Below are 116,540 nucleotides of genomic sequence, written 5' to 3' on the forward strand. Positions count from 1 at the left end.
TGGATTTCAAATCCATGAGGTGATGCGGAGGTTTGACATGTGGACAATCAGGTGATGGGAAAAATGTCGGCTCTTAATAATTACACTATTAATAACATCATTTCAATGATTATACTTGGACGGATCAGATGAGGCTTTAAAGGGCCAGTGCACCCAAAACACAAAAATACATCCTGTCTCACTGGTGGTTTCTATCCCATCCCTGACAAAAATGTATTTTGATTGAATTTACTAAGCAGCTGTTGACCTGCTGGAGGAACCATCTCAAAAGAGCAGGTCCTTTTGACCACACATGTCCATTTATTACTGGAAATACACTCTCACAGTGAACCTGACCTGCTGCTTACAGACTAGTTTGGTTATGTGGAAGCGCACCAGCTGAACACTGAACCTCCATTATTTGATTAAATCCAAATTTCACGGCTCTTTCCAGGAAACGTTCCAGCAAATTCTAGAAGAATTAAGGTCCAGTAAAATAAATCTGACCAAATTTTGTTTGTGGTGCTAAAATACTGAAAGCTATAATCAGTCATATGCCTCCACCAACCAGTCAAGCCTTCAGACTGTCTAAAGCACGGATGCAGCCTCTGTGACTTCACCCATAGGTTCTCAAATAACCACCATGAAGCTCAGTGCCAGCATCTGACTCCACCAAACTCCCGGCTAATCCAGATGGAGTGTGGGTGGAGCTGAGGCGGCCAATTGAAGCCTGTTCCCTGAAACCAGGCTGTAAACATGTGCATCTCTGCCGTTAAATTGGCCTTTTTAACGTGGGGGTCTATGGGGACTGACTCGCTTTGGAACCAGCCTCAAGTGGTCATTTGAGGAACTGCAGTTTTTGGCACTTCAGTGTTGGCTTCATGTTACAGCCCTGGAGTTTGCCGCTTGGTCAGATCACCACTTGAGGTCACAGTGACCTTGACCTTTGACCTTTGGCCACCAAATTGTAATCAGTTCATCCTTCAATCCAAGTGAACATTTGTGCCAAATTTAAAGAAATTCCAGCAAGGTGACCTAAAAACATGACGCCACCGTCCACGGCCATCTCCAACGCAGAGGCATGAAAACTAAACATCAATATTGTTCATCCAAAAACAAGCAATCTGTCGGGGGGACGTGAGTAAATAAAAATGTTTCTCAGAGATTTGGGCGAAGTCGTCCTTTAATGAAGCCTGAGGGAGAAGTGAGTCATTATGTTACATTCTGGAGAGACAATGCCTCGGCAGACTAAAGCAGAAAATAAACACAAAAATAGAACAAAAGCAGGGAAATCCAAAAGTGGAGATATATACGGTGACAACAAGTAGGAAGAAAGGCATCAGGAAACAGAAAACAGCATTAGAGCAGCAGCCCGAGTCTGCTGCAGGCAGCCGAAGACGTGCATATAAATGTAGTCTTTCCCGACTTCTGAACTCATGTTTTAATGCATGTAAACGGTAAATATAAAGGAATGATATTTAAGATAATGGAAAAAGCAGCAGAGGCCTCTTCCATCCATTTCATCGGTGTCTGTTACAGTGAGACGTAAATAAGGTGACTGTCAAAAGGGAGAATTCACGCCAACTGTTGCAGGCAAACGGCCATAAATACCACCGGCGTAATGAAGCGGAAAACGCCAAGACAAGCTGAATTTTCACTGCAAGTGCAGTTCATAAAACAATGGAAGATCCATTATTTCCTGGTGGACGTTTCCTGGTGCAGCGAAATTCTTCAGCTCAGACGCAAATGGTGACGAGAGCGTCCACTTAGGTTAATGGAAACGATAAATAAACACGATTATTAGCATGTAAACAAAGACTGCTCGCTGATTAAATGACTATCTACGATGTGTTTTGCTGCTTCCTTTGCTTCAGTTTTAGCTCGTCTCGTCGACCTTTACGCTGAGGTCAATCTGCTTGTTTTCCTCTTAACAACCAAAAGGCAAATTCCTTGCGTGTTAAAACCTTCGTGACAATAAATGATTAATGATTCTGTTAATTATAGGATTAAAAAAAATGCATTCAGCTCTGTGCAGCGCCGACTCTAAGCCGTATTCACGGGCTCCACGAGGCTCCTCATTCATGAAGAAGCATTTACATAGAAAGAGGCTCGGGCAGCTCACCCATTTCATCTAAACAATGAGCCTCGCCTCGTCACCCTTCAGCCTCGGCTGCTCGGGTTGAATCGACCTACTTCACACCTCTAAATTCTCCTGTCTGTCTCATGCGAGCTTTAAGCGGAGCCGCCCACACTCCCGCTCATCTTCTCTGCCTATATGCACTTCTTCTTGTGCCCAAGCATAAACATCTCCTCCTGACATAATTCCAGCCATTGGAAGGAGCTGCGTCTGCGGCCGTTCACCTCGGGATGGATTTGACTCCGCCGGCTGAATTCAGATGAGCTCCACGCTGGAGGAGCCTGCACCGCTCCCGCCTATCCCTTCAGCCTGAGCGGGAGAAGCGGCTCGCCGGCTACCTCCACAGATTTCTCAAGCAGCCGCAACACACTGTCAAAAGTGACAACACAGGGTTTTTCAGAGAAACAGATAACCAGCTTCACCTGGAGAACGAAAGCTTAAGGGGGCCACAGTATGTCTAAAGCACACAGGATTGGATATGTGGAGTGTATTGTGTGATGTTCAGCTACTCGGCTCTGAACTGCGCGCATCTAATCAAGCACGCTGACCTTTTCGCCAGCATCATAAAATATTCATTGCTGCTGAAGGTATTACAGAATGCATACCGTATTCACATTCATTCTTCATGAGGAATAATCATTCTCCCTGTTAGATCCATAACAAATGCTTTATTTTAACTGGTGCGATGTGACTTTGAATATTATTTCTCTCTCACACAGGACAGTTACAGTGGATAACGATAATTCCTCGTCTCATCTTGAAGTTGTTTAGTGTTTCTCCCTCTTCTGTTCACACCTGCACACGGAGGGAGCCGACTGCTGAGCTCCATCACAAAAGGCCGCATGCAGACTATCTGCAGAAGCAGCATGAGGCAGTGTGGTGTACTTTATTTGCAATGGGGGTGTGTAATTCCTGCTGCTTCTGTTTACGCTGCCAGCTTGATCACACAGTTTAGGCAAAGACACAAACGCGACGTAGCAGCTGGTGAGAGGCTTGAGCTCTTTTACTACGAGTAAGCGCTCGATAATTGAGCGCATTTAAGTCGGAGGCTCCTCCACCACGTGTGGATCGCATCAGAAGTCACGGCTCTCCCGCCTTTACCTTCAGTCCGACAGAGATATGAGAGGATGACTTTGGCAAAGATCTGTTTCATCTTCTGAGGACATTTCTTACAAAAGGAATAAAAAGAAAATGTGGAGGGAGGATGAAGCCGGAGCGCTCACAAACCCTGACCACACCGAGGCCGCTCTGCTGTGCGGCCCTGCCTGCAGCCCTAATTATGCACCGGTGCTTCCAGTTGGCCCGCTTCAGCGTCCAGGCCAGTCTTCTGCCTCCGCCTTCCAACCAGCATGTTGTTCTTTGGCGAACAGCTTTCGGGCTCCATAGTCATCACCCGCACCGAGTATCCATGAGTCTCTGCTGCCCACGAGCGGTCCAAGTCCACCAGGCCCATACACTGTTTACCTGGAGAGGTCCAAACAGAAAAACAACATTTAGCAGCCAGGAATGAAACAACCCAGTTTTAAACCTTTACTGAAAAACATAAAGACATTTTCTTACACTTCTGAACTCAGAGGAAGGGGCAAAATAACAGGAGCAGCGTTTATTTTACAAAGGAAGGAATCCAACATGACCTAAGTACTGGGTTTCATTAACTGATATTTCTATAAATGCTGACATTGACATAAGAGAGAGACGTTTGGCAAAGATTCCTCTGATTGTGTTACTACTGTTTTTTGAAGGGCAGTAAGGTTGAGTGAAACAGAGCAGTAAAGTGTTGTAAAATTGAAATATTGGACAGAAAAAAAGGAAAATTAATTGACAAAATGATATAAAATAACTGTCACGTACATAAAAATGCAACCTAAGAAACTGCAAATATCTGCTAAAATGGAGACTGTCAGGTGACTAACGAGAATTTAAACCTTAAAATACTTGAGTGGAGAAACATTTGCTGTATTTGTACACGTTGCCATACGCATGATGTCCTTTCACGCTGACGTTGACGTCGATCCTGGACGACGGGGGTCACTGGATGGTTTGATGAGGATGAAAATCACGTGATAAGACCTTCACAGTCGCCACATCTTTTGCAAAATGAAAACCTTCTGTAGATTCATCCAGACACCAAATGAAGGAGCGTCCTCTGGAAGGATCCATCCCTCCAGTGGACCTCCAGAGACATCTTTACAGAGGAGCACTGAAGCTGTTCTGGCAGCCATGTTTTTTTTGTTTTGTCACCCTGCTGCTGCTGACACATCAAAGCGAATATCAACAGTTCAACACATCAGTCAGGCTCGAAATAAGCAGTTTTCATCGTAGTGCTTCTGTACTGGTTTGAAGATTACAGGTGTTCCTGTTATTTCGTCCATTCTCTATAAGCTCCCAGCTCTTGTTTGTATCAATACCAAACATCTCTTAGGATGCATTTTGGAAACAGACTTCAGATGCACTGTGCAGTTTAGCTGGTGGGGAGCAGGTGGCAGACAGAGTAAATGGGAGCTTTGGTCTGTCGTGCTGCCTGCGTGGTCACAGTCACAGTCAGGCAGGCAGACTCCGGAGAGATGAGATCAAACACGGTTAGAAAATGTTAGCGGGAAAGGTTGAGCCCTGTTAACTGATCTAGAGCAGAAACCGCCGTGACAGGTCGTGTCAGGTACATATGAAAGGCCTTCAGACTGACGAGGCATCGGGGAGCCGTCTCGGCTTCAGAGGGAGGCTTTGATAAGCTCGAGAGCTATCAGGGCGAACAGAGTCCTCAACATAATGAAACACTGTGCGCTGAAGCTCCGGCTCAGGCCCGGAGGTTTCAGGCTGACAAAACACTTCTGAGTCTGACGACGCTGATCTGGCAGCTGCTCGCTGCAGCTGTTTCGTCACATTGATGAAATCCTGCATTAACCTTCTTCACGCTTATCAGAATGTAGATGTTTGGAGAGGAGGAGGAGGAGGAGGAGGTGTGAGGCCAGAAGAAGTAAAGAAGTATGAGAGAACACATCAGCAGGTACAAAGTTAGCTGTTGAGGTGCAACAACAACAACAACAACAACAAAAAAATCGCCCACGTATTTCTTTGTGACTTTGGTTTCCATGGTTTCAGCACAAAAAAAAGCCAAATCAATATCAAGACAGCATTGATTTCCTGAGTCAGACATATGAAAGGTGAAGACGGTAAACAGCACCTATGAGTCGCCTCTCAGGAGGGAGCTGGACGGCGGTTTGGTCGGCGAAGCGGCAGAGGATCATGTGTTCCTGAAAACAAGGACAGACAGTGAGCTCAGGAAGCGTTCGGCAGCAGGTGAAGGAAATACTCGAGCGCTGGGTGAAGTCTGTCGAGTCTCAGTCGGCCGCGATGAGGGAGAAAGCACAGATCAGATCAGACTTCAGCGATTCCACAACGATGAGGCATTCAGTGAAACTAACACGATTGTGCATGCACACACAAGCATGCGTGAATGTGCTCCATCTATTCATCCATCTGCTTATCCCATTCACAGCAGCTCGACTGTAGTTCTGCTGTAAGACAAAGCAATGAGCTTTTATTTCTGCAGGCGTCAGCTGGAGGTTTGGGGGCACAGGTTCTGCACACTGAGGCCAAATGAATAGCAAATATGAACATATGGTCACGTGGATGTTGAAAGCTATAACTCAACAGTTATCAGAGACAGTGCCGTACTGTTCATGTTTCAAGCAAAACACGTCATGGGATGAATCTAAAAGCATATCTGGATAATTAATATTAAGAACTTTGGTGTCCTGACTTCATTTTTACAGTGCTTTGGTTTTTGATTTGCACTGAAAAGCTACCAAATGTTAGCATGCTAACAGGCTAAACCAGTGTTTCCCAACCACTGTGCCGTGAGAAATCATCAGGTGTGCCGTGGAAGATTATCCAATTTCAACTTCCTGTGTGTCTTTCTTCAATTCCTGCAAGAATATCAGCTTTCTGTTCGACTGAACAGGCCCAGGCTTCACACTGAGTCAGTAAACTGAGACTAGATTTTTTAATCATATTTCAATAAAAATAGTTTTTGAGGAAACACTTGGCTAAACAAAGAGGATGAATGTGAAATACTGAGCACTATAACATCAGCATGTTAGCTCTGTTAGCACGCTGACATTAGCATTCAGGGAGACGCCTGCACGGCTGTGGAGTAGCAGTGATCGACCACATTGATTTCTTTGCATCGTTTGTAGATCAGTTTACAGTTTGTCAGGCTGGACGACCGCATGGGACAAAAAACATGGAACACCTTCATTTGCACGCTCAGCCTCCTGTCAACCGCATCCTATGATTCCACGATTCTTTGCATAAATTCATCCCTGTAAACTCCCCAGAAAGGTCAGATGAACCCTGCTTTTTTATTTCCAGCCGAAGGACAAGTTTTTCTTTCCGTTTTTTCCTCGTTAAGGTTCATGGAACAAGTGAATTGGCAGGGCGGTTGGTAATCTCTAACCTGCCTCTGCGGCACTTTAATTGATTCCATTCTTCACTGCGCTGGGTTGAGCTGAATGCAAGGCCACAGAGCAGGTGCTTAAAGTTAGCGCTGAGCACCAATATCTCACACCATTAGCCCTTTATTCCAGCGATACACATTCGTCAGAGTGCTGTCACTCTGTTTAACTGCTGCAGTCCAGGAAGGACGACTGTAGCTCTGCTATAAAACAATGCGATGCAGCTTTTATTTCTGCACGTCAGCTGGAGCTTTGGGAGCAGACACACGGGAAAAAGAGGAATTCTGCGCATTGAGCCTAGATGAATGGCAAATATGAAATATGGTGGTTGAAAGCAAAACTATAGGGGGAGGTGGGGGGGGCTCAGAGCTCTGGTTTTACAGTTTAGATGATGTGTCTGCTGCTTTAAGGAGAACATAGATTTCTTCCACCTGTGGCTGCACGTTTAGCTTCTTATTTCAAGACAGAACATGTGGCAATTTTGATTTCGTTTGCTCACGGGGCTTTTTGGACAACAGTGGAGAAACCCCAGCCTGATAGCACAGAACACCGTGATTGCCCGCTGTCTCGTAAATAATATATAATCTCCTGCACCTCTCGAGCTATGGCTCCAAAAAAATCTGCTGCTGCACAAAGGAAAAGAAGTTAGAGGTGGTCCAGTGTTGTGACATGTCAGCTCTTGAGGTTGCCATGGCCAAGACCTGCAGCAACTCCTGCACAGACTCCCCCCAGGGGCACTGACAGGTCCCATACATCATCACGGGACGGGCCCTCGCCGAGTACAGCGCCGTGTCTGTGCTCGGCGATAAGGGATTGAGAAAGTGGAGGGTGTGAGTCTCACTCTGCGACCGCCTGGGGAGTCTCTGTTCCCGAGACGTGAGAGCCCAGAGACGGCTTCCTTTCCCATAAAAGAAATAATATCTAAAGTGAAAACAACAGGGAGTAAATACAGAATCACGCTGCGGAAATCTTACTTATGCAAAGCAAAATAAAGTTTTGTTAATTCCTTTTTAATGTTCCTGATTTCTGGTTGCAGCAGCTCTCTGTGAAGCCAAAGTTTGCCTCGTCACAGTAAAGTCGTGCATCACCACTGACTGTCAGCACAACCTCACAAAACTTAAGTTAGCATTTAGCAGGAACAGGAAACGAGCTAATATGGAATATGATTGAATTCTGTATCATATTTAAAACATGGAATGATAAAATGCTGTTTAGTAATGATGAAAATTGAAGATTTTAGATGACATTTCAGAAAAATAACAAAACCTGTAGTTACAAAAACTCAGTAACTTGTTGCTAAAGAAGCCAAAAACATGGCTGAAGCTGGATCAGATATTTCTCACCCTGAAAAATCTTAATTTCTTAGTTTGGCAGCCTAATTTTTGGAGATTATGTGACAATGTGATGCTTCAGGAACTTCCTGCCAACATACTGTAGTCACACCACAGTTGTTTAAACGTTACTTATTTACTGAAGTCTGTAGAAGTTAAGACATTTTCTAAGTTTTAATGGTTGCACAGTTTAACAGACTCCGTCGTGGTTTACAGGCAACTGCTGTCGCTCCGTCCAGACGTGTCTCTGCTGCTCAGTTTGCTTCTCATTTGTCTGATTTGCTCCTGGTCTCTGTGTTTGCTGGCCGTTGACGTGTGTGTCATGAGAAGGCGCTCTCACCTCTCCGGGTCACTGCCTTTCTCTGGGTCCAGGCATGTGAAACGACAACTGTTCAACTAAACGCCGCCGATTCCACCGCGGGTCTGTATACGAGGCAATTACTTTCCTCACTGTGCAGAAACAAAACACTCTAACGAACATGATGTTTTAAGAGAAGCCACGACCCACTGAAGGCGTCTTTCGGTGTGCATGAAGTGAATCTGAAACATCATTACCTCATCTTTTCACTCACACTTTTACTTTTACTGCACTGCCACTTACTACCTGTTGCAGGTCACCTGTTTACATACCATATTGCACATCTTTTTATGGTTTTATAGAAATTACTTGCTCTACCTGCACCTGCCTCATACTGTTTATACTGTTTACACTTCATGCCACTTGCACTGCTTACATGTATTTATAATTTCTTTGGATACTATGACTATTTGCACTTCTGGTTGGATGCTAACCTGCATTTCGTTGTCTCTGTGTTGGACTCTGACGATGACAATAAAGTTGAATCTAATCTAAAAAGCTGTAATTCAGTATTTTGTACAATAAATAATAATAAATGGAATAAAGGGATTTAACCCCATTTACAAACGTACCTTATAAGTCAGAGTCTCCTGGAACCTTTTGCTGTAAAACAGAAAAACAGAAGATATTCGGATGTTAAAGTGTAAAGATTAAGATGTGTTTAATACTTTCATGTGTTCACAAACCACTTTCTTTCTTTTTTCCACATGGAAAAACTTGTTCATGCATTCATTTTCAGTAGGTTGGACTATTGCAATGGAGTCTTTACTGGCCTAAACAAAAAATCAATTAGGCAACTACAGCTGATCCAAAATGCGGCTGCAGGAGTCCTTACAAACACCAGAAAAATGGACCATATCACACCAGTCCTCAGATCACTACATTGGCTTCCTGTGAGTCAAAGAATAGACTTTAAAATCTTACTGTTGGTCTATAAAGCATTAAATGGTCTAGGACCAAAATATATTCTAGATTTATTGACTCCATATGAAGCATCCAGACCTCTCAGGTCATCAGGGACAGGTCTATTGTGTGTTCCCAGAAGCAGAACCAAACAAAGTGAAGCAGCTTTCAGTTATTATGCTCCTCACCTGTGGAACATTCTCCCTGCACACCTGAGGTCTGCACCAAGTGTCAGCTCATTTAAATCAGGGTTGAAAACATTATTATTTGCTACAGCTTTCACTTAAAGTAAATGTATTTGCTCAATGGTTTTAATCATTTTAAATGCTAAATTATTGTCTCTTACTGGTGTCTGTTTTTAATTTTCCTTTAATTGTATTTTATTTTTATTTTTTTGTTCTCTTCTAATCAAAATGTATGATTTTTATGCTTCCGTAAAGCACTTTGAATTGCCTAGTGTATGAATTGTGCTATACAAATAAATTTGCCTTGCCTTGCCTTGCCTTGCCTTCTCTCTCATGAAAACGGGGCTTCTGCTTGTTGTGGTTAAACCGAATCAGATCATGGCTGAAGCTCATTAAAAGCCAACATGAAGAAGGTTGAGGGTCACACGGAGAGAGGTTTAACTGTCTGAGCCTCAATGAAACGGGCAGTTTAGTTTCACGGCTCATAAAAAGCCGTGAACCGCCTGGAATGTCGACACCTGCAGAATCTCCACGAGTACCTGGAACATGACCTGAGGGGAAACACTAAAGCAGCCAGACAGAGATTGACACAGTCAGGTGCGTCGGCCCCTCACACACACTGCACGACCGCCCTGCAGAAACACGGCCTCTTGTTGTCTGGTGCAGCTGCAAAGTCTTTTTTTGAATATTTCATGAGGAGTCAGGAGGGGCAAAGTGTCAAGTTAGTGAAAATGAGGAGAGGAAGAAGTACGAGGAAACTCCTAAATATTTATACTGTACACTGACGCTTCTCCCCGAGGCACAGTTTTAGGGTCAGTCATACCATGGCCACACAGACAGTCCTTATTTGTTGGCAGAGGAGCCTTAAAATCACACACCAGCACGTCTGGAACAGAGAACAGAGAACCGCTGCTCCACATCAGCGCATGTTAAACACTGACACAACAACAAAATCCACACTTCATGCTGCACGGCTGCTCGTGGTGAAATGAGCCTGAACTTAATTCAAGCTGACAGCAGCGCTGAGCTCCGACAGTGGCTGCTGCTCTTCAGGCATGTGTCGACTCTGAGAGGTAACCACGTCGCTGCCGGCGTGCCGCTGCCTTATGGCACTTAAGATAAGATAAGAGAAGATAAGATAAGATGGAACTTTATTGATCTTACCCCTGGGAAACGATGCTGTTACAGAAGGCAGCAATGGTAAGAATAAAGGAGACATAGAAAAAGAACGAATGGACGATAAAAAGGAATAGAAAATAAAAATCTATTATATATATATATATATATATATGTACATTACATGCAAAAATGCAGAAATAAAGCTGCCTTTAGAGGCACGGCTCAGTTTCTCAATGGAAAATCTTTTAATTGCACGTGGTACAGTGTTTTGTACAAGTGCGCAGGAGAAATAATACATAAGCACGGTAAAAAAAACTGTAATATTGCACAGGATATTTGCATGCTTATTAGCAAAATAACGCTGTAGTGCAAAAGCAGTACGTTTGTGTAACAGTGTCGAGTTAAATGGTGCTAAACAGTCTGACGGCTGCTGGAATAAAACCTGCAGCAGCGCTCCTTCTTACACAGCGGACGCAGTGGTCTTCATCGGCTTCTACTTCTACAGTATACACTCATGTTCCACCGTCAAAGACCCCCCCCCCCCCCCCCTATATACCCACTTTCACTGACACTGCTCATTAAGACGTGTCGATGCTGTGAGCAGCTGCTGTTGTCTGAATGGTCTTGAAACATCCTCTGATTCCATAACACTGTTAAAGCAGCAGCACCTTAATTAAGAGTCAGACGGTGAAAGGGAAGCTTCCCTCGCCGTGTTGGAACAGAGCGCGTATGAACTCTAATGAACATGTCGTCTTGAAGTCAGTCAGGCGTCTTTTGATGTGCATGTAGCTGCACGTCACTCTACTTTTAGCGCCATGTGCCGTTTCTAAGCGTTGTGCTGCTGCGCGTGCTGTGAATGCTGCACATTCAGAAGGACCGTCGCTCTTCCTCGCCGCCGCTGCTGATTGCGGTGTGTGTGCTGTGTGCGTTACGTAGCTCCACCAGCAGCAGCTTTCCCCAACAGATTTCTCAGTAATGAGCGACAGAGGCGAGTGTTGAATGACACAAGCGAGCAAACACACAAACAACAGTGGGCGACAGGCGGTCCGTGACTCCGGCTGCAGACCCTGAAATCCTGCAACCGCACAAATTATTACAGGTTTTTGCTCCTAAACTGGAAAAAAAAAAACTGTGGATGAAAGGCTGGATGGAGAGATGGAGAAAGGGGGGAATGTGCAGGGAGAGCTGCAGGTACATTTCAGGTGAGCTGCGATTGCGTCATTTGCTGTGTGTTTTTGGACAGTTTATTAAAGGAATTTCTCCTGATCCGTGATCCGAGCCGGTCTTCATCCTAACTGTAACTGTCCCAGCTATCAAAGGGCCCCTCCAGCTCGAACTGCTGGTTTCACAGTCTCTCAGCTGCTGCTACAGCAATCCCACACAGCAGCGTTTTGTTTTGAAGCCTTAAGTATCTCAAAGTGCTTTCACAGGCGTGCTACCTCGTTATGATTCTTAAGGCATTACAGTGCCATTAGTCAACAGAGTGCTGCTATAGCAACAAGGTCAACACCGTCGAAGGAGAGCCTCTCACTCCTTCTTCCCTGCTGTTGTTTGTTTCTTCATCTCTATTTAGACAGCATCACATTTTAGCTCGTATCTTAGCTTAGCTACGCTGTTCATTCTCTCCAAGGCCACGTATGATGAAGTAAATCCAACAAGAGCAGCGTCTCATCTTCTGCACCTCCAGCTGGATGCGACACGGCTGCCCTCGTGCTGCCAGCGGTGATGATGGGAGACGTGAAGTGAACAAAAAAGCAGCGGCAAGAGATGCAGACTGTTTGTCTGTGAGAGAGAGCGACGGAGTGTGAAAGCGATGGAGCCGCCGAAGAGAAACTGAAGACGTACGAAAAGAGAAGCGGCGATGCTAACGGGGCTAACGAGAAAACGAGGTCAGAGGTAACAAGAGCCCGCCAACGAAAACCAAGTCTTTAACCTTCTTTGTGTGTCCACAGGGTGCTTTTTGATTAGCTACAAGACACATCAGGAGGGAAATAAGTGGTCTGCACCATGGCTGAGTACCCTGGATCTGCAGTGGACCAATGACAGTCTCACAAACACAGACAGTCAGGGTTTTATACATAACGAAGGAACCAATCCCGTCAATGAAATGAGGCGTATCAGCGGAGAAGCAGGTGAAGCTACAGATCTGTGTTTTGAAAGCTGAGTTTCAGTATTTTCAGAGTGATTGCGGTGTTCTGTTTTCTGAGACGGTGAGTCTTCATGTGTCACTGAAGGATCTGATGATCTGGGAGCCAAACTGTGTCCTGCAGCAGCCTGTTTCCAGAACTCTGTTTCTCCACAAAAACACCGACTGAAGCCCGACTCTGCTCCGTCCATTCACTCTGGGGACGCAGCGAGGACGAGCCAGCGTGTTGGACAGTTTGTTTTTCTCATGTTTTATGGTCAGCTCGCCGATGTTAGCCGGCCAAGCTACATTTCATTTGGCTGAATTAGATGACAGCTATATTCATTAGGATCATTCTGACCAAAGACGGCGTGACTTTGGCGTAGTGTGGCTGATTCCTACGTTACCACTCGTCACTGTTCATCAAACTAAATATGCCATTTTGATGAACAGAGGTGAGTTTTCAGGGTTTAATCCGAGCCAGGTGAGATCAGGTACAAACCTCTTGGGGAAGCTGAACTTGATTGCGTTCTGGATGAAGCCGTAGCAGCAAGGACTGATGACGAAGGCGGCCCCCGCCTGGATGCAGTGCTCCATCACCATGTCTGTCGCGACGCCACACGCGTGGAGGGCGACCTGAAGCGAAGCACAGAAAACTAATAGCAGACTTTGCTTCTTTCAACAAGCTTTCTCGAAAACCTTCTTTGTGGAGCGGCAGGACCAAACTGAGAGCACTTGTAAGCATGCACTCGATCCCATTGATTACTTCATAATGGCTGCTGCTATTAAATACATCTACGCTCCCAAAGGTGCAGACTGGGAGAGTTAGAGCAAACAAAGAGTATTAGTGATTTAAGAGCCAGGGCACGAATGCATCAGGACTTCCATTGAGTGGATAAACTGTGCGTGGTGATGAACACCCAGCTATGCATTAGTAATGCTGTGGTCATATATTGAATCACAGAAAGGGACTAAAAGACCCTTTGCTTTAGCCTGTCTGTATTCAGGCAGCTCACCCAGTCCATCTGCAAAAAACACATTATGATTCTTCAAAGGCACTGACTTTAATATCCAAAGTATAGTAGTAAAATAGATGATTTCCTCTCAAGCGTACATTAGCTAAATGGATTCACTGCTAATGGCCCAAATAAAAAAGATTATCAACAGTCTGATGTGACAATAGCTGCTCGAGCTCCCTCAAATGAACCCTGTCCACTTCAAAACTTCGTTTCTTGTCTTCCAAGAGGTCGTCACCCGGCGCCCGCGAGTCTGAGTCCATGGCGTGTTGTCCTGGCAGCGTCACCACAGAGCGGTGGTCAGGACGAGGCTGTGCCACGATTGGCTGCAGCTCCAAAGATCAGGGAAGAAACAGGCACTCTAAACACACTCATAAAGTCACTGAAATGTTGGGGGGGGGACATTTCTCAGAGGTGCGTGAGCTCTCCCTGGACGCTGCAGGACTGCAGGTCCGACTGCACCAGAACCAGAAGTGTTTACTGGAAATCTGCAGTTTTTAAGTGGAATTCAATGCTGTCGTACTATGTTTGGAAATGGGTTTTCTCAGCTGCATGAAGAGCTCCACCTGGACCTTTGATGGTTGTTCTGCAGCAATTTATTCCACATTTATTCCGCTTGCTTTGTGGAACAAAGACGGAGTTAAACAAGGAGACTCTGCACGGTGAACGAACGGCCAGGAAGTGAAAATTGGGGAATTAACATCAATTACCTGCATGGCCTCGCATCTATTTGACACCTCATTTTCTATCCTTCATTTATTCATGGCAACGGGGAAAAAAAAACAGCTTATTCTTCCAACAGCACGTCTCAGACTGCTGATTAGGAGGAGGAGGAGTGCCTATCAAAGATTGCACCATGTTACATCCTCCACATCTAAAGCAAAAATAATTAACAAAGTAACGCCATCACTCTTGCTCAGCTACTTAATGTTGTACATTAGTCATGCTGTGGTAAATCCTAATTACATTTTATAACCTTTAGCCTTGATTTAACACAAAGCCAAAAGAAATGCACGCAGCTAAAATAAAACACATTCTGATATGATTTGATAACTAATTATGCATCTCCAGCTCTTGATTTAAGATGCCTCCTCGCTGTAGAAACGACTTTGTCTGTCTGTTTTAGCGTCATCGATAAAGCTGCATCCCGGCCCGATACGTTTTGTGAAATACTAATTAAAAATAGATGATGGGAGGTGAAAATATATGCAAGGCTGATTTTAAAATCCATCTCACAGTCTTACAGTTTTTCATACATGCACCGTCGAGCACACCTCTGCACAAACATCTCACTGGAAGAACAAATCATAAATCAATATAGAACAACCGAAGGACCAGGGGCCGTTTATAAAGCTGTGTTCCTCATTAATCTGCATCTTCACTCAATAATCACATCACAGACATCATGAGGCGTCATTATTCACTCTTATTTAAGTGATTGCATCCCTCTCCTGTTCCATCTGGGCCTGAGTCGGAACAAGTTCCTGCAATACAGCTAACTAATACTCTACTTCATCAACATCACCCGAGCGCCGCGAGAGACAGCAAAGCTTCTGAAAACGGTTGCTCCACACCTTTCTGCAACACTTTCTAAAAGCTTCCTCTGCTGTGTCGAAATGTTAACCGGTTAGCTGTGCTAGTTGCACAGGTTTCATTATGAGATCATGATTGAAATCACCAAGCGGTTAAAGAGAAACTGGAAAAAAATCAAGCCAGTCAATCAGTAAGAGTTCTATATCCTGTCGTGAGTCTGCGGTCGGTGGTGCTTATTTGTGTGATTACACAGAATCAAAGGGTCGTCTTCCTCTCGAAGGTGGATGAGCTGCTGCGTTTCACTGGAGATAAACACACTTAGAAAAAAAAGCCTTTAACTCGCATCAGCATTGGAATTACAGCTGATAGAGCCTCGCTGCACTTGATCGATACCCCTTTTTACATAAGGCTCAAAGCAGTAACGGCAGGCACATTTTTTCTTCACACAAACAAAAAGACTGAAAGAATCAATTGCAAACAATCCGAGCCGTGAGCAGAACCCATCAAGGACCTCGATCCAATAAAGTCCAGATCAACTTCAAGCTCCACAACTTCTGCTGCCTCGGAGGTCCGCCGGCTCGATGCGGTCTGACAGAACTAAACGCTCTGTATGCAGGGGCTGCTTCTGATACTGGGGACACGCGACCGCAGACAGGAAGAGCCGGCACTGACTAAGAATAGGGACGCCTCAATTTAATTAGCCTGATTAAATGAATGTGACTAAAAATGGGAGCATGTATTATAGATAGCAGCATTAAAGTCAGTGTGACGGCTGGCTCCTGCAGGTATCTGTCATGCAGGAGGAAGCTAAGCCGAAGCTACAGCTGAGGCATGTTTCATACAGAAACCTTAGCATTCACGTATGTGGAAACAAAATCCACATTCGTGCACAGAGACTGTCTGACTGGGCTAAAAAAAAAACCAAACACCCACGTATTGCAGAAGAAGAATCATCGGAGCTGTTTGCTGCTTTCCAAGTGGAGCACGTCTCAGTGGAGTGACGATGCTGGAACAACAGCGACTGCTAATTACAGCAGGTACGTGTTCCTGTTCGCCCCAGAGGGCGTCAGAGCGAGGCCACTGGAACAACCGGCCTCTGGAAGTGGGCCATGACACACAGCAGGAGGACGGATCTCCACGGCACGTCTGAGGGAAGACATAGCTGAGACCAAGCGTGAGCCCACTGTCGCCATCTTGGATTACTGGAAAGAGAGGGTGGAACCGGGCAGGATATGCAAAGCTATGCCCGTATCCTGATTGGATCTGACGGAGAACCCAGAGTCACGCCAGGTAACCACACATAAATATCAACAACGATCAAGACTGATGAAGCAAAATGTGTGGAAACGGGAAATCAGAGGCTCTAAAAAAGGTAAGAGGAGCTTCTTTTTTAAATCCCAAAGAGCTGACACCAGCCAGACTCAAAGACCACATAATGAACCACAGTTAAGGACCTATTTGCTCTAAACTGGTTGCAATTATCCGTTCAGAAAGTCAACAGCTCTGCAGATAAAGTGGGTGTTTCAAACAGGACGAGCGAGGTGCAGGACTGAGTTTAGGTTTGTTTTAACCCCATCTAGCATTGAGGTTGAAAGTCAGTAAAATATTTATTCTGTTGTAGCAGGCAGCTGAATTAAAGACATTCAGCACGCGGGATGTGTAGCTTTAACAAACACAAACAGGCAGGATTGCAGCCTTGGCAGAAACGCTGGTATTAAAACATGCGCGAAGAAGTAAAAGTGTGACACCGCCAAGGCGCCTGAGCGAAGCTTGAAATGGCTGCCAAGCACTTTTATTCCAACACTTTCCAAAAACGAGTCTTTCCTGCCCAAAGATGACAAGCACAACCCTTAATATGCTGGCAAATTGCCTTTGAGAGGAAACCAAAAGCAAATTTTGAAAGTAAACGAGAACAAACAGAAGTGTGCCAATAACATTGAAGAAATCCTTCAACCTGGACGTTCCCTGTGTCCTTCATTTTCTGGGTAAAGCCACCTCTCGGCTCTCAGATGATCAGCGGGGACGGTGACACACGCTGCTCGACTGAAGTGCTCGCCGCTAAAAGGCTTCTGATTAAAAGCTCCACTTCAGGAAATGAAAAGCATCTTAGCTGCAATGGCAAAAATAATTGCATGTTGGCATTTTCAGTCCGCAGTAAAAAGGCGGGGGACTGACATGCGTCTCTGCGTGACGTGTGGCTCGGCTTCTCCGGCGTACAGACTAAAAATACGCCGTTCAGACGCTGTGCGGCGAAGCTGTGACGGTGGCAGAGCAGGTCGCACATCGTTCGTGAAGCGTTAATCGAAGGTGTCGCCTTCTCGGTTTCGGTGCATCGTCGGACGAGCAGCTCTGAGTTAGAGGCTTAATTACTGTTATTAACAAACAGAAAGCGTCAGGTTGCACCTCACGTCAAGTAAAATAAAAATACCTGAGTCACACCTGCTGTCATAAATGTCAAACCATTCAGACTGCAACGCCGTCAAACATTAGACGGACTCAAACGTCGTGGAACAGGATATTTACTGATGATGAAACCTTCAACGCTCTAAAATAAGCATGAACTCACATTTTCTTTACAATGAGCTCGAATTCAATAAGAAGAGCGTTACGGCACGATCAAATGTGACTGCTGATTACACTTTCCCTGTGGCAGAACATTTTTCCTCATTTGTCTGCTGGAAGGCTGCAGCCTGAGCGGGGAAAAAATCGAATGTGGATTGAGACAACAGGTAAACAATGCAAATGACATGAAAACAAAGGATATGAAAACAGCACTGCCGTGGCTGCTCCGTCCAACTCAATATCACATTAAATACAGCACAAATAATACTCTGACTCACCGTTATTTAGACAAAAACTTCATTTTCACCTTATTTTTAGCATCACAGTCAAGCTTTAGACCGTAATAAAGTTGCAGCATCTTAAATAAGAAGACACCTGAAGTGGTTTTCATGTTGTCTGCAGAGTCTGGATCAAACAAATAGAGACAAAGGGCCGTAAAAGCACATTTCTGTCACTCGCTCTGCTCACCCCAACGTGGAACGCTCCAGTGAAGTAGTCCAGATTGGCCTGAATGAAGCCGATGTTCCTCAGGCCGAGCTCGGCGCCTCGGCTCTGCGCCCTGACCAGCGACTCCTCTTTGTTCTCGATGAGGATGACCTTAAATAAAGACAGACACGACTCACACAGCTGCATGCGACCGCCGCTATCAGACGACCTGCAGCGGGCCATAATGAATGTAAACGTCAGACAGCATCTAGCAACGTTCAAAGGGCCCAAAGATCGATCGATAGTGAAACACAGACACAAAGTTTAATTAAAAGCACAGCAGCGTGAGATTACACGAGGCCTGTTCTGAGGTGGAACGTTAGTAAAAACAGCAAAACATGAAATGACCAGTTCATCAGCAAATCACATCAAGTTCTTAAAAACAATGCAGCTGAATCATAATGATCCATCTGAAGATTAATCACAAATCAAAGGTTCTGCTGAGGTTTCAAACGCAGCTTCAAATGTCTGTCGTGGTGTTAGATTTTGACTATTCATCTGGCATCACAGTGTGATGTGGTTACATAAACGTAATTTATGCTGCTGTTGGGCTGCTGATACACCGCCTCATCAACGCACCGTTAACGCACCGAGTGTGTGCCTCCCTCGCCGTGAGTGCAGCAGGCGGAGAGCAAACAGGTTTTTGGCTGCTGTTTTTGAAAAGCTAAACGCCAACAAATATGGATCGAAGCTGAATATTTCATTTGGTGAAAACATGCCGGGAATTTGAATGATTACTTCTATGGTTTTCAATAAATTTTGGGACTTAACTTCACTGCAGTTATTAGAAACTGGATCACGAGTCAACCTCCACAGCCACATGTGGAGTCTACACATACGATAATGCTGGTCACATTAGCGTCGCCTAAACTTTATCTGCAGCTGTTTAAACAGGAAGAAGAGACCAAAATCCACAGTCAAGTCTTTAGTGACACCACACACACACACACACACACACACACACACAAACACACACATTACCTGGCAATCTGGGAGTGTGTGAGCCAGAACAATTCCTACGTGACCCTGTGTGAAGAAAGAAAGAAAGAAAGAAAGAAAGAAAGAAAGAAAGAAAGAAAGAAAGAAAGAAAGAAAGAAAGAAAGAAAGAAAGAAAGAGGGAGATGTAAAACAGCATCCATCAGAGAGCATCAGTGGAGGCGTGATCAGCGCTGCCCTTTCCAACCACTGCAGCCACGCAGAGCCGCCGCTCTGAGTGTGCGTAATCACATTACCGGCCTGTGTTTGAACGCTGGCCGACAGCAGCAGCGTTTAAAGAGAGAAGAAACACACGGGAGAGCGGCGCCTCACGCTCAGGTGCAGCCATAAATACACATGCACGGACTGATGGATGACGCACGCACCGTCCCGCTGCAGAAGTCCACGACGGTCTGTCCGGGCCGGGCTAGCTCCGTCACCATCGCGACCAGGTTGTTCAGCTGCTGCCTCTTCCTGACTGCTCGGATATTCGACATCTTCCCTGCGAAAGAGCACAAGAAAGCAACAGGGTTTCACTGGCGATTCATCTAAAAACTGCTAAACAAAACAAACCTCTCGAACAAGAATTGCATCATGGATTCATTATGATCCAATGCAGCCGTTCCCAAACTCACACGGGGGTCACAGAGCAGCTTTACCTGCAGGTCAAAACACACAAAAGGCCGCGACGAAATATGAATTCAGAATCGAGTTTGACTTCTGCGGCTCCCTCAGTCAGGGTCGTGTGCATGAACACAAGGCTTCCACCTTGGCCACCTCAAACGCGGCCTCGACGAGCTTTGTGTTGCTCAGTCACGACAGCTTGAAAACGAAGAAATTGGAAAGAAGTCTGCAAACGAAGCATCGGGTCAAGAGTTCCTCGTGTGCGAAGAGGAAGAGGAATTGTTTATTCTGCGTGTGTTTTCAGCTTCATCTGCAGCTTCTAAATGCAGATATTCTGCCGATTCTTGATGTATTTTTGTAAGTTTGGGCCCCAGTTTTGGTGTCGAGCTGAAATATTTGGGATCCCCTGCTCTAACGTCCTGCTTCCTTGCTATCAGAGAACGAACAGCGACCCCCCCCGCCCCACCCTTAACTGCTCATATTTAGATTTACAACCATTTCAGGTAGCACACAGCACACAGACGAAGAGGCCTCCGCTCTGTCATCAGCACGTTGCAGCCAATTGCCAACTATGGGGGTGCAAACTCTCTGAACATCATCAAAAGCAAAGCCTCCGAGCCAAAATCAAGTGTCCTCCTGCTCTGCGGCAGAACTTGGTGCCGCTGTGCGAGCAGGATGTACCCCATTAACTCAGCACGCCGCGTCGGCAGCGAGGCGTAGGCGCGGCGTGCCGATGTCATCTCCGCTCCGTAAATCTGGAGCGATGTGTTTCCTTTACCTCTCCCTCACACCAGCATAGCACACTGCTTTGTGTGTGACGCCGGGGGGAGGAGAGACGGCGACAGAGCAGGACGTTTCACAGCGGTCGGATTCAGGCCCTCATGCTGTCTGTCACTCAGCAGATCCCAGCTGCAGGGAGAGCTCAATAAAGACAGAGAGGGCTGAATTTAAATACGGAGAAACAGCAGGAAGGTAAGTGACAAGACTCTGCTCTTCATCTGGGTGAGTAATTCACACGAGTGGCGGCTCTTCTGTGCATCAGAGAGGCTTCAGTTCACAGGCCTTTTGATGCGTCTGAGCAGATTCACATTTTAATTGCAAATTGTATTACAGAGCGTGATAGAAGTCAACAGGGCAGAAACGGGGGGGGGTGTCTAAGACGTGGCTTAATGTGGAAAAATGGAATAACAGTGCCGATCACACTTTGGATGTGATACAGAACATGTTAAAGCGGCAACTCTGCGAACGCTCACACGTCGTTAACAATGACACTGATGTGGAGAAACTGTGAGTGAAAGCTATCAGACACCAAGAGATGAGGAGCAATAACAGAATTCATCTGCGTTTCTGGAAACATGAATAATGTAAGTCCATTATTGACTCTACTTTTAGCTCAGTTTTGGTCTCCACCGTCTGTGTCAACTGTCTTTTTGCTGAACGCGACGCCATGAGAGCGGTGGGTTGTGGGCCTGATGATCAAAACGATAGACGCTATGAAGCTTCATGGGGGGACTCGAAAGCGACCACTTTCACATTAAAGTAGTCATGTGATCTATGGATGGTATAAAAATATTGTTTACAGTCAATTCAAACCTGCAGTTTGTGCAGACGACACATTTAAAAACTCTGGTAGAATCATACGGATGTTCATTTAAGCCCCAGACTGCAGCTTTAAAGGTCCACTTTCTATAGTAGCCCAGAGAGGACAAACCAAACAGCAGCTCTGGAGACTCTTCTGCATTCTAGAGACTCTCACTGCTACTAATGCCACTAAATCCAACACACTTGACCTTTAAGGGCTGAAGGTTTTGCCCAAAACTCAATTTTTAAGAAGTTTTGTGTGAGCGTGAGTGTTGAGTGTTTTGCCAAATATCCTGATTCTCAAACTTTCCCTGTAAGCTTGTAGCTGAGAGCATTCGAAGCCTCTTCAGTGCTTCAATCCAAGCATGCGAGGCCGCACAAAGGGTCTGAGGTCCTTATGAAAGAGTTTCAGGCACAACCTCGAAGCTGTTAGAGGAGAAACAAAGGGCTGAGGGCCGCCACACGAGTCCAGAGCAAACAAATCTGAAGCGCAGAAGGTGCTTAAAAAAGTGCATTAATTGATTTCACTTACTTTTTAGCATCTCTACTCAGACAAGATCCTGTTTGGTGAGAGGTCGCCACACGGCTTGAGGTCAAACCCAGAAGCTCCGTACGAGTGGGCGGCAGCAGAAGAGTTAAACACATGCCGGCCGACCTCTCCCTTTGTTTTCAAGTTCAATTTTTTTAACGTGGTTTCAGGGAAAAGAGCAAAACTGACAGAGGTCTGAGGAGTTCACACCCTGCGTTGCTGTAATTGCGTCAAATCAGATGGAAACCGAGTGTGTGCCAAACAGAGGAGACGTCGTAAAACGAGAGTGGGAACACACTGCAGAGAACACTGCACATTTCCACAGAGGCTTAATGACACCAGTAACATGAGGCTGGTCTCATAACGGCTCCTCAATTTTAAATGATTCCACCATAAAGCAAAGTGGATCTTCTGTCCCCTTAAAAGAGACATAAATGGTGTAATTTGGTGTATTTTTGTTTGAAGAAATGTTTTGATAGGACGGACAGGAGGAGAAAAGCCAACGTGTTAATTAAAGATACGTGCAAACGGTTCTAGCTTACATTACTGTGATCATTATCAAAGTGACTGACAACATTAATCCCCACAGAGAATCTCTCAACCCGCACCTTCATTTCAGATTTTATTTAGTCGTCTATTTCTACATCACACAGCTCAAAGCGCCTAGAAACGGAGTGGCTGTTAAATATTTAACACTTAATCAACATGTTGATCTCCACCGGCTGTCACTTCTTTATTACACCCTCAGATGGACGCACATTCAGAGCCATGTCGCACTCTTTTCACTCATTAAATGATGGATCGTATTGATGCTGGGTTCAGCTCCAGACTACGTGTGTCCTTTGACCCTGCTCCTTGCCTAACAGGCATTGGAGCCAGGTAATGAGCCCATGAGGTGACGCTCCTACATTTCCTCTCTGCTAAGAGGGTCAGGCAGATATATCTTGCACCTCCCCAGGGTCTTCCTGAGACCTCATCAGTCTGCAGCCACGCTAGCAGCTCTGAGACTACACTTAGCTGCATGTCAGTGTCGGCATGCTAACATCGCAACAAAAATGCTAATATCTACCAGACATAATGCTCCACCATGTTCATCATCTTAGTTTAGCATTTTAGCATGCTAGCATTTTCTAAACAGCACTAAACACTAAGTACAGCTGCTTAGCTCTGCAGGTATTTGGTAGTACTGGATGCACTAAGCAGCTCGGTGGCGCAGCAGGTAGTGCGCGTGCCTCACAGCAAGAAGGTTGTGTGAAGTTTGCATGTTCTTCCCGTGCATGCGTGGTCTCTCTGCTCATTAGGTTAATTGGTGACTCTAAAAAAAAAAAAAAAAATTGCCCCGCCTCTCACCCAATGACAACTGGGATAGGCTCAGGCCCCCCGGGAACCCCGAGAAGGGATTGTCGGGTATAGACAATGGATGGATGCACTAAAATTCTGACCTCATGATGGCGCTAGATGAAAAGTCGTGCCATCAAAGTTGTTATAAATCATCCTGAGTGTATGGCAATTCATCCAACAGCTGTTGAGACATTTGACTCAAAAGCCATAAATGTAAACCTGACGGTGGCGCTGAAGGAAAAGTTAGGGGATCACCATAGTCTGTAGGATTGATCCTCTGGAAATCATGAATGTTTGTGTGAATCCATCACAGTGGTGGCACTGCAGGAAGTGTACGTATATGCAGGTAGCTCCGCCACAGCTGTTACGCTTCAAGCATGAAATAAACCTGATGCAGCTGGAATGTTTCTCTGTCTGTCAAAGTATCAATGCAGGAAGAGTGTTGAACATGAAGCCAGGCCTCCCGATTGAAGCATGGTCGTATTCATCATATGAACACTGAATCAGTTGCCAGATGAAGAGAAAGCACAGCGTGACATCTATTACTGACCTGCCAATGATGAACAAATACGACCACGGCATCTGAATGAATCTTCGGTAAATAAACTGAAGCTTTAAAAAGTTTCATCTGAGCGCGAACCAACAGCGGAAAGACAATCACAGACCGTGTAATCCACACAGAGAGGCCGATCTGCGCCGTGACTTCTTCCCACACATCTTTCCCTCTCGCATCCCGACCGGATCGACTGTCTTCCAGCCGCTTTCTAAACAGACGCAGCCATCACAAGCATGACAGAAGCTGCCTGCAACTGTCACGTAGCCACACAAGCGATCCACGAGCAAGAAGAGCTGTTGACAGGTGGACATTAACTCAGCTCCCCTCCTCTGTCACTCCTCACATCAGGCTGCGTGCGCAAGACTGAGGATGACCTCCAGCGTTTCAGCAATTAGCCAGGCGTCGTCTTTTTGCAGCATTCGGCCACGTTAATATAAAGATGCGAACAAACATGCATAAAAAGGCACCAAAGGGCCGAATTACAGTAAATCTGAGGCTCTAAAAAGCTGGCTTCAGGGACAAACTGGATCTTGGCATCGTGGATCCGAACCCTGTTTGCATTAGACAAATAATTACAGTGAAACACGCTGGCAAATAGAACACAATGTTTGGCCGACCGCCGTCCTGAATAAGAAAACTTTATCTTCTTACAACGCGCAAAATCAATAACTCCACCAGCACGAGCAGATTCTTTCTCTTGTTTCCAATCCAAACTCGCCGTCTGCTGCTCTGCTGCCGACAAACAAATTTCAACTACTTCCTAAAACCAAGTGTGACTTTCTCGTCTGAGCTGCAGCTGCCGGCCTGTTCGCGTTTGGTCTTCGAATTTCTGAACAAAATCCAGAAACATGGAAAACTGCACGGGGACAAGAGGGACCGTTTCATCCACCTGTTTCTTCTTTTAAGAGTCAAAAAGCCTAAAATAGACACCTCTAATGTTTCTGCAGCAAACAGAAGAACACACGCACCAACTGTTTGTTCTCTGCATCTCGACTTTCGTGACAATGACTCTGCAGATGTTCATGTTTGCCTGCAGCGTGGGGACATTTATTTGCAGGCCTGCCGCACTTCAAGTCTTCCTTTGCAGTTAAAAACCTTCCTGCTCATGTTTCATTGACCTCTTGGTGCATCCTGCCGTGGGTCACCGGTTGGGACCTGATGGGCTCAGGTGTTTAACCTCCCTCCACAGGCCAAAAGCAGCCTGTAATGATGCCGGCGGTGGCGTTTATGTACGGGGGCACGGACACGATCCCACCCAGAAATCGGAGAAACAAGTTTTCTGTCTTTCTGCCTTGACTTCTCCCAAAGCTCGGTGAGGAGAAAACCTGCTGTGGCTGCGTCATAGTGAGACACTGAGGACCCATTAACCCGCATGTCCCTGCTGCTGGAAGGTGCTGCTGCTGGCAGCGAGCCCTGATCTGCTGCTTTTCCCCTGATGCTGCAGAGCTGCCCGGGGCCTTATCAAGCAGGTCCATCACACAGATTAGACTGTAAACACAGCGCTGTGCCACGGGGGGCCTCCGACTGGGCTCTGCAGGATCAGACAGCTGACGTCTCTCAGAGGACATGCTGGTTTAATGAGCAAACATGAGGAGAGCGGTCTGAGATTCAACTTTAGATTGTGTTTTCAAACTGATGACTTGGACACTTTGGATTTAATCTTTTGGATTTTAGGTTTGTTTTGAAAAAGTACTGCGATGCTAGTTATTGGCATACGGTCAAAACACATTATATATGTGTGTGTGTGTGTGTGTGTGTGTGTGTGTGTGTGTGTGTGTGTGTGTGTGTGTGTGTGCATGGCCATGCATTCATTCTGCAGTGGGGACATAAATCTGTTGACACGGTCACATTGTGGGGACTCACTTTCCTTATGGGGACAAAATGCAGGACCACATAATGCAAATCATTCAATTTTAAGATGAAGACTGGGGTTAAGGTAAGGGTAAGGGTATGGTTAAGGTAAGGGTAAGGGTATGGTTAAGGTAGGGATTAAGCTGAGATTTGCATACTCACAGCAGCACCTGCCGTGGTTGAACAAAGTACCATCTTGCGGCAGAGAGCGAGCGCGTTACATTCAAAGTGTGTTGTAAAATGGATTATTTGCATTCTTAATATCAGCCTACAAAGTTTCCATGTGTCCGTCTAAACTCAGCGTCTCACCCAGTGAGCTACAGGAGTTCTCTGCTGGCTCATGCTACGCATTTTGGTGTGAAGAAGGAAATCATTTCCTCATGGGTGCAGAGTGTCTCCAGATGTGTTAACCACAGAAATGTCCCTGACAGCGTCATCTGTCAGCCACCAAGAAATATGGCGTCACAGGATGTCACGTTAGAAGAAGGAGATCCTGAGAGGACGGTCTGAACACTAAGTCACTCACTGAATGTGATCATCTGTTAATCCTTTCTGAGTCTGATGCAGCAGCACGTTTCACAGACTGGGAAAGATGTGGAACGCTCCAAAAACACCTGTTTGGATCGTTCCACAGGTAAACAGGCTGATTGGTAACAGGTGAGAGGATCATGATTGGGTATGAAAGGGGCATCCTGGAAAGACTCAGAGGAGGATGGAGCGAGGTTCACCACTTTGTGAACACATGAGGGGATGAAGGAGAGTTATCAAAAACAGGTATCATCATCATAAAGTACACATATAGAAAACTGTTTGTGGAGTGAGCCAAATAAATAAGACCCTGGTTCATCCTTCGAGGTGGTGATTTGTGTGTTCGTCCAGGAGAAGCCAGCTGTAATGGTTTTTTTATGAACTCATATTTTTCACTCCTTCCAGGCAGTCTAATGAAAACAAATAAGTAAAAGCACAGGTCAGTCCATTAAGGAGACTCTGTGAAAAGGGTCAGCAGTGGGAGAGGGCACATGCTCATGTTGCATCTGAATTTTTCCTCCTCTTCAAGGAGGAAAACTTGCTTTCAGTGGAACGACGCAGCGTGTGCACATGTTGGGTCGTGCACAATCAGGCCGAATGCAAACACTCTGGATATGTTTGTTCATATTAGCACAGGGGGCACACTGGATGTGTAAGTGCTGGGTGAAGTGAAGTAGAAACAGGAAGCTGTGGTGGATCATTATCTCCTCAGACTTCTGCAGCCACTCTGATCATATCAGGTCTGCATGTCTGTATCCTGCTCAAGCAGTCATGAGCGCACCGGTGTGTCAGCTCAGAGAGGATCAGGCTGTCTGTCTTTAGTCCTTCTGAGGAACAATAACACTGTTTCCTGTCTTGGCAGCTGCTCAGAACAACGCAATATGTGTCATAAAAACAAGTGCCGGGGTGGTTACTGACTGGAGAGGTTACAAACCGAACCCTTTAAAAGTTTGCCTGTTAACACCTGCAGCTGCACAGATTTTATAACTGCTGCATGAAATACTGAACTCATACTTGGTGCAGGTATGTGAATGAACCCCGCACCGCTGAAAGGCTGGCTAATGCAACCGTGACTCCTGTCAGACCGGCTGCTGTGAGAGAGCACGCTGCAGTTCCTTTATGTGACTGGATGAGCTGCTGCTCCCCTAAGTGCCGTGAAGTGCACACTCGGGTTCTGCAGGAGTAAACTGACCAACCAAAATAAAGAGCGCTCCTTCCCACCTAATAAACAAGCTGCCTAGAGCTCAGTAACAAAGCTAAAATGGATTACTAAGACAAGGATAGCTCCAGGCTTAACAACACGGCACATATTATTGCACTGGCTTAAAAGAAGGGGAAAAATATCCTTACATTTAAAACAAAAAGGCATCTGCAGTGACAGAATCACAAATATCTACCTCATTAAATCTTTTGATGGTTGTAATCAGGGAACTCTTTAAATCCTTTGGGGTCACAGATTATGAGGCGACACCATTACAATAAATTGAAATATTCTACATGTTTTGAGCATTTGAAACATTTGTCACACAGCTCATTAAAACTCCAATTACACACAGCTAATTACACACTTCTGTCAGCCGGCCGAAGGCTGAAGCGGAACGTGGATGACATCTTCGAAGAAACACAGAGCGAGCGGGCGTCATGAAACAAACTAAAAGTTTAAGGTCGTGCATCATTTCGTTGTCGCTCATCGGTGTGTGTCAACTTAATAGAATGAGTTTATCTCCTGAGTGGATTTGCTTTGCATGACATGAATTTCTGTAGATGGACCCAAACTGATGTAGTTCCCTTGAGTTAAAGGCACCTTCATCATGTTTCTTATGTGACAAGATGCTGGCAGTAACCCGCGTTTTCATCGATGGCCACAACATTTATCTGGCAGGGCTTGAGTTTTACCTTGGCACAGAGTACCGCAGGCGCCTTGCAGCGTCGTCTCCATAATCTGAAACTTGAAATGCCTTATTGGCACTTAAAAGCGTTTGCACCGGGGCAGAAAAGCTTGCATCTGACCATATGTTCTTCATTATGGAAATCTGTGGACCAGAGGCTGAGGAAATGAACTCTGGCGCATGTCTGCAGAGCGTTGACGGTATTTAATAGCAGGAGAAAAATGGAAATTCTCAGCGGCAGTGGAGATATTCTGGGGAACGATCCTGAAAGCTGCAACACCACATGCATGACTGCAATTGTGCTGTGAGGTATTTAGAAAGATTTGAGGCGACACAGCCAAACACCTCGAGGTAACTAAATATAATCTTGTTGAGTCGGCTTGAGGCGGAAAACACTGTTGACAAGGCAGTCGTCAGAGAAAAAACTCTTCTCTCACAGCAGAAGTCGCTGAAATGCTTCGATGTGTTTGCGTAAGACTGCGTTGACAAGAAAAACGAAAGGTAATGAAGACGACCGCGAGAGGAAAAAACGTCTCGCTGTGCATCCTTCAACAGCTTTGGTATGTCTGTCAAAACATGACCAGACGCAGCCGTAGGCGAAGGTCTGCGTAATTACGGAACTCCCATGGTCGCTCCTGCAGGTCGCAGCACATCCCTCGTTTGTCTGCAGCGCTTTGTGTCAAACGACCAAACTCAGACGTCGGCTTTGCTTTTCCAAACACACCCACTGACTTTTCTGTCACACAGAGCATCAGGTCAACACACGCTTAACGATTAGGATGAAAATCTATACGAGTTCACGCCGGTGTGGCCAAAATGGTTTGTCAATAAGTTGATCAGTCCATTGATGATCACTAATAGCTCATCAAATTCAAAGATTTGCTTCTTTTCCTACATTTCATACCAGTGTGTATCTAAATTAATCAAATTCTTTGATTGTCAGTTTAGAAGATTCACTTTCAGCTCTGGAAACTTGTGACGGGCACAAATTGATAAATAAACAGGGGTTTTGCAGACAGGCAAGCCAGGCAGTTGGCTGGAGCCCCCGGCCACTATGCGGGCCCTGGCCACTTATTTACAACAATGAGTAGGTAGGCCGGTCGGGAGGTACTTTATTCATCCCCAGCGGAAATTCACAAATTCCAGCATATTCCACAAATTTAAGGTAAAAGGAATGCAATAAATAATCCAAAAGCAGAGCAAGCAAAGAATTAAAAGTTAAAAATAAAAATGTCCGGTGCAAACAGAATGCATGTTCAGGTGCATGTTGAACAGAGTGTTGGACAGATTACATTTAGAAAACTGAGGAATGTTGACATTAATGTTGTTATTGATAGGCCCGGGCTTTAAGGGACCTCTGTTGGTCCCTGGACCTCACTTTGAGGACCACTAATCTATTTTTTTCAGTATTCATCTCAAATGAAATTGTGCATTTATGTGTGCAAAAACCAAATTTTTGTGGTGTGCACCGGTGGGGTGGGGGCCCCAGGGATTTCTTGCTTGGAGCCCCAAGAGACCCTAGCAACATCAGTGTATATAAATCAATAATGGAAACAATCACGAGCTGAAGCCCTGAATGGGTAGCAAACCTCAGCTGGACCCAAAAGAGAACGTCCCTGAAAGAGACGGACATTAAGATCCATGAGATCCATTTGGTGACAATGAACACTTAACCCAACACTTAGTCCTCATACTTAAACAACTGAAAAGGTCGACCACCAATGACTCAGATAATGATATATTTGACTGTTAACAAAACGGCATATACAACAGTTGGAGAGAGCGAGTGATAGGCGAAGCGGACCTTCGTCGTTATGTGGGTAACATTGTGAAACAGTCGCAGCTTCTTTAGATTTCCGAAACTTAACGACTTGGTTGGATTTTGGCAACAGAACCACTTGGTTAGTTTTTGGAAAAGGTGGTTAGGGTGAAAAACGATAAGTGCTTTAAGCTAACATAAGTCAACGTTTGTCTGACCCATCCATCATCCACCCCACCTTCCTCGTAGTCTTTATACTTCGTCACCTGACTTCCTCATTTGCTCCTGTCATAATTACTTCGGCCACTAGAGGTCACCGCCTAACTACAAACGTCAATATGGATCGCAATCACCTTCTTGCGCAGATGATCTATGCAGACTTTTACGATGAGGACAGGCTGCTTAATCAATTCATCACAATCAGCTGTTTATTTCCTGTTCTGTCTCAGAACTTTGTCTATTTCCTCCGTCATTTGTTTGAAATGATTTAGTCTTTTCCAGGAAAAGAAACTCATGTCACGCAATGCAAAATCAGCAGCGGAGACGTGAACCTAATTTCACAGACCTGGAAAAGGAAGAGTTACCCTGAAGCCAGCGTGTTACGTGTTGTGACATGTCAGAGAGTCTAAATAAAGAGACCTCCAGGCTTTTTACACTGATTCAGTTCAGTGGACAACAATCACAACAGAGCGACTGTGTCCACCGAGCTTGGTCCTCTTTTGATTTATTTGACTCTAAAGAACTTTTTTTCCTCATCAAAAAGGATTCGCTGTGGGACGACGTTGACATTTCGGGAATATAAATGTTTTCCACAGAAAAATCTCCAGCTAACCAAGATAATCACACGATGAAATATTGGTGCACAGTATGCAGAGCGCTCGTTCTCCTCTTGGCTACCGCTTAGTGTGTAGGCTAAATGTTGACTCGCGGTCCGTCTCCTGAGTCCTTTCACTGCACGGTTTGTAATGGACATGGCAAAACAACATCTACACTCCTCTGCTTTAAAACTTGGGGAGTTTGGAATCGATCCGTCCTGTCAGTGAAGTTGTATTCGCCACAGGCACGGAAAACAAAACAAAAAAAAAACTGTGGTTGTTCAGAGTGAATTCAAATGACTGGACTGCAACACATCCACAGCTCAGCTCAGGTAAGGAACAAATGACCCAAGGCTACCCACAAGCTGACATGTCGGTAAGCCTCATCCACAAGGAAAACAGAAGTTTGCTCAGTTTGTGGATCAGCCTGTGTGAGGCTGTTCTGCCCGGCAACAAAGCAAAGACCTGAGATTTGATCAAAAGTCTGGGCTCACTTTACTTCACCCTGTTCCAGAAAGCACCACTGGGAGCCTACTTTCAATTTGACATCATCTATCCTGAAAAGATGAAGTAATCTGGATACTGCTGAAGAACACCTGGAACTTCTAATTTGTCATCTTACAGATTCATGTTGCATGCTGCACCTCTGAACGCTGATGGCGAGCGAGATCTTTCGACTGCAGGTTTGAACAGCTGTGGAGGAAGCTGGGCATCAGATGAACAGAACAGAGTCACGTCTCCTTTAAACGCCACCAAAAAGAGTTTCACACCCCTGACTTGACTTCAGTGCAAAATAAGGACATGGTAAATTATTGATGAAGGCTTATTAGGTTGCATGACGTTACTGTATAAACAAGATTTCTATGCAGAGCAGAAAATCATCAATGTTTCATTTCTCACCAATGCATTACTGCCGTGAGATGGAGGGAAATATTGATTAACTGTTATGGAAAAAAAATGCCTTCGATAGAGCACGAATGAACAAATCAACTCTGAAAATAAAGCCCACAAAATGTTTAAATCCAGCTGCTCTGTCTCCTGAAAAACCTCAGTCAAACTAAGCACTTTGTTTTTATTCAGTGCACACTCGTCCCCTTCATCGCTCTCTGTACTCTGCAGAGCTGTCAGAGTCAGGGAGTAAGTGGCACAACGCTGGCATCTGCGGAGGGCCGTGTCAACGTCTTTTGGCCTGCCACCTTTGTAAAATCTCCCAGCCTGAGCAGGCCTTTTAGTCCCAGCCTCGCAATGCTAACTCAAGTAGAAATAAAGGCTGGCAGGAGTCCAGTCTCAGCCCGGGCAGCCAGGGCCTGTCTGCTGAGGGGCACGAAGGGATTCTCCCTTCAACTGCATTAAGCTCACAGAAGGACAGTCTCAACTACAAACAGTCTTTTCTCCAGAGATTTCATTGTTATCTGCAAAGCACGCTTTATTTCAGCGATGCAGAGAATTCACTTTGTCTCAACACGTATCTGTTTCCTTATTATATCTGCAAAAGTCTTGGCACTGCACGCATTTTCTTATTTAGGAAAGTGGGACGGGAATCAAGGGAATGCGGATTGGCCACGAAACACTACATGTGCCCTTTGGATAATTAGAGCAGGATTTAGATGAATCATTGTTCTGTCTTACTGAGCCATGTGCGCGTTAGAAAACCCAAAAAACCCAAAAAACATAAAAGCTATTGTTACTCTTACTTGGCCAACTCTCTCTGTTATCACTTCTCACTAAACCTAAACCAAATTGACTCAATTAAAAGGATTTAAATGCTCGACAAAAGGACGCTTTTGTGCCGCTAACTCCAGTTTTCACAGCCACTCGTGCACGGCTGTACCTGAAAGCCGTTATGACGATCAGGATGTGAGCAGGTGGAGCGGCAGAGGCCCCTGATTTCTGTTTATTGTTAAAACTCTGCAGGTACAGAAACAGACTAAACACACACTGACACACACACACACACACACTATAGCGGCGTAAGCCAACACCATGCAGGTGTAAAAAACATGTGTGTGTGGGGGGGGGGGGGGGGGGGGGGGGCATCCTCCAGCAGCACAACATCGAACACAGACAACTAAGACGTACACGCCGACATCCATACAAGACCTTCTGTTGAGCGAAATGAGATGTGGGCGCTGGGGGAGGTCCCCGCCCAACCGGAGCACATCTCACAGCACACACTGAAACCAAATATGACACATCATCTATTCCAGCGTTCACCAGATACAGAACACAGTAATGAGCCTGGAGCCAGTGTTTGGGCCAGTGCCGACAGAACGAGGAGCTCCACTAAGACCACTTTAAGGACGGGAAGAGCAAATACAAAGGTGATGCATGTAGTGACGGGAACGCAGGACGCTTTAATTCTGTTGTCAGGAGTTTGTGGAAACACGTAATGAAATATGCACTTCATGTCACGGCAGTGCTAATGGTCTGAGGCCGGTGGGAAACGGAAAAAGTGAAGAGCTTAAAGATGTAATGAGGGAGAGGCGGAAACAGAAAGAGGCGAACAAAACCAGACAGAAGGAGGGTAAAAAGACAAGAAACCGCAGAGAGACGAAAGGACGAAACATGAAACACACAGTGCTTTTGTTCTCCGTCAAGTATCTCCTGTAATTAACAACAGCCTGCGATCGTGTATCACACGAGACGCCAAGCCACGCAGTGTGCGAACCAGAGCGACAGATGTGCTGAACATCTCTCCAAACAGAGCATCAGGCTACTGTTTCAAACAGAGTCGCTAATTTGAGCGACTGAGCTGGTTGAGGACGGCGGTGGAAAACATTACTCATCAAATTTTCCACATTTCCATATTTTCCACACGTCTGACTCAGGAGAAGAACGAGTGCAGATCTGCATCTGTTCGCCTCGGCTGCCGTCCTTCTGTTGACTTCCTTTGTATCAACGCTGCCTCTTAATATCAATGCAAGTCAATGGCTGCCATCACTACATTTTTGGAGGAAAGAAATCAATGCAGACATTTGTATATAAGGGTCTGGTGGCGGCTTTTCATCTAAAATGTCCTTTTTTTCAGTCCAATGTCTTAATTTGCACAAAAATCCACAAGAAACTAAAGCAAAACTTCAATTCTCCCTTTTTTAACCCAGTTTACATTCTGTATAAGAGCATTAACCAGCTGTCAGTCAACGCTTGTGTGCATCTTTGCACCAAGTCTGAGCATGAACATGAGCATGATGGCGGGCTGAAACCATAGCAACAGAGTCTGTGTTACATCATCTCTCGTTACCATTCAGCTAAAAAGAAAGCAAACACCAAGTAATTCACGGCTGAAAACACCTTTTGAGATGACAAAGGGTCTGAAATTTGTTGCGGGAATACGTTACAGATCAACAAACCGTTCATCATCCACAAAAACCAAAAACACTCCAGTCTTATCTCCACCGAGGCACAAGTCAAAAGAGTCAACACGCAAGAGATAACGGAGAAGTTATTCCGTTCAACGCTGCAGCTGTCAGACGTCACCTCTGCTTTGCAAACATGCACGATGTTAATAGACAGTTAGAGGAGCGTGCTCCAAAGCAAAGGCCTGCAGAGGAAAGACCTGGTTTTACATTCTGCTCAGGGCTGAAAACACTAATCACTAATTAATTATGAGTCCAGTGAAAAGGCGTAAGGAACACTGTGTTATCCAAAACCCGCTGAAAGCCAGCTGAGGGTTGGGCAAACCGTCTCCCCGCTTCACACTCCCGCCGTAATGCCTCACCGGAGAGCGTCGAACAAAACAAAACTAAGGAGACAAATGAATATTCATGATGTGACATTTGCAAGGAGCTCATCATGGAGGCAGCCAGTGGCTCTGCATTCAAATGGGCACGACTCAAACATCGGTGCAAATAGTGAAACTCTGCAGTAGCACTCCAGGGAGTCTGGATGTGTTTGAACTTGAATTGTGGAAATAAAGTGCCAATTATCCCTCTAATTGGGAGTAACAAAGCTGGTTGGCTGTCGTGCATGGTCCCATGTTTACTGTGTATCTTTAAATCTCCAATTTAAAGGCTCTAATGAGTTCAATTAATTGAGAATGAGAGGAGTGATTTGGGAGTCACAGCCTGCTGTTTGGAGCTGGAAGCCCGAGGGAACGAGGCGTTAACCAAACGGCGGCATGCGTTCAGCTAATGTTCAATAATAACATTTCCAATTCGCATCGGCGTGTTTGTACCAATATATTCTCCCCCAAAAAACTCTGATCTCTGGTTTTAATAACAGGCAATTTAGCTTTAATTACACATGTGCTGACAGCTCGGCGTGCAAAACTCATGAAGACGCACCTCCTCCTGCAGGCAAACAGAAGCTCCATGGACGGAGACGTCGGCCTGTTGGTCAGACGGTCCGACGTGTTGGTCTGGACAAGAACATCTCAACAATTACTGCAGGTCTAAGTCAAAAACTGCTGGAATGACAGCCACAACATTGAGTGTGACCCTTCCTCTTGCGCTCATGAGGTGGCACAGTGGAATGGTGGAAACACTGTCACGTCACAGAAGAAGGTCCCGGGTTCGAATCCCGCTGTGAGCGCTGGTGGCGTGTCCTCCACCATGCCTTCGGTGCCTGCTGCTTGAGGAAAAAGGGCCTCTCTGTGTGGAGTTTGCATGTTCTCCCCGTGTTGACCTGGGGTATCCTCCTTAAAAAAACACCACTAAAAACATGCAAGAAGATCACCACCTGACCAATGGTGACTGGTCGGATGGCAGCCCACCGCTCCAGGTCTGCCGTGGACGAAGGCGACCAGGATGGGTTAAAGGCGGAGGACAAATTTCACCAATTTGCATGCCGTGTGTGCATGTATGTAGTTTGTGTGACAAATAAATGGGATTGTCCCTCTGATTCTCTTCTTAAATTTGTCATACGTCTGCAAAGCTAATGGTGTTAGCTTCAGCTTTATATTTAGTGTAATTGACAACTTCCAGCTCGCTAGTCAGACTGTGACTGTAGCTGCTAAATGTCAGCATGTTAGCATTGTCACTGTTAGCTTGTTAGCATGCTGACATTAGCACCACGTTGTCTGTACGCAGAGCCTCACAGAGCCGCGGCTGGAGGCTCTTTCGTGGCACAAACGCAGAAATCTGCCGTCCCGTCTCGAGGAAACGTGTGAAAGGATTCAAGGTTCATCTGGCAAGTTGGCGCCTGCTATTCCTACTAATCCTTCGCAACTGTGAGACTCCCAGATCAAACCTCCTCCGAGACACTCAAAAGGTGGAATATTTCATTCATTACAAGCTCTGAGTGGGAGATTTTTGAGAGGTGACAGATCAGTAAGTTCAGCGTTAGAGAACTAGTCTGGAGCGGAGCGAGGCTCGGCGTAAGCAGAGTGTGTTTGTTTGTACACAGAAAGTGTCTGAGCCCACTCGTTTTCCATCTAAATTACCCCTGACACTTCTGACAGAAGCCTAAGGACGGCGAGCACCTTTTGACACATATCTGACAGGCAGACAGTTTTCTCCCCCCTCTGCCTCGACTTTGCCCTTGTCACTTGTTTTGAACTCACAGCAACCCCCCTCCAAAAAAAAAAAAAAAAAACCACTAATGCATCTGCACACGAGCGCAGAGGGAGAGAGAATCAACCCACGTAATCTCTCGACTACGACGACGCAGTAATATGGAGGCCAGACGTTAAATAGATGTGTGACTGAGCCCGCTGTGCGTCTCTCAGCAGAGCTGCATTAAGCCTGGCGGTTGGACAGCACAAAACCAGCCAGACTCCAATTCAGCCGGGCGACTGCGGTGCACCAGCTCCACAGGTGAGACGCGGAAATGCATTTGCGATCAGACTGAGTTAAACTCTGACATTTAAAGTTGAGAGCTGGACGTTTAATGGCTTCAAAGTGTTTGATTTACTGTCAAGGAAGTAAAAAACTAGACATATTTTCCATTGACGTGTGGACGCGTCCATGCCGGTAAGAGTAAGAGGACGGATTTATCTGAACTGAAGACTGTGGTCCCCTGTCTCTTAAGAGACATTAACCTCGAATCAAAGAGATAAAATGGATCCAATCAGCAGGTGGAAGTGCCTCTTCATCAGCCTGGCTGCTCATTAGGGACCTTTAGAGGCATCATTCACTTTAGTTTACTCACTTATCTTCTCGTATTTATGTTGTAAATCTGTTAAAATGCGATTTTATTCCTCTGATTAATTTGGTTTTTAGTCATTTTATCTATTTTGTCTTTTAGACTCAGTTTATACTTAGGGAAAATGCCTATGTTTTCATGCGGTTTGGCCTCTCGTTTACACGCAAACAGAGTTTTTTTCACGGAAAACGATCAGTTTTAAAGACTCCGGTCAAAGTGGAGATTTCTGAAAACGCCGGTTATTTGTCCACGTGTGAACAGGGTTAAACGGCGTTTTAGGTTCCGAAACGTCACGACATGCGACTAAATACTTAACGTCATGTGAGCGACCTTGTTTACACTCGCAGCCATAGGTTTGGCATAGTTATGATGCGCTCGACGGCGTATTTATCCATGTTCATGTAAACGACAACATTTTTGAAAACGATGTTGTGTGCACGATGTTATTTTGAAAACGGAGGGGCCAAAATATCCGTTTTCCAAAATACCCTGCGACGTGTAAACGTAGGGTTAATGTAGTTTTTATTTCACTCTGTTGCAGTGACCTATATGAAAGGTGCTGCGCAAATAAAGTTTGATTGATTGATTGATTGATCGATCACACCCTCGCCATCACCCAAGAAGAGCAACTATGCATGCAGGCCGAGACCTTCCTGCAGCACGTGAGCCACAGGTTGGACACCAAACTTTGAAATACACAAAGATCAGAGCGGAGTCTCTGTCAGCTGCATTGATTGATCTTTTCTCACCATCATTTCATGAAGCTGTTACAGTGAACGCGTTAGCAAACAGCTACAGAAAAGCGTCAGAATTCATTTTAAAGCCCCGTTTTTGGCCACCTACTCCTTTCAGTCTCCGCCAACTCCTGAGGGAAATATCTGCCTCTTAAGCTGCTAAAATGCTGCACTAAGTGCACCAGCTAAAAAGCTCCACAGGGCTGAGGGCAAGTGCAGACCACATTATCATTTGATCCATTGTTAATACAAAAATATTGACTGGAGCAGCTTTAAATCTGAGCAGACCTGCGTTTCAGCTGTGGATTACGGCCTGCAGAGCCTCGATGAATCCACAGAAATTCATTTAAAACAAAGTGCAGCTCTGCAGCCTCATGGTTCTCAGCAGATCTGATCGCTTGTCTTAAACTAAAAACTTCAACTACTCTGAACATAAAGAGAAGTACTACAATGAATACCTCACGTTCAGTATAATCAGATACACCACTGTGGACCGTAACGTCACACAGTAATGAAACCTGATGGATGGCATGTCACGATCCTCTTGAAGCTCCTCTCTGGCATTGATTAAACCCCTAAAACTCATCTCCATTCATCAAAATTAAATTCTATTTAGAACTTCTTTCCATAAAAAAAATCCCTTCAGGCCTTAAGATGACCTGGATGTAACCCCGCTCCTTCACTTGTGCATATGAAAGCAACCCCCGCCTCCCCCTCCACCCACCCCCTTGGCAGCAGCTCCAGCCTACCTGCTCACCTCAGCTCACCTTCGAGGATCAAACACACAAACCACAGCTTGTTATCTGCCATCGTGTGCGCCACACATTACAGAGCGCTTCAGCCCAACATGTTCCAACCAGAAACCAACTCTGAAGAGCGAATCGTACGAGTCGACGTATCAGCGTGTATCTCTGCAACATCACAGAGTTAATGGTAATCAATAACACGAGCCTTCAGCCTGACTGCGCTGTCCTGATATGGACACCCCCCCCCCCGCGCGCTCGCTGACTGGATCGGCTCCTCAGGTGTGTGATGCCTGAAGGCATGATTGTGATGATCGGCCCACTGCAGAGCAGAAGGCTCGGCCGTGACGCCGGCTGCTTATTTCACTCATAATATCTCCATTAAAAAAGAAGAAATCAAGGTTAAAAACTGGATTTTCATTGGAGCAGGTCTTTCAAGAAACAATTTTCCATAAGTGAGAAGATGAAATCTTTCCAATATTCCCTTACTTAAAGCTAAAGATAATGAGCTGAAGAGAAGTGCAGCTGAGATAAGCTGAGCTGTGTCCTGAGGCCCCCCCCCACCCCAACATCTCATCTAGAAAATTAAGAAAATGTAAAGGGAAACTCAGGAATCTGGACTTGAATCAAATCCAGCTAATTATCTTCATTCAGGAGTGAGATGATGTGCCTGAAGGGAAATCAAAGCCATTACAGGCGGTCTGGTTCTGAGGAAATCAGCACGCTGCATTGCAACACATTTACATCTTTAACTCCACGTCAGAGAGCAACTTTCAGAAACAAGGAGAAAAGGGAACGGCGCACATCCACGACATCGACATAAAACACTCAAAGTTATTACTGGACGCGTCGCACAGTCTTCCTCGTCCCAAACCAACAGCGTCTGAGGGGGATCTGGACGCTGAACGGGACAGATGTTTAACTACTCATTAGCCTGTTGCACGGTGTGCAAAACAAGCAAAGAAGAGAGCGGCGCGCGCCAAGGCTTTTCTGCTGGGATTCAAATTACGCAGAGGAGGACGATGATGATGAAGGAGGACGTCTGCGAGGAAGCAGGAAGTTCCACAGAGCTTCAGCAGCGAACCGTTAATTCTGCCTCAGGACGCTGTGAAACCACTCAGCATCGCAAGGCCGCGAGAGACGTTTAGCACACGCACGGCGCAGAAAGAGCGACGTCGCACGACAGCGCGTGTGTGTTAGCACGCGCCTGGTCGAGGCTACTGCGTGTGTGAAGCTAAAATCTGTATTTTTGTATTAACTAAGGGTCACATGACTGTTTGCACTGACACACAGAGAATTATCACATCCTCTCAGGCGTTTCAGCATCCTTCAGCTCGCTGTTTTGGTTTTGTGGCCGACGGCTTTGCTGTTTCAGTCTCATCTGCGACATGTTTGGCTGTAAAATGTCATTTTTTCCACATCTGAAGCTTCGATTGGGGTTTTTGAACGAAGCCTCAAATATCTGTCGACATATTTAACGAGAGCCAAACTCTCAGTTTGAAAAAAGTGATTCATCAGATTAAACGATTCTTTTTATTAAATCAGCTTTCTTTAATGAACATATCTCATCAGGTTTGTCACATAAATACATTTTTTAGTTTGTGGCTTAATGCGTTCTAGAGTCAAAGCAGATCTTTTGCTTTTTTGCTGTTGTGCTTGTATACCTGTAATTTAAGGTGCTGTCAGCTTCCTGCTCGACCTGCCCATTAATCCAGGTGCGTGCCTTCGTCTGTGTGCAGCAAACAGCCTCCTGACTGAAGTCAAAATGTGTTTTTACATCCGTGTATTTAATCTTCTTAAAGGGCTAAATGCCGGCAAATAGGACTGAAAATGAATATTCATTAGATCAAATCTTGCTGAAAATTGGATCACACGAGTCAGAAACAATCCTCCGCTGGCACCACTGGATCTAATTCTACAAACAGTGTAACGCTAATAACATTAGCGTAGCCTAATCTTTATCTGCAGCTGTGCACAAATGTCGGCTTTAAACAGAAACAATCGACAAGCAAACAAAAAAAGAGCCGCAGAGCGTTTAAACACTGATTTACAGTTTGACTGTCAGCGTTATGAATGAAGCTTCAGACTGCTGAAGGCCTTCACTGAAGTGTTTCGCAGCTAAAGAACCAGATGTTTGCATCAGGAGTCAGTAAAAACAGAGGAGCTCAAAGGAGGATGAAGAGCAGACTGACCTTCATCAGATGGACGTAAACATGACGGCAAATCTCCTGGAATCTGCATACAGGCAACTATTTCCTAAGTTGTTAAAAGGTGATAATACTGAACAGCAGTGTTGTGTTTCTAGACTGTTTCCACTGCCCACAAGTGGCCAAAAAATTAAGTACTGCAGGTTTAAGACAAAGTCGTTAGCTGTTTTTGTCTTAAACCTGGAAGGAAACACAGCCAGAGACACTGAGAGTTTCTAAATATTCCTTTATGAAACACCTTTGGGATGAAAAACAGCTGAATATGGAGGATGTTCAAGGAACACTTCAACATTTAGGCGACTGCGCTCATTTGCTTTCTTGCCAAGAGTTAAGTGAGAAGCTTGATACCGCGTCGTGCCTGTGCGGTAAATATGGTGAAAGTAACTCCACGCTCTCTCCAGAGGTAAGAAAATCCACCAGCACCTCCAAACCTCATTAATGAACGCGCTACATCTCGTCTGTTTGAGCTGCTCAAAAAGTGAAATGTGAAAACATCACGTCGTGGTTGTTTGACAGCAGTTAGGGGCCGGACTATTACTTGGTGAGGCTTGGTAACCTCCTGGAGTAACCGGTGTTGCATCATAACAGGTAGATTTATTCAAACTAAAGTCAGCGTGCATGCTGGAGGTGATGTGTGTGTGTGTGTGGGGGGGGGGGGGGGGGGGGGGGCTGGGGCACGGCACAGAGCGAGCTTCACTGCCCGCCCCTCCCATATCTGCCTGGAGGGAGGTGGGGGGGGGGGGGTCACAATGTCTACAAATGAGCACGAGATTCTGCAGCTTTTCCTCTTCTTCCACCAAACCACAAAAAACCCAGCAGTCAAGTGTGGAGTTTGTGAAAACTAAATCACACCTCTGCCGCAGTCGGAGCGCTCAGACAGAGACAAATGGAGCCAGTTTTCACTCCAGCAGTTCAACGTCTGTCACACCCCTGTAACCTAAGACAAAGACATGGGGAATCATCTCATCTGCTTGTACCAAAACAACCCTGGAGGACCTAATAGCAGCATGTCTGAAGCATGACAACTATGCGGTTTCCGCAGCAGCCCTCCGTCTCTCTGCCGATTGTCTCGTTCAGCCTCGTCCCCTGTCTTGTTTTCTCCTGATAACCCTTGTCTCTCTTCATGCTGTCTCACCCCTATCTCAATCTCCCGCTGTCACACACTCCATCATTCTAACCCGCTTTATTCACCGCCTCCTCCTCCTCCTCCCTCTATTGAGCGAAGCTCTGCAGACACGGCTCCATACAATGGCCCCTGTATTCACGCTGCTGTTTACCTGCCTGCAGACGGCCCTCACCGCCTTCGACACAAGGAGGGCGAAAACCTAAACAGCCTCCATTCACAGAGGTGCCTTTGTTCTCCGTACAGTGTGCACACCTGAGCGTCAGCGTGTGCGACCTGTTAGCACTGAACGCCATTTAGCCGGGCCAATAATTAAATAGGCCATTGTTTCTCTATGAATGGGTGACTGTCTTTCAGTAGAAGTCTGAAAGAAAAACACAGTGAACTCATTAAGCTGGAGATGCATTCGTTACAGTTTTAGCTCCAGACCTGCACAAAGGATGCCGACTTCCGGAGGATTTCACGTCCGTGCTGGGCGTGCAAACGTTGCACAAGGTTCCCTGAGCGTGGATGCAAAGACTCAAGTTAAAGCTGAAACCAACACTACAACACTAACCAAGTACCTGCAGCCTGAACTGCATGTGCACCTCGATGCAAATGATGAGCCAATACATATGAATAAGACAGCTTACACTCGCATTTGATACATTAGTTTCGCAGGTTTGGAATATTTATGCATGCGTAAGGAGAAAACGCTGCAATTTCCCCCGCTGTACTGTACGTGTAGGCGTGTGTGCAGCCATTTGTGTGTACTGTAGGATCAGATGGATGGGAAAGCCCACGCGCTGAGGTTCAGGACAAATTGTCTGCCTTTCGTCTCCGCTCCTCTTTAATTATACAGCGCTGAAGCGCAGGGGCTACCTACATACCATCCAAAAACTGCAGGAGGAGATAGGAGCAGCGCCGTTTATCATGCAGAGTGCCGACAAAAGTGGGACAGCTAAAATTTAGTCTCTCTCCATGAATGCGGCTCTCAGAATAGACACACTGCCCACATCATCGAGAGCACTTCTGTTTAGATGTCAGTGGGTTTTCTGGGAGAGGAGCGGATGATGAAGCTGGACGGTGGAAAAACATTAATAGGCCGCAAACGACTGCAAAAATTACAAGCAGGATGTTTTTCATTGTGCCGAACCAGCACGAAACCGTGAGCATCAGGTTAAAATGCTGTCTTTCACTTATCATAACGACTGCGTGTGAGGCTGCAGAGTGCATGGTTTACAGATCCGCAGCCATTTTTAGATTTGGTTCCCCAGTTTTAGTCGAGCAAAAGTAATTAATTCTTATTTTCATTAGCGCTTAATCTGCCAAAGACGTCATCGATTCATCGTTTTATTGGTCAAATGTCATAAAACAGTTTCCCAAAAGCCCGTTTATCATCATATATGACAAAGAACGGTCTGCATCGTTGCTTGAAACGTGATCAAAACGATTAAACACAGCCGCAGCACGAGGTGCAGCGGCTACGTCGCGTCGCATTCACTCTGTTCTGCTTCTGTCTGTGTGATCGTTTGTGCTTCTGTTTGGATTCAAAGTCGTTCTGTAGTTCATTAGCAGGAGACTCCAGGAGGTAATGAAGTGCACAAACACCGGCGCTGAAGAGCGAGGAAGCTGAACTTATGCTACTATATATATCTCAATAATGAAAAACCTTTCCTGTTTCATCTCCAGAGTCTCTGATAAGCAGAGGAACGAGCCACATGAGTGAAAAGGAAGGGAAGCAAGAAATTAATGCGCAACACGCTGATGAAGAGATCTAAATATTCATGTTATGTGCTGCATATGTGCGTCCTCATCACCCCCAGGCCTCCATATTCTTATGACATTAACGCTGATGTGGCGCCGCTGCTCCGACAGACGTCTCGCTAATAAGAAGGAAAACAATGCAGGCGAGACGAAGACGCGGAAGACTTCTCGCCTCTGCTTCATCGGCGCCGACCGGGGCAGCCATCAACAACCCTCCCAATGCTGCAAACGCCATCCACGAAGGCGTGCACACAAGTTCAGCGCCGCACATCGGCGGTTCACTCCGTGCACGCTTCGGTGTGTGTCTGCTGTGCCGAGTGTGTTTCTGCCACAGAACTATTTCACACCTTCAGCACACAACATAAGGCGGATAATACCTGGAGATGAGCACTTAAAAATTCATTAGGGGGCCTCATGGGGAAGCGTGTCCAGCTGAGGCTGAATAGAAAGCTCTGCGATGTGTCAGTGGCTATTATTTTCTTTTGGGGTGGGGGGGGGGCAAGGTGCCACTGAAAATCACCAGGCCACAGGAGTACAGGAAGGCTTCATGCAAATGTTTGTGCACATTCCTCGTCTTCGCTGTGCTTGTGTTCACTTTGACCGAGTAATAAATGTGGTGGAAATGATGGGGGGGGGGGTAAGAGGAAAAAGATGAGAGCCACGAGGCAGAGATCTGACTACCTTCAGCGGGGTTGATGGCTGCTGGTAGGCTGTCCCACGGGAGCGTCCAGGCAGGGCAGGGATGAGGAGCGAAGACCGCCTCGACGCCGTTCTCCTACGGGAGGAGCACACACAGCAACACACATGCACACGTTACCATGGAAACCCCTCCACGGCCTTGAGGCTCTGCGGTCCAAACGGCGGTAACGTGGTGATTTACAGAGAACTGTTCTCGGACAAGTCTTTTGCTAGCCTGCTGTCGCTGACGTGCAGCTGTACCCGGGGAGAGGGCACTTGTTACAGCCACAGCAGAACAAACGAGCCACCGGTACGGCACACGCTCCCAACACACTTCACAGAAACACTGGAGGAAACAACGCAGGAAACACTGGAGGAAACAACACAGGAAACACTGGAGGAAACACTGGAGGAAACACTGGAAGCTGAGGCGCACCAGCTGAAGCACCTCCCCTTCTCTCCTCTCTTTGATCACTCGAGGTTAGGAGCCTCGGCTCGTTTTAGAAAGCCACGGAGCATCGAGACTGTTTAAAGAATTGATTTACAAAAAGTTGTTTTGGGAAAATCTTTTCTAGCAGCCCTCTCATAACCGCCGATAAAAAAGATTTCACCTTCTACTTAAACAGGGTAAAAGCTGAGCGTGCTGCAGGCAGAACATCGTCCAAGGTTTAGTGGAATCTGACAACAACGTGCCTTTTTGGTTGAAACCACTCTTATCCATCACATCTGTGCAAATACCTTCTGCAATTTGAAGCTTTTTTACTCAGCTCATGTCTTTTTTTACTGTGTTATATATTTTCTACCGTCCAATAGGACAAGCGCTGTATCTTATTATCCAGATCTCACTCTAAAACTGAGCCAACATCCATAACGGGAGACGAGAAGATGCGACGGACGCCTTCCATCATGGCCGCAGTCACGGTCACGTGACAGGAGCTGGAGCGAGGACCTGAAAGACGAGCAGCCATGTTGACGTCGGAGCCGCTCAGGCCGCGTTTCCACAGCTGACGCTGAATGAAGGCGGACACTTCCTGGTCAGAGGTAAAGGTGTGGCGCTGCCTCAGGCCCTGCTGAGCACTGAAAGGAGTTCTGGACCTGCTGCGTACTGTAGCTGCTTTGCTTCCACTGGGACGGGTGCAGACTGTCAGTACTTTCAGTAATCCCAGTGTCTAGAACAGCGGCTTTCCTGTGAGCCCCATCCTTCCAGCACAAAATCCAAGATTTCCCTGAATTTAGGTTCGCCTGACCCTCAGCGGTTCTCCTCCGGCTCTGCACATTTCACCGCCTTCATACACGTTACTGTTGTCTAATCAACTGTCAATCAATCGGTGCGTGAGTGACAGCAGCTGGGTCTGCTGCACGCCTCCACGGCTCATCGCGCTCGCAGTTTGACTGGCACGCATCGGTGTGTCTGAGGTGAGACGGAGGCCGAGTCTATGAGCCCGTTACGCCACCGCCGGCATGACGAGACCAGCCGCTGCCTCTGGTTAGCGGCAGTGAAGGATCGCGTGTCACCGTGTCCAACGCAGACCTCTCTGTCTCTGTGCGCTCAACACTCACACAGTCATGTATGAGGACACACACACACACACACACACACACACACACACACACACACACACACACACACACACACACACACACACACACACACACACACACACACACACACACACACACACAGGCACCTTGGCCAAGACAACACAACAGCTGCAGTGCAGACATGATGGTGGCGACACGCAGCCATCCCTCTAATCCCCCTCGGCAAAGAGAGAATGGTGGCCATTGTGTGTGTTTCTGTGTGTGAGAGTGTGTGTGTGTTTCTGTGTGTGTGTGTGTGTGTGTGTGTGTGTGTGTGTGTGTGCGCGCGTGCATTCCTCTCAGTTTTAATGTCTGATTTCGAGCCGCCGTGAAAACTGTCATTTGAGCACATCTGTGCCTAACTGAAATTCATCCGACAACATCACACGTTCGAGGCGCATCCCCCCCTGACCACCCAGCTCACTCGGCCTCATCCAAACTCTCCAATCCCTCCTTCCTCCCTTCCTCCCTCCCTCCCGTCCTTTCCTTTCGTCCCGTCACTTGAAATCACATTGTTACAGACACTCTGCCAGCAGGAAATCACAGAAATATCTTTGCTGAGAGAACAGAGCAACAAGGCCAAGAAAACAGCGTGCAGGCTCAGAGCCGGGAGGTTAGTCAGGGCTGAGGAGACAGCCTCGTCCTCACACAGCTGGGCCTGCTTATCTCCTGCTGGACAAGCTTGTCCAAAAAATTCTGCAAGGACAACGTTTGGTGTGCTTCAGAGCTAAGAAAGCTATAAACGTGTGTGACTGTGCGTGCGTCTTGCCAATGCTTCCTGGGGGAAATGCCTTTTAAGAGCGAGGACACATTACGCCGGCGCTGTGTGGCGTCTTGTCTCTTTACGCTGAGACTTCAACCATTACTATAAAGTCCTTCGTCTGGCTGTAAAACTTTGCTTTATTTTGGACTGGATTCATTGTTTTTATTGCACCTGAAAGGAGCATAAGCTGAATGTGCATTGTCTGCACTATCGCAAGTGGCAACAAGATCTGCTGAGAATACTGAATTGTGTGTTTTATGCTGCACTGAGGACAGTGAAATACTGCGCTTATACACGGATTCTGTTTCTGCTTTCACAAAGGTCACGCAAAGGTCTGCTCGTTTGTCTTGACTGATAAGTAAACTGTCATACAAACCACATCTGTGAGAAAACCATGTACTCACGCAAACCTCCTAAAACCTTTAAACAGCCCACTTAAAATGTTAATTCTGTGGCTGAAAGCACTCAACGTTTACGCTCTGGCAGAAAGAGGAAAAATTCAACCATTAAGAAAGTCTCCCACAAGCCAAAACATTAACTTAAAGCTCCGCTCTTGAAGGCACAATCAGCAGAAAATGGGTGTATGAAATTACAGGGATAACAGTTAACGACCAGTTGGAGACTGACGAACCCTCTGTGAGCCGTGGAGGGACGCTGGAGACAGTGCCTGAAAACCACAGCCTGTGCGTGTGTGTGTCAAAGCAAACATGTGTGGAGACCACAGAGGAGCGAAGCGCGGTGACACATCAGGAAGGAAGTGTAATAATTTACCTGAAGTTTAGTCATTGTGGGCCTGGGGCCACCGACAAAGGGAGGCTGGGTGGTCATCTCCTGTCTTTCTTCTTCGTCCAGGAGGCTCGCTGGGCTGTCCTCGGCTGACGTCGCTGCCAGGCTGGACGTGGGAACTCGGGGGACGGAAAGAGGGATCCCGCAGGCCTCGGCTGCCCGAAGAACCCCAGGTACCTCCTGAACACGGCAGTACCAGCGCAGCAGGTGGGGGAGCTGCTGCAGAGCGCTCGCGGCATGCGCCTGGAGGGAGCGCTATCAAAGACAACAAAAAGAATGAAAGAGTGAGGGGACAAATATTGATTAAGTGTCTCATCTGGCATGTCATCTCCGCTGGAGCGAGATGTCAGGTTCCACCAGAATTCACTCATCACGCTGGTGGACGAAGAGGCGGTGGGGAAAAACATCAAAACAGTGCCGGCGGGTGGGGAGGGTGAGGACACAAACAGAGACGTGATCAGAGGAGCGGCGTCCTCAAGTGTGACTGAGTGTGAAAGGGTGGGGGGGGGGGGACTCCGCAGCGGGACGGGCGGGAAGGATCCGGCGTGGCTGCATGTGCCGCGGACAGCGACGGCCGTTAAGAGGAGACACGCTAGGCTGAGTGTGAAACTGGAAACCACTGGAGCACAGCTGACTACTAAAAGCCTCATTGTGAGAAGAGCAGTTCATTCCCACAGTCGGGGAACAGTTGGGGACGGCTGAAGGGTGAAATGGAGGCTGAGGCCCACTTCAGCGCCTGACAGCAGCCGTCCTGATCAATAACAATACACTACTGGAGCACACAGCCGCGCTGCTTTCTGCTGCAGCTGCTTTAAACGCTGCAGCTAAACACGCACTTATTAAACGTCACGTATATTCAGAAAACGCTGGCGAGCTTTTGAAGCCTTGCAGATTTTTTTTTTTTTAAGCTCAGAGTTTTCAGGTCAACATTGGATTCTTGATGTGTTAAGTTCCCAAAGTGAAGTCATTGAAATGCATTTCAAGCCGCTGCATTTGAATAGACACCCCCCCCCCCCCCACGCTGTTATCACTCTTTGCCAGGTGGCTCTGGACCACCTTTGAGAGCACAGACCTGTGCCAAGTCTGATGCAGCGACTCTTCTCAACTCCAGTTTCTGCCTGGGTGGGTCTGAAAGGCGCTGGCTGCACCGCCCGCTCACCCCGGCCGCAGGGTCAGAAACAGAAGTCATGCATAATTTGACAGGTCATCATAACAAAGACACCAAAAAAGGCAGTAAATACATGTTCTGGATGAATGGCTCCATCTACACGAGGTGACATCAGACCAAAGTCACGTGCGCTGCTAAGAGCTGCTCAGACACAATAAAAGGCATTTTGTTTACAGTAAATCTTGCGTCGATGCATTCAAAGTACAAGCTCAAACAGGAAATACAGGCATCGCTGCTAAAACTTAACGAGCGTTTGGTGCGTTTTCATGGAGCCAAATTAGGCGATAACTCAAGGCAGCAATAAGAGCGGGGTCCTTCTCCACAAGGGTTCATTACTGACAACACTCGAGCATAAATCATAACCTCCAAGGCCCTTACCAAGTACTGAGAGACGCACGGCAGCAGCACCACATCAGTCAGAGTGAAGTACAGGCCCTCAGCAAACACGTGCTCCAGCGGCGGCAGTGCCGTCGTCTTCACTTTCCTGATCTCAGAGCTCTCTCTGGTGCTCACAGGTGGAACTGGATCCACGGACAGCTTGGCCAGAGCCGCCCTCAGCTCCAGCCCGTCACAGGCCTGAGGGGACTGTCCAGAATCAGACTCAGAGTCCGGGTTCCCTCCGGGGGACTCGTTCCTCTCGTTCTGTCTCTGCTCTTGGAGCTTCTGTCTGCGGATTTTGTCGTCGTTGTGGACCCTGACGGGCTCCGCCAGCCTTCGCTCCAGGGTGACGATGGACAGAGGAACCTGCTCGCATGGTTTTGAGGGATTTTTCAGGTGTTCTTCGACAGCGGAGGGGATGCCGATTTCACACAGCCTGGTCCACCTGCTCACCTGAGAGGGAAGGGAGGAGTTCAGCGGTCAAACACAGCCAAGGAATCAGTGCAGGACTTCAGCCTGCAATCACCTGAACAATATGCTTTCATTTTCATTATTTACACACAAACATTTAATCTCCAAGGAGATTTCTGAGGAAGAACTATGTAACTTTGTGCCCACTTTTAGGAAAAACTGAATTACTGTTGGATGTACTGTGTTTATGAGCAGCTGGACATTTCCAGACGAACGTCTTTGTGAGACCTGCTGCAGGTTTGAACCCAGAACCTTCTTTCTGTGACCTTACTCCAGAGTAAACTGCACAAAGTGAGTGAGTGGTGCTGAGTTAAAGGGTCTAAGCCCACACGCATCTCACAATAAACTTGTTCTTCATACTTCCTGAAGTTTCAGCCCTTTAAATCTTCTCCGTGCACATTTTCTTCTTTGCACTTTGGTCACGTGTGTCCCCACCTGCCACTCACCTCAGCACAGGCCTTCAGACAGGTCTTCTTGAACCCCAGCAGTGCCAGCACATCATTCCTGGAGGGGTCAGCCTCTAAGGTCTTGCTGATGATGTGTCTCAGGACCACCGCCAGTCCAGCCCTGCAGAGGCTCCCGGTCTCATCCAGAGCAGCAGGGAGACGGCAGCCCCTCACCAGCCGGGGCAGGTCCTCCAGCTGCATGTCGGACACGTCCAGAGACTCTGGCAGCTGACTCCTCAGGGACTGGGAGCTGGCAGGTTTGGGGAAAACCAGGAAGACTTTGAAGGACTTGCACTCGCAGTAGGACAGGAGGAACAGGGTGATGGAGGTGTGCAGCGGAAGACGCGGCTCCTCATTGTGGAAGCAAACTTGTAGATAGAGGGAGGGGGGCTGCTGCTTCACCTCTGTGTGCTTCATGGTAAAGATCTGTGTGGAGGTTAAAAAAAAAACAAGAAGAAGAAGGAGCAATTAGCTTTGGAGGTGCGTTCAGGTGTCTTTATAAGTATGGAAGTAACAACGTGTTAGCTTAAATGCTACTTCCGATCCGGCGCATAAAATGACACAAACAGGTACTTACAACAGTTTTAGCAACGCGGACAAACACACCGGCAATTTGAATAAAACCACGTTGTTATGGTACACGCTTCCGGGCACTGTGCTGCTTCTTCTTCTTTGCTGGTGCTAAAGCTAAGCTAGCTCACCAGCGCCATCAGCTGTCGGCTGTCAAAACAAGCGTCGACACTAATAAAAATATCTATAAAAAACGGCATCAGTTTAAGATATTTAATAAGTATGTGTCAAATATGAAATTAAATGTTGATTGCTGAGCATAAATTTGTGTCATATTTTAAAATAACAACAATATGAATCAATTGACACACAAGGTTCCGCGCGTTCAAATTCCGAACATATTTAGCGGTGGCACAGGCTGTAAGACGAAGTCCGCCCGGGCTGACTGCTGTGTTCTGTAGGAAGTGTTGTTCAACCGTTAGTTGCTCATCTTAACAAAAATACCAGCTAAAGAGGAGTCTTCTCACGTGCAGCAGAGCTCGAGGTAACGTAATCCAACCGGAAATTATAATCTGTGAATTTAATATCTAACTGACGGTGAAGGGAGCTGTGCTGCGTTTGTGGTCCGCGCACCGGACTCCTATCATTACACAGCAATCAAATGAAGTCAGTGTTAGTTTTTCTCTATGTTAAACCAGCAGACGGAAACAGCACATTTTGGACCATCGGTCTCACCTGAAATCATGGAAATAATGTGAAATTCTGGCTCATTTTACGGCACGTAGATGTGAAAAAACAGTGATGTGAATAGATGTGAATGAAGCATCAGAGTCATGGTCGAACTGGACTCTTCATCTGTCTTCAGAGGACTTTCTGTGGCCTGTGTCTGTCCTCCTGTCCTCTGATCAGTCACAATCCTAAATATGATCAGTCTCAAGCATAAAAACATGAGAGAGACATAAACCGGGTGGGACAAGGCAGCAAGAAATATTTCAATTAAGATAAGATAAGATAAGACTTTATTGATCCCACAGTGGGGAAATTAAATCATTACAACCAGCAAGTGTTACAAAAAACAGAAGGGTCAAGATAAAGAAAAGTACAGGATACAAAATAGAAAAACAACTATTTGTACATTATGTACACATTATAAAAATACTAAATACCTTAAAAATACTACTGCCATAAAAGTACTATTGCAATATTCTTATGAGAAAAAACTACTAATGTCATATGTTGTATTGGACTTGGGAAATACTGTTGTATAGAAAGGACATTGAATTTGAATGTATTATGCACAATATACACAGTTTATAAAATTATAATAATGATAATAAAATAGTTCAATCTTCCTAAATATTTAATGTGGATGAGAAAGTTGTTTTTGTTTTTGTCTTTATGTTAGAAGAATCTGTCATTTGTGCAGCTTAACTCGACCGCTGCAGTGTTTTCTTAAATAAAGTTGTAACTGAAGCATAAAAAGCTGGTTTTATTCTATGATTCCAGTTGAAGCCATGGCTGGACCTGTCAGTCTGGAGCTGGATCCCATCTTCCTGAAGGGCTTGAGTTACCTGCACTCCAAGAGCAAAGACTCTGCTGAGAAACTCAAAGCTTTACTGGACGAGTCGCTCGCAAGAGGAAGTGACTCGACATACCGTTCGTTACAGAAGGTAACGAGTTCATCACGGCCCGAGTTCTTGTTCATTTCTCTTTCAGCTTCATGGGTGTATCCATATAAATGATGAAGTACTCTGTGCTGTCACTGTGTGTCCTCAGGACATAGAGGTGTCCAAGCCGTCTGTGTCAAAGCTGAGCTTAAGTAAACAGGACTCCAAATCTTCCTCAAGTTCCTCGTCCTCCAGCAGCAGCAGCGGCGGCGGCGGCGGTGGCGGCAGTAGCAAATCCAGCTCTGAAAAGAGCAAGAAAGAGGCTGAGAAGAGACCCTCCGAGAAGGTACGGCAAAGGTTTGGTCTCTGTTTGACTTGAAAAAATGGACTCAATAGTAAGTTTAAAAGCACATGAGATTACGTCTGTCAGTGAGGCTGCTTTGGTTTCTTTGTGAAGAAGTACAGCACAGATCAAACATAAATCTACATGAAATGATTTGAAATGACGGTCAAGACGACTGGAAGGGAAACCTTCTGTTTTTCAGGTTTCCTGTTGAGCTGCAGAGGTAGAAATTTATAGACAGTACGATCATGAGTAAAGGCCACAGTTTGACGGCAGTGGCGCTGATGTCCGTACGTCCCTCTCTCTGACACACAGGTCAGGGTCGACTTGGGCGAGGCGGACCCTCCGAAGAAGCCTCGTTTGGAGAAACAGGAGAATCGCTCTTCTCCAATCACGGTTCAGACGAGCAAAGACCTGCTGCCGAACATCAACGACTACGATGAGACCAACGCTGATGACTTTGCCATGGAAATGGGCCTGGCTTGTGTGGTTTGCAGGTACATCTCAATAATTACTACCGTTAGCATGTTAGCATTGCAGTCCAATCATTGCCATTGATTCTACTTAACCTCAGAGAGTTGAGCTTGGGTGCCAACCCAGCGTTCACGTCCGCGCTCACATGTCGACTGTGCTGTTGTGATTTTAAGACAAATGACCGTGACCATGGGAAACCAGCTGGTCGAGTGCCAGGAGTGCCATAATCTGTACCACCAGGACTGCCACAAGCCCCAGGTGACAGACAAAGAAGTGAACGACCCGCGGCTGGTGTGGTACTGTGCGCGCTGCACCAGGCAGATGAAACGCATGGTGAGCCAAGTGAACAACGCTGATTATCTGACCAGTCAGTGCACAGTTATGTCAGCAGTGTCTGTCTAAAACTAACTCTACCTGTTTGCCATTAGGCCCAGAAGCCCCCACAGAAACCCTCCCCTGCATCTGCATCATCAGCACCCGTCGTCAAAGACACTCTGGTGAAGAAGACTGAGCTCAAAGCCAAGCCTGACACGACCAGCACCTTCCAGGCCTTCAAACGAGCCGAAGTGAAGGTACGAGCGAACTGACTGCAGCTGTAAGCTGGTTATTATTCACACAGGGAGGGGATTTACCAAAATATTCCTTCACAATGACGTGAGCTCGGTGTCTCCATGTCGAGCAAAAACTAAGATTCAGTATCTGTAAGTTGTTACTGTGACAGGCGAGAGATGAGCAGCAGCTGTGAGTGAGCTGTAAAAGGCAGCGACGGAGGTCCCTGCAGAGGAAGATGAGCAGAGAGGTTTGTTTGCATGGCGTCCCAGGACATTTCTCCAGAGCGAGCCTCTTTAAAACTTTGTACTGGAGTTCAACATGAAGTCATTTTGACAGCAGACGCGCCGCCTTGTAGTCTATGATGTGATCATGTTGATTGGAGTCCGAGCAGGAGGCTCAGAGGACGTGTCCTGATAAACATGTGTTTGCTCAACCGCACGGTGATCTGAAGACGTGTTTGAAGGATCAGGCTGGAGGACGTTTTTTATGGTTTTGTTGCTGTCAACAAATCCCACAGACAGACTCGCTGAGCGTCATGTCTGTGGTTCTCTTTGGAAACAGCTCACAAATACTGATTTTATAAAAAAGGTGCTGCAGTTTTAAGCAGACGTTACTCAAACGGGGGTAAAAGTGTATTTCTTGGGGACTATTTTCTGTGGATTAATACACAAAAGTTCACGTTTAAAAGTCTTGCTGCGTGTATGTGTTTCTTTGGTTGATGGTGGCTGTAGAACTTATTTCTTTTATGATGTTTTACATTTGTTCAGCTCTGCCTAAGATGTATTATTACATCAGTCAAAGCAGGTCGTGCACTGAAGGTCGCACAGGTGCGATGTGCATGGGATTGTGGGATTGTTCCATTTAAAAGCTCACCTGGCTTTAGAGCTGCTGGACGCTCAGAGAGACACCGCAGGTTTCATCAGGTGAACTCGTTCAGTGAGCCCTCAAACTGGTGTGTTGGTGTTTGTCTGCAGAGCTTTGGCGTCTCCTTAAGGTCCCATTTGACTTTTATAACTGCGGTGACTGTTTATCGTTCCAGGCATCCACGACGTCAGCCAACCCCACCAGCAGCAGCTCCTCCTCCTCTGGCAGCGGCCTCACGGGCTGGGCCGCGTTCGGCGCCAAGACGAGCCCGTCTCTTCCCGCCAGCTCCAAACTAGGATCCTCAGGTGCGAGCGGGAGCCACAAGACCTTGACGACTCCTTCTGGCCAGAAACCCGTCGGGCTGTCCGGGCTGGCAGGAGCCAAGTCGGGACTCGGGGGTGCAAAGATACCTGGGAGCGGCAACGGGAACGGCTCCAGCCAGGCGCCACTGAAGCCTCCTCCACCCCTGACTCTAGGCAAGCAGCCGCTCAACCGTTCATCGAGCGGCGAGACCCAAGGGAAAGGGTCGTCCTCATCGGGGGCCGGCTCACCGGGCGGCTCCCAGGCCAGCGCGGGGGGGAACGGCGGCGGTAACGGAGGAGGCAACGGGAACAATGGGAACGGGTCAAAGGCTGCACCAGGGGACAAGGCGCCAACGTCCCAGGAGTCCCAGCTCAACGCCATGAAACGGTTACAGCTGGTGAAGAAGAAAGCAGCTCAGAAGAAACTGAAGAAATGAGCAGAGAGGAGCGCGCGGGGGGGCCGGGGCGGGGGGGCTGAACATTAACGCTCAGACAGTGCAGAATCAGTGCCAGAGCATTACGTTTGTACCACACGAGCATCCGTACGGGAGGAACAGCGTCCACTCAAATACTTGAATCTTATTTTGTGTAAATGCTGCTGGACTCTGTCCCTCGTCCTGTCCTCACGTCTGTCCACGGAGAACATGTCTGTCCCTTTTTATCCACAAACGTCATTAAATCTCTTCTTATAAACAACAGGAGCCGTGACCCTGAAGCACGTGCTGTCCCTGAATGTCAGTCATTGTGTTCAATCAGGTGATCATGTTTATTCACGATGCCGCTCTTCAAATATAAATTATGACATAAATTTCTTCATTTCACATTCACATAAAACATAAACTTCATGTATTATTGGGTTCACATATAACTTCATCTGGACATCAGTTCACATATAAAATCATCTTCATGAATAAATCACTTCATTATCAATCGACAACACTGAAGTACAAAAAGTGCTCATCACAGTGCCCTGACCCCCGACCCCCCCACCCCCCCATCACTTCTATTCATCACAGATTATTGATCCCATTGGTGAGCTCTCTTCTTCTGATCTTCTGAAGGCAACACAGATTCAACACTTTTGGTACGAGACGTAATCACACCAGGTGAAAGCAGAGCGTGTATCAGCGGACCGTGTTTGTCTTATTTGTTGCAGGCTGGATTTTCTGCCTCTGGAGTTCTTACGGTTTAAATAGAGGACCTCTATTTACGCATAAGACATCCTGCCAAGGTAGTTGGCCGGTACGTATCCCCTCTGTCCATTAGACTCAGCTAACCACCAGTCCTTGTTGCCTCCCAGGTCGGAGAACTGGAGGATGCGGACGTGCTGGTACTCCTGCAGGGTCAGCTCCTGGTCGCAGCGAGCTTGAAAGGCGTAGACGGCGTAAAACTGTGGATAGAGACACGAGTCAGACGTAGTCAGAGGCCAAGAAAGTTCTGTCAGGTATACAATGGTTGAATGTAGCTGAGTACATTTACTCAAGGGCTGTACTAAATTTGAGGTACTTGTACTTCACTTTTCACCACATTCCAGAGGGAAATACTGCACTTTTTACTTAACTACGTTAATTCTAAAACTTAAGTTACTAGTTAATTTACTAATTCAGTCACTTCTCACTATTTTCACAATTATTTCAAACCAAACAATCAATTAATGAAGAGAAGAATCAGCAGATTAATAATAATGATGACAGACCTGGACCCCTTCCTATAACCTCCACCAGCCACAACTAAAATCTTGCTTTTACATTAACACTTGAGTCACAATAAAATAATGACATGAGAGTTTAACAGGGGTCACAGAGGACATTTTTCAGCAAAGTACTTTTGAGTACATTTACATGATTGTATTTAATCTACTTTTAGGGAGCATATAGTGTGGTATTAGTACTTTTACTTAATGAAAGATTCAGAATACTTCCTCCAATACTACGCTTGTTAGTAAGTGTCCCTGTCCGCCCAGAAGGTGGCACTGTTCGTCAGCTTTCCACACGGACAGACGGTCACCTCCAGCCTTGATTTTCATTGGTTGCAATCTACTGACCGCCGTCCACATTTTCTATTTTAAGACACTGTTATGTCACGATGAAGATCAGACGCCTGTGGAGCACAGTGAGCCCGCTGGAGGCAGAGTGGCAGCATCGTCATCATCTTCTTCAGCCCAGTTCATTTCAATGCAAGCCAGACAGAGAGACGCTGTGAAGCTACAGGCTGCAGAACTTCTGCTCATCCAGTCTGTGTGACTGACCCATTAAAGCTACGAGGCTCACTGAGCTGATGTTTTATTGTATTTTACTGTTTTTGTGTTTTGGTTTGGTGCACACTCTGCAGCTGTTCTGCAAAACCTTTCTGAGCCGAGCGAAGATTTCCTCCCCTCTGCACATTAAGCAGTCAACACACACCTGCTGAGCCTCAGTGTCCGGACTGTCCTCCAGGTCTTCGGGGCTCTCTGGCTCCCCCTGTAGTCCAGAGAGGATGGAGCTGCTGTCGGTGGTGTTGAGGTTGAAGCTGCGGAGGCTGCTGCTGCCGCTGCCTGACACAAACAGGCTGAGGTCATCAAAGTCCTCATCCACCATGGCAGGCGGCGGCTGCTGCTGCTGCTGCGGCTCTTTGACCATCTGGCCTGCCCGCTGGGAGTCCCTCAGAGGGTTGTACGGCTTCAGGAAGGTGGAGTAGACGTAGCCCTGTGCCCCTGCAAGAGAGACAAAGAGACCGTTTGTCAGGATGGCCTCTGAGTCCATTTTAAATGGCTGGTTGAGGGAAACAAATCTCCTTTTTCTCGTGTTATTTAGCTGTGCTATAATCACAAATCCATTCCCATCATATTTGGAAGGAGACTGATCTCAGATAATGAAACCCGGGCAAAAAACAAACTATATTCTTTGATAATTTGGGCGAACTGGTCCTTTAAATGTCTTCCTGTGAGGTAATTACACACACACTGTTCTTCACAGACGTTTTCCAGCCTCATAAAAATAAGCATGCATGATTTCTGTGGGATTAATGTGTGTTTAATATATGGGACTGTCTCACATTAAGGCTGTAAGCTAAAGCTCGAGCGTCTGCTGAAAGCAGGAGTGTGTAAATATGAGGCGAGCATATTCATAGTGCTGAAATCAACAGAAGAAGGAACAACAACTTCCTGGGAATGCTTGTAATCCCAGAGGAAACGACAAGCCTGTGAAGAGTGTGCTGCGCACCAAGAAACATACACACACTCTTTTTTTTTTCTCCAGCTCATAAAAAAAGAACTTGTTATTGCAGAGAACAGAGAGACACGCGAGCGGCATCTCTCCATCCTGTTTCTGAATACCCACAGGGAGAGGCTTTGTACTCTAAGTAACACTGCTTACAACGCGCCGCGGTTTGTTCCAAACAAGACGCTGGGTTCTCAGGTTTCTCTGCGAGACGTGGAGGGGAGATGGAGACAAGCTATGGAGTTGGCCCTGTTGTGAGGCAACCATCTCCAGAGGCAGGCGAAAAGGTACCAGCAACCGTGACATCACAGGAGCTCCTGGGACTGATCGTGATTCCGACTCGTCAGTGTCAGAAAGTAAAGTTTGGTGTGTGTGCACAGCCTCAGTCGTCTCATCGGGGCAGGTGTATTCACAGAGGAGACCTATACAGACCATACCTGCACACCGCGGAGGCTGATGACTTCATTCACCTTGTGTGTCTAACAAATGGAAAGCACCAGGAGCTGCCTCTGCTCTGAGGGGCTTTGTCCTTTACACACACACACACACACACACACACACACACACACACACACACACACACACACACACACACACACACACACTTGCCTCCGGTGTGAACCAGCCAGCGGCTGCTGCTGCCTAATGGGTCCGTGTCCTCCAGCAGCGCCACCAGCTCCCCCTCCAGCAGGCTGAGGTCCTGCTCCTGGCAGCCGTTGCACTTCCTCTTAAGCTGGTACAGGCGGCTCAGCGGGTGCTCTGCCAGCAGCCGGGCGCGCTGCTCTTCAGTCTGATGCTGCACCTCCGGCATCTGGAGGACGGCACAGCACATCGTGTGTGTTGGTGTGGTGATTTGAGGTGGTGTGTGGGCACATGTAGGCATCAATGTACGAAGCTATTCTAGGGAGAGTGTGCACACATATATAAATACACAAGTCTCCAGGGGGGTTGATACCTGGTGGAGCTTTGGGTTACTGAGTGCCCTGCTCATCACAACCTGAAGCTGCTCTCAGTGGCTGCCTTTGATAGGACTCATAGCTGCTTAGAATTGGTTCAAAGCATGTTGAAGGCTCCCTGTGTGGGGTTTGTGTTTAAGCCTGGAGTCTGAGCAGGGATCCAAACAGGCTGCAGATTATATGAGCCTTTCAGTCTCTAGATGTGAGTAATCTATTCTGGATTACTTCCACCTTCTTACCGTTACTTTCTTGTCTCGCTGCCTCTCGAAGCTGACTTTTCGCTCCATTAACTTCTGAGCGTTGTCTTTGACAAAAGTCAGATTGTTCAGCTCTTCCATGATGCAGCTCTGCACCTCAGCGATGTTTGACAGAGGAGCCTGAAAAGGTGACAGATTTTAGTTTGAATATGAAACAGAGTGAAGATAAATTGTGTTTGATAATGTGTGTGTGAGGGATCCTCACTGGCAGCTGCTGAATGGACGGGGAACACAGCAGGATCTGGTCCATCAGCCCTCTGAGCAGAGCCACCAGGTACACCACACAGTTGGTCAGGATGGTATGGGCGGCCATGTTGAACCGCTGCAACTCCTCCACAAGCAAGGCGTTGAGAGCTTCGTAGTCCCTCCTGGCGGGACCGGACGGGTCTTCTGACGCCAGTGAGGGAGAGGAAGCGCCGGTGGATGACAAGGATGGGGAAGAAGAAGAGCGCTCCAGGCGGCTGCAGTAATCCAGCAGTTTGTCATATCGCTTCTGGATGAGCTTCTGCGGGGCCGTGAACATGCCCTGCAGGGCGGAGAGGGGCGCGAGGACCAAGCGCTCCATTCTGGTTTTCTGGAGGAGGAAGTCAATGAGGCGGCAGAAGATGAATAGAGACGTCCAGCATTAGTCTACCCATGTGTTCTGAATCCCGTGCACATAAACAGGAACTTTTACTGTACTTTTTAAAGTGATGTAAGATCTATTAAACGTCTCGCTTTTAGTATGCAGAACAGTTTTCTCCGAGGGGAATCACTACAGCACGCCTTAACATTAATCTTCAGCACGTAACAACAACAGAGCTCCATTTGCATGCAGACAATCGAGAGGCGGTGATATTATTCAGCTTACAGTCAGACTTCAGCAGACGCAACAGATGTGAGGGGTAGCACTACACATGAAGTGAAAAGCTGTGTTTCTTCAGTGAGAGTGTTCTGAAAGCATCTATCAGTTACAGCTGCCATGTTTTGATTACAGCAGACGCCTGTTTCTTTTCTTCTCAGAGCACATGTGCCTTTGTGTTAGCACTTATTTTGTAAAGCTCATTAAAGAGTTTGAGGCGGCGACAAACTGCTGCGACACACAGAATCTCATTCAAAGGTGGAGTTATCTCCAACCATCCACAGAGAGAGGAGGGGAGGAGAGGGAAGCTGGCAGGAAGGTAAGAGGCGCACAGGAAGAGGATTAATACAATGGACAGAGGACAGGTAGCTACGGGCAAAGTGACAGATGACGGTTCACTCGAGGGTGAACGGGAGGTCGTGCAGGGACAGCAAGGACACACACAAACATCCAGGGAAGACGGACAGGGAAGGAAATTATACCCTGAATAAAACCAGTAACATTCAGGGGTGAAGTGCAGTAAAGGCCACACTTACAAAGTGCTTATAGGGGTCGTTGCCATTCCTGTGCAGTGAGCCGTTTGTGCCGTTTTTGTTTGGCTCCTTGATGATATTCTCCATGTCCTGGACATCCTGCACAGCCACAGACACCATCTCCTGCAGCAAGGACACCGAGAGCAGAGTCTCAGAGAATGTTTTAAACCATTAAAATGTGGGTTTCAATGCAGCAGCTAACGTGTGCGCACCTGAGCGTGCTGCAGGTAGCATTGAACATTCCTGACCAGCTGCCTCACGGCCTTCTCCAGACTCCTGAACAGCTTCTCCTCTCTGTCAAATACTTCATCTCTCACCTACAGACAGAACAGTTTAAACATGTCACCTAATGATGGAGGAGTATCACTGATGCCTTTGCCTTATTCAGAAGTTGTGATTCTTCATGCAAAGACTACACGAAACAGTGATGTGTGTGACAATCATGAACCTTCAGACCAGAAAAGGTGATTTCATTTAAATTTTAAAAGTCTCCAAGCCTCATAACTTTCATTCCATGCACTTCTCTTCATTACAGATGCACTGGGTGCTGACTCAACTCTAAATTTATTCAGATTTTTTCACCTGTGGTTCAACTCCAGTGAGGATCTTGAGGTAGCCGGCAAACCTGTCGCCTTTCTTCCGGATAGAGTGGATGTTGAACTTGTGTAGTTTGCCCCTCAGTGTTCCTTCATCTTCCAGCCTCTTATACTTCATAACTGAGGATGAACAGAAATATGGAAACCAGTTGAAAGAATTTACATTTCCAAATAGACAGGAAGCAAAATCATCTGCTGAGTGATGAATATGGACCTATGTCCTTGCGCCTCTTGAACTCGTTGATGTTCACATTGATGATCTTGGCGGCAGTGAACGCCTCCTGCAGGGGCCGATAGTCAGGGTGGTCTTCAGGTGTGGCCTGCCACAGCTCCCCGAGCAGCAGCGGGTACTTCATGACCCGCTGCACCGGTTTGATGAGCAGTGAACCCATGTCCAGCAAGTTGGGTTTCCCTCTGTGCAAATGAAGTGTTTATACAGAAAACAATGATCAACATGAACTGTTCAGACCTGCAGGAAAGAGATTCAGAACAAAACAACAACATAAGCAAAACTGCTAACGGAAGACAACAATCAGTGTCTATGTATGACAGTATGTTTAATATGGAGTTCAGGATTTTTCAGTGCCAGCATAAAGGTTTCATTACTTACTCTTGGTCATAGATTTTCCTGTAATTACAAAGACAAAGAGACACAGTCACCACAAAGATTACACGCAGTAAATAACAACATTTCTGCCATCAGGGAAGTTCTGAATCATTTGAAGAGTGTCTGGAGGAAGTGACTTACTTCAGCGCTAACACACACGTGGTGAAATGTTGCTTTATTTCTTCCTCTTTCTCGTACGATTTGAGTGACATGTTGGCATCATCATGGTGGTAACAGTAAATCTTATACACATCCTCTAAAGCTGCCTTCGCCTGGATGAACACTTCACCTTCAGATAAAAATGTGGACATGAGATCAACCAGAGCAGTAAAAGGTCAAGGTGCCGTTAAATCAGGCAAGAGTAAGAATGGCATTACCTATGACAACTGCCTCCAGATCAGGCTCAGCCAGGGCCTCATGCAGCCTGTGGAGCAGCGCTGCAGATACCTCACACACTGTCTCCATGTTGGTGAACAGCCTGTCCACATCCACGACCTGACAGAGGATCGGGAAGCTGAGGTGAAACGAAGTTCAAACATCCACCAAATCCTCATTTTCAAAGAACCGCTGACTCAGTGGAGACGTGAAAAGCACCTACCTGCAGATTTCTCAGAGGCTGGACCACCTCTCTGATGCACAGCTCCAGGTCTGTGAGGAAGTCCTTCTCAGTCTGCACCAGCTCCTGAATGACCTTTGCCCTGCGGTTCATCTTCCTCAAACGGACCTCCTCTGGGTCCAGTGCTGGCGAGGGGGGCGTGGACAGGTCAAGCGGGGTCATTTTCTCTGAGAAAAGATGTCATCATGAAATACAAATATATCAAATACAGCAGCTTCCCTTTCCTGCAAGTCCATAAAATGTGAAATGTTTTTGGCAAGCTTTGTTTTGAAAGTCTAACTGGACATTAAATATCTATTATTGCTAACTTTATTTGACGAGCTGGGGGGCAAACTGAAGCAGCAGTTGATCACTTGTGGCATACAATATAACACAGCCGCCAATAAAAGAGGTTCTTCAGAAATTGTTAACCGCTCAGGGGTCCTCGAACGAAAAGTCATCAACATGCACAATAAATATTAGGACTGATGAGTCCAGTATCATGTGAAATCAGACACGGACAGACACACAAAGACACGATCGCTCCTGGTTCACACCTGACAGAGATAATAAAAACAAGCTCAGGTGTAATTTTTAGACACGTCGTCATGTGCCGCACACGGTATGGAAAGCTGATGAGGTCATTATTCGTCTCCTTTTTCCCGCCATTCCATGTTTTATGCTAGTATAGTTTAATATTTTAATATTTCCAGCAGCACATATATATGTATCCCGGACTGAAAGGTTAAATATTTGATTCTGCTGATGAAAGATGAATTATTACCTCACTGGTGTTTCATATACGGACATAGAAAACTGGTGATGATGTGAGTGAACCCACATTTTGCTGTAAATCTGCAATTTACCCCAAACTGTATGTTTTTGCCAGCATTTCAAGCCATCTGTGGCACAGTTTGGAGCATGCTGGTAAACACTTCGGCCCCGTGGGCTGCGCACGCTCGGAAAAACCTACATCTCCTCTAACACATCCGCTCGATGCCCTGAGCAGCCATTTAGATCACGGTCGTTCACAATGATCTAATTATTTTGACTGGAGCGCCAAAAGGCCTCACTTAACATGCCAGTCAGGCTCACTCCTCCTTTTTTTTACTGCTCTGCCGCCTAATCAGTCTGCGGCTGCTCCGCGCTTTGCATGGCAGGCGGGAGAGTCTGCTCAGGGAAGAGCGATGCTTCCTCGCTGCCTAATCGACGCTACACGCCGCTTCCTTCTCTGGGGGGAAGAAGAGTGATGAAGAGCGAGAGAGGTGGGGGGTGGGGGCTGTGAGGCTCGTGTCAGGTTACGGAACTAATCGTGCCGCTGATGTAATGCTACGGCGTGCTCAGGCATTCCATCTGCTCAGGCTGGGAGCGTGTGTGCGTGTGACAAACACTCACCTACGTATGCAAGGACACACACTGACACAGGAATACACACACACACACACACACACACACACACACACACACACACACACACACACACACACACACAGTCGTGTTTCCACCATTTTTGCAGCCATCACATAGACTTACATTCATTTCCTGCAGACTTACCTTAACCTTAACCTTAACTTTAACCTTAACCCAAGTCTTCACCCTCATATCTAATGATTTACATTTCAGGGATTTGTGTTTTGTGCCTGTAAGGAAGGCGAGTCCCCACAGTGTGACTGTGTAAACAAATGTACGTCCTCACAACATGATAACACATAGAGGTAAACGTGGATAAGATCTGATTACAAAGACCTTATTTACAGAATATTTAGCAGCACTCAAGGCATCATTGGCGAAAGTGGCTAATGGTTGGTCCAGTCACACACCTGGCGTGTGTGTGCTCTCATTAGTGTAATTCTTGATTTAGACCAGATCTCATTTTTTTGGACATAAGAAAAGCAGGATAGAAGGTGAGGAAGTTTCCTTAAAAAATGATGAAGGGATGAAAAGCTGCAGATGCGTTGAACGGCACAGTGTCGCCATGAGGGAAAGCGAGGAAGTAATGGCCGCCTTTGCTGAAGCTGCATTGAGCAGATCGGGTGTTTCTCCTCCTCATGAATGCAGCACTGTGCGGGCTGTGGCTGACTATGGCAGAGATCTGATCACATCCTGCATGAAACACTGCTTCCAGGTACAGCTTACATCTTTCTTTCCTGAGATCCGGGAGCTAAATGAGCACCTGCAGAGGTGACTCACTGCCTGTCAGCAAAGACGGAGCGTCGACAGCGTGACAGGTGAAACTGCTGGAGAATCACAGCTTTCTTCTGACTTCAGCGTCTTTGATTGTATCAGAAGAGGAGAAACGTTGGGTAAACTGAGCGTGTGCAGCATCATAAGACCGAACTGTGCACTCATAAGCCTTTCCCTTCAGCAGTTATTAATTAACTTGTCAGTGCCTGATAATACTTCAAGAAATAGATACGATTATCTGTTGTGTGAGTCTAATGAAGCTTCGGGATAAATCCCTGTTAATATATTTCTGCCCCGTGGGATAACATTTTTCATTATAGGACGTCAGAGAGACCGTTTAATATGTGGAAATGTGATGTAAAAGAGGTATGACATTCATGCAGCTGCAGCATCATGAAATATCACATGTCCACAGCGTCTCCAGAGCCACTGGAAACCTCCACCCGTGAGAAAGAGAGCAGGTGAGGCTCGCTGAGCAGAGGCACGTTCTGTTTTTCATCTATTTTCAGCTCTTTGCATCGTCACGTTTTACTGCAACATTTTCTTGCCACTGTACAAAAAACCTACAAAATTCAAAACTCTAAATGAAAGATAAAAAAGGAAATGAAATGTTATAAAATCAGGACTCAGCAGAGGACGTCAGACTGTCCTGACTTATCCGTCCACCAGCATTATGTTTGGTGAGCTCTGGTTGCCGCCACAGGAGTTCCCATGAAAGTGGATACCGGCCTTTTCACCATTCAGCTCATTGAAAAGGATCCAGCAGACAGAATACAAGGCACGCCGTATCGAGTGTCGCCGTCAAGAAAAATGACACGTCAGACTTCACCACGCAGCGAAGTGCACAATGGGATTTCATCACCAAGAATACTGAGAGCACATTTTGAATAAAGGATGCTGGAATTGAAGGAATGTCTCCAAAAATATCCACTTTAAGGAAAGTTGGACATTTATCGCTGATTGTGTTTAGTATTCAATGCACACACACACACACACACACACACACACACACACACACACACACATACACACACACACACAGAGTGAGAAAGAGTTCCTCCCTCAACAATATGAGCCTCCGCCAATGAGGGGATATTTGGTTTATTAGTGTCCCTTTATGAACGCATCTTTCCTGGTAAATCATTGGCAGAACTTTTACATTCAGTGACCGTCAATAATTGGACATGTGGATGTCATGTTGCCATGGTTACATGGCTCCACCAACCTGTCAGACAAGCAGGTGAGAGCCGACTGTCGAGCAGCAGCTCACATGTTTCCTCTTTCAGTGAAGTCATCGCTCTGTCAATATTTGCAATGGTAATACTGCAGTAAATATGTCGTCCTGCCTGAGAGGTGTGAGGGGAGAGTGGTTTACTGAAAACAGGCAAGTGTTTTTCTGACAACCCCGCCTGCCGTGATGCAGGTTGGTCAAGAAAACAGAGTACAAAGGAGGAGAAAGTGACTCTGTTTCAGGTAAACAAAGCAGCTGCTGACAAGGCCAGTGTGTGTGTGTGTGTGTGTGTGTGAGAGAGAGAGAGAGAGAGAGAGCTATCCGATCAGAACAACGCAGAGCCAGAAGTAGGTTACACTTTGCTGTTTTAACAAAGGTGCCACACACACTTTGTCATGTGATGTGCTTTGGTCACAGGACAGGAAGCTGAAGGAACGAGTGGCACAGGACGGGCTGCATGCTGAGAGCGAGCTCTGATCGAGAGCCGCCGCAGACGCCGTGATGTCAGTCATTTTGCCTGAAGGGCAGCATTCCCCGTCACTGACTTCACCCAGCGGACAGGTGAAGCCAGTTTTCTGAAGCGTGGACATGTGTGTGCATCTGTGAAAAGACTGTGTCAGCGTTTGCAATGAGGTAACACGCCTCTGGATGGAGGAATAGTTTTCAGAACCGTGACTCATTCTGCTTCCCGACTCTCACTTTCTGGGTCAAACAGCGCAAACGTCTCGATGTTCATCACGAACCAAACTGTGTGACTGACAGCCTGAAACTCCTTCTAATCTGTAAATCCCTCCTCACACCTCACTGCCGTGCAGGCCTTGTTTACCTGCTGGCCTGGAACATTTTTAAAGCCACTCCTCTGTGCCTGAGTTCGGAGCCCAGTTTGCATATGTGGCTTCGTCCCTGTGGGAGTATCTCCTGCTCGGCACATAGTAACACAACAGGTGCTTAGTATCCAGAACTATGGAGGAGGAGCGCGTTCTCTGTGTGTGTGCTGAAGACATAAATGCATCCTCCTACAGTCCATCTAGAGTGGACACCCTTGTCTAAAAGTCCCCCCAGCTGGCGTCTTATCAAGTTTGTAATGTAAAGAGTTGAGTGTTGGCTCACGTGTGTGCAGATTGTTGCCATAGTTTTGACCCCTGGGGAGGTCATTAGCAGGTGTACCTTTAAGTTTAGCGCTGTACTCCGTCTTGTCAGACTGACTCCTCCTCACCAGCGTCCCCAGGTTGATGTCTGCTTTGGACGTGTCATCAGCCACGATAGTGTCCGTCTTCCTCCTCTCCAGGTAACGCAGGAACACGGGCCGGTTCCTCCTCTTTATCGTTTTGTCTTTCTCCTTCTCCTTCTCAGCCCCGCCGGCCTCGTTGGGATCCATGGTGAGGCTGTCAGCTCCTCAGGCGCCTCCAGACCGGTCGAGGAGAAAAGAAGGGGAAGAGAGAGGAGGGAGGGAGGAGCAGGAAAGAAACAGAGAGAGCGAGCCTGGGAAGCGCAACAGGTGTAATGTCCACTGTGCGCTGCCTGCCAGCTCTGCACAGGTGATCTAGCTCCTCCCCATGTCTACCTGTCATGAGAGCCGGGAGGCCACACCTCTGTGCTGCTGCTATGCTTCTTCCCTTCAGACCTTCATGATCCTCCAGGGGGACAAAGTGCTGAGATGCACTTTGTCTCCCTGGAGGACGGAGGAATGAAAGCAGCTTCTTGTTGCTCAAACTGACACAAGATGAAAACAAAATGCATCAGAGACACTAACAACGTGAAAACACCGACGAGGAAGTCTTTACATTCACAGCCCGGCGCTTTAATTACACTCAGCGATACAGAGAGCTTTATATGATCAGTAAGTAAATACCTGAATGGAATAAAAACAAACCTCTGAACAAGCTGCAAGTAACAGAATTAATGTTGAATAAATAGATAAAAGTAAATGGATTCAGCCATTCTTTGAAATAAGTGAATGAAAGTCAACATGCTCAGAAAAAAAACTTTCTTCCTGATACATAAATGCATCATTTCTTTTTCCCACCTGTAAACTGACACGCACACATTCTCAAACCTGGTCAGACAGGTAATTCATCAACACGCACGCTGCCACAATGATTTCATGGTCATTGCAACCAGACACTGCTTTTCTTGCCAGAACAATGACTGGATGCATTTCCTCCATTGGACCAGGTAATGAGGGCACCCATTGTGTTTCCAGATCAGTGTGCAGCGTGCTCATATCACACTTGTTTAACCTCCACTGTCAGACCAGACGCACACGTACGGCTCACCTCTGCATGTCAGCTGGTCACCAGTGTGAGAAATTATCCTAATTTCTCTGTGTGCTTAAGAAAATCTCAATAATTTAATTCTTAATTGTTGAGTTTATCGCCTCCTCTGTTAAACAAGCACCGTTAAACTGTGTTCAAACACAGCACACGTCACTGTCAGTGCCACATAACCAGAGGACTCGGTAAGGTGAACTGTGCTGAACAATCGCTCACTCTATACAAACACGCAGGCGAGTGGAGACGTTGTCTTTCTGTACATTGACAGCGTTTGTTTAAATGACATCATGTCAGTCAGGGTGTGGCGCTCTGTGAAAGACAAGTATACTCTTTCAAATTCATTCACAGCGAGGACGAAACGCCCCAATATGCTGAAATGCAGTCATTAAATTTACACTGAGTCCAGGTTCATATCATTTTTCTGAGAGTTGTTTTTGAAATTCATCATTTGGTCTTTAAAATATCAAAAAACAGTAAAAATAAGCACCAAAATTTCTCAGAGAATAGGCCCGTTTCCAGTAATTAGCTGATAATTTAATTGACTTATTGTTGATGCTTAATTATTCAAACAGAGAAAATGTCGTTATTATGAGCTTGTTTGGAAATGATTGCGCCCTCCTGCAGCACGTTTTCAGTCAATATTCTTAGAATAAAACTGCTAAAAGACACGAATGCTAACAGAACCCATTTTTCAAAGCTCGCTCGGTGACACAGAACAACACAGAGCTCCTTATTTCTTCAGCAGCAGCAGGAGGAGGAGGAGGCAGCCAGGTGAGCTTCAGGGAGGGGGGAAATAAAAACACACTCATGCCTGAAACTGTCTTTTACAGCCACATACTTTTACTGCTCACCACTTGGGCGCCATCGCAGGCAGAGTTACGGCTGAGCGCTCGGCTTACGGGCACTGACAGAACCTGAAGGGACTCTTATCCTTTGGCTCTCAAATACATATTTTCCAAATCAGCACAGAGCTTAGAGCTGATCAAACAGACATTTCAGCCCTCTGCGGACCCTCACATCATCCTGCCACAGCAGCCCAGTTCACCACCCCTCCCCCCATCACTGTGTCAAGTCCAGGCACTTTGACCTTGACCACGACTGTCCAGTTTACAGGTTTATAGCATGACGTGTTTTCTTGAAGCACACGTTGAGTTTGTGCTCAGAGCGATCGAAGCTCTTTAGCAACGGCATCAAAGGATAGTGTGTACTTTTTAATAAACTGGCTTTTATGGCTGCCAGTATGTATGCAATTTGTTTGAACACACCAACCTATACAGAACACATGACAGTAAAAGAAACACATCAAGGTGGCTGGGTGGGGTGTTTGCTGAGTGCACAATGGATAGATATGGACTTTGATCTTATGATGTATTGTGGACAGGTCAATTCACTTCAGATGAGAAAAACAAGAGCAGCCAGACATCAAGGCGAGAGCTCCAGGGACCTTTATTGTTGTTCTGAAAATGGAGGCCAAAGTTACCCAGAAAGGAGAAAAATATCCCTACACATTCCCACCAAGCATGGAAAAATATGATGTAAGAGTCTCATGTTAGTTTATTTATTAAAAAAAAAAAAAAAAAAAACAGGAAAGAAAAGAAATTCATTAGGGATTCATTTCATTTTCTTGGATTAATTAGTTTGCCAAGAAATGTGCAAATGTGTTTGTACTGAGTGTTTATGGGGCGGGGTGGGGGGGACTGGATGGGTGCTGCTCATGGACCACAAACAGGAAATGGAAGAACTGTGAAGTAGAAAAGAGAAGTAACTTCCTGATGCAATGAGCATTATCAAAATAAAAGTGCACTAACACACTGATCTGTTTCCACAATATTCACATTAGGGATTAAATGATTGGAGCATGCGCCATATGTGTTTCTGTTGCCTCCCCTGATCTTTCTTGTAGGTCTCTCACATGAAGCATCTGAGCAAACGTCCCCCAAGAAAAAGACATCCTGACGGACTGCCGTGAAGTTTACGCTGCACATCCACAACCATCCATTGAGGACGTCTCAGCAGCATCCTAACAGCACCACCCTCAAACCAAACTGTGCAGCATTATCAGATATTTCATTTAACAGGCAGATCGCCATTAAAGTCATATTTCCTGGGGAATTAATTCACCCTTCATGTTTTCCAATCAACAGTTTTATTTCATTTTATCGTGTATGACAATTAAATAAACAAACAAATAATGAATTAAGTATACAGTTAATCATAATCAGTTTTACTCATCAAGTACATGTGAACATTTAAAGAATTTGACCCCAGTTTAAACACTGCACTCAGTGTACTTGAATTGACTGAACTATAATATTACATAAATGATTAATGAACATAATTTAATTTTCATTAATGTATTCTAAATGTTGTCCGTCAGTAGGTGTTTTTTTAATGATCAATGATTTATAGTCTCGGCCTTGACCGCCAGTATTCCAACAGTAACGGCTTTTATTTTGAAAACCACTGGCCGGAAACCTCTGCGTCACTCCGGCGGACTTCACGGTGAGTAGGAAAACGGGAACCCAGAGGCGAGGGGAGCAGAAGCGTCCACGATGAGCGCGTTACTGCTGCGCTGTTCGCGCGGCCGCGTGGTGACGGGGTTCGGCACGCTTTCCGCTTCTCGAAGCAAACTCGTCACTCAAGCAGCAGCGATGCCTCAGCGGTGTAACCTGAGAAAAGCACACTATCAGACGGAGGAGAGAGGACACCCCAATTCTCCTGACTACCGGATTTATTTTAGTAAGTTACCCATCGCTGTCATGGGGGAAACCGTGTGTGTCCCCTGAACCTCAGGTTCAGGCCATCTTATTTCCAGGGTCCGGTGTCTGACCGGTAACCGCACCTCGACCTCCGGGTCAAGGTAAACGTTTGACCTCAGAGCTGCGAGCTCGACATGCGACATGGTTTACAGGTGCTACGGTTAGACCTGAGCTAGCTTAAGAGTTAAAAGCCCGCCAATGTTAGCATCCAGTTTAAGTAGTTCATGTGCAGAAAGAGTGGAAGATGTTTCACTGTGCATGCTCTGGTGGGTTTACTTCCGTCTTCCGTCACGTGGGCAGTGACGACACAAAACCCTTTATGAAAGAGGAAAATTGTATTAAAATTGGGCTACACGTACTGTATCAGTTGAAGTTAAACTCCTTAAACATAGTATTATTATTATTTATTTTGTTTTCTTCCACTAATGGTGATAATTGTAGAATATCAGCACGATTAACATCATGAAGTATCTTTCATTCTGCTCCAGCACGAATAATGTGGCTGTAATTTGATTCAGACTGCAGGTGTTTTCAGGCAGGTTTTAAAGGTACAGTCTGTCACTTCTTGCTGCAACAGGTCTCTTGATCAAGACAATAACAGAAGAGTTTGATGATGTCGTGAGGTAGCGTGGAATCATGGGAGTTGTTGTCTTCACTATTAAGCAACCATCTTTGTAGATGAAAACGAGTGAGGAACAGTAGTAAATGGCAGAGAGGCTGTTGGCCACTTCGCTGGCTTCTGTCCTCACTGTCTGACATATTTGGTGTTTCCTTGGAAGTCTAGAGGGGCAAAGGGGACATGACGCCACTTACAGGCGACCAAATGAAACGCACTTTAAAGAAAATGGAAGATTTTTCAGGGTTTGAACATTGTTAGAAATGTTTGGGAATAACTCAACAAAATACATGACTTGGGTCTAGTCATTTTTAGGCATTTCAATGCAGAAATGTTACATATATGAACCCTTTTAATATAAAAGAGAAAACATCAGTAACATTAATGTGATGATGCCTAATATAACAACAGTAAAACAACAGTTAGTGTATTTATAATCGCACAAGCTCCTATATTGAGAACAGAAGTTTTAACTCAGTGCGAGACTGTTTTTAACTCACCGTCAAACTGAATGTTGGACAAATAAAATGTTAACTCAACAGCTTTTCCTGCAGCCTTTCACTTTATGTCTTCTGTCTTCACTGTGACGTTTTTATATGCATGGAGGTTTTATTCTTTAACTGTTGTTTTGTTCTGTCTTAGAAACCTCTGAAGGAAAATACATCTCACCGTTCCACGACATTCCACTTGAAGCAGAGACAGAACAGGTGAATCTTTGATAGCAGGAGTTTTGATAAGAGAGTTTAAGAGAGTTTCAGTGTTAAACTGTATGAACATTCAAACCAATAAATCAGTGATTTGTGTTTCCTTTTAACAGGACAGTGACGTACCGGCTAAGAAACCCAGGAAGAATGAGAGCAAGGTACTATCAAATTCAGTTGTGTGATGTCACTTTGTTCCCAACATGCACTGCACACAGCTTTCTCCTGTGCTCTCAGGTGCTCTTCAACATGGTTGTGGAGGTACCTCGATGGTCAAATGCTAAAATGGAGGTAAGGAGGCTGCAGACACGGTGCCTCAGACAAGAAACAACAAATAAAATGATCAGATTTTTTCACTGAGAGGGAAATGTTTAAATAATAACACTGCAGCCATGCATGAACAGTTACCTTAAATCTAATGATGACACATTTTCAAGAGTTTAACATCGCAATAGTTTAAAGCTGTTTTAGTTAGAACATAATGAGCCCTGATATTGACAGTACCAGTTACAACAGACAGTTTTTGGGTAGTTAGAGCAGTTTTACATGACATCATTTGACTGAAAAGTCTCTGGTTAGTCGCCTTTTCTGGATCCAGTATCCTGAAGATGCTGTTAATTAGCTAGCACAGCATTAGCCAGAAGCTAAGAGGCTTTGAGTGTTGGACATAAATCAAATATACTCTAACACTGGCAAACGCATGCACCTACACACATAATGGCTTTAATTTCCAGATTGCAACAAAGGAACCTCTGAACCCGATCAAACAAGACGTAAAGAAGGGAAAGCTCCGCTATGTTGCCAACGTATTTCCTCACAAAGGTTACATTTGGAACTATGGGGCGCTCCCACAGGTGAGGAAACCGAACGCCGTGAACAATCTGGGCTACATCAGAAGTCGAGTCACGAAGGCTTTTTTTGTTAAAGATCTTGTGCACGTGTCCGTCATCCTCATGCTCTCTTCATTTAATCCTTGTCACTGACTGACTTTTATTTTTTTAATCCTAAACATCATTTAATTCAGCCTCTTCCTGCCTGAGTGCGTTCATATTTAGTTGAAGTGTTTGCGAGAAAGTGTCGGTTTCTCACGTGTTTTCGAACTGTTCCTTGGAAAAGACCTGGGAGGACCCAAACCACCAAGACAAAGAGACAGAGTGTTGTGGTGATAATGATCCCATTGACGTCTGTGACATCGGCACTCAGGTGAGATGAGCATGTAAACTATATTAGGATGTTTTTTTTGCTGACTTCATATGTACTGTTCAAAGATAATCGCAGTCTATTGGTCTGTCCTCAGGTGTGCTTTCCGGGTCAGGTGATCCAGGTGAAAGTACTCGGCATCTTGGCCATGATCGATGAGGGAGAGATGGACTGGAAGCTCATCGCTATCAACGCTGAGGATCCAGATGCCCAAAACCTGAACAGTGGGTGTTTTCCCATGAACAAACGGTCATCACCAATAACAAACGTGATGGTTTTCTGATACAAGTATCAATGAAAGTGATGCAGAGACGTTTAAGACAAACTAGAACCTGTCAGACCTGCGTTTGACCACATAAGATATTAACATACCGGCACTTTTCACATTCAAGTGATTGATTTAAAAAAAAATATATATATATATTTGCAGAAATCCTTGAGAAGTTCATCTGCTCAGACAGTTCCAGCTCTCTGCGCCCTCTGGAGTTGCTGTTGTCAACATGGCTTTGTTTACATTCAGTGTTTCTTTCCAAAACACCGAGGATGTCCTTCAATGCGATCATGTTATTTACAGCATTTTAATACCTGTTCATCCATATTTTCAAGCCTGCATTATCAGGTGCATCCTCCTCCTCTTGTTGTTGAGATTTTTTAATCCATTATAAATGTATCACCTGTTTGTTTATGTGTGTACGTATGCAACATGATCTTATTTTTCATTAAGATGAATGCAAGTGTAAACCGAACACAGGTTCACGTTTAATTCATACATATAAGGTGCAAATTGGTGCGTGGTTCTTATTCTGTTTGGTGTGTTTTCCTCAGGCATCGAGGATGTCCGCAAGAGCCGGCCCGGTCATTTAGAGGCCACCGTGGACTGGTTCAGGAAATATAAGGTGCCTGATGGAAAGCCTGAGAACCAGTTTGGATTCAATGGACAGTTCAGAGACAAGGTACTGAGACCTTTGTAAGACCAAGCACAGTAGATGGATAAGACTCACAGTCCGAATGGTCTCAGATTAAGAAATCCAAATACCTTTTTCTCACGTTCTTCGTCCTTTTCGCAGGACTTTGCTGTTGAGATCATTAAGTCCACCCACGAGCACTGGAGGGCACTAGTGCAGAAGCAGTCAAACGGTGCAGGAATCGCATGGTAAGCTGTTGGAGGTGAAACCGCTGTAGCGTGCGCGCGTGAGACGAACGTCTAATGAACACTACGACTTTTTTCTTCTCCATCCAGCAAGAATATCTCCTGCTGTGAGAGCCCTTTCAAATGCAGTGAAGAAGAGAGCAGAGCTGTGGTCCAATCGGTGAGGACTTCCGTCCGCTGTTGTTTCACAGTGATGATAGTAAACACAGTGATTGTACATGAAACTGTGTTTGTTACATTTGGTAATTGTCATGTATAACATCTGACACCCCAGGCCCCTGCGTTTGGCGCTGCATGTCCTGTCTCTCCAGAGGGTGAGTAAATAATGACATAGCTTCACCAAATTTGGTTTTATATTTTGACAGTTATGTTTTTATGTGATTCTAAATCCTCTCTTGCGCAGTGGATAAGTGGCATTTTCTCTGAAGCCCTAAAGACAATATGGACACCAACAAAACGGCTTAACTCCGTGTGAAGCAGCTGCATCTTTTGTATGCAGCTGCATTTATTTTTGCTAAGGACTCATTCTCACCTGTACAAAGTGCCATCTACGTTCACCATCCAGTAATCTGCTGGAAAGAAAGGAAACACTCACAGCTGGTAAATTGAAAATATGAGCCAGGGAAGATCTGTGCTTTTGTGATGTTGATTAAAGAACCAGGAGTGAGATGTGTTTTGTGTTTGGCCTCATTTAAAACCGAAAGTCATGCTAATATGCTCTGATTTGCACTTTCGACTGTTTTCAGTTTGTCCTTGTAACCACAAACACAACACGGTTTGTATGTAACAAGTAAAACATGGCTTCCTGTTTGGGTGAATAAAAAAATAAAGTGTGAACACAACATTTCCAGTTTCATCTGTAAGAGCAACAATAATGCACAGAATTTGGATATTAGTATTAACTTGGAGTAACAAATCAAATTGCTTTAAATAAATATAAATTTTATTAAAAAAACACCCACATCTCAGCAATATCAGGAATGATATAATAAACAGCTTTCAAATAAACTGCATTCATTACATTACAATACTTACAGTATTAATACCCATTCTTAATTCCATTTTTTGTAGCATACCAAACTTCAGGAGAACAAGGGAAGCCTTAAAAAATAAAATGACAAAAAGTTGCACATTTTTTTTTTATACCTTTAGTGTCTAACTGCAAAAAGACCAAGTGTGTATCAACTGCTAGCTTAACCTTTGAGCTGAGCACATATAGTGAACTAGTTAAGCCCAGAAAGTCATTCAAGTAATGTTGACTCACTCAGAAACACTCTGAAGCATCTTCAAGTATGGCTATGCTTTTAACCCGCTCTATCTTAGACACCTCGGCTTTCTTTACCACAACCTGCTACTGTAGCTGGGTCCTGTACAACGAAATCCAACATTTTTTATGTAGATTTATTTTAGAAAACTGGAACAGTTAAAAAAGAAAAGAAAAGAAAACAAGAACTTCTAATATCTGAGCCAACAGGATGCTATAACTGTAAACATTGTCGCGACAGTGAGCAGAAATTTACAAAGACTTCCTGGGTAACCTAACCATGATCGTTCTTTTCACCTGAAAGAGCCAAAAGGGTTTTTTAAAGATGTGACGAGGACTGCTGATAGAGGAGCTGTGGGTCACTTTGACAGAATGAGAAGAACTTACGTCGACATCAAAGAATGAGTTGTATTCCTGCAGTACAGGTTCTTGGTATGTACAATGTGACATAATTTATTTTTTTTTTAAACACATTTACAATCTGTTTAAATAAAACATTTTGTAATTCTTTATTACATATTTTTTTTCCTGAAAAAGAAATGAAGTGCTTTCAGAAAATGAATATGTTGAAGAGTGGGGTGAGCTGTTACTATAATGACAGTCATTCCATTATAAATCGCATTAATTAAATCAAATAGACAGGGAGGAGAAATCATACAATTGCTTAGTGGTTATAAATAAATTTAACTATACACAGGCACAAAGATGTGCAACTACGTTATCACTGCCCTGGTCTCGCCTCATAGCAAAAGCAAATACATTGTTTTTTTATTTAGTCAATATCATACTTTCCCTTTAGTCAACTCAGTGCATATATGTTCAGATTACTTTTAAAACGTTACCACCATCTTACTAGCTAAAATATGCATTAAAAGATTGCAGGAAAGCATCTTTTTCCTCACAAAATATTTTTTGTCTGTGTGAAGTATAGAGTTGGATTCAGGATGCAATGCAAATACCCGAATGAGAGAAAGACAAGATGAATACAGGTGATGATGTACACAAAGTTGAATTGACATTAGAAATGTCCCTGATTTTACAGTAACATCAAAGATTCAAATTCAAGTAATACTTTCTACCAGATTGATAAGAAAGTAAGAAATGAACTTGTATGCCTTTTGGTGGCCTGAAGTTTAACTGTTATTAACAATTTGAAAGTAATATACAAAGGAAGAAAGAAAAATATGTTATAATCCTATTGCCAAACTAGTTTTGAGGTATATGACAGGTTTGTACTGTACATTATTTAAAAGCCTTCTCACTGCCCAAAGAGTCTCACATTGTATGTTTCTAGTAGGTTGAATAGCACCTCATGATATAAAATCAGTTGAAACCCAAAGAAATACAATGAAATAGGCTGTTAGCATTCTTTACAACACAAAATCTATAACAGTAATTCCAAAAAGGGAAATTAACTTACTGTACAAATCTCACCTGTTTATCTTACAGTTAGATTGCAATAATTAAAGACCCCACAGCAAGCCAGCTGCCCTCTGAAACTGACGCTGAGCTTACCCTGTTTCATGTTCCTCAGTGTATAAAAAGCACATTTACTAAGCACCACAGACATAAAACTACATGTAATATTCACAGTCCAGGTTTGTTAAATGAACCTAAGGTAAGGAACATTAAAAACAGTCGCTGACAACAAAGTAAACCTGGAAAAAAATAAAAACAAACCAAACACATTATTTTTTTGCCTCAAAATGTTAAAAATGCACCATTAGAATGGCTCAATTTACAGTATAAATGACATAGAAAGAGCACCAACACAATGACAGCTTTAAAAAATCTTTTTGCATGAACTTGAAACAGTTTCTTGGATTGCTCATACAACCCGCTGTTATAAATTCATCAATTTAATTCTAGTGATGCTTAGATATGAGTTACTTTCAATGCAGATATATAACCAGATTTTATTATTTAAATTTATTACCAAAGCATTTAACTTTAATTTAACATTTAACTCTTATTATCAAAAAGTGCTCTAAGAAACACTGACTTGCCAAAAACCATTATGATGCTGATGATTTGACAGTGGGATGAAATTTTCAGTGTCCTATTGATGTAAGTCATTGAGTGTCACTCGTAGAGTGTCTTCTGGTTATAGTGTGAAGGCATTTGAATTAGAATAAATGGTAATAAGCACACACTTTAGCACCGTGAATGTTGCCATTTACAAAGTCAGTGTTTTATGCCAGGATGACATCTCCAAAATTTTTTAAGAAAAATAAAGCCAACAAAAATGAAACTTTGTTTCCGTTAAAAATAGGTCCTTATGTATCAGACTGAAAGCACCAGAGATTTTGACAGTGTGTATCTTGCAAAAGTTGCCAAACAGAAATAAATACATCCTTAGTATGGTCAACTAGTAAAGCTTGATTGTTAAAGAGGTGAAAAACCTGATGTGAAAGGTGATTTATATCTCATCTGATCACAAGTTCCTTGTTCAACACATCACTGTTGATAACCTTATGGATGGGAAGGAGTGTATAGTTGAGGCCAGTGGTGCTTGTGGTCTTTGTCATAAATAAAGCACCTTCAGTTGTCTTCTTCATGAATGTTTTCTACACAAACTGACTGTAAGGCCCTGTGACCTTGGTGAAGGCGTACGGAGATGTACTGACATAGGTGTTCGTTGTGCATGACAAGGACCCCTCCATTAGTGCCTGGATAAAACGCTTGTAAGGAGGCTCCCCAGTGGCTTCTGATGACTCTGGATGCTCACGCTTCACCCCCCTCTTGCTGCCCTTGCTAGGTGTCCCCTCACCACCATTCCTTTCTGCATCTTCCTCCTTCTCTCGCGCCTTCTCTGCCATTTTGGCCTCCCACAGTGCCAAACCATGCTTGGCCTCATTCATATTTTTGTGCTGGTAGAAGACCAAGGAGATGCGTGTTGGGTGGTTGCGGTCTGGGTTTTTAAGGGGCGTTGTAGCGTGAAGCTCACGCTTTGCACACTCAATGAGGACTGAGCCGTGGCTTGGTGCCACTGCTACACCACCAATGTCAGGGTCCAAGAAGTTGTGCTCATTGTCTGACCACATCTCGGGCTTTTGTGGGGTTGTGGGTGTCTGTGGTGTTCCAGGCTCCTGCTTAATATCAGAGACCATGAGCCTCCCATTCGGCAGACCTAACCCTGACTGTGTTTCAGGGTTTAAACACCCACCACTTATCTGAGCAGAGAGCATCTGTGGGCGAGGCATGCCCATCTCTGTCTTGATTTGCATATGGAAAGGATCTTGACCTGGGGGTAAGATTTGAGGGCTCCGAGAGAGGTATGGATTTGGGTATCCTCCAAACTGATTGCCTTTGCTCACAGCAGCTGTATAGTCTAGACCTCCATGGGCTGAGGGTGCTCTTGAGAGAGGGTCCATGAACTGGGGATCTGAGGCTCCATTGGGGCCATAAGGGGTATACGATCTCATGGGGTGAACTGGCCTCATGCTGCAGGCATTGTAACCATTGACCTGTAAACCTGGCTCACCATACCTTGGTGGATAATTGATGCCATAACGTTGATGTGCACTGTACTGCTCTGAGTAAAGCGCTGGCTGCTGTTGTCGATACATGTCCAGGTGCTTTGGGTTCGAAGCATAGAATGGATGGTAATTGTCAAGGGGCATTCCTCCATTACATTGATAACCTGGGTATGGACGATTTGATCCATTAATGTAAGAGTTTGGTACATGGAGCGGGGAGGGGTAAGAGCTAGCTGGTGTTGGTGGCTGAGGGGGATATGTGCTGCCTGGCTTGGAAGTGCTTGGAAAAGACCCAGGGTGGTTGGGGAACCTGGGGTAGTTGGCTGCATTTGTTGAGCCAGGATAAGGGGGGAGAATGCCCTGGTGCTGTTGTTGCTGTAGTTGCTGATGATGGGCCCCAAGGGGGTGTGTAGGCTGACCTGACTGAAGGGTTGCCCCCACAGCACCTGGAATATATCCTAGAAAACAAAAACCACAAAAGATAAAGACCTAAGCAGCAGCGATCAAATTACACAGATTTCCAATCTGTCACTTTTTTGTCAAATCATTGCTCTTTGGTTCTTCAGTGTTTATTTAGTGTTTAAGAACATGTCCCTACAAAGAAAGAAATATTTAATGTATAGTTTATGAAGTGTGTCAGAATAAATGTTACCCTACCTGCCATAGGAGTGCTCTTAGCAGTATGCTCATAAGTGCCAGCTTTTGACTTGGCCAGGAGGGCCTTCTCTGCCCTATCATTAGCGTTGTCAAGCATGGCACTCTTGTTGGCAGCTGCCTTCTTAGCGTCCAGCTTTTTTTGCCGGCAAGACTTGGCGGGTTCCGCAAGCATGCGCACCTGGCGGCGGAAGGCACTGAGGACTTGGATAGCACCTGACTTGATCTTTTCTTGCTGACCCTCCTCACTGCCAAATTCGTCAGTGCTGGAAGCCTTGTAAAGAGGCAGTACGTGGAGCTGCTCATCATCTGGTATCTTTCCAATCTCCCGGTTATCCTCACTTGTTAATGTGCACACCTGGAAAAACAGGGTGAGTTAAATACCTTTGTTGGGAATGTCATTTAAGTTAAATAACAAATCTAATTTTGTTATTCATATCTGTTTTAAAGCCATGCTTCAGTTGGGCATTAAGGCAAAATTTGATGTGAGTTCTATTTCTGTATCTATTCCTCAAACAAATACAACATAGAAAGATATTTATACATTTCCCAAGTTCTGCTTACCACAGTGCTACCACCCTGCATGTTGTGGAGGTCTCTGTGAGCGTGGGCACAGAAGTCCAGACAAGCAGTGACCCCAGAGAAGGGACGACCTTCCTTGAGCCCCAGACGACAGTCTGGTGCCCTGTGTTCATGTTCCACCTGTGTGCGGGAACAAAAGGAGGTACACTGAATGCAACATTGAGAGTTTCTGCAGGTCCGTAAAGAATGTTGTTGGAAATCTTTACGCAACTACTTTATCATGTCAGTACTTTGAGAAATAACCTATGCACCGTCTAAGGTTTGCCCTATTTTTTTTTGTAATTATTTTCTATGTGCAAGTTGTATTACTCACATTTTATTTGTATATACTTGTATATACTTAAAATCACGCTTGGTTTAGGTTCAAGCTGAAAATCAGTTACCTTTTGAGAAAAAAAAATTCTAATAAAAATAAATTTGTGGCTCAAAAGGTAGAGTGGTTGTCTGCAACCAGGAGGTCAGTGGTTCGATCCCTGGCCTCAGCAGTCCACATGCCGAAGTATCCTTGTGCAAGATACTGAACCCCAAGACTGCCCCCAATGCTGTACCATTGGTGTGTGAATTCATATGTATGTCGCTTTGGATAAAAGCACCAAATAACTTATTGTAAAATCATTAAGATGGCAAGCCATCTATACAATGTCCAGATATACTCACTTGGTTTCCATAAGCTTCAGGTGCCAAAGTCTTATACAAAGGAGCCAATAAGGTTGCCAGATTTTGAAAGTTTTGCTCCACTTTTTCTTCCTGAAAGACAAAAATTCCCAGTGTTGTTACTTTAGTCAGCATATTAAGGTAACCATGGTGCACTCACATAATATTGATATGAAATACCTCTTTTACATCATCTCCTAGTAGCTTGAATTTTCTTGGTATTTTGCTCCGGGCAAACTTGCAGCCATTGTAGTACATACTCCAGGAGCAACCAAAGGAGAAAGATGCTCCACAGGCATCAGGATCTAACCCCTGGCATGCACAGGTCCTCCTGAGGGGTGTTGACAAAAATGTGATTGTTAGCCAGAATTGATGACAATGAAATAGTGAAACTTTTTGACATGATGCAGAGCAGAAACTAATGATCTGGTGGTGGAAGCCCTTAGACACAAAAACAATAATTGCATTCCAAGTTGCATTTATATGCATGCAAAATAAGAACCAAGAACAAAATACTGCTTGCTTAATTTCTGCAGGGCCAGTGGGCCACTTAGTCAGATGTGGCTTCTGTAGTGCTGTCACTTACTCCTCATTGAGAGCACAGCGTCTCTGGGTGAGGGCTCCATGCTTTGTCAGAGTTTCACTTAGCTCGAGGTAGAGGCGGTCAGCCAGGCTGGGCAGGATGCCCTCCCAGACCAGGATTACCACAATAATGCAGGCTGTGTCACATTTGTGACCTGTACGTTCCCGCACCAACACCAGTAGCTTTTCTTCGATACTGGATCGACGAATCACCTGAAACATTACAGGTGTAGGAATTTGTTCAAATTAAGATATTTAAGGCAGATTCAAGATCAGATGATTTGCCTACTTGCCAAAATGATCCTTACCCATTTAGCTATGGGGCACCCCTGTGTGCTTTTCCCTTCCTTGCCGGTGTATATTACTTTCTCAATTCTAATGGCACGACCAGTTAGACCAGACCTTCAAATAAGAATAGAGGCATTAAAGTAAATGCAAGTAAAATTGTACATATTGGCTATGTAACACAATCCATATTCACAGTAATTTTTCAAGAAGTCAAATTTGTGGTTAACCTTTTCTCCATCATCTCCCGTATACTGGGAACACTAGGTGCTGACCCCAGGTGAGTGTAGTATGGGCCCTCATCCTTCTCACTGATTTGTTCTAAATATCATAAAGGAGGACACATTAATATTTACACGCACAGTGATCAATCATCTTTCAGAAGCAACAAAATGAGACTCACCAACACAGTGGCAGGATGCAATGTCATACTGTGTTTTCATGGGGGTATCCAATAGATTCTTTATAGGAGTGTCCAATAGCTTCATAGGAGAGTCCATAAAGCTTTGTAGGAGGTGTTCCTTCTTAGGGGTAGAATCAGGTGGTTTTTTTAGAGTGACATTGGCTGTGGCAGCTGCTGATGATTCCACTCCACACAGGTCAGTGTTGGTTGACAGGATTGTGACAGGCCCAGAAGATTCCACCTTGACTCTATTTGATGAATTGATGACGAGGGATTTCTTCTCAAACACAGGTGAAAGCTGGTACTGCTTCAGACTTTGTTCCATAGAGGCCAAGATGCTTCCCTGCTTCTTGCTTTGCTCACACAGGGATTGTTGATTCTCCTGCTTGACTTGCATTCCACCTATGCCTGCCATCTGTAACTGCTGCTCCTGCTGCTGCGAACCAGGCAGCTCGAATCTAGGTCCGTTTTCAATTTTCACATCTCTCAGGCCATGTTTGGTGTCACTAATGCACTGAGGGGGGAGGGGAGCACCTTGGCGCTCCTGCTTTTGCAACAGGTGCATACGCAGGGCTGCGTGCCTCTGAAAGTCTCCATGGGTACCCACAGGTCCTAGAGGTAGTCGAGGTCCCCTTTGGAACTGAGTGCATGGAATCTTCTGCGATTCAGCTTTAAGATACATCTGTGTTGATAACTGTTGGTTTAAAACGCTTTGTGGTAAGTGAGGTTGTGACTGCGTAGAGGTCTGGGAGATGTCCGCATGGTTGGGCTGGTGGCAGTGGTTGTTAGGCTGCTGTGGTTGAAATTGCTTGAGGTTACTGTTGCCTGAGTTTGGTGGATACTGCCTTTGATGTTGTTGTAGTTGCTGCATCTCTGTTGTGTTACTGTAACTGAATCTTGTGTGGTCGCTGTGCTCGATGTGTTGATTGTTGGATTGATTAGTATTGTTTCTAAGAGGCTGGGTGGGCTGAAGCTGCTGCTGTCCTGGCTGAGGCTGACTGCGGGGTCTGTAATTGGGAGACTTGAGTTGCTGCCCTTCAAACTGTGGTGGGTGAGACAGGGGACGTTGCAGATGAGAGTGTTGTTGCTGCTGTTGCTGTGTTGCTAAAAATCCAGGTGACAGTATATCCTGCAGGTCAGGGTCTTCACATAAGTGCTCTGACTGCATCTGGGTGTGGTAGCGGCTATCTGCCTGCTGATTTTGGGGGAAGTTGCACTCGGGCATTTTCTGGGATAGAGATTGATGCATTTGCGGTGCTTTAGAATTTGATTGCTGCCACTCAGGGGCAGTGTTGTGCTGGGCTGGAGCACAGTGTGTTTGGGCTGGGAGACAGTCCTGCTGTTGCTGCTGGAAGCTGTTAGACCCCTGGCTGCTATCTGTGAATACTCCCTGTGTCTGGAATCTTTGTGCTGGATTTGGCTCCAACATCTGGCAGTGAACCTGGGGGTTAGCCGTATGCTGCTCTGACGGAGGCTTAGCAGGGAAGCCCCTCCACATCTCCTGCTCTTGTGCCTTGGATGACGGGCCACTTGCTGGTTGCTGCTGGGAATGTGAAGAGTTCAGCTCTATCCAGCCTCTCTGGTGGATAGTCGAACATGATAAGTTGGCTCTCTGCTGAGATGTGTTCTCCATTCCATTTTCTTGCCCAGTATGACGTGGCTGCTGGAGACTGGGCCCCATGGGTACCGTGTTGTCAGCTCCATGTGGGTTCCCAACATTTTGTTTTAAGGTCTGGGGTTGAATCCCATACTGGTGGCCCCTGTCAGTGCCATGGTGCTGATGCTGAACAGACCTGGGTTCCTCACTTTGCCCTATCTTCTCTAATCCAGAGTTGGGAAAGGATCCATATCTACCTGTCTCTGTTGCTTGACGAGCATTTCGTTCCAGAAAAGAGTTCTTATTAAACTCCTGGTTGCCTTTCACATATAAACCTTTAGGATTTGTGTCATCTAGATAACACTGTGGGCCATTTTGATGTTGTTGTGAGCTATTGGCAGTATTTGTAGGTGGGATCATGCTGGGCAGCTGACCTTGAGACATCTCCTGACCAGAGTAAGCTGGTGGCTGCTGCTGCTGCTGCTGCTGCTGCTGCTGCTGCTGCTGCTGCTGCTGGTGGTCTGCTTCAAAATTGTTGGAGTATCCATTCACGATATAGTTGACTGAGCTATAATTGTTGCCTCCTTCAACATTGCCTGGTGCCCTGGGCTGCTGTTGATGTGAGTCAGGCATCTGGGCTGAATTGGGCAATCCTGAGGTTGAAGAGGGGGGCTGAGCACCTTCACTGGGCAGTTTATTTGCAAGTGAACCATTGACAGCATCTAGCTGTGGTCCAGATGTTTGTGGAGCAATTGACACTTGCTCAGGATAATACTGAGACAAGGTTTTCTCTAATAGGTCACCTGGAGTGCTTTCTATGGTTGAGGGGGGTGATACAGCACCATTTGGAATCAAACCTTGTTTGTTCCTTGGTAGGCCGAAAATATCTCCATTAGGGAAATTACAGTTCCTCTTGTCTAATTTAATCTCTGTGTGTTGGGTATTGCATTCAAAATCTGTCGCCTTTGTCAACTCAGGAAAATTTTCCACCAAACTGGAGCTCATGTTGTCGTTTTCTTTAATTGTAGAATCTACTTTAAGTTTCTTGGGCTGGTGGACCATTAAGGACTGCTCAGTGAGTGCATGCTTCAACTCTCCATTCATCAATTCTCCATTCATCATATAGGATCCTTGATCAAACAGCCCTTGCACTGCAGCAGGGCTGTTGCAGTTCTCCCTCTGCCTCTTCATGGAGTTGGCACCTGTGCCGGGCTTGTAATGGTTCCAGTTACTCTCCCCAGTGATCTGTAGCGAATCTCCTTCTGAAGACTGGCCTCCATTCTGGAGTTTGTGAGAGATGTTGTGAGATGTGCCAAATTGTGCTAATATCAGACTTTCTTCCGTCTCATGTCTGGCCTGTTCTGTTTCCATCTGGCCTGCTCAGAGTCCATCCACAGGGCTGCCCTCTGTCCGTCCTGCAAGACACAAAGTGGGAAACAGCTATTAGGTGACATCATTGTGAATTCACATTTCATTTGAATTGTGAAATGATGCTCTGTTCCCACAGAAATACGCTTAACATGCTTGCACTGAAGATGCATTGGGTCAGGTCATACATCTATTAATAGATAGAATATAGTGTGAATATGCAATACAGCAAATGTGTCCCTGGTGGTGTTGAAGAACCACCCCGTCAGCTTTGTAGTGCACATGTAGCACGACAAACCCTCAGACACTGTTGTCCAGACATATAGGACATTTTGATTTGCCTGACACCTAAAGTGTACCCACTCATTTATTTTTAAATCCAGTGTAGCCTATTTTTTTTGTTCCTGTGCAAACCTTAACTTTATGATGCTTTATTGTACTAAGTAATGGTGAGTAAAACAGTTGTGAAATTATTAAAATACGATAGAAAGTTTATTAGAAACAAAAGTTAAATGTGTCCATTTGAACATAAAGAGATTTCTTTATTATCAAAGGTTATATATGACCCAGCATCCCCTACGTCATTTTATTTGAATGTAGATGTGAGAAGGAACTTTGATCATCTGTTTTGGCTGGAGGTAATGTTAAGATAAAAGTTCGTCTGTGAAACTGATAAAGCTGCGCTTATTATTTTCAGGAAGCCCGACTTCTATAGTCCTACACCAACTATAGAGATTTCACTACAGTCAAATATCCATTGCTGACAAACATCTAACTTCAGCACTCTAAAAGTAGAGATTTAACTGTAAGGAATTAAAGGTCAGCAGAGTAATGTGTTTGCACTTGGCACTGAATATGTATCAGCTGGTGATACAATCCAGTCATAGAATTAGATTCACCCCAGTGATCTCATCCCTCAGTCACCTAAAAACCAGATAGCAAAGAGAACAGAATACAAACTAGGGTTATCACAGGACTGTGATTGTTAACAGGAGTCTGTGAGTCACCATTTTGAATTTAACATACACAGCCTAACAAAACGTGTCCTGAAGGTGTACACCATGTTTTGTAGCCACATGTCCGGTGTCCACTATCAGAAGTGTGTGGCAATGTGTTTGTTTCCTTTTGAAGACCCCTATCTCAAACAGGAAGTTGTGAAATCCGGCTCTGTGCAGTATGTGAATAGTAAATCTAAAAATAACACAATAGGCGAAATGCTTGCTGTCGCACATACAACTGTTCCTCAGGTTGAAAAGAGGAAAAGACCATGACAAGAAAAACCCCAAAATCATATGTTTGGTGTTCAGTTTGCTTCCATAAAGGGAACTTCATATATAGTATATCCACCTCTATCGCTCTCTAAATAGCTTTAATAGAAATACCACTCATGTAAAATACACAAATGTAGTCAACATGCGAACCAGCAGCTTCTTGTTTCTTGTCAAAAATAAACATGTTATGAGACAATGGCATGTGTTTCAATCTATTCCTTATAGTTTGCTGACTTTCCAGGTCACTGCCACACAGTGTTCAGGCTTTTTTTCTAAATTTGGTTCATTGGTTATAATATCATAGGACAATGAGCATAGAATACATTATACAATAGGATAAATAAAAGGAAAGTCCAATTGATTGAAGGCAGTAGGATGCAAGGTTAATGTCCCAGATGGTAGATGGGAGGAGGAGTTGGCTGCTCGTCAGCTGTTCAGTAGCGGTATTCCTCACCCTCAGCGCATTGTCATGTCAAATATGCAAATTCAATTCTGTTCTCAAGTTGGAGACCTTTGTTATCAGGGCGAATCTCATCGCATTTTAACCTTTGTGTTAGAATTAGTGCAAAATATAAACTCACCCACATAAATACCCGCACCCCCTATTTGACATGGTAATTTGAGTTTCTGAGGATTTTGTGAATGGAAAAAGTAGGGAAATAAAGCTAAGAGTTTGTATATAGAGTAATAGGCAAAGTGTGAGAGGAGCTAGTTTTGACTTTTTACAACTTGGAAACTGTAGTCCGAGTGACAAAGTCATTTAATAAAAGTGATGTATGAAAAATAAGATCTCTGCGGAAAGTTAAGCAACAAACAGAGCTTATGGTTTAATTCTTGCTTTCCCTGCACTCTCTCTGCCAAAAGCAAATAGATTCCAGTGATTCCAGTACAACATTGATTTCAGTCTCCCCCAATTATTAATGCATGTCACATCCGCAGCATCTGCAAAACAATTGCAGTGCACAGGCACAAAGAGCCGCAGTCTAATCCATCATAATTATGAGCAACTCTCCTGCAGATGCTAAAGGAATGGGCAGTTGATGAGCACTAAGAGGCGCACAGATTCAGTTTGAAGTGTGTAAGCTCAAGAAAGTGTAAGCTGGTCGGCAGAAAAGAGAAGCTGATTGTACAGATTATGTAGATTCATGGTTGGCACAGGATAAAGGAAGTTGTCATTTGAACAGTATTTCACAAAACCTGTTCTTCAGTTTGTCCTACATCAATGATACATTTCAATTTAAAAGAGCAGCAACATTTGTGTCCTGCATGTGTGTTTTCTGTTCACTGCTGAATTTTATTAACCTGGTTTTGACCGCCTTTACTGACTTAAACAAAGAGAAGCACACGACAAAGATATCCCATTTCTATGTAGCCATAATCAATAATATCAATATCCAATGCAATATAGGCAGCCATCTTTTGAAACGAGTTGTGTTTGTACCAATTCAATTCAATTCAATACCAGAGAATTATTTCCCAACATATGTTGAAGGTAAACAAAGATGCATTTTTCAGACTTTAATTGGTGTCTTGGAGGTTTTGTCCGCCTACGTACAAACAGTCCCACACCATCAAAACCACCTTCTGCTCTGAAAACTGACAGGAATTCACAACGCTGAGTTTGAAAAGTTTGTGGCCCTTTTTGATTTCAATAGAATATGAAACCCACTGGTCAGATTCCAATATTTTGTACTTTAAAGTCAACACTTGTACTTAAGCAGCTGTTAATAGCCTTAATGTTCACTGTTCATTATAAAAAGATGACTTTTAAGATAATAATAAAAAGATAAGAGGCTGAAGAATTTGGAAAGGCCAGCCACTTAAAAGTCTCTACATTCTGAGTTCATATTACTCATTTATCATTTTTTGAAGCTTATGTTATACAAAGAAGTGTTTATACACTAACTGTATCTACTCCTGATTTATGTCTTTAAGTCCCTCTGTATGCACTTAAAATAAGTAAATAATGTCCTTGGAGCTCTGAGTAAAGTCCTGGGTCACAACTGCCGGCTGCTATGGTCAAGTTCAGAAAAATATGCTTCGCAACCTTTGAAAACATAATTGGATCCAGCTTTAGATTCCCACAAAAGCCCTCCTGTTAATGTAAACCTACTATAGGCTCACTATAGGCACTGACTGATGTTCAACGGGAGAAGAGGAAAGAAAAAATAGCGAAATATTTGAGGTACTATGGCATGTTTCATTTGGCATAATCGTGCTCCATCATGGGGCTGGATTGTGACATCTGGAACCGGTTACAGCTGCTTATGATTCTGGCAGAGGAGCTATCTCCTTCAAACAACATGTTAACAAGATACTCTGCGCTTTCAGAGGCAGTTTGTTTTATCAACTTCCTTTATTTCCTCGACCACAATGTCCAAACTGGTCACGTGGGCCATGAGTGAAGCAAAAAACTGTCACTCTGTTGCAACTGTGGCCCAATTGACCAATGGAGTTAGCCTACACAGGAAACTGCCAGATGACGCTCTGTCCAGGCAAGCGAGCCAGGAGACGTAATCATCTGCTTCTCTGTCAGTCACCCCTGCAGGACATTAGCAGCCCTCGAGACCCCCAAAGTTAGAGTGCTAAATCTCCCACTAACGAGCCAAGCTGTTACAAGGGTGTCTGGAAGCTCCGGCCGTTGTCACAACAGAGTGGCCAGCTGCCTGTTAGCAGGTGGAGGAGGGAGGCAGCACACCGAAGACAAAGACAGCTCTCAGGTCAATGGATGGTGACTTCATGTGAGACTAAGATTTGGAAGGTTTTCAAAAGCCAGAAGGAGAGAAAGGTTAAAACATGGGAAAAGCAACTCCTCATTTAGACAAAACAACGCTGCAAAACCAACTAGATTTTCATGTGCAGTATTAAACACAAGTTTACACCAGCAATTAAAATGATTACATGGAATTATTTGGAGCTGGTCTCATTTTAAAAATACCCCCAAATGCTCCCTTTTTTAATGACTTACACAAATCATTTCTTACTGTTGTCCAAGAACTGCGACGGTGCTGTTAAAATGTAAAATAACACCAAACTTAAAACTAACTCCATTAAATGCAAGGATACACGCACATTGGTTATGTTCAGGCAGTTCTACAACCTGGAGATGAAGAGCTGCACAAGCTGCTCGGGCAACAAGTTGCAGAACTAATCTCCCTTTTGCTGCTGTCAGACACAGACGGATGTAAAGTGCCACAGCGGGACGCCACTGCCAGCAGCGTAATCAGAAGTGACACCAAGCCTCTTTATGATTATGTCAAAGTTATTAAAATTGAAATGTGTTATTTTGACAAATGAGTAGGAGAAAACCACGTGGGAGATGTGGAACGCGCACGCCTTGGTTTGATGAATGGCAAACGGTCTTTGCATCCAGAAGGCGTCTCCAGTCATACGACACAACGTTTGGACGTTCTCATTTGTGGCAGATCTGCTAATTTTCTACAGAGTGGTGCATAGAGTTACAGCCTAATTATTCCATATTGATCATCATGTTGCAAATTGACCACGATAAATGATCATGATTAGCAGTGTCCATATGCCTACAATTTACTTAACGATTATTTCCCCTTGGATCTCTGATTTTGGTTTAAATATACACTAGAAATATCAACAGTTGCAAGGAGTTTGCCTTATATATCATTGACATACACAGAAAAGATGTGTAAAAAGATACAACTGGGAAACAAAAAAACTTTTTGCAGTAGATCTCATTCATTGAGGGACAATGTCTAAACTAATGCCCCCTCCTTTCTGAACTCTGTCAAATTGAAAGCATCTGATCCCTGAAAACGTAACAATGAGGTAAGCGGGAGAATACCACTTCCCGACCCCATGTGACTGCTCCTTTGTTTTGTCTGGCCCTCTGTGCGCTCCGTAAATCAGTAACTCAAGTCAAGAGGTGAACACTGGCGCTAAGCTGCTCTCAGTGCAGCTCCGTTCCTACGGGACAGTCCAGGCTTTACAAAGGGCCGAGTGGAGCCAAGCAGCTTGTCACAGTTGGATACACCCACACTGACAACAAAAAAAATCTTTGCAAGCCCAGAACAAAGCCAGAGATCCCAGCTGAGTGTGCGCGCCTGTACGCGTACAAACATACAAACACACCAATTATGCAGTGTTGTAAGTCCAGTTCTGGCTGTTTGCTTTAAGGCGTGTGGAGTATATCCCCTTAATTATTTATTAGATGTGATTCACAGGGAGATCTATTTTTGCTCCACAAGTAGAGCACTAAACTAAACCAGAGGCAGAGCGTTGCAGTGGCTTTAGTGTGGATGCCTTCTGGAAGTTATAATGCTTTGATCTATTTTGGGTTTCTTCCTTGTAGCTAATGTCCACCAGGGAAATGAGCACTTTGTGTCAGTTTATGGTTTGACTTAACTTGCTTGGCCTCAACTGGATTCCCAGCAAAGCTGTCTTTCCCTCTAGAAGTCCATTTCTTTGTCTCTATGGTGTGCTGTTGTTTGGTTTCCCTCCCTCTCCCGCAGCCTCACCTCCACTCTTCTGCCCTGTAATTACACTTTTAGGTTCCTCTGTGCTTCTATCTGCTGTCATCTTCTTCCTCCTGTCCAGTCTGTCATCTGGCCTGCGCAGTTATGACCCTGTCTGCTGAGCGCTGCTGTTGTTGAAATCTAGATAGTCATTGCCCATTGTTAGAGTCTCTGTCGCTAAATTTGCAGGCATTTATAGATGGTCAGTTGCTTTAGTGCTTTGAAGCCTGGGGCCAAGGGAGGACTCTAAGACAGTGTGATCAACATTGTAAAACAGTGGACATAGTTTGCACAAGAGTCATTTAAGGGCAGCAGTTAATGCACACCCCAGTAGAGTCTTATTTTAACAATTAAGTCTCTTGTTTTTAATATAGCTTTACTTTGGCAAATGCAGGAGTGCACACTGCATTGTGTCGTTTAAAGATCATCACTTAGTCCCTGTTAGAATGGAGAAATTAAGCTACAAATCAGCATGTGGATATTTAGTCCTGTATCCTGCCGTCGCCCGGTGTTTTGTCTTCACAGTGCTAGTGTAACAAACTTTAATGCACTGGACTCACACTGTGTTTTTGTTATTCCCAGACAGAGCTAGTGAAATATGAGAGCAGCCATAGTAGATGGGGTCTATTTGGCGTGACTTGGCAGCCGTATGTGACATTCACCACTAACGACAGCTGCTGGGAAACTCAGGTCTCTGCACTTTCAGGTTGAGGCCAAGGCAGCCAGGCTAAAGAGTGCTGCTGCTGGAGAGAGGGAGGGGGGAGATGTGGAGCAGCACTGTAAATCAAACGCACGCTTGTCAAGCCACACCGCTGTTTTGCAGAATTGTCCCAAGAATAAGCCGTGATCTCAAGTGTACATTTCCTTTTCTTTGCCGAAATAGGCTCATTCGCATTTTCCTGTTGAAAGATAAGAACATGGAGCGTGCGTCCCGTCCAGAGACTATAAATTTTCAGAGCACTTAGTGAAAGTGAAACCCATACACCTTATGAGTCATAACCAAGTCTGTTCGCAACTAATATTCATCGTAAAGTCACCCGACTAAATATAAAAACTGTCACTTGCTACTCTTAGCAACTTTGCTAGTCATTTAGCCGCTGTGCCCACAGCACTGCTGCCTCTTTTACTGACCATAAGTATTACGATTACTATGATTTTAAAAAACAGCTGACAGTAATGATAGTGTATTGATGATATAAAGCAAAATCCAGCCTTGATATTTGTTTCATATGACTCAGACTTTGATGTCATTACATATCAAAGTATCAAAACACATCTTGTTTCTGAAATGTCTCCAGTTTCTGATCACAGTGTATGTTAGTCATACGGAGACATTGACCAGAGACCCTAATTTTGTGTTCTGTTTCATCACTAAAGCAGCAGAGTTGAAACTTATGAGCCTCATTGGAGCCACCATGACATCCAATAACTTCCCAAACTTTTACCTCAACTGAACATAAAGACTACCAATGACATGGAGGAGAGGTGAAACTAATACTTTGTTTACAACATTGATCCTTTCTGAAATGGATTTTCACTGTCAGAGTGTAAAAATACTGGAAAGGTCTTGTGTGTGCTGACAGACTGGAGTTAGACAGTTCAGACTGCGTGCAGCAGGACCGCACGTGAAACCTCATCCTTAGCAACCACTACCAGTGTAATTAGGTCAGATGACTTGCATTCTGCAGTGTTTTAGATCCCTCCTGTAAATATAGAGCCTGACTCGCTGCTCTGCAAACCTCAAGACCTCTAACATTTTCACAACTCTGCATTCCAACTGGCTGCAAGCAACAAAAACAGTCCATCTCCTAAAGACCTTGACTGACTTGCTTTGTAATATTATGATCATTGCAGCTAATCATACATGCTACACCTTTGGCTGAAGTGTAATGGGTTTTTGATGTGTTAACAGCCTGAAACAGCTCTGTCCCTGACAGCAAGACGACTCTTTATGGGCGCTTGATCTAACGCAGCGTTTGATTATTCCTTTTGACGTCCGTGTAGACGTTTTGAGTTATGATAGTTCATGACATATGGCTAACATATGAACTGGGTGAGTTGACTCCTCTGGAGGGAGTTTTGGGGAGCAGTTGAAGAGGTGAACTGGAAAGTCTGAAAGGTCTATGCACACCAAGTCATAAAGCACAATGTGAAGCAAAGTGCTGGTAGCATGTGTTGCTGCTGACAGTCAAATGCTCGTCAGGTTCCGTAAGACAGATGTTCATTTATGTTCTGGACCTCACTGAGTCTCTGTCAGGCACCGCACACTTGTGATTTAAGCCTGCGTACGTATGTCACATGGCACGCTCATGCAGCTCGTACAATGCACCTCACATGGTTGCTCGTGCCCTCGCCCTCTCTTTCTTTCTGTCAGTCTGAACATATGACACCCTCCACCCGGGCTCCGAAACAAAAGGCCTCTGTGTCTGCACTCATTTTTATAATCCTCTAAATTTACATGCTAGCCTGATGGCTGTAGCATTTTCTTTGCAGTGCTTAGATCTTGTTGCTGCTCTGTCACATGAGCAGCCTCAGCAACATGTGGGATCTGCGCTGTGGTAGCGCTCCAGCATGCATCCGGAGAGCAGATATCTAAACAAATTAAACACGAGTGTGAGAAATGAGATGAACATCGACCACACACGCTGGTCAGAGAAAGGTGCCATCTCGCCAGTTCCTCATTTCTAAGATCAGATCAAAACACCTTTTTCTTTTCCCTTAAATGCATAGATCAGCATTTTGGGAATCATTCTGTCATGCCTCCTACTCCTGCTACTCCAGGAAGTGACTGGTCCCCACCAGGAAATATTTAGGCTCATAAACCCTGTAAAACATCACTTTTACACTTTGTTTTTTGTGCTGATTATATATTGTGTCACTGTGCTTTTTAAGGTCTCAATTGGATTCCTAGCAAAGCTTTCTTCCCCTCTAGAATTCTATTTCTTTGTCTTTATAGTGTGCTGTTGCTTGGCTTCCCTCCCTTTGTTACTTTTGGGAAGAGCCAGAGCCAGGCTAGCTGTTTCCACCCGTTTCCAGTCTTTGTGCTAAGCTAAGCTAACCAGCTGAAGTTTCATGTTTGCTGCTAACTCTCAGAAACAAAGTAAATAGGCTTAGATGCCGCCAGATAATCTGAAATGATAAGGTGTAGCACTGTTTTAGATCACGGTTGTGTGAACTTTGACATAAAGCTTTTGCTTTTATGTTTCCATCTGTCTCAGGTTTGGGGCATATACAGCTTCTGTTTCAGATTAAGATGTGGCGATCTGTTGTATTGGCCACTGAGGGGAGGCGGATGCATGTGAACATTATTAGCAGGAATACAGCAGCTTCAGGCTTCGAGTTAGTTGCTCATTTTGGTTCTATTAATATCAGCAAAGGTTGCTGCATGAGGAGGGGAATCTTAGCACTGCTCAACCTCAGATCTAGTTTTTCTGTCAGGTACAGCAGTGTAGCTTCCTGTTGATGCTCGCTGTGGCCTAATCAACACGTTGTGACTTAATGATGGCTGCGTCACATGACACCCTACAGCAACAGATCTGTTTTTCTTCCCTCTTCCATCCTTTCCCTCCACCTTTACAGTTGGCCAAAACAATGCAGCTCTGCTTGCTTGCTGATAAATTGAACATTTCTCATTCTTTCAATTACATATGATGTGAAAATGTCCTTAACAGATCATTGGGATGCAATATATCCGTTATGTTTCCATTCTAGATAAGTTCGCTGTCTCATTTTCCTGTCTTTTTTCCAGTGTGTTGGGGGATTTTCAGTGATGTATGAATGCAAATGCTATTTCGTATCTTGATCTCCTTTGAAACTGAAAACAAGATTAATAGATGACGGCAGAAACACAGAGGGTGTACACTTCTGTTTGTAATTTCTTCCCTAGAGAGCCTCCACCCCCTCCATAAGAAGAAGGGTCTGTACAATCTACATTGTTCTTTATGTCTAATGCAAGACAGATGTGCCTGCCTTGTGGAGATTCTCAACACAGTCCATATGCTCCTACAGCTTTTTGTTTCATTTCCTTCTTTTAATGTACTAGTGCACTGCCCGTTCAAAGTGTGCCTGTTTGGGCTGATTGCTTGGCCTCCGGTATATTTCCCAATATCACCGTGCTGCAGAGCCCCCGCAGGTTGAGACGTAACAGTTCCAGACCTGCAGTTTGTAAGCATGTGCCACCAGTTTTTCCTTTTTTAAATTCATTAATAGTCAGTAACATTATAGTACGCCTCCAGTTTTAGACAGTTTGTCCCACAACATGAGCATTGCATCTAAATAATTAATAACCATTATTCTGCGTCTTTGTTAAGTGGCACTTAATTGACTGTATTGTCTTACAAATGTCAAAACTAAATAAAAATTTAATTGTAGACTCACGTTAGCAGCGTTTGCGTCATATAAAAGAGGAGCCCCGCCATTGAGATCTAATTCTGAGAAGTTTTTCTCTTCATAAAATTCATGAATTCATGGTGAAGCTAGCCAGCTAAGCCAAGTTATCGCAGCTTCCCGGGCGGTTACAAAGGAGAGGCTGACGTTATTCACTGAAGGTAGCTAGCTAATGTTAGCTTAACATAAAGTTAATCACTGTATATAGTTAGTTAACATTAAAGCTCAAATTAGTGGATGCCTTGTTAGGTATAACCACTGCTGAGGGTCAGGGTTAACCCTAACCTAACTCCCGCTCTAGTTGACCAGTGTTGTTTAAACTTGGAAAACTGTTTGTCTGGAAGTGTTGCGTCTAGAATTGTGGGGCCTCTCCGACTATGCAGAGTGATGTTTCTCAGCTTACTTGAGAACTGCTCATCCAAACTGCTTCACACTCAACACTGCGTTTTGTAGGGTCTTCATCAATACACCTGCCACATGTGAAGCTGATCGGATGAACGGTTGAAAAAAATCCTTTCATTACTTTCATTTTAGTTAGATCTTGACATCTGTTGACTAATTGTAGTATTTGAGAACATTGACTTGAACGGCTCTGTATTATTTTACTGAATACATTTTTTTTTTGCTATTAATAGCTACAGCAGAGAATGAAAAAATGGATGAAAGCCTCAGTTGTATCAGTTTGAGTGAAGTTCTGGGAATATGGATTAAATATTCAGTGGCTCATGACATTATTATAATCATTTCTAATGTTATCTAGTGTACAACAGGCTGTGGGGGAAATCTAAAGCTTCAATTTTCAAGGATAATTTTCATTATGTGAGCGTACACACAATCTCAATGAGAATAATAATCCATTTGTAAAATCACCTTTTTTGCTAAGTATAGCTAAATCTACAAAATTCTTACTTTTAATGAGCAATTAGTAGATTAATTGGTGATTGCTGATATATGGACATCTTAGTAATGGAGGCCCAAGGATTCACTGTTGGGTGTGCACTGCTTCCTGTAAAGATGATATATGGATTAATACTTTCATGACTAGCTGAAAGCAACCTAAAGTTACCCATCTGGAGAGTGAAGCTGAAATCATCAAATGCAGACAAAGACAAAACTGGATTAATGTTTTGTGTCTCAGGACAATAATACGAAGTGCAGTTCTTATTTTGGTTAACTGGTAGACCTCCCTCAAGGTGAAAAGATAAACTGGGACAGGAAAAAGACAGAAACGATTAACTGGAACCATAATAATAAGCCACATCCAAGTGCTCATAGCCATAATTAAGAAGAATGTCAACACTAATCCAGGATTGTTCGATAGTGCTGAACAGGGTTCAGGGGGCTTTGTCTCTGTGGAGCTCAGGAAGCAGTGGACAAGACACATGAAATATATTCACTCGTAAAAAAACCCCACAGGGTTCTCTCCTGAGGAATACAGCGGTCGGTGATTTGTTGTTTGTCACAACGGGTTGGGTCGAGTGTGTTCCTCAGGGGCGAGGCTGCACAGGCTACACTGTTGACAGTTTTTTCTTGACACAGTTCCTGTTGTGGGTTTAAAGCCCTTAAACTAATGGACAAATCCATCAGGTTATCACATGTTTTGGCGCTTTAAGATTTGTGGTGTTGAATACTCGGTGAGTCAGTGAATATGAAGGAGGTTTCAGCATGAAGTAAATGTGAGAGGTGACAACATCTAAGTTCTTATGTGAGTAACTCGACAACTTGTGTTGTCGGGGCAAACCCCGCCTCTGTGTGGCTCTGATCGAACTTGTTTAGCAGGTATTCTGGGAAAATGCAAACACTCACACGCAAAACATCATGCTGGCATCTGCAACTGGTGCATTTTTACTACAGTAGTTGAATCAGTCTTATCTGCTCAGCACTTTAGTGTTTTGTGTCGTTGAAATCTGCTCATTGAAAGATTAGACCGTATATTTCTTTATACTATTTTTCAATTATAACATAAGAATAGTAATACTGAAACCGCCCAAACAGCTGCTGATAACACAGTGCCATAGATCAAATCTATTAACTATCAGCCACTCAAATACAAAAACCATAGCAGTGAAACTGCCTTTGCTCTGAGCCCTTTACACGCATGTCAGTGTAGGCTGTTATTAGGCAACCGTTGAACCATAGCTCAGGTGTGACTTCATAAACCTGTTAGTCTTGGATTTTTTCTGTTTAAATGACACAACGTGAAAAGCAGCCCATCCTGGCCGGGAAGTACCCTGTGCAAAGCTTACACAGACAGTCTAAACCTTTTCCTGTGCCTTCAAGCAGCATCACATGGAGACTCTAATTAAGAAATGGTCTTCTGAGCACACAAACCCTGTAACCTGCCCCCAACCCCTCACGCTGCCTCGTCTCTTCCCCCCTCCAAACCCTTTGTCTATGCATCAGTCAATATATCTGACTAACTTGATGAACTGTGCGCAGAGCAAAGTTAATTTCTTTCAGAGTGCATGGTAGCCATGGCGACCATCTTATGAGCGCTCCAAAGCCCATCTGGTCTAAACATTACCCAGCATGGCAGACTGCAGAATAGGCTGCTTTGCCGTGGTGTGCACATGTGCTTTACCCATTGATCCTGCCAGTAAATCAATAGTGCCGCATATTCAGAAGCCTGCATTTGCACTTGTGCGAATCAGCACCTTTGAAATTGCATTTAGAAACGTGCTCACCTGCAAAAAGAAAGCCACTGTAGCAACCTTCAGCTGAAATAGTAAGAAGAGGGAGACTTTATGTTGACCCTTTCCTCCTCATTCATTTTTCCATCCACTACAATCTGGCATGAGAAGGAGAACCTGTACACGACGCCAAGTGATGAACAAACGCTTATTCCCATGTTACTGCAGTTCACCCTCCAGACTGCAAGTCTTGGCATGTGATTAGCTCACAGGCACATTTATTTAGCAAATATTTCCTTTCTGTTTGCATGATCCAAATCCAAACCAGCTTCCAATTAAACAGGAAGCGGAGGTGAACAGTAAACAGAGCGAGGGGAAACATTATGATAGAAGGGAAATTAAAACATGGCACACAACATGGCAGTGGAGGAATTCTAAATGGGCTAAACACCAGGGCAGATCTCAGTTTCATGGAAGACCGAGCCACAGATAATGGTTTATCTTCAACAAAAAGTTTCTTTCTTCTTCTATTCATGAAGTGTGAAGCTAAAAATACACTGTTTTACTGCCCAGAATATCTTTGAATAAGAAATATTTAATATGTGCTCTTTTGTCATCTGGAAAGGGACTGTAGTAATATTCCTTCCCTGGTTGGTTTCTAAGCAGCCTGACCTAAGCCACTGTTGCTAAGCTCCCTCTTTCCCTCCACTGAGTGGGAGGCACGTGACTCTCTCACTGAATGGAAATCACAAATGCTTCTGAGAGGGATATTTTGATTCATGGCTTCAGAGTAAGGATTTATAAACCCATCACCATATCGCCCACACCTCAGCAATTCATCAGAAAGTCAGGATTTTAAACATGAGTTCTTAAACACAGAAGGTGTCACTGAAATATGGCAGCGCTTCAGGAATCATTGGCCGTAGTTTGTCATTTAGGTTTGTATTTTACAGCACAGAAATTGTGTTTGGACCTACCACATCTGTAAGATTGTTACTTTGGTAGAAAAGCTGGTGAAATGGTGCTTTAATGCTGACTCCATCCAGGAGTCAGACCCAGAGCTAAAATCAGAAACTTTGCCCAATGTAAATACACGTATGGACGCAAACTGGTCTAGCTGTCAATGAGCAGACCATTTCGGAAAGACACCAGCTGCTGCACTCGTACATTCCACTTAGGAAACCTAATATCGAGCCTGAGCCATTCGAAGCCCTCAGAAGTAGCCAGTGATGTCATTCAAAGCCTTTGGTAGGGTTACGCTTCTAAATGACATTCAGGACCAGCTGTCTGTCTTTGTGTTCCTTGTGTAGACAACAGGGGGCCATGGGGCCTAACCTTTTCAATGACAGCTCCTAGCAGCAAGACTGTCCATATCTGACAGCCATTTTAGAAGAGGGCAAAGAGCCATCAGAGGCAGTTCTTTAGATCACCGTGGGCTCCATTGAATTTGCCCTATCATGACAGGGCTTTGCATATCATGAGGCAGGCGCTTTAGCCATAGGAATTCCTATTTCAGATACTGATCCGAACTAGCCAAACTGAAGAGAAGGTTTTGATGAGATGTAAATGAAAAGTCTCTTTTGGTCCTGAATGCTAACTTTTTACAATTAGTCATATGAATTCACACACCAGTGGCGCAGCATTGGGGTCAGTTTTTGGGGTTAAGTATCTTGCCCAAGGATACTTCGGCATGTGGACTGCCAAGGCCAGGGATGGAACCACCAAAGTTCTGATTGAGCCACAGCCGCCCTACTTTTTCCATTGAACCTTTCAGGATTAGACAAAGCTTGCTTATTGTCACAGGTTTGATTTAACTGGAAGTGACTGACCGCTACACATTTTGACAGGAGAGTCTCACTGAGGGTAAGATCCTGGCATGGGGTTGGGTCGCTTTTCAGGATTTCTAAGGCATATTGACAGCCTGTGTGCACCTTAGCTACTTCTTGTTTTTGCACCATTGTAGACTGACATTTGCCTTAATTGGTGTCAGTGCACGTTTTTTTTTTTTTTGTGAAATCTTGCAGTTTTATTTTCAGGCCCCAAAGCTGGGTTGGGAAAGGGAGTTCACAAAATCATCTGACTTGACAGAAAAAGCCAGTTTAGCCTCCTGCCCTCGCACAAGAAGGCCTTCACCTGCAGGCGCTATGCGCTATCAGAGTGGCATCATCATAAGAAAAGGCGAGCTCTCAGTCTCGCCACCTTCTTGAGCACAGACTCTGTTGTGGCTGTGGCTCTTAGTTTCTTTTTTATTCGATATTCTTAACTTCGAGCAGCGGAACGGCCGAAAAACAGCATTCAAGAAGATTGTCCAAGCGTAGGAGAGGCGGCCCGGTGAGCGGCGGGAAGGGATGCTATTCGCTTTGGGGTGGTTACGTAACATCTCACTTGCCTCTCTCTCTGCAGAATGCCAGGATAGTGTTTGTAAACAGAGCGGCCATGTGCATGTGCTCACGTGGAGGAAGCTTTGGAGTCGCTGCCCTCGCTGCCTCACCCCTGAGGTAAACCCTGACATCGATACATGCTCACAGGGCCAGCAACACTCCCTCCGGCCGTGTGCCACTCAAACAGAGCCTTATCACTCGCACTCCATAATTACGCCTCAGCCCGGGTAACGACGCGCGGCCTCGTGCAGAAAGAAGGCCACGAGTCATATTTGGGATTCACAGTATCTGATGCAGCAATTACTAATATCTTTTTTGTGTGTCTGGCTCATAAAAACATTTTTAATATTACATAATTCCAGTGTTGACCAATAAACCGCTGGCAGGCCATAATCACATCAGAGTCTCTTTAACAGTGTCTGGCTTTCATGGGACAGAGCAGAGATTCTTGTTGGGGTTTGGGCTGGATGTGGTTTGGCAGTTATTGATAACTGACATCGTTTTTTGTGATTTGGCTTCAGTTAATAGACATTCCTTTAATTTATTAAATGATAAGCCCATAACTCTCGAACCCACAACGCTTCACATTAAGTCAGCAACTTCAGAATTGGTCAGTACAAACAGCTTGGATCACTGTCCAGTAGATGGTAAAATTCATATAAATATAATGCCAAATAAAATGGCATATAGCATGCAGTTAAACCTTTTCTATCAAAACTCCACAGGGATGTCTGAGGCTAAATCTCATTCAACTGTATGCAGCAAATCCAGCTTGTAGTCTTTCATCAGCTGATAAAATCTGACTGCTGTTGGCAAATTCTGCACCGAAATGTCTAAAAATGTGTGCAAATGAGCCACTGCTTTGTTGCACTGAGATTCCATTGCAGAGACGCCCAGTTGTGGTTTACTGCTTCTTTCTTGCTCTCCATAGAAAAACAACCCCCAATAGCAGACAAGAGGGAAATCAATATTGCAGAAATCAATACAACACTCAGTATTTCGCCATTTTGTCTCAGAGAAGCAGTGGAGCTATGACCAGCCAGCCAGCCAGCCTGCAGGTAGTGCAGTCTAAAATGTCTAACCTGCCACTGGGCCTGTTCCTCTGTGTCATTTGTGCAGCAGCCCTTGTGTGGAAATATGATGCGTGGGCTGGACAGAGTGGGGTCAGGGGTGAGGGCTTGGGTATTGTAAGTGGACAGCATTGTTGTGGGACGCTATGGCAACTGGACATTCTTCCCAAAGGTGATATTGTCTTTGCCCTGGGAGTGACATAAAGGGGACTTACGGCCATGACGAAGGAGCTATCCAACCACACGGCTTTATCTGTAGGTGTGGATGGATGAGAGAAGCTATATGCATGTGATTGATCTATCTGGCCCTTCCCCCACTCAGCCCCCTGTAGGCCCATTAAGGCTCTGTTGCCTTTTCAGCTGCTGATGTAACAGCAGCCATGCAGAGGCACATGAAAACACCTCCAGTATGACTGTGTGCTTTTTTCTTAATTTTATAAAGTGGCACTGTTATGCATTTGTAAATCCTGCAACTGAACACAAAGGGGAACACACATTTTACAACCCCGCTGTGACAGCTGTTAATAACGTGCTTTCATGAGCAAGCAATGAACCGATGCAACCCATCCAAAACTATGCCACAGATGTAGAATTCAATGCAATGTTTAATGTGCTTAATAGTTAAAAATAAATCAATCGTAGATCACTCAATACACAAGATATAGAACTGCCTCATTGTTGGCTAGTTTGATCTCATTTTATCGCAAATGTTCAACCAAAGAATCCATCTGCTGTGATCTAAACTGGTTTTCCATACGAAACGCTGCATCTTAACATCATGAATGGAGCAACGGGATGCCCCCCTCTCCCACAGACACACACACAAAAGCGTGGATCACCTGATCTCATGCAGTCACAACATACTTTGAGAATACTATGGAGAACACCCTCCGTAGTAAGCGCGTGTTGACACCACACAGTCAATGACCATACCTGCCATATCACAACACAGCCGTGCCATTGCGTCAGGAGTCCACTACCTTTGTTGGACTGAGAGTTACCGGACAGCTTACAAGGAGAAGTGGAGCCTTTGGTTGTTAGAGAATCGTCTTCTTTCTCTGTCATCAGCTGTTCATATGAAAGCTTGGTGACTGTCTTCTAGTCACTTGAAAGACATCTGACTTTATTTTGACTTCGCTGCCTCCTCACCGTCTCTGTAGCCCCTTCTTTTCACACCTTTTCGGTCTGTAAATGTCACCGTTTTCACTGCAGCAGTCTTCACAGGAAGCTTTAAATTCACAAACTTTGCACTAAAGCTCATCTGAATTCCTGCGAACAGCCCAGACTGTTATGTCCCAATGCCCAGTTAAAGGTTGTCATTATTCTCCACCTTGTAGGCGTTAGCATATCACCTGAGGCCATGTGGTTACATTACAGCTGTGGTCAGTAGATTACACAAGCCCAATACACAAACCTGAGGAGGTCAGTTATATTCTAATGGGCCATACAGATGTTAATCTAAGAGTAGGAAAAAAGCTAACAACCAATTAGCTCTTTGCTAACTGAAGTAAGGCATGGTGCCGTATAACAAATTTGAGTTTACATGTCGTTATCATGTATTTAACGAGTGTATTCCTAAAAAAAACAAAACATACTAACACAAATTCCCCAAATCGGCTCACCTCGCTGTTGTCACTCCATTTTTGTAGTTTATTTCTCTACTTGTGCAACTCTCCGGTCACCATGCTGTCATTCTACACCAATTCCTTTGGCACTGATTACAGATCACATTCCTTTTTGTACTGCCAATAATCTATCTGTCAATATCTCGGTTTCCTCAGCAGGCTGACTGTTGTGACCTTTAACTGCTTGTTCTGCGAGGAAGAAGTTCAGAGAACTTCTTTGAGAACTGAGATGTTTGTTCTCATTTAACCTCAGATAAAGAAAGAGGAAAAACCTGCTCCAGAATTACGATTCTTGTTCCTTCAGTTAATGGTGCAGTAGGATTGAGTTTCATTTCCTTCAGAGCTTTCTGACCTTGTCTCCCTTCACCACACTTCTCTTCTCTTTGGCCTCTGCTTGGGATCTGCCTTTGTGTCTGCTTGTCATTCAGTGGTGAAAGCAATGAAAGCTGATTAACAGAGATACACAAAGCCAGAAGCTGTTCCAGCTCTACTGCTGTGCAGACACTTTGCACTTACTGCTGGACACATCCAGCTTTGGACTTTTTACTCTCCTACACACAGTGTCCACACTGAACAGCACCAACAAACACACACACAGCCATGGATATGAAAATAAGAAGCTAATGAGGCTAACACTGCCTACATCTGAATACATTCAGTAAAAATGTCATGATTGTCTGATAGTTAATAATTACACTTAAATGTTGAAAAAATCCCCTCTTAAATACAAAAGCACACACATTACTCACTCAAACCCTCCTTTATTAATGTGTGGCTGAAAGTAAGGCTGAAACGTTAAAGAAGGAGAGGGAGCTTCATGCAGGCATTTAAATTAAGCTTAAAAGAAAAACTCCTGAACAAGCAGTCTAAGTACACCATTTTCTATGATGCATTCAAAAGCAGCAAGAATGTTAAGTGAGCCCAGAACACAGAGGAAAACACAGACGGTGTCTTTCAGTGTCAGCCGGCAAAATAAAGAAAGAAAATCGTCAGCCATGTTGGAGTAGCTTTATCTAATATCCCCTCCTTATTATGTTGGCTCTTGCTTTTACGGTGGGGGACATTTGCAATTCCTCACCTGCCTCATAAAACACCAAAAATACAGCCAAGGTTAAAGGGGAAAAGGGTGAGCAGAGCATTACCACGCTAAGCAAATCCTCACCTCCTTTGTACGTCCCTCCACTTTGTAGAAATTCCAACAAACCGTCTGGATCTCCTCTTTAACAAATCCTAAAGGGCAGCCATCTTGCCTCCTTCTGTTCTTCTATGAAACAGACTATCCTCCACATCAATATTCATGGAAACCAGTCTGACGTCAGCTCTCATCATCAGGAGAAGCCCGGGTGTCGCTGTTCGCCGGCCGGAGAAGCACGCTCATATGTGACTGTGGCAAAAGGCGACGAGGACGAGCCGCCGCTGCAGCTCGGGGGGGAAGAGCCTCGCTTTGCTGGCAAACTCAAATAATCACAAAATCACTTTCCTGCTGAGAGCTCCCCACACAAAGAGACAGGTTTTCTTTCCCTCCTCTGCTCCCTCCTCTTTTTTCTTCTTCCCTCAGCCGCACACAATAGTGAACACTATATGATGGCTGCCCTGAAGCACTGGAGTGGATTCAGAGAGCGGACAGGACTCCACCCCCGCTGCACTTTATGTTGAATATTGCACTGGTCTCAACTGTCTGACTGTGGCGGAGCACAAGATGCCTCCACCCCCTTCCCTTTCTCAGACAGGAAGCAGAGTGACTCAGGGTTTTTCCCTCCCTTTTCACTATCTCCACTTCCTTGTTTCATTTTCTTTCTTTCTCTCTCTGTCATTTTTGAGAACATTACAGCAACAATCAGAGGTGGCCAGGCTGCAGTGCGACCACTTGAGCGCTCTCCTCCAAAGGGGGTGTCTTATTTTGGCACGGCTCGGCTCATTTTAGGAGTGTAAGACAAGTCTCCAGCCTGCACACAGGCAGCATACTTTGCCTCATGTGTCTGCCAAGACCCACCTCCTGTTGACACTGGCCACGTGGGCTTGAGACGGATAGAGAGAACAGTGTGCGGGAGAGGAAAAGAGGCCGAGGGTGATTTAAAAGACAAATTCAGCTGTGGAGAGTTGTTGAAAATGTGTCGTAACAGGGAAAGTACGCGAGCTCAAGCTGCGGTTTGTGTTGTGGGTTTCTGTGTCGGGGCCTTTAAGCGGAGGTCTGAGGTTCAGTTTGCAAAGTGTGCAAGAATATGTTTGACTTTAAAGGTCATAATCTCACAGACACTTCCATTCATGCCAGCAGTAAAACTTGAGGAACATTTAGGTTTTTGGGGAGAAGTGTTTGTTAAAAAAAAAAAAAAAAAGGCATTTCCTAACATGTGGTCACAGCTTTAAGCAGCATGCTCAACAGTCAGCAGCACCTCCACTCACTTAACTGCTTAATTCCTCTTTTACTTTAATGACAGGTGGGTCTTGTCCGAAAATAATCTGCCTTTAGATGCAGTTAAGGCTTAAGGCCGACCCCACCTCTTTCCCAGCAGCCCCTGCCTTTCTGCACTGACATTTGTTGACTCAATAGTTTCAGGCTCAGAGCAGAAAAGGAGATTTGTTTTTACACAGAATGGGGGAGGGGAGGAGAGAGGGAGGAAGGAGGAGTCACCCTAGCTGCAACACAGATCCTGTTCAGGCTAAATTGACCCTTTTACATCAAGTCTGGCTTCTGTCTTTACAAAACGCAGCTGTTACTCAGATGGAAGTTGGACTGCTTAAGTGTGAATGTCTTTAAATATCTCATACTGTACAGTTGGAATGCAGTCAAACTCATTCTTGCAGCTTGTGGGAATAGTTCACTGGTCAGCCTTTAGCGGTAGATCTACACAGGAATGATCAGGAAACTGGGTGAATCCAGGTAAAAGTCCTCATTGATTTCCTCCTAAAGTCTGAACTGATTACAGAGGAGACACATTAAAGCAATATAAATTCCTCATATCTGGATTGTACATGTTACAATAGTGTGCAGCCTTTATTAAGCCTCCTGCTGTTGAGTCAGGCGTTATTTTGGTCTTATTTCAGTTGAGGAATTTAGTGTTAAAGCACCGGAGCTGATATGAGTGAGTGGTCTGGGCTCTATTTCAGGGTGATTAGATGCTGACTGGGGTTCCAGGGCTCTGCTGACAGATGCATGTTTGTGCTTGTCTTTCGCTGTTAATCCGTGTTTGCATAGACAGAGATAAGGTGAACTGCATGTTAAGATCTTACAAGGGAATAAATGAGAAGCCCTTTCCCCCCCTCTCATCAGTCGGCGTCAAAGCGCCCCTGAGCAAGGCAGTAAACCCAGTCGCAGCAGTGAAGTGTCCCAGCGACTGGTGCTGCGGGGCGCCCAGTGGTCGTTCAGGACGATCAGCTTCTGACCTTCGTCCCTCGGGCCGCTGCTGGAAGTGTGCTCAGTCAACCTGTCTGGTGAAATAACATTTAAACTGCATACTGGAGTTTTTCTATCTGTCGTCTGTGTGTTGAGTTGAGGCAAAGAATACAGGAAACTTTTCATATCCTGTTTTTTCCTTCTCTGAATTAATTCATGTCTTTGTTACTCTTTGTGTTTGCGGGCCTTGATTTGCACACTCCAAACATGCTCTCAGTGTATTTATCAGCGCTTACCTTGCGTGCCTTTCACAGCGGCCGTGTTGACTCTATTGCCGGCAGTCAAGCAGGAGAACTCCTTGCTGGGCTGCCACCCCTGAAAGCTACTGTACCTCGTAAATCAGAGATTATCTCGTCATTGCTCTCACCTTGTCACATTTCAAAGGAGCTGAGGCATGTGCCGTCACCTCATCTGTAAACACAGAGCCGCGGCCTCATGCTGACCCAGGGTCATCAAAATTTGGGCACACTTGTCACTTGACGGGTTTCACACCTAAAGATGACGATGAGCATTAGCGAGGGATGTTAACTGTTCTTCCTGGCGCTTCTGTTGATTTATGCCAAACAAATCAAAGGCAGGAGCCTTCTGCCTTCTCAGGTCAAAGATCTGGGCCTCTGCTCTTCAGATCTCTGCGTCACTACAAGTCACGTAGTGGTTTATGGTCTTGCTCCCAGAAAGGGCTGCCTTAGCTCTTTCATGTAAAACTGTGGCTTTAAAACACGAGTTCACGTTGTCAAACTGGGTGGTGAAACCGCAGAGTGAAATGAGTCATTCAACGTTTGACGTTTGAAAAAAAAAAAAAAAAATGTAACTGACAAAAAGGCAGAAAGTCTCCTGGATGATGAAACAAGCTTCAGCAGTTCAATTCCTACATTTCCCAGCATCCTATAGCTGTACAGGGTTGATGTGAGAGCGGAATTGTAAGGAAACTTTCCTTTGAACTTTAGAGAAAACGTTACGTTCTTTCAAGCACAGTTCTAGAAAACTCAGAATTTGCCACCTGTATTTTAGCAGCCACGTTTTCCCATAACATTTGAACTGAGACACAATTCTTAATGTTTTTCATGTAGATCTCCATGGCACCAACATGATATCTTACCTTTATGTCCCCACTAACCAATTCTTTTCAAAAGGTGTCTCTCACTGGTGCTTCTAACCCCCAGAAACCAAAACCCTTTCACAAACCATTTAATTCATTGGAAAAAGAAAACACAAACCAACTTTAAGGGACTTCACACACACATTCCGCTGCCTGGAGAAGTTTTGCTTTTATATTTGCTGTGAATCATTTGCTCCAGAATAAGGTGGAGACTCCCATCAGCGCGGACTGATTCGTGATTTACAGCTTTACGCCTGAAAGTAAAGGGTGACATCCGAGGCACGGCGGAGCTGCCGGGCTCGTCCATGAAGCTGAGAAAAGCAGCACTTCTCACAAACACTGGCAGTAGCACACATCTCACCTGGGGCAATCTAAACACACACACACACGCACTCTTTATGTAGGGTAATAACTAGGTATCCTCTCCTTGGGCCAATACACAAGCGACTCACCGCAGGATTCCCCCCTAACAAGATGTCACCCACGACTGCCCCTCCTCCTGCAGTTATCTTAAAAGACAAGGGAGAGTCGTTAGTGCGGGTCTCACATAGCCTAATTGTTTAAGCCCCAGCAGGGGGTCCAGGGCAGGGTGGCGGGGGACGGGCTTTAGAGAAAAAGAGGGAGAGTAACTTGGGAATGATTGTTTTATATTACTGAGCTCCAAAAGGCACCAGATTTGTCCATTTTTGTGCTGTTTTGCCCTGTTGCATTTCCTGCGCACTCGTTTGTCCCACTTCACAATGACTGCGGTGTGTGCGCCATCCAACAATCCCCAGAGTTCCTCCACGGACACAGCGGGGTTGGAAAGGACCAATCGTGGCCTGCTGCTGTTCCCCTGGCGACCACCTGCTTCTGAGAGCTTTAAGAGCTGGTTCCCGCATTCAGGCTGCAGGTGCTCCTCTCACAGATCGCCCCCAGCTGAAGCCTCTGCAGGCTCGGCCCTTGATCACATGCAGGGAGGCCTTTTTTCCAGCTGCGTGACACAAGCTTCTCACCCACTTCTCCAGCTCTTGATCCCGGAGGGGATTCATGGCTCGGCCGCCACTCGTTTGGGTCACTGCTGGGAGCCCGTTTTACCTGCTTCCTGAAACCAAAAGAGGCGAGACGGTAAAAACTCTGTGTGGTTGCCCAAAGATTTCACTTAAATGAACAATTTCACACACGATAAACCTGTTAATCAGCAGAAAGTTCAACAGGAATGAGCTCTTTCGACTGTAAATGAGTGTCAGATTTGTCTCCATTCATGGTTCTAATGCTGCTCTGGTTTAGTATCTTTGTGAGGGACTGCAGGCTCGCTGAGCGCTGAAGCCCTGCTGTTTGTGGACTACATCCTCTGGTGTTTGGCAGGGAGCAGACGATGACCCCTGCTGGTGAAGCATGATGACCTACAATCCATCTGAGCCTCCTTTTGGAGACATTGTGCATTTCAGCATGAGCTGGCATGTCGCTTCCTCCAGCTGATTTCCTGCACACGCATCTCTATGTTTTATCACAAATTGCAAAATCTGATTCAAAATTCACACTTTGCAATAAGCCAAGGGAAATTTATTTATATAGGACATTTCATACCTTTACAGAGCACAAGAAGCAAATGATAAAACCATGAAAGCAAACAGCATTGACTCTTTTCGAGCAGCAGAGGCAGCTTCACCACATTTAGTTTTGACACAGACAATAATCCAGAACCAGGCGACCTGAGAGCTCTGCAAGCTTCATGCTGGGTCACGAGATCTGAGAAGTGACATGAACCAAAACCGGTTTACTCTCAGATTCATGGACAAGAAATAGAATTTTGGAGTTGATTCTCTCCCCTGCAGCTCTTTGTATTACACACTAGCTCTACACAAATTAGAGAAGTTAAAGAGACAATTATGGATTGTCTTGCAGATCTGTGTGTGTTTAAAGGAGCACCAGAGGCAGCCTCTCCATGTGCAGACAGCTGGCACTTGACATTTGTGGCTGTTAATGTCACATCACACTGCGGCAGCCTTAAACGTTCCCGTACCGTCTAAACAACATCCTGATTCACCAACCACCTACAGGTGGCCTCTGGTTCTGCCCACACCTGCCTGCCAAATGTCCCAGCAGCAAACCGTCTGCTGAGGCAGCCAGAACACATCGCAGCCTCCGTTTGGCGAGGGAATGAGACGGCAGCACAGGCGTTCAGAGTTCACTGCAGGTTGTGTTTCTGTGTAACGAGGACAGCAAGGCATGTTCAGATCTTCACTTCACTCCATGAGAAGTAAAATCACACTCAACTGAAAAAACATTACCAGCCAAATACTGTCTAATGCATTTTTACATTATATTACTGTATTATATATGTTAATGTGTAAGCATCCCTTTAATGTAGCTCGTCAAAGTGGAGCTACTTTCTTTTGCTGTATTGTATAATATAAGCTTCTAATATGTTTTTTATGTAACATATAACCAGTTATGTCAGAAATATAGTAAAAAGTACATTTCTTATTCAAGTGGAGATATAAATGACCATAAACTGAACGTAAGTAGAGCTGAGCAGTAGATTTCTAACAGTAATCACAAGCCTTCTAAAAGTTCAGGTAATCGAATATTATTCTTTATAGAAAAACACCCAAACGTGACTGGATTTGTTGGAAAACCTGCAGCTTCATGTGTTTATATACACAGCGAATGACCTGAAAACCCTGAATAAATATAAAATACAAGTAAAACTAAAGTCAGAGGTCATACAGGGTCCGTGGATGATGTAAAGCAGACATGTCCAGACTATTCCACAAAGGGCCGAGTGGCCGAAGGTTTTCTTTCCAAACAAGCAGCAGCACACCAGACTTGACTCATTTCAAAAGCTGATCTCAGTCTTCAGACAGCTGATTTGTCAGACTGCATCCTCTTGATTGGTTGGAGGAAAAACCTGCAGCCACACGGCCCTTTGTGGAATAGTTTGGACAAGCCTGATGTAAAGGGTCTGACGATGGCGTGAGTCACGCTGAAATCCTCACGGCCAACAAAACCCAATTAAAGCCGATGGGAGATTTGGGAGCAGCGTGTTAGGCGGCGCCCTTTGCCACCGTCGTCAGAGCGCCCCATGAGGGAATGTCTTTTTGAAGAACGGCGGTCGTCTCCGGTAGACTTCCAGAGGCTTGTAAAATTTATGACGAGGGCCAGTGAAGCTGTTCTAACAGCCTGTAGTGTCCCAACACCTTACTCAGACGCTTCCTGTGGGGTTTTCTTTCCATTTGTCACCCATCTGTATGAATTATTAATAGCGAATGTGTTCTACATCCATAAGTCAAAAATATGATGTTTAATTGTCGTTGCCACCGAGGAATGCGAGCAAACTTTTGCCTGCAGCTCCGACACGACGTGGCTCCTATAGTGTGATGGTAAACAATGCACTTGCTCAAAATTGTTGCTCAACTTGTTTGTCAGGCTGATGCTCAAGCAGCCTGTTGAGCTGCCTGCAGCTCCTGGTTCAGGAGGAGTCACACAGCTGCCCGGCAGCAGCAGCTGCCTCCTCCTCGCTTATCTTTGCATTGGCAGCTGAGACGGTCCTTCTAGATAGCGCAGACATGAAATCATCCCTTCACCTGCTTCGGGCTCGGTTCAGCATGACGAGCACACGGCGCAACAGCCGCCCCCAGCCATGTTGTCTGTCACCACACAAACCTCCCTTCCTCTGAACTGCTGAACCATAAAGCACTTAAACCTGACAGGAAATAAAAACAGATAAGAAAGGCAAAGCTATGATTTTACTCCCAAAACAGTCTGTGAGGATGGTGGAGATTAGGCTCAGATTAAGGCATCCAGAGCAGATTCAGCCAGACGGGGAGAGACAGTCTGGCATTAAGGTAATTAAGGTGATGTTTTGCAGCAGTAAAGATGTGCTTGTGACTCAGAGTACGTAGCGTAACAGCTGTGGCGTGACACATAAGCCCCCCTCCGCAGCCCATCACTGATTGTGGCAAGTCCTTGGCTGTGACCTTGCTCTCCCTCTGCCCACGCCGCTGTGAGCAGGAGACGGTTGACGATCAATTTCAGCAGCGTGCGCTCTGCGGAGGAAGGCGGCATATGGTTCGACATGATTTACGCACAAACACGAGCACTCCCTGGTCTGCCCCCCCTCCTCCACTCACAAACACACAAACAAGCACTTACATAAATTATCATGTTTTGAGCAGCTGCAGATATTTCTGGTGAATGGAAGCGCTGGCTGCAGGTCTGCAGTTCAGAGGAGAAAGGGACGGATGTAAGCCCAGAATATAGCAGCAACTGTATTTTTAAAGGCAATCGCTTTAAGGTTTAGTCTTTTTTCAGGTTTGTTAGTGTTTTAAAAGACAGCTTCACATTTTTTCAGGTTTGTCTTAAAGCAATACTCAGAAGCCCGTATGCATGTTGAAGCAGTTGTTGCATGCTGTAATTATCCCTCCTGTTTGTCATGGCCAATAAAATCTTCCGAATGCGATCCAATAAGTGAAACCGGCTCCAGAGTCTATCTGACGCTCACATGAGGCGAAAGTCTTTTTAGTGCTGCGTCTCCCCGGACGGCGTCTCCTGCTGAGCTGCACCGTAGTTACAGAAAAAGAAAGAGGGAATCTGGTAAAGACTTTAACTTTGGAAGACACTCTCTCGATCGGTCTAACTCTAACTAACCCCTTGTCGCTTCCATTGGAAAAGCATTAGGAATGGATTTCTTAACGGCCAGGTGGACAGGAGGAATAATTACCTGTTTGACTTCACATGGGCCTGTTGTTTTAACACAGACTCTATCCTTTAATCAACATGTCCAGGCTCTTTTTACAGGGGTTCAAAACATTAAAAGGATATTTTTGAGAGCGCGAACAAAGGTGAGCAAACAGCATAATAAAATGTTTGGTTTGATGGATAGACGTATTGCTAATTATGGCATTTGAAGTTGAGTAGAGTGGATTTAGAGGCTCAGCGGGCATCTCTGGGCAAGCTGCTCGGAAACAACATGAGCTCTGAAACCTGAGGATTTGTGATGGGGATGCAAATAACAAAGGTATTATTGCTGTTTGTGTGCCTAATCCCTTTCTCTCCTCTTTGTCACAAACTCCATCCACACTAAGTTGGCTGAATCTGAAAAGCTTCCACTTTCTGTTTGGCAGTCAGTCCCTCAAAGCGTCGCTCTGGCCGTCACCAATCAGTGATCTCCATCTGACCCGAGGTCCACCCCCCTCATCCTCGACACCATTCCACCCCTCTGTCTCCAGCCCGTGTTCAGCTCTGCACCTAACATTATCTCAGTAAAATCGTTAAGTATCGTATCGTACAAACCCCATTTCCCAAAAATTGCGTAAAACGTGAATAAAAGCAGTTGTCTCTGAGTCCATGTATTAATCTCCTTCATCCAGTCATGTGTTCACCTCGCTCCATCCTCTGTGAACGACCTTTCCAGGATGCCCCTTTCATACTTCAATGAGCCTGTTTACCTGTGGAACGATCCAAACAGGTGTTTTTGGAGCGTTCACATCTTTCCCAGTCTGTGAAATGTGTCACTGCATCAGATTCACATTTATGACTTTATGACAAAAAGGATTAGTAAGTTATCACATTCTGTTTTATTTATGTTTTAAACAGCGTCCCAATGGTTTTTGGAATCACGGTTGTGCGTAAGTGGTGTGAAAAAACGATTAAAATCTTCTTGGGTGAATCCTCTGTAGGATGTATGAATCATTCAGGTGTGTCGGGACAAATCTGCAGGGAGGATGTTCAAATCCGTGTGATGTGCTCTGACCTCTGACCTGCAGCAGAGGTTCCCGATGACTCATAGATTATCGAGTGCTGAAGGTTTGCAGAGCCGTGATGCGTCATAGCTTTCTGGTATGGCTGTGATCAGGGGTCTGAGCTGTAAACACTGGAAAGTCTGGTAACCCTGTAATAAGGAGGTGCTGCTGTCCTAATTAATCAAACAAGAGGACTTGCATCAGATTGGTGTTGTCAACAAATGCAGTGTTTAGTTTTAGGCTCCGTTTACACGACAGTGCTCGCAGGTGAAAACGATGAAACATCGTATTGGATGTGCTTTTCGTTTAGATGGCGACAGCGATTTTGGGGCTTAAAAACGCAAAAAGTGAAAATGCCGTGGAAATCTTAAAAAACGCTCCACTGTCGCGTTCCCCTAAAGGGCAAAAACGCAAAGCTGTGCATCGGTCTGCCAGAGCCTGCCCCTTACATTCTCTGATTCCACACACTTTTGCATCACTGTAAGCATGCAGATTTCCCCCCCAAAAAATGCTTGTCTAAACACGGAATAAAAAGTGAGAATGTAACGCCACGTTTCCGTGTAAATGAAGCCTCAGTTAAAACTGTATACCTGATCAGGACATATTTGAATTTCTCAAAAGGTTTTGATGTGATAGAAAGAGGAAGGTCAAAATGGAGTCAACACAATTTTTGAGGCAGGTTGAGATAAAATTTGGGATTTATTTTGTCAAAACTTTATATTAAGGCACAATATATTCCCCATTATCTATTTTTTTATTAGCATGCATATTAGTAGCATACTGGCTCATACATGCTAAGGCCTGATTCTAGGGGTTAAGACTACAAATAAGCAATAATTAGGAGGTTATTGAGGGAAAAGTCTTGATTAATAACCTAGAAGTTACCCAAAGTGGTCATGCAGAATAAGGCATTGATAAGTTCTGTATAATGACTAATAAGGAGCCAATATGCTGCTAACATGCATGCTAATAGCAGCTAGTTAATGGTGAATATGTGCAGCTAAAATCACAGTTTAGAGCCGCTAATGGAAGACTTTGTCTTGTGTCCTCCAATCAGAAGAACTTGTTAAAAATGTCCACTTAAATCATCCTATAACTGTCATATAATGAGCATAAAAATCAGTCATTAACAAACAGACTTTCACTGCAGGAGACCATTAAACCTGCCTCTTTCTGTAGCTAATGTAATGTACCTGAAGTGTCCGTGAGACCTTTGACTTTTGGTTAAACTCTGCTTCACATGCAGTTAGTCTTCTATATTAGAGCAGGTCCGTCCCCTCTCAGCGCGTCCTCTCCGGCTCTTGGGACACTTCATCTTGACCAAAACCAGAAAAACACTTGGCAGCGGCGGGCTTTCAGCTCACTCTTACAGAGAGCTTCACCATAATGATATTTTTATTCTGGGAGACATGGCCTAAATGATTTCATGTGCTAATGCAATGGGCTCGGCCATCCCCACGGCAGCAGCACTGGTCTCATTAGAGTTTCTCATCATGAAAGTTGTGAAAACGGAAAAGCGCCGAATGGGGTCGTTAAATACATCATCAAAGAGGTGTGTCTCTGCTCTCTCGTTATAAGTTGAGATAATGCAGAAAGCTCCTCGGTCATGGGGTGGGGGGGGGCATGCAGGGAAAAGTCAGTTAGCATTTGCTTGCATTTCTGTTTTTGTACTTAATTACTGAGTCCTAATGATTTTTCCGTGGCAAAGGAGAGAAAGTCATTTCGCAGCAGCTCACACCGCCAGCTTAGATTGGATGTATTTATGTTAAAAATCCCTTTTAGCTAATCCGTCGCACTTTGTTTGCATCCTCTCTTTTGCAATCAATATGAATTTAATGAGAGAAAGCCAATATGAATAACGACCTGAACCTGGATTCATTTTAAGAAATGAACACATTTATTTATCCCACCTGCTGTAACTCACATTCACACTTATGATTCAGTGTGTGTTTTTATTTCTGTGCAGATATATACCACTATGATTCTTCAAACCACACAGGACGCCATAAATAATTTAATTGTCTCCCTCCCTGAACATCTGCCATTGAACATAACTGCTGCAGCATAATAAGAGCAGAACCACCAGACATGAGTCACTCTGTGGCTGTGATATACATTACCTACATACATTGAATATCCACTAGAGGGCAATGTGTCCAATGCATTCAGCCTGATGTCACAGGTTTCATAAGGGCGACACACCACACAAAGAGAAATGACAAAGAGTCAGTTATTACGCTGTGTGCAGATTAGAGGAGTGAAGCGCCGAAAATCTGATCATTACCTGGAAGTGAGGCTGTTTCTCAGCTCTCCTTCGACTGTGAGGTGTCCTATTATTTTTTTGTCGTTGCTCTTAGCACCTGATTATTGAGCAGTCTTCCCTGTGTTTTGGGGGTTTTTTTTGTCCACCTTACAAAGTCATATTGCAAATTATATCAGGTAATGATCAAGCTCGCAGTGGATGATTTATTAATAAGGAAGAGGTGAAAGAGGAAGAAGCATTTCTACCTGTTTACTGTTTGGAGTTGCTGTGGTGGAGGGGATGTTCAGTGGAAGGCATGGAGCAAATAATGCAGATCAGATGGAGAGAAATAATCACGTTTAATCACTACATTTTCTTTTCTTTTTTGGTTTCCAACAAAGAGGAAGCCACCTTCCTCCTCCTCGAGCATCTTTTCCTATTCCTCTCTCTCTCTGTGTCCCCTTCATTCCCCCTCCTGCTATCTGTTCCCCCCTCCTTTGGGATCATGGGAATTGTGCAAGTAGCGTGGCGTTCCACGCTCTGCCCGCGGCGCTCCAGGAGGAGGCGTGCAGTAATGACCTGCTCCTCAGCTCGCTCGCCATCATCGCCCTCACAATTAATTCCCGCCTCGCGTTCCTCTGTGGTGGTGGGGGGCGGTGAGAGTGTGGGCTCCCTCATTAGAGCTCCTTGTAATGTGTCTGGCAGCAGTTCCCATCCTGCCACTTCTGCCCTTCCACTGCTGCTACCATGTTTGTTTTATAGATGCCTCCCTCTGTGCTTTCCTGCCTCACAGAATGACTGACACTGAGTGTAAAAGTGCGCCTGCTCTGTGGTTCTATCCATCAGGGCTCCAGGAAACACATGAATACACCTTTCACATGCGTGACATGGAAGGGAATATTTTATCCCACGTCCGTGCGGCGAGCGCAGGAACCTTTTCACAACAAACACAATTCATGGAAATGTCCAATGCGCTGTCACATTATAATGCCTTCAGAAACAGGTGATGACATTTTGAACGGCTGGCGACACCAAACTCAGGCTAAGCGCTGAACTTTTAAACTAAGTGGAGCAGAGTCTGACCTGGATTTCAACTCCGAGCTTGACCAGGAATATTTTACACTTTCGTCTTACCATGGTCTGCTTTGCACGGTTGGTCAGCCTGCATATTTTCCAGGTTATACATGTGAAAGGGGAGCAACATAAGGCACAAAGAGCCATGCTTTTCACATCATGTTGTATATAATATAGAGGATTTTTGCTCTTGATATGCAAGCAGCCTTTTTGATGTGCTCATGGCAGTAATCTCCCCGGTAGCATACTGACTGCCAGCAACTTCTAGTCCTTGAAAAAAAAAAACATAATGACAAAGGAAACAAAGCCTTTAAAGTGGCCACAATTGATATTTTTATAACAATATATTAAAAGGCAATGTGAAAACATGTGACAATGTGAAAGAGTTCACATTGTC

The 116,540-nt window shown here is 45.1% G+C and overlaps 6 protein-coding genes across 8 annotated transcripts; 2 read left to right on the forward strand and 4 right to left on the reverse strand.

Annotated features, from left to right (window-relative positions):
- Window positions 1-1,144: 1,144 nt before the first annotated feature.
- Window positions 1,145-50,219, reverse strand: gstcd (glutathione S-transferase, C-terminal domain containing). 2 transcript variants are annotated; one of them, XM_070973981.1, is made up of 12 exons: window positions 50,120-50,219; window positions 49,543-49,968; window positions 48,626-49,078; window positions 47,065-47,334; window positions 43,953-44,046; window positions 19,551-19,666; window positions 19,170-19,214; window positions 18,171-18,299; window positions 13,094-13,227; window positions 8,832-8,862; window positions 5,298-5,367; window positions 1,145-3,580 (listed from the first exon to the last, which is right to left on the reverse strand). In XM_070973981.1, the coding sequence occupies exons 2-12, from the start codon at window positions 49,957-49,959 to the stop codon at window positions 3,390-3,392; spliced, it is 1,950 nt and encodes a 649-aa protein (XP_070830082.1). In that variant the 5' UTR covers window positions 49,960-49,968; window positions 50,120-50,219; the 3' UTR covers window positions 1,145-3,389. The 2 variants fall into 2 exon arrangements, with proteins under 2 accessions (XP_070830082.1, XP_070830090.1); XM_070973989.1 differs by having other exon boundaries at window positions 50,149-50,195.
- Window positions 50,220-50,465: 246 nt separating this feature from the next.
- On the forward strand, window positions 50,466-54,901 carry ints12 (integrator complex subunit 12). 2 transcript variants are annotated; one of them, XM_070983950.1, is made up of 7 exons: window positions 50,466-50,596; window positions 51,559-51,722; window positions 51,829-52,005; window positions 52,318-52,499; window positions 52,650-52,809; window positions 52,905-53,048; window positions 54,068-54,901. In XM_070983950.1, exons 2-7 carry the CDS (start codon window positions 51,567-51,569, stop codon window positions 54,629-54,631), a joined length of 1,383 nt encoding a protein of 460 aa, XP_070840051.1. In that variant the 5' UTR covers window positions 50,466-50,596; window positions 51,559-51,566; the 3' UTR covers window positions 54,632-54,901. The 2 variants fall into 2 exon arrangements, with proteins under 2 accessions (XP_070840051.1, XP_070840059.1); XM_070983958.1 differs by lacking the exon at window positions 50,466-50,596 and having other exon boundaries at window positions 51,552-51,722; window positions 54,068-54,636.
- Window positions 54,902-55,401: 500 nt separating this feature from the next.
- Window positions 55,402-60,966, reverse strand: LOC139349853 (rho guanine nucleotide exchange factor 38-like). The gene is made up of 9 exons (XM_070990877.1): window positions 60,789-60,966; window positions 60,561-60,694; window positions 60,191-60,295; window positions 59,982-60,101; window positions 58,810-59,130; window positions 58,587-58,724; window positions 58,001-58,202; window positions 56,597-56,886; window positions 55,402-55,584 (listed from the first exon to the last, which is right to left on the reverse strand). The coding sequence occupies exons 1-9, from the start codon at window positions 60,964-60,966 to the stop codon at window positions 55,402-55,404; spliced, it is 1,671 nt and encodes a 556-aa protein (XP_070846978.1).
- A 352-nt stretch (window positions 60,967-61,318) lies between these two features.
- LOC139338780 (rho guanine nucleotide exchange factor 38-like) lies at window positions 61,319-66,739 on the reverse strand. The gene is made up of 4 exons (XM_070974047.1): window positions 66,359-66,739; window positions 61,780-61,964; window positions 61,559-61,676; window positions 61,319-61,470 (listed from the first exon to the last, which is right to left on the reverse strand). The coding sequence occupies exons 1-4, from the start codon at window positions 66,567-66,569 to the stop codon at window positions 61,319-61,321; spliced, it is 666 nt and encodes a 221-aa protein (XP_070830148.1). The 5' UTR covers window positions 66,570-66,739.
- Window positions 66,740-69,926: 3,187 nt separating this feature from the next.
- ppa2 (inorganic pyrophosphatase 2) lies at window positions 69,927-74,732 on the forward strand. Its single transcript, XM_070974012.1, has 12 exons — window positions 69,927-70,203; window positions 71,482-71,546; window positions 71,657-71,701; window positions 71,778-71,831; window positions 72,275-72,394; window positions 72,657-72,743; window positions 72,838-72,964; window positions 73,566-73,693; window positions 73,808-73,893; window positions 73,981-74,050; window positions 74,165-74,204; window positions 74,294-74,732. The coding sequence occupies exons 1-12, from the start codon at window positions 70,017-70,019 to the stop codon at window positions 74,314-74,316; spliced, it is 1,032 nt and encodes a 343-aa protein (XP_070830113.1). The 5' UTR covers window positions 69,927-70,016; the 3' UTR covers window positions 74,317-74,732.
- A 576-nt stretch (window positions 74,733-75,308) lies between these two features.
- Window positions 75,309-104,217, reverse strand: tet2 (tet methylcytosine dioxygenase 2). Its single transcript, XM_070973953.1, has 10 exons — window positions 103,771-104,217; window positions 81,794-84,805; window positions 81,621-81,711; window positions 81,414-81,507; window positions 81,110-81,318; window positions 80,704-80,854; window positions 80,527-80,616; window positions 79,852-79,989; window positions 79,291-79,645; window positions 75,309-79,091 (listed from the first exon to the last, which is right to left on the reverse strand). Exons 2-10 carry the CDS (start codon window positions 84,759-84,761, stop codon window positions 77,722-77,724), a joined length of 5,466 nt encoding a protein of 1,821 aa, XP_070830054.1. The 5' UTR covers window positions 84,762-84,805; window positions 103,771-104,217; the 3' UTR covers window positions 75,309-77,721.
- Between the last annotated feature and the right edge of the window lie 12,323 nt (window positions 104,218-116,540).

This window comes from Chaetodon trifascialis, chromosome 2 (assembly GCF_039877785.1).
Source record: "Chaetodon trifascialis isolate fChaTrf1 chromosome 2, fChaTrf1.hap1, whole genome shotgun sequence".
NCBI classification, from domain to species: Eukaryota; Metazoa; Chordata; class Actinopteri; order Chaetodontiformes; family Chaetodontidae; genus Chaetodon; species Chaetodon trifascialis.

Coding starts and splice junctions, on each gene's coding strand:
- tet2 (XM_070973953.1), bottom strand. CDS start 84,761: ATGGAAACAGAACAGGCCAGACATGAGACGGAAGAAAGTCTGATATTA. Junction 81,712..81,793: donor TGCATCCTGCCACTGTGTTG/GTGAGTCTCATT, acceptor TATGATATTTAG/AACAAATCAGTGAGAAGGAT. Junction 79,092..79,290: donor TAAGAGCACTCCTATGGCAG/GTAGGGTAACAT, acceptor TTTGTTTTCTAG/GATATATTCCAGGTGCTGTG.
- LOC139338780 (XM_070974047.1), bottom strand. CDS start 66,569: ATGGATCCCAACGAGGCCGGCGGGGCTGAGAAGGAGAAGGAGAAAGAC. Junction 61,965..66,358: donor GTACAGCGCTAAACTTAAAG/GTACACCTGCTA, acceptor ATCTTTTCTCAG/AGAAAATGACCCCGCTTGAC. Junction 61,677..61,779: donor AGCCTCTGAGAAATCTGCAG/GTAGGTGCTTTT, acceptor ATCCTCTGTCAG/GTCGTGGATGTGGACAGGCT.
- ints12 (XM_070983950.1), top strand. CDS start 51,567: ATGGCTGGACCTGTCAGTCTGGAGCTGGATCCCATCTTCCTGAAGGGC. Junction 52,006..52,317: donor AGAAGAGACCCTCCGAGAAG/GTACGGCAAAGG, acceptor TCTGACACACAG/GTCAGGGTCGACTTGGGCGA. Junction 52,500..52,649: donor CTGGCTTGTGTGGTTTGCAG/GTACATCTCAAT, acceptor TGTGATTTTAAG/ACAAATGACCGTGACCATGG.
- gstcd (XM_070973981.1), bottom strand. CDS start 49,959: ATGAAGCACACAGAGGTGAAGCAGCAGCCCCCCTCCCTCTATCTACAA. Junction 47,335..48,625: donor CGTGCGTCTCTCAGTACTTG/GTAAGGGCCTTG, acceptor TGTCTTTGATAG/CGCTCCCTCCAGGCGCATGC. Junction 44,047..47,064: donor CCACAATGACTAAACTTCAG/GTAAATTATTAC, acceptor CTCCTCCCGTAG/GAGAACGGCGTCGAGGCGGT.
- LOC139349853 (XM_070990877.1), bottom strand. CDS start 60,966: ATGGGTTCACTGCTCATCAAACCGGTGCAGCGGGTCATGAAGTACCCG. Junction 58,203..58,586: donor AGCGAGACAAGAAAGTAACG/GTAAGAAGGTGG, acceptor GCCGTCCTCCAG/ATGCCGGAGGTGCAGCATCA. Junction 55,585..56,596: donor CGGACACTGAGGCTCAGCAG/GTGTGTGTTGAC, acceptor CTCTATCCACAG/TTTTACGCCGTCTACGCCTT.
- ppa2 (XM_070974012.1), top strand. CDS start 70,017: ATGAGCGCGTTACTGCTGCGCTGTTCGCGCGGCCGCGTGGTGACGGGG. Junction 72,744..72,837: donor TCTGTGACATCGGCACTCAG/GTGAGATGAGCA, acceptor GTCTGTCCTCAG/GTGTGCTTTCCGGGTCAGGT. Junction 74,051..74,164: donor GCAGAGCTGTGGTCCAATCG/GTGAGGACTTCC, acceptor CTGACACCCCAG/GCCCCTGCGTTTGGCGCTGC.